General features: G+C 39.8%; 1 protein-coding gene and 1 pseudogene across 1 annotated transcript; both read right to left on the reverse strand.

Moving 5' to 3' along the window:
* Positions 1-16,720: 16,720 nt before the first annotated feature.
* Positions 16,721-89,493, reverse strand: ARHGAP29 (Rho GTPase activating protein 29). The gene is made up of 23 exons (XM_049772310.1): positions 89,404-89,493; positions 68,165-68,401; positions 57,746-57,880; positions 50,950-51,046; positions 50,371-50,443; positions 49,107-49,155; positions 48,164-48,301; positions 47,026-47,090; positions 46,543-46,653; positions 46,366-46,446; positions 45,980-46,168; positions 44,279-44,416; positions 40,078-40,235; positions 39,713-39,852; positions 39,186-39,290; positions 37,703-37,801; positions 35,135-35,274; positions 34,635-34,823; positions 33,891-34,028; positions 25,007-25,239; positions 21,160-21,490; positions 20,543-20,651; positions 16,721-17,854 (listed from the first exon to the last, which is right to left on the reverse strand). Exons 2-23 carry the CDS (start codon positions 68,367-68,369, stop codon positions 16,959-16,961), a joined length of 3,819 nt encoding a protein of 1,272 aa, XP_049628267.1. The 5' UTR covers positions 68,370-68,401; positions 89,404-89,493; the 3' UTR covers positions 16,721-16,958.
* Positions 89,494-89,590: 97 nt separating this feature from the next.
* On the reverse strand, positions 89,591-111,202 carry LOC126007054 (BCL2/adenovirus E1B 19 kDa protein-interacting protein 3-like; annotated as a pseudogene).
* Positions 111,203-144,179: the final 32,977 nt, after the last annotated feature.

The raw sequence follows: 144,179 nt of genomic DNA on the forward strand, positions 1-144,179 counted from the left end.
GGGAGACAGACTATTGGATCATGAAATAGGCACTATTTCACTATTTGAAATATAGGAATAAAAATCATGGATTCAAACCATGACTGAAAAATTTATTAGTGGCACAATATTGGGCATATTAATTGAATTGGGCAGGTAGACTATTTGTTTAAGACTTCCTATGTATTTAATATACTTATTTTATTTCATACAATAGATTGCCTTTTTTTGGTGGGGGCAGTGAACCACAATATGTTGGTGCATGCAAGGCCTTACCTACTATGCTATCTTGCTGCCCTTGATAACAGAATGCATTTGGTGAGAAAGCACACCCATAAGTGTTCTAGGCTTACTTTTGGCTCTGTGATCAGAAATAATCAGTCTTTAGAGTCACAGCAATGTTGCGGGACCATTTGCAGTTCCAGGAATGCAACTTGTATTGGCAGTGTGTAAGGAAAGCTCCCTACCTGCTATACTATCTATCCAGCCCAGTATTCTACTTAAAAAATTATAATAATAAATTACTTATAGAAAACTGGAACAAAACCTGCCTCTGTATAAATCCCAGCCATGAGTCCATTAGATTCTGCCTACATCAAGGGTCTCAAACTCAATTTACCAGGGGGCCGCAGGAGGCAAAGTTGGGGTGAGGCAGGGCCGCATAAGAGATTTCACAAAAAAAAAAAGTCCTCAAATATCATTATTAACCATTTTAATTATTTCTTCTGAACATGAGTAGAACATTGAGTGAAGATCATGAACAGTTCTTCTAAACATGGCATCTTTTGCCTATTCCTTGCTGCCAGAGACTTGACAGCGCTTCTTCTCACAAATCTGAACCACATTTGGCTTTAGAGAGGAAGCAGTTGAGACCCTCAGTGTGGCTTGAAGATGATCATCATTAAGTCTAGACCTGTACTTTGACTTATTGAAGTTCAATGTGGAGAATAACTTTTCACACAAATATGTGCTCCCAAAAAGGCATATGGTGTGCTTGAACATTCGGGAAAGCTCAGGGAAGCTGGGGGGCAATTCTCTCAAAAATTGTCCATGCATGTCTGCTTTTCCACTAATCTCCCTGAACTTGGCTTTGAGATCAGAGTTGCATTGCAGGTCAATGAACTCCATTTGAAGCACAGGAGGGGCATCTTGCCCATCAAAGAAAAAGGGGTCCACAAAAATTTGGAAAGTGGCTCTGTGCTTTTTGAAGTCTGCAAATCTGTGATCAAATTCCTTCTCTAACTTAAAAATAGCATCAACATATTTCTCACCACTGAATGGTATGCCTGCATCCACAAGTTCCTTGCATGCTGGGAAATGGCAAAGGTTTGTCTGAGAGAGCTGGGATTTCCATAACACAAGTTTTGTGGAGAATGCTCTCACGTTGTCATAGGCAGCACTGATAATTGCCCCAGGCCTTGTAACATCTTGTTTAGTACATTCAACTTATGTGTGATGTCAACAAGAAAAGCTAAGTCCATGAGCCATTTGTGATCACTCAACTCTGAAGCAGCATTCCCATTCTTCTCAATGAAGGCTTTCACTTCTTCTCTCAACTCAAAAACTCTTTTCAGGACATTTCCCCTGCTGAGCCAACGTACCTCGGTGAAATAGAGCACATCTCCATATTCTGACTCCATTTCCTCTAAAAAAGCATGGAACCTCCTGTGCTTTAAGCCCCTAGATCTGATTTGGTTGATGCATTTCACAACAACAGACATCACATTGTCACATGGCAGGCATTTACTGCAAAGGGTCTGCTGATGGATAATGCAGTGAAGAGCAATGGCCTTCTCTACACTCTTCTCAAGTTTTTTTGAACAAGTGCCACCAGGCCATTTTTTCTCCCTGTCATTGATGGCGCTCCATCGTTTATTATTCCAACAAACCTCTTCCATGGCAAACCTGCATTCTCAATGGCATCACACAGATGCCAAAATATCTCATTAGTGGTGGTCTGGCCATGCATTGGAATTATTGTGAGCAGCTCCTCTGTCAATTCAAAATTGCAATCAACACCACGGACATAAATTGTGAGTTGCGCAGTGTCTGTTATATCTGTGCCCTCATCAAGAGCAACTGAGTATGCATCAAAACATTTGGCTTTCTCACACAGTTGATGATAAATGTCACTTGACATGTCAGAAATGTGCTCTGCCACAGTGTTGGCAGAAAGGCTGATTTTGCTAAACTGACCTTTCTTTTTCATACAGATAATACTGCAGCCTGTAACATGCATTTTTTTTTAAACAAACTCTCCTTCTGTGAATGGTTTCCCTGCCTTGGAAATCATCTCACTAACCATGGAACTAGCTTTGACTGATGCAACATTCTCTTTGGTTGCTTTCTTGAAGAAATCTTGTTGCCTCATTAGACATGCTTTAAGACTGGCAACCTGCTTGGCTCTCTCATTTCCTCGATATTTTGCACATTCCTCAGCATGTTTAGTTGAATAATGGCATTTCAAGTTGTATTCCTTGTGCACTGCAACTTTCTCTGAGCAAATAAGACATGTGGGGATGCCCCTGTGCTCAACAAAGAAATACTGCATCTCCCACTTTTCCTGAAATTGTCTGTGCTCGTCATCAATCTTTCTCTTCACTGCAGGCTTTGATGAAGTCATGATGAAGGTATGACAAAATCTAATTCTGTAATAAACTTCTCTCCCTTCTCTCCCTTAGGCCTCCAATAATGCAAGGGACAGTGGGCAGGAGCAGAGGAAATGACGTCTACACTAGGGGCAAAGTATTCACGATTATTCGCTTACCAAATATTCGCAATAAAAAATTGCATTAGTGGGCCCGGAGAGATAGCACAGCAGTGTTTGCCTTGCAAGCAGCCAATCCAGGACCAAAGGTAGTTGGTTAGAATCCTGGTGTCCCATATGGTCCCCTGTGCCTGCCAGGAGCTATTTCTGAGCAGACAGCCAGGAGTAACCCCTGAGCACCACCAGGTGTGGCCCAAAAACCAAAAAAAAAAAAAAAAAAAAATTGCATTAGTAAGAAAAAAAATAGCAAAAAAAAAATCGCATTACACATTTGCATACCTCGAATGGAACTGCTCGGGGTATGCAAATGTTTAATGCAATTTTTTTCTTACTAATGCAATTTTTATTGCATTTATTCGGTAAGTGAATAATCGCTAATACTGCAATATTTGAAGGCCGGCTGCGGGCCACAAAATGTTGTTCGAAGGGCCTGCGGGCCGAGAGTTTGAGACCCCTGGCCTACATTAACAACAACACATATAAGTTGAAATCTTTATTTTTAAGTTACTCTGAGGAAAACTATTATGTACCTAGGCTTTATAGTAAGCATCCTTTTCTCTACCCAGCATAACTGCACACCCTTTACCTTTTCTAACTATGCTGTAAATAAGGGTCACTAATCTCTGTCAATTATGTTCCTAAAAATAAACTGGAATGTAGGTCATCTTTCCCCCAGTGGATTAATTTGGAGGCACCTGGATGGCTAACACTTTCTGATTACCAATGGAACATATGATTTCGAGCAAATCCAAATCTTTGCTTAACATCTCCAAAAATTCTTAATTCAGCAAAGCTGTTTTCTAAATGATTCTGGGAAAGTGGAGACTTGTTTATTCTATCATCTGCTCTGCTATACCCTCATTATTAGAAATTTTGACCTACAAATCTCACTATAACCAAGAAAAACTTTAGAACTTTTTTTTTTTTCGGGCCATACCCGTTTGATGCTCAGGGGTTACTCCTGGCTAAGCGCTCAGAAATTGCCCCTGGCTTGGGGGGACCATATGGAATGCCGGGGGATCGAACCGTGGTCCTTTCCTTGGCTAGCACTTGCAAGGCAGACACCTTACCTCTAGCGCCACCTCGCCAGCCCCTTTAGCACTTTTTAGATGCACAGATTTTGACTAAATGAATATACTTTTTATAGACACACTATAATTGATAACTTGGAGTTGTGATATGAGGACCCTAAACTTCAGTTTAGAAAAATAATATGGCCTGAAGGAAAAATACAGCTTGATAATAAATTCTATCCAAATTCCAATAACATCCTTCAAGGAAATAAACAATTAAAACTAACCAACTAAACCACAGGACCCACTGAATAGCCAAAGCAATCCTTAGGGGAAAAATAGAGAAGTTTCATGTTCTCCAGCTTTAAAAAAAATAACACAAAGCTATAAAAAATTATGATATTAGAATAAATTAGATACACAGATCAATGAAACAACTGAGAGTTCAGAAACAGATATTCACATGTGGGTACTTAATTCATGACCAAGAGCATACAACAAAGAGAGAAAAATTTCCACCAAATTAAAAAAAAAAAGTCACAGGCAAATGAATGAAACTAAAGCTGGGAATGTAGCTTAGTGGTGAAGTGTTTTGCCTTGCATGGATTTGTTTAATCCCCAGCACTGAAAGAAAAAAAAGAAAGAAAAGTAAGAATGAAGCTAAATCACTAAGGTCAAAATGGACTAGAAGCTTAAATGTTCTATCAAACCATAAAATACAATTTCAGAGCATACACTTCTGGATGCAGTGACAATTTGACTCCATTTGCAAGGAAGTTAAAGCAAGATCAAATAGGATGACATTATAATGATAAACAACTATAGGGCAAGAGAAACTATCATTAAAATAAAAAGACTAGAGGTCAGAGCGATATCACAGCAGGTAGGATGTGTTTGTCTTGCTTGCAGCAGACCCAGGTCCAATCTCTGGCATTCCATATGGTCCCCTGAACAAGCCAGGAGTAACCCCTGAGTGCTGCCAAGTGTGGCCCCCCCAAAAAACTGAAAAGACAGGAAGAAAATATTTGCATATTATATATCTGACAAAAGACATTTAAGATGAAACTTGATAACAACAAAAAAATCCCAATCCGCCACCGGAAAAATGGGGAGAATTTCTGGATATTTCATAAAAGACATACGATGGCCAATAAGTACATGAAAAAAATGCCATTATCACTTATTACTTGAGATGGAAATCAAAACAATGAAATATCACTTCACACTTGTAGAATGGTTTATATTAAAAGGCAGGAAATAGTTAAGTGCTGGTAGAAATGTAGAGAAAAGGAGCCCTCATTCACTTGTGGTGGGATTGTAAACTGGTCCAATTCTTATGAAAAGGAGATAGGTGTTTGCTTGTTTGTTTTAAATCAAACTATTGCATAATCCAGCAAATCCACTCTGCTACAATCTATGCAAAGAACATAAAATATTAACTCAAAAAAAAAATAACAGTACACCTATGTTTACTACAACACTATAATAGCTAAAACTTGCAAACTATGTGAGGAGAGAGAGAGAGAGAGAGAGAGAGAGAGAGAGAGAGAGAGAGAAAGAGAGAGAGAGGGAGGGAGAGAGAGGGAGAGAGAGAGAGAGAGAGAGAGAGAGAGAGAGAGAGAGAGAGAGAGAGAGAGAGAGAGAAAGAGAGAGAGAGAGAACAGGATGGAGTCATTCTAAGCAAAATAGGAAGAAAAAACCCAAAATTTCGGATGGTCTACATGTATGGTATATTATTTTAAAAAAATGAGAGACAATGTCCAATGAAAACAGAGCTATAGGTCCAGAAAGAACTGAGTTCAAGTTTTGCATACAGGAGGCTTGAGTTTAATACCCCCAAGCTCCCACCAGCACTGCATAGTTCCTCGAGCATTGAATCTGGAGTGGCCCTTGAGCTCTGACAGTGTGCCCCCCCCCCCCCAATTACCCTCTCCTTCAAAAGAAAACAAACCTTTCTCTTTTTTTTGGTTTTTGGGTCACACCGGGCAGTGCTCAGGGGTTACTCCTGGCTCTACACTCAGAAATCACCCCTGGCAGGCACAGGGGACCATATGGGATGCAGGGATTTGAACCACCGTCCTTCTGCCTGGAAGGCAGACACCTTACCTCCAGGCTATCTCTCCACCCCAAAAACAAACCTTTCAATCTTGGCCACAAAAGTGAGGTTACCAAGGGTTATGGACTGGGCTGAAAGGGTAAAGAGCATGTAATGAACTGTGGCATCGGTGGTTATACTGTACCCCTAAAACAACACTCTTGTAAACCAGTTATCTTAATAACTGGTTAGTTCCCACTTTCAGCTTTTTTTTTTTTATTATTTCAGCTCTAATTAAATAAAGATGTTGCCTTGGTATCCGACAAAAATATTAAATTATTTGTTGGTATGAGAGCTGAAACAACAAAGATAGTAAAATTGTAAAACATTCAATAAATTTCATAAACATGTTCATCTGTTTAACCTTTCTTACAATCAAATTAATAATCATTTTTAAATGTTTCCAAGTAAATTCATGAAACAAGTATTTGACAGCTCTTCATTTACTCAAAGACCATATGCACCATCACTTCAAGTTGGGATTGAGGATTCAACTGGATGACCTAGCAGGGCCTAAAACTCAAGTGGCAGAGTTGTCAAGTAGTCATCAATTACTGAAACCAAGGATAGGAAGATTAGTCCTTGACATAGTTGAAATAATGTAGTTGAAATGTGCTTGTCCTGCACATTTGAGATCAGTATTTTCAGGTTAATGTAATAAAGGCTGAACATTAGGCATATTTGGTAGGTAGGTCAACATGGCAGCAGGTATTTTCAGGAAGTTTGAAACATAAATAAAAAGCAAAAAATAGATTTAGGATCACAGGAGCCAAGTTTTTCATGATGAGATAAGGGAGTAACAAAAACAGGAAGGTAAAGATTAGATTAAATCCATTAGTATTGAATTAATATTAAAACTATTAATGTGAACTCAAAGTTTCACTATGTTTATGTCTATCTAGAGTCATATATGCCTACAGAAATGTATTCCTTTGACTTGTCAACTAATAGGATTTAAACCACTTCCTAGTAATAGTGAATACTTCACAATTCTTGGCTTCTATATATTATTTTCCATCTGAAGGCACTAGAGCTCCTTGGAAAAACTTCTGAGGCACAGAAAAGAGAAAACATAAGTTTGGAACACCTTGATATACTAAAAGAGAAAACAAACAAACAAAAAGCTCAGAAAGAAAAAAGATAGATGTGAGCTTGAAAAGATGTCCCTAGGGCCCAGAGAGATAGCACAGTGGTGTTTGCCTTGCAAGCAGCCGATCCAGGACCAAAGGTGGTTGGTTTGAAACTTGGTGTCCCATATGGTCCCCCGTGCCTGCCAGGAGCTATTTCTGAGCAGACAGCCAGGAGTAACCCCTGAGCACCGCCAGGTATGGCCCAAAAACGGAAAAAAAAAATAAAAATAAAAAAAAAAAAAAAGAAAGAAAAGAAAAGATGTCCCTATGTCAATCTGGGAAAATTTCAGATATATATACATATATGTATACATATATATGTGTGTGTATATATATATACATATATGTATTTATATATACTGTACTGTAGTGGAAGAGGTGTCATCATACATTAACAACAGTCTAGAAATCCAAGAATCCATCCTGATATGTGAATAAACAAATGGAGAAAGAACTGCTCTTCCTTAAAAAACAATATTAGTCAAAGCATAAGCAATGATGAACTCATCATTTGGCAATCAAGATAGCAGTAAAAGAATCATGAAGACCTGGGGCCCGGAGAGATAGTGCAGCGGTGTTTGCCTTGCAAGCAGCCGATCCAGGACCAAAGGTGGTTGGTTCGAATCCCGGTGTCCCATATAGTCCCCCGTGCCTGCCAGGAGCTATTTCTGAGCAGACAGCCAGGAGTAAACCCTGAGCACTGCCGGGTGTGACCCAAAAACCAAAAAAAAAAAAAAAAAAAAAAAAAAGAATCATGAAGACCTAATGCTAATATTGAGAATTTGTAAAAAAAAAAAAAGGAGATTGGGGGTGTCAAAGAAAAAGGACATTTGTAGTTTCAAAATCTGTTTTATAACTTTGCAATGAAAAAAATAATGTAACAGGTATTATTCTCAGCAAGTGATCCAAGTGAATACCTGGAATGGGGCGATTTGACAGTATCTTCTGGTATAAAACAATATTGTGAGAATATAAAATCATTCCTCATGTATTTCTGACATAACTTGAATTTAATGCGGAAACATTTGATAACCCAAATTGAAGGGCATTCTACAAAGGACTTGGTTTACATACTTCAAAAGCATCATAGTGATAAAAACACCTTGCAAATTCAAGGAGGTATGAGTCAGTGCAAACAAATAAATATACCTTGTGATTCAGTACTCAGATATAGAACCAGAAAGAAATGTTACTGGAGCAATCAGCAAAGCTTCAAAGTGACCTATATATTAGCTTATGTCAGTCTTTGTTTGCTTAATTTTGGGTGGCCATACGGTGATTATGTGTTCTAGTTTTAAGAAAATCACTACTTGGGAAATAAAATGACATCATGTCTGCAATTACTTTGAATGCTCTTATTAGGTGAATATTAGTATAATGGATCTATAAATAAATGTATTAATTGAAGACAATTCTAGCATTGAGGCTTCTAATCCATGTACACCATAGGACACTCCATTTAAGATCACCCTAAATATCCCTTGATATAAACACTCGTATATAAGTACATATCTATCTTGTATATATACTTTCATGTATGTATTTGGCAGGGATTTGAGAGAAAGCCAAGGATAGAAACCACAGCCTCAGTAATAGAAAGCATATGCTAAGTTACATCTCTTACTCCTAATCTTAGGCATTTTGAATTTCCTTTTTTTTTTTTTTTTGTTTGTCTGTTTTTTGGGTCACACCTGGCGATGCTCAGGGTCTACTCCTGGCTCTACGCTCAGAAATTGCCCTTGACAGGCTCAGGGAACCATATGGGATGCTGGGATTCAAATCATTGAATCACCGTTCTTCTGCAAGCAAGGCAAATGCCCTATTCCAGCCCCAAAATATTTTGAATTTCTTATGCTACTACACCTTTCTAAAAACTTTTATTGCGTCTTGAAATACAACTGAACTTCAGCATAAGAGACTATTAATATAGCAGGTCTACTGAACTCTATAATTTACCATACTGTCAACATAATCACACCAAAACAAATTCCTGTTGGTCAAGAAAAAATCAAAATAACTACACTGACAACCTGCTATAAAATTTACAGTTGGTGCCATTTAAAGACATTCTTATAGTTGTACTAGTACTGTAACCCTGCATTGACTGGAATGATGCAGCTAAAGTATTCTAAATCACAAACAGAAGTGAATTATGATTCTATTTGCTTCTGAGATTTCTAGGGCAATGATTCTCAAACTTCTTAACTTCTGTCGCCCACTTCCAGTCCATTGGCCTAAAGGTTGAAACCAAAAGCCCTTAGCAGAATAAGCAGTGCGTGGCTTATAACACCTGCCTTACAATATATAATTATTAGTTAAAATTCCCATTTGGCAGGACTCCATGCCAAAGGCCTTTTTACCAAGCTTAAGGGGGCTGCAGGGCTTGGGCCACTCCAGCAGCTTCCTCCCAAACTCTAGGGCTATCCCTGGGCACAAGCCCGGGGGATCATTGAGGTGGGTGCCAAGGAATTTAAAGGGAACCCCAGGCTTTCCCCAACCCCCACCCTGTTCAAGAGGGAGGGTCTGGGTGGGGGCTGGTGAGCTTCTGGGCTTCCAGTTCATTAAGGAACTCTTTCCTTTTCTGGGAGTTGGGAGCTTTAGCCAGCATGGGAAATGGCAGGCCTCCAGGGCAAAGGCCTTTTTACCAAGCTTAGGGGATTGGGGGTTGGGACCACCCCAGCAGCTTTCCACCTCCTTCCTCCAGGACTCCAGGGCTATTCCTGGATGCATGCCCAGGGGGCCAGCGAGTTTAAAGGGGACCCTAAGCATTCCTCAACCCCCACACAGCACAAGAGGGTCTGGCTTCAGGAAGTCACAGGCAATTAATCTTCCTACCAGTGTCCATTCTGAAACCCCGTGGGGGTGCTAGATAATTAATTAGGATATCATTGGGTTTAATCTGTTTGTCATATACAGAATGTCTATGCTGTATACTTTCCCCCTTGACTCACCACCCAGAAGCTTATTTTTAGTTTTTTATTTCCTCACCCCTACCGCCTATTATCCTACATTTAACCATTTTCCCCTCAGTTCTTGGCTTCTCAAGAAGCACATCATTATCCCAACTCAAGCCAGCTGCCAACCCAAAGTGAAAGAATCCAGTGGTCCTCAAACTTTTTAAACAGGGGGCCAGTTCACTGTCCCTCAGACCATTGGAGGGTCTGACTATAGTAAAAACAATGAACAAATTCTTATGCACACTGCATATATCTTATTTTGCAATGAAGAAACAAAACAGATACAAATACAATATGTGGCCCGTGGGCCATAGTTTGAAGACCACTGGTAGACTTTCAGCCTGAGAAGAAACCAATACTCTGTTCCTATCTACTCTCAGCGGCCTCCTGTCCTCCACCTCCCTTCACTGTGTAACTGTGGTTGCTACCATTAGTAGGTTTATGAGAAGTCCCCACTCAAAGACATTTTCTGATATAGGACTGCTGGGACTCATTTTGCAGACTCCAGAAGGCCAAATCACAGACCAAAGTGGTGTCCTGAATTCAACACTCTTCCCGACTATTTCTAATGACATAAAAGGGACATGTATATCTCCTTTGAATATCTTAGATGTATTCCCTTAACCATTATAACTCTCTTATTGAATATCCTACTATACAGTGACAATTTTGCCCACTGTTTTTTTTTTTTTTTCTTTCTTTGTGATCTGTTCAGTAAGGAATTCTGGTAGAAGAGTCTTTCACTTTAGAATTCATGTTGGAACCAAGTTAAGGGGATTGTTGGACTTATTCCCTTGGTCCCCAGAGGCTCCTGGCTTGGGGATCATATGGGACCCTGGGGGATTGAACCGAGGTCTGACCTAGGCTAGTACCAGCAAGGCATCTGCCTTACTGCTCTGTGTCACTGCTCCGGCCCCCAGGAGCGATTTCTGAGTACATAGCCAGGAGTAACCCCTGAGCATCACTGGGTGTACCCCACCCCCCAAAAAAGGATGCAATCACTGGTGAACATATGTGAGTGCTGTAATCCCCAGTAAACACAATCATAACTATTGTGCATCAACAAAGACTGTGAGCACTGGTGAGCAAAACTGAAAAAGAATATAGGCCTCAGTGATCTCAACAGGCAAGTGTGCAAGGACAATTTGATGTGTAATCCCTGATGAGCATCACAGCTTAAAACAGGTAAGTCCCACAATCAGGTATATGTACAGACTCCTTTACTACATCATCTACAACAAAAATGAAGAGTAGGGGAAGTTAAAAATAATAAAATACTTAATTGAAATTTAATTTAAAAAACTACTGTTCTAGGCAACAAGTCCTCACAGAGAATGTATCTTCATTACAGTTTCAAAAGGAGCATACAGGGTAATTTAAAACATTCATAAATTCAAGTTATGTCCTAAGCATGTAAAACAAGCCTAGGGAAGTGGACCAGTCCCTTAACATGTCTTTTCGCCAGTTTTCTGGTGGTCTGAGAGTCCTTAACAACTCCCCATTGTAGGGAGAAAGTATTTTCCCTTAACTCATCTGATAAAAAGTTGATATTATTCAATGTTAATATGTACCTAAAATACTACTGTGAAAGATATGTAAACCAATATGGTCAAAATAAAAATTATATATAATAATTAAGGCTGGTGAGGTGGTGCTAGAGGTAAGGTGTCTGCCTTGCAAGGGCTAGCCAAGGATCAGGACCGCGGTTCGATCCCCCAGCGTCCCATATGGTCCCCCAAGCCAGGGGCAATTTCTGAGCGCTTAGCCAGGAGTACCCCTGAGCATCAAATGGGTGTGGCCCAAAAAACCCAAAAAAAATTATATATAATAAAAGTTGATATCAAGGATATGTAAAGTATTCACAAAGGTTAACCCCACAAACCTTAAAAAAATTTAAAAAATGAGAAAAGGAAATGAACAGACACCTCTCTGAGGAAGACCAAGACATGGTCACCAAATACATAATAAACTCATCATTATTTCTCTTTAGGGAAATAAAATCAAGACAACAATGATATATAATTTATATCAGTGAGGATAATATATATAAAAAATATTGGGAACAATTTGTGTTGACAAGGATGTAGTAAAAAAGTAACTCTCAAAAAAAAAAGTAACTCTCATCCACTGCTGGTAGAAATGCTGTCTGGTCACCCATATGGAAAACAGTAATGGGGGGTTCTCAGTAAACTAACAGAAATGCCATATGACACAGCAATCCTACTTTTGGGTATCTATCTCCAGGACAGAAAGACAATCATCCAAGTGTATGTATGCACACCACAATTCATTGCAGCACTCAGTACAATAATTACGAGTTGGAATTGGGGCTGGAGAGATAGCATAGATGTAAGGTGTCGGCTTGCATACAGAAGGTCGGTGGTTCAAATCCCGGCATCCCATTTGGTCCTCTGAGCCTGCCAGGAGCAATTTCTGAGCATAGAGCCAGGAGTAACCCCTGAGCACTGCCAGGTGTGACCCAAAAATGGAAAAAAAAAAAAAGAGTTGGAATTGATCTAAATGTCCAACAACAGATGAGCATGATGTGATACATCTGTACAATGGAATACTACATAGTTGTAAGGTATAATGCAATCATGTAACTTGCTGCAACATGGGTGGAAATGGAAGATCTTATGTTAATGAAATAAGCCAGAATGATATATACAGGAATGATATCACTTGTATGTGGTATTTAGAATAACTGCATAGAGAAATGAAATGGTTTAGAGTTGTCCTACAACAAGCTAAACACAAAATGGACCTGTTACACCAGTCCTGGGGGCTAGGGGTGGAGGTATGGGATGCATTCGTGGAACTATGGTGGAAGGTGATAACACTGGTGGTGGGAATGGCCCTAATCCACTGTCACTAAACACCTGAAATACAACTGTGAAAGACTTGTAATTCACAATGGTCTCAAAAAAAAAAAAAAAAAAAAAGAAAAAGAAAGAGGGTTTGTCAAGAACACTTTAGGACCCAGAGTAAAGGAGAAGGAAAGAAATGGAGTGAAGGAGAAAGACAAATATGAACGGAGGAGGAAACATGGGCCAAGGGGTTTCAGGTGCATTGGTGGTATTAAGAAAGGACAGGGCCAGGGCGATAGCGCAAGTGACAGGGCATTTGCCTTGTACATGCTAACCTAGGACAGACCATTGTTCACTCTCCTGGCGTCCCATATAGTCCTCCAAGCCAGGAGTGATTTCTGAGCACATAGCCAGGAATAACCCCTGAGCGTCACCAAGTGTGGCCCAAAAAGGAAAGGAAAAAAAAGACAGAATTCAATATCCAAGCCAGAGTTAACAATAATCAAATCACGAGACCCAAACTTTAACAACCAAAATTAAAAACGGGCCTGTTAACGCTGACAGGCTGGGATGGGTGAGTGGTGGTAATGGATGCACTGGGAACAATGATGGAGGGAGGTTCACTCTGATGATGGGATTGGTACTGAAACACTGTATGTCTAAAACCCAACTATGGATAACTTTGTAAAGTACAATGGTTTAAATAAAAAAAATTTTTTTAAATAAAAATTAAAAAAAAAATAAGAATTCCCTACTATAGACCATTCTCCTGGCTCAGCTACCATTCATTTTTGTTTTGGGGTCATACCTGGCAGTGTGCAGGAATCACTACATGCAGGTATAGGGGTGTACATGGTATCAGAGATTGAACCTGAGCCAGCCACATGCAAGCCAAACACCACAGTCGCTGTACTATAGCTCTGACCCCTCAGCTCCCACTCCTTTCATGTGTCACATAACTACTTCCTGTATTTCTGGACAGCGTGGCAGGGCAACATCTTCTCAGGAGACACTCAATGCCCCAGCAAACAAGAAAGCATCTGCCACCTGATGCTTATGCTGAGTAAAATGCCAGACTCAAAATCAAACTCTCACACATTAAGCTTGACAATGATGGAGACAGAGAAGCAAGCTGATTAGAGAATGTATATTTGGGTTGCCTCAATACATTAAAAAAAAAAATTGAAGAAATTTGTGTGTGTGTGTGTGTGGGGGGGGAGTTATTGGGGAAACATCCAGCAGTGCTCAAGGGTTGCTCTTGGTTCTATGCTCATGTATGGGATACCAGGGATTGAACCCAGGTCAGTGCAAGGCAAACACTCACCTGCTGTATCATTGCTCTAGCCCCTAAAGAAATTTTTTTACATTACATTTTCTACACTGCCAAAAGGTAAATGTTAAGACTAAAGGTATGTAAATTTAACATGAATGAAAAAAACTAAGGGAGGAGTTGAAGAGATAGAACAGTGGGTAGACACTTGGCTGGCATGTGGGCAACTCAGGATTGATGCCTGGCATCCCATATAGTCCCCCAAATACTGCATAGAAATAATTCCTTAGTTCAGTTAGAAATAAGTCCTGAACACAGCTGGGTGGGGCCCAGAACAAAACCAAAAACAAAAAATTAGGGGCATTTTCTATTCCTAAACATTGGCATTCTCTAGTAATCACATAGTCATACAGTGGGCCTCAAACTATGGCCTGCATAGTTGTATCTGTTTTGTTTCTTTATTGCAAAATAAGATATATACAGTGTGCATAAGAATTCGATCATGGGGCCGGAGAGATAGCATGGAGGTAAGGCGTTTGCCTTTCATGCAGAAGGTCATCGGTTCGAATCCCGGCGTCCCATATGGTCCCCCGTGCCTGCCAGGAGCAATTTCTGAGCATGGAGCCAGGAATAACCCCTGAGCACTGCCGGGTGTGACCCAAAAACCACAAAAAAAAAAAAAAAAAAAAAAGAATTCGATCATAAGTTTTGTTTTTACTATAGTCAGACCCTCAAATGGTCTGAGGGACAGTGAACTGGCCCCCTGTTTAAAAAGTCTAAGGACCCCTGCAAGAAAACCATCAGGGCTCTGGGATGTGGTTTAGTGGGCAAATGGGCGTGGTCTTTTTTTTAAACTTTTTTTGGGAGGCTATAACCAGCAGCATTCAGGGGTTACTCCTGGCAGGTTCAGGGAACTATATAAAATGCTGGGGATAGAACCTGGATTAGCCTCGTGCAAGGCAAATGCCCTTCCCGCTGTGCTATAGCTCTGGCCCCTAAACAGCTTTGTCTTTTTTTTGTTTGTTTGTTTGTTTGTTTTTGGTTTTTGGGTCACACCTGGAAGCGCTCAGGGGTTACTCCTGGCTCTATGCTCAGAAATCACTCCTGGCAGGCCCAGGGGACCATATGATTCAAACCACTGTCCTTCTGCATGCAAGGCAAATGCCCTACCTCCATGCTATCTCTCCGGCCCCTAAATGGGTATGTTTTAAGTTATCTGAGCATCATGGTTTGACCCTATAATCACAAATAAAAGCAGCAAAAACTATCAGAATCTGACTTGACTCCAAACTATTACATCTATGGGACCTGCTGCACATCAATTAACTAAGACTCAGTCTTCTTTTCTGTAATACAGAATTAATAAAATAACTTAAGAGACTGCCATGATCTTTAAACAATTTGTATAGGGCCTTACTGGAATTTGTAGCACACAGAGAACTCAACAAATGTTAGGCCTTTCTTTTCAGATTTCCTATCAATACAATGCTTGTTGTGGAATGAGGAGAACTAAAAACAAGGATAGAGCACAAAATGGAAGATTATTTATTTCTCCCTAGTCCATAATGCCACATAGAACTACAAAAAATTCCTGTAAGATTCGTTTTATGTTGTAGTCAAAGGTGTACGGGCCTGAGTGTTGACCACTAAACCAACAATTAAATAAACCTTCGCATCTCACAAACTTAGGCAGTAATTTTGGAGAAGTTGTAAGAATGTGAAATAATTTAACAGGTTAAAATATATATATATTTTTTATCAAGTATAACATGTCATACAAAAGCATTCACTACAAACTGAATTCACACATACAAAAAAGTAGCTATTTTAATTTTTTGTCCCTTTTATATCCTATCTTAGGCACAATGACTAGACCCAGAAAATAAAAGAACTGCTTTAGTTCAAAACACTGGGAATTTTATAAATGAAAAAGACCCAAATAACTATGCTTTCTCACACTTCAAATAGATCTACAAATTATACTCTTAGAATCAACTTAAATAGATTTTTGCATGATTCAGATGAAACATACATTGTCAGTGGTTAAAGTCCAGGTTAAAAAAAATACAGGAAGAAAATTATATAAAATTATTCATATGTGAAAATATTTTATACAAAAGAAATATTTTTAAAAATATATAGACAAAATTAAGAGGAAATGTATTGAATTTAAAAACACTTTGGACTATTATACAAAATTTATGTAGAACAAAGTTCAGGGGTAAAAAATTATTAAATGTATTAAAACTACCTAAAGCCAATAATACATAATTGAACCATATATTTTTGAAACAGGTTTAAGTGCATTTTCTTTGTACAATTCAACTATTACAAGTAAAAACAACTGAAATGCAGTTAAATATGTATTTGAAGCCTTTTGGCCATAATGTGAACACTAAAAAGTGAATTGCTAGCCAAATTTCAAAAGATTATATACATACTATTAAAGCGTAAGTGGCCAAAGCTATGCTATAAAAATAGCGAAAAAAGGGTACAAAACGCAGAGGAAAAAATAATCATACCAAACAAAAGTTTTTAGGCACTTGGTTCAGAAATATTCTTTTTTATAAATACTTATTTTCACTTCAAAAAATAAAGCTGATTTTCCCCAATTGCACCTATTAGTTGAGAACTGTATCATATATTAGGGATGCATTTAAATGGACTATTTTAGGGAGGGAAATCAACTAAACTTTAAAAAATGAGTTCACCTATTTATTCACAACTTCAAAATACAGATGTAAAGATAATTCCAAAAAGGAACATATTCAGGCCTATCAGAACATTCTACCATTCAATACAATTGACTCTGGATAAAAACAACCATGACTGGACAATCCTATACAAAAGGTCTCCCCCCCCCCCTTCCAAAAATTATTTTTACAAAACAAGCACAATACCACAAAACAATAACGAAAGAAAAGCTGGGTTTTGACAATCCTACACAAACTGTGGAATTTCGTCTTCAAGGTCTTCAAATTGTTGCATTCGTTTTAGTCTTGGTCTCTGACAGGTTGGGTGAACCTCTGGCAAGTTTTGGTCCTCTGAGTTCTCTTTAGGTTTACTAAGCGGCTGTACAGAACAGGTGGATGCGTTTTCTGAGTCTGGAATTAGTCTCAGCACCTGGCTCTGGGGAGAATGAGTTGTGACAGGAGGCACGGCTGCTGAGGAGGCTGTAGGTTTCTCTTCCCCCATTCTCACACTGCCAGTGGGAGCATGTGGTTTATAGAATGTTGTCCAGTGCTGAGGCTGCAGTGTTCTGGGTGCTCTGATGGGAGCCACAGGACAGGAATCAGAGGAGCGTCTTTCTGACACTTGTTTTGCTGACCTAACTACTTCTGAGCATGGCTTACTGGGTTGAGGAGCACTGACAGGATGGTCCCCGCTGATCCTGATGTTCGTCACTCCTCTTTCTTGAAGTGCACTGGGCAAAGCGACTGCAGTCTTTGCAACTGGGTCCTTCTGTTCAGACTCTCTTTCCCAATGTTTTGGTAGATTTTGTAGGTCAAAGTCATCAAAGTTAGAACCGAAAATAGTAGGATTATCTTTTCTATTAAGTTCTTGGAAGATAGGATTTCCGTCAAAGAGAGAGTTCTTAAAAAACTTGTCTAAATTTACATTTCCCAGGTTTCTTCCATTTCTCTCATTAGGAGAGCTTGAAAGTAGTAGTATTCTCTCTACAGGCAAACTTACAGGTCTCATCTTGGTCCTTGGATTATGCCTCCCAATATTTTCCCTATCAGATTTCAGAGGAGGTTGCTTAGAGATTTTACAGGTTGTTTCCATCTTTTGTGATGTTGATTCAAGCTCCTGATCTGCAAGCAAATGCAGGGTGTCTAAAAATGGAAAGAATGTGAAAGAGTTACAGATGAACATCCAAAGGTCCTCCTACATGTTTTCCCCAAATTACACGGTTTTTTGGGTAGGAAAAAAATTAGAGTACTAATGGTGTACATTCTAAAAATAAAATGTTAGAAATTATATTTAAATTAATATGATAAACACTTTTAAAACACCAATTAAAACCTGTGGGTTTAAAAAAACTATTCAAGAGGCCCAAGATAGTACAGCAGTTTCAGTAGGTGGGTAGTCTTGCACAAAGCTAATCTAGGTTAGGTACAAAGCATCCCACATGGTCCCCTAAACCCACTCAGAGTGGTCCCTATATACAGAGGCAGAAGAAAGCTGAGCACCTCTAGGTGTTGCCCTGAAATAATAATAATAATAAAAAAGTTCAAGTAAGTTTTTTTTAACAAGCTATGTAGAATTATACACACACAAACCAATTTCAATAGGCAGGCAGACACTGATGTATAAAAAGTAAAAAAGAAAAGTAGCTCTAATTTAAACAAATCAAATGAAGGGATGTCTTAAGAATCAAGTTTTTTTGCCACTCTGCTCCTCATTATAAACAACCCACAATGAAAACACAACTTATAAGATACTTAAATGCCTTTATAACTGAAAACCAAACTAAAACTTTCATTCATTCTGTCTATATAGGGTAACTATTTTTAGTTTAAATAACAAAAATTATTCACTCCATTTATTCTTTACTCCCAGACTAAATTTCTTCTTTTCCTTATCCACCTAGAGCCATGGTTCATGTTTTCTCAAACTAGAACCATCAGTTCCTTCAAACCTGATCCTTTTTGCAAAATCTCTAAAAACATCACAGAAGATGCAGCTCTCTGCTTACACTTTTCTCCAGTACCTGGAGATATAAGAACCAGTTATCTACACCATTTCAGTAGATCGCTTCTATTCGACTGCTCACCTTTTCTTGGGCTTCCAGGGCACCATCCTCTGGTCTTGCTATCCCAGGGCCTTTCCACAACTAAAAACATTCTAAGGGACCCAATTCATTGTGGCCAGGCTTTGAGCATCCACGAAAATAGATCTGTGAGCTCTGAGGGAACAACTCACAATGCAGGGGACAGACTTGGGAGTCCTATGTGCTAGCTCAGCTCTGCCCATTTCATGATAAACAAGGCCATCTTACTCTTCCTACATACCTTCTTCTATCAGAATAAAATCACTATTTATAAAATAAAACCATAAAATATGTGTTTATACTAATGTGTGGATCAATGATTTGAACAGAAATGAGCTCAGAATATACAGCAAAATATATCTAGTGGTAAAATATATCTAGTGGTATACATTAAGCACTTGAAAACAAGAATTTTTGTTTGTTTTTTGATTGCGGCACATCCAACAGTCCTCAGGGTTTAACTCCTGGCTCTGCACTCAGGATTTATTCCTGGTAGGCTCATAGAAAAAAAAGGGGATAGTGGCCAGAGAGATAGCATGAAGGTAAAAGTGTTTGCCTTGCATGCAGAAGATTGGTGGTTAGAATCCCGGCATCCCATACGGTCCCCTGAGCCTGCCAAGAGCGATTTCTGAGCATAGAGCCAGGAGTAACCCCTGAGTACTGCCAGGAATGACCCAAAAACCAAAAATAAATAAACTAATTGAAAAAAAAAAAAAAAACAATACAGAAAGTTTGGGGCTGGCGTGGTGGCGCTAGAGGTAAGGTGTCTGCCTTGCAAGCGCTAGCCAAGGAAGGACCATGGTTCAATCCCCCGGCATCCCATATGGTCCCCCCAAGCCAGGGGCAACTTCTGAGCGCTTAGCCAGGAGAAACCCCTAAGCATCAAATGGGTATGGCCTAAAAACCAAAAAAAAAAAAAAAAAAAAAAAAAAAGTAAACAGGGGATAGAACCTGGGTCACATGCAAGGCAAGTGCCTTCCCTGCTTTATACTGCTCCAGTCCCCATTAAAAAATTTTTATAAGCTTTTGGAAATTAAATTTTTTAAATTTCAGAAGTTTTCAGATACCTTATTAACAGTTTGATCAATATGAGTACATAAAAAAATGATGAATTATACTACCCAAAGTATTTCTGTCTTGACTTTAATGGCAATTATGAAAACCAAGGAAGTTTCTACTATTTATTTATTTGTATTGGGGTGGGGCCATACTCAGCGATCCTGAGGGCATACTCCTAGTTTTACTTTCAAGAATTACTACTGGGGGCCTGGAGAGATAGCACAGCGGCGTTTGCCTTGCAAGCAGCCGATCCAGGACCAAAGGTGGTTGGTTCGAATCCCAATGTCCCATATGGTCCCCCGTGCCTGCCAGGAGCTATTTCTGAGCAGACAGCCAGGAGTAACCCCCGAGCAACGGCAGATGTGGCCCAAAAACCAAAAAAAAAAAAAAAAGAATTACTACTGGAGAGATATGGGGTTGGGCAACCATATGGGGTGTCCAGGATTGGGTTAACTGCTTTCTTGTTTTTGATTTTGTTTTTGTGCCACACCTAGTGGCACTCAGGGTTTAATCCCTGGCCTCTGCACTCAAAATTACTCCTGGCATGCTTGGAGACCATATGGGATGCTGGGGATCAAACCTGGGTTGAACTTGTGCAAAGCAAACATTCTACCTGCTATGAATCACTCCAGTCCCCATATTTGCACACTTTGAAGTCAGCAAACATGTCACATGTTACATGGCAACTCACCAGTGAAAGATGCATCACGTTTTTCTAATACATTTTGCTTGCGTTCTGAAACCTCAAGGAATGTAGGTGGCTCCAAATTTTTGCTTTCACTGACTGAAGTACGAATATCCTGTTGAAGGGGAAAAAAAATTTAAATGCAAAGAAGAAAAATGTACCTCAAAATATATCAAGGATTTTTTTTTTTATCTTGTTATATAAATATCAACTAAGTTCTTTTTTTTTTCGGCCACACTTGATGACACTCAGGGGTTACTCCTGGCTATGCGCTCAGAAATCACTCATGGCTTGGGGCGGGGCCGTATGAGACGCCAGGGGATCAAACTGTGGTCCGTCCTAGGCTAGTGTGCACAGGGCAGACGCCTTACAGTTTGTGCCACTGCTCGGGCCCCTCAAGTTCTTTATTTGGGGGGAGGGTCACACCTGGTAGCGCTCAGGGGTTACTCCGGGCTCTGCGCTCAGAAATCGATTCTGGCAGGCACGGGGGACCATATAGGATGCTGGGATTCAAATCACCGTCCATCCTGGTTCAGCTTCTTGCAAGGCAAATGCCCTATCACTGTGCTATCTCTCCGGCCTCTCAACTAAGTGAATACAATTCCATAAAGGTATAAACTCACTTCCTTTGAAGAGAAAAATAGTGGCTTCACAGAATGCTCTGAATTTCTCTCTTCTGGTGATAATAGAGGCTTTGGAGGGCAAATCTGATCAGCTTGAGATGCAACACTACCCATATTACACACAACTACATCTTGTGGCTGCAATGACCCATCAAAGATCTTCTGTGAATAAGTAATAAGGAATTCAACCAGTCGTGCTTGATTTGAATATTCAGCAAGAGAGGAGATGGTGACAGGGGCAGTTGTAGGCCGTGGCCTAATAAGACTTGGTCCAAAAATCACCCCCAAGTTTTTGGAGTTCATCTTGTTTTCTTCTGCATGATCTACAACCCTGTGAAGTAAACACAAAAAATTACTGGAGATTTGATTGGGCTTCTTTGATGACGTTCAACATGATGAACTAAGAAGGATGCAGGAAGGGGCCGGAGAGATAGCATGGAGGTAAAGCGTTTGCCTTTCATGCAGGAGGTCATCGGTTCAAATCCCGGCGTCCCATATGGTCTCCCGTGCCTGCCAGGAGCAATTTCTGAGCCTGGAGCCAGGAATAACCCCTGAGCACTGCCGGGTGTGACCCAAAAACCAAAAAAAAAAAAAAAAAAGAAGGATGCAGGAAAATGGGTTGTGGAAATCTAGAGAAAATGCCCATTACATTTTGACTACATCTAACTACATGTGACTACCTCACAGCTTTACCACAGCAATGTGGAAATAACCCTCAAAAACACTATCATTTTAGCACATTTTCACAGATCATTTATATCGGAAACTTAAATCATTCCTGTCAATTGCTTTCACTGGCCACAGCTATTATTTAAGCCCAATTGACTCTTTCTCTAAAGATCCCTTTTCAATTGCTGCTTCCACTGCACTGGCCTACCTCAAATTCTTCTCACCGATGACTATTCTATGACTATTGAAGAAGTTATGCACTGCAGTAAAGGGTTCCCCTCCAAACACTTTTTCATGTTACTGCCAGAAAGATAAAACAGGCAATTCGAGGCACATTAAACACCTGACTCAAAATTAGTCATGTGTACAAGGGGAAGACTTTACCAAGCAAGACTTTATCAGGCTTCCATCAGCTCGTTCCTCTTTTGCTTGCTATTTCCTAGCCAAATCACTCATACATACTAAACGTGCACTTAAGTTATGTTTCTGTGTCGTTTACCCTCTTCCTGGAATGCTCTTCAATATATTTTGTCACCAAACCACTTTCATTCAGTTCTTTAGGTTTGGCTCAGGGTTAGCTCTGATTTATCACCTTTCCTCCCCACTTAGCCCTGTGTACTGAGCACAGCTCTGTAAGAAAAATAATAATGCTTGGGCTGGAGAGATAGCATGGAGGTCAGGAGTTTGCCTTGTATGCAGAAGGATGGTAGTTCGAATTCTGGCATTCCATATGGTCCCCCGAGCCCGCCAGGAGCAATTTCTTAGCGTAGAGCCAGAGTAACCCCTGAGTGCTGCTGGGTGTGACCCAAAATCCAAAATAAAAAAAAAAAAAAAAAGAAAAAGAATGATGTTGTGCTGCACAGGTTTTATTATCTGCCACTGTACTAACAAGCACAGAAAGAGGAATGAAATCAATCTATCTCTCTCTCTCTCCTCTCCTCTCTCCCCTCCCCTCCCCTCCTCCCCTCTCCCTCTCCCTCTCTCTCTCATTTTTGGTTTTTGGTTTATACCCAGCAGCGCACAGGAGATACTCTTGGCTCTGTGCTCAGAAATCGCTCCAGGCTGGCTTGGGGGACCATATGGGGTGCCGGGATTCGAACCACTGTCTGTCCTGAGTTGACTGTGTGTAAGGCAAACTCCCTACCGATGTGCTGTCTCTCTGGAGTCCAAACCTTTCACTTTCTCTTTCTCCCTACCCAGTTTCATCCACTGGAGGCAGTGGAGGAAAGACATAGACTACAAAAAGATACATATTCTTATCTCCTTTCCCATAACACATATTAAAAATAAAGTGCCCATTTAAAAAATTGTTTCCTTAGTGACAGGGTAAAAGGTCACCCATGAAATGGGAGAAACTATTCACACAACACCCATCAGATAAGGGGCTAATATCTAAGATATACAAGACTGACAGAACTTAATAAGAAAAAAAAATCTAACTCCATCAAATATGGAGAGAAGGAATGAACAGACATTTCCTCAAAGAATACAGATGGCCAAAAGTAAATACAGATGGCCAAAAGTCACATGAAAAAATGTTTTATGTCACTAATCATCAGGGAGATACAAATTAAAACAACAAGATCTCATCTCACGCTACAGAGACTGGCACACATCACAAATAACAAGAACAACCATTGCTGGTGTGGACATGGGGAGAAAGAAACTCTCATTCACTGCTGGTGGGAATGCTGTCTAGTCCAGTCTTTCTAGAAAACAATACGGATAATCTTTAAAAAGCTTGACACTGAGCTCCCATAGATCCAGCAATACCACTCCTAGAGATATACAAAAACACAATATAGTAATGCCCACTGCACTTCTATGTTCACAGCAGCACTATTTACAGTAGCCAGAAATTGGAAGCAACCCAGATGCCCAACAACAGATGAGTGGCTAAAGATACTGTGGTACATCTATACAATGGAATACTATGCAGCTGTTAGAAAAAAAATGAAGTTACAATGGATGGATTTGGAGATGATTACGTTGAGTGAAATAAGTCAGAGGAAGAGAGCACAGAAAGTCCCACTCACTACACTAAGAGCTACCATGACAATGATAGAGAAATAAAATGCCTGTCTCGAAGACAAGCAGGGGTGAGGGGAAGTAGGAAATAAAGAGGGACAGTGGTGTGCTGAAATCCAATTACGAACATGTTTGGAACCATGGTGCTTAAATAAATCATTTTAAAAAAATGAATAGGGGAGCTTTTAGCAGGTATTATACAAATAAAATTGATATATAATCTGAGGACTTGATGTATCTGGATCAAAGGTACTACACATTTATTGAAGGCAGATCTGCATCTGCCACGCCCCTTAGCTTTATTTATAGTAATAAAACTGATTTTATCCCAGAAAGAATTTTTGTTTCCTTGTAGCAGTTGGGACATACATCAGGATTCAGAGATCATTCCTGGCAGTATTGGGGCCCCATATGAAGTGTCAAAATTGAACCCTTGTTGGCCCTGTGCCAAAACAAGCACCTAACCCCTAATTGAACTGTATCTGTAAAATGGTTAAGATAGAAAATTTTATGCTGTATATCTTTTACAATTAAAAACAACAACAGAGGGCCCGGAGAGATAGCACAGCAGTGTTTGCCTTGCAAGCAGCCAATCCAGGACCAAAGGTGGTTGGTTCGAATCCCGGTGTCCCATATGGTCCCCCGTGCCTGCCAGGAGCTATTTTTTTTTTTTTTGGTTTTGGTTTTTGGGTCACACCCGGCAGTGCTCAGGGGTTACTCCTGGCTGTCTGCTCAGAAATAGCTCCTGGCAGGCACGGGGGACCATATGGGACAACGGGATTCGAACCAACCACCTTTGGTCCTGGATCGGCTGCCTGCAAGGCAAACTCCGCTGTGCTATCTCTCTGGGCCCAGGAGCTATTTCTAAGCAGACAGCCAGGAGTAACCCCTGAGCACCGCTAGGTGTGACCCCCCCCCCAAAAACAAAAACAAAAAACAACAGAATTCTCTACTTACTAATGGTTGTTCATCTTAAAAGTTCTCACCAAAAAAACCCGAGATATTACAGTGAGTAAGGTGCTTGCCTTGTATACAGCTGGCCCAGGTTTAATTCCCAACATCCCATAATGTCCCAAGTCCCATCACAGAACCAGGAGGTAGCCTTAAGCATATCTGGGTATGAACTAAAAACAAAATAAAAATTTCTTACCGTTTCAGATGTACTAGGAGGTAATGAAGACTGTTAAAATTTGATGCTGGTAGTTGTCTTAGAAGGTCCTTGCTTTTTAGAAGAATGCGGTTTATTTCGATACAAGTGTTTGAGCACTTTTTGTCCTCAGAGAGCCCCTTTTTTGCCTCTTGCTCTTCATTTACACGATGTATTTCTTTTGCAAGGTCTATAAACTCCTTGTATAATCGGAATAAAATAAATGGTTCTGGAAGCTAAACAAACAAAATTATATTAGGATACCGCTTTGTCCAAGGTGCTACATTCAAAGGTGTTTCCAATCAATGAGTGACAAGGCGTAACTGAGCAGGATGAAATCAAATTGATCTCAATCCCACAATTTGTTTTGATTATTTCTTAGATTAACATAATATAAAGCTAATTCATGTTTAGAAATGTACATATTTGCTATAGATATGACATCATTATAAATTTTACTGATAAAGGTAAGTTAACCATATGTCTAAGCAGTATTGCTAACTTTAAACTGATATGCATCTTATAAAAATTATATACTTAATTGTCTTAAATTTAGCATAATCTTCAACCCTTATATTTAAAATAACTCAAAATAATAAGAAAAAGCTTATATTCTAAATTTTATTGGTAAGGGGACACAAAGAACAAATACTCTAGGGACCAAGTAATTGGGTCAAAAATAAAAAATTAGCTTAAGATACTCTGGCTCATAAATAAGAAACTATCAATTTATCCAAATTTTAAATACAATTTAAATTGTTCTAAAGAAACTCCTTTTCCCAGCATAGTATTCCACTATGATCTATTGACTTGCATAATGATTTTAATGTTTCTTTCTTTTTCTTTTCTTTTTTTTTTTTTTTTTTTTGTGGTTTTTGGGTCACACCCGGCAGTGCTCAGGGGTTATTCCTGGCTCCAGGCTCAGAAATTGCTCCTGGCAGGCACGGGGGACCATATGGGGTGCCAGGATTTGAACCGATGACCTCCTGCATGAAAGGCAAACGCCTTACCTCCATGCTATCTCTCCAGCACCCTGATTTTAATGTTTCTGTACTTGTTCAGGAGTGCTGCTGGTTAGCTAATGTTCTGCACTATTGTGGTGAGGTAGGCATCTGTTTGCTTCTCTCTAGTCTCTTATGCTGATCACAGAGATGCAAAGCCTTGGGATCAATTTCTAACTCTACCGCTCTTGAGATCTAATTGATTACTAAACTCTCTTAGAGGTACAGACTTCTAAGTATCTAAGGAAAAACGAAGGCTATTTTCTAATACTGTTAAGAAGAAACAAGGCGGGCCCGGAGAGATAGCACAGCGGCGTTTGCCTTGCAAGCAGCTGATCCAGGACCAAAGGTGGTTGGTTCGAATCCCGGTGTCCCATATGGTCCCCCGTGCCTGCCAGGAGCTATTTCTGAGTAGACAGCCAGGAGTAAGCCCTGAGCACCGCTGGGTGTGACCCAAAAACCAAAAAAAAAAAAAAAAAAAAAAAAAGAAGAAGAAACATGGCTTCTCAAGCAAGTGATCTGATCCTAGAGTACCTTTTGTTTTGGTTTGGGGCCAAAACAGGTGGTGGTCAGGAGTTACTCCTGGCTCTGCACTTAGGGATCACTCCTGGAGGTGTTTAGGGAATCATATGAGGTGCTAGGGATCAAACCTGGGTTAACTGCGTGCAAGGTGAAAGTCCTACCCACTGTACTATGACTCCAGCCCCATCCCATAGTATTTTTAAGACAGAAAGAGCACTGATTTTAAACTTGAATCAACTTCCCTCGACTGTCTGGAATATATAAAAGATGAATCACTCTAAAATTTACTATTTTTCAAAAGCATTCTTGTTTTATGTGTTTGTTTCTGGGCCATAGCCAGTGGTAGTCAGGAGTTATTCCTGGCTCTGTGGTCAGGGAGCATTCCTGGTAAGTCTGGGGGACCATACAGGGTACATGAATCAAGCACATTTTGGCTGTGTACAAGGCAAGTGCCTTATTCAAAATACTATTGTTTTGGCCTCTATTCAAAAGCATTTTCTCTCCCTTAGCTAAGTTCTATAAAATGTGACTAAAGAGGGGGCCAGAGCAGTGGTACAAGAGGTAGGCGTTTGCCTTGCATGCTTTAACCTAAGACGGACTGTGGTTTGATCCCTTGGTGACCCAAGCCTGGAGCGATTTCTGAGAGCATATCCAGGAGTAACCCGAGTGTCACCGAGTGTGGCAAAAAAAAAAAAAAAAAAAAAAAAAAGTGACTAAAGACACTTAAATCTTTTTTTTTTTTTTTTTTTTTTTGGTTTTGGGGCCACACCCAGCGATGCTCAGGGGTTACTCCTGGCTGTCTGCTCAGAAATAGCTCCTGGCAGGCACGGGGGACCATATGGGACACCGGGATTCGAACCAACCACATTTGGTCCTGGATTGGCTGCTTGCAAGGCAAACGCCGCTGTGCTATCTCTCCGGGCCCGAGACTTAATATTTAAGACAAAATGCAGCAAAACATACACAAAAGTGAACAAACTACTACAGCTTATCTTTATGAGTTATTTTTGGAAAGATGAAAAACTTCAAAGTGATGTCCAAGAGGCCCTCTTGGAGATTCTCAGTCAACTGGGCTGGTGTTTAGTGCCGGGACCTGAGGATATAGTGCTGCTTGGGCCCTAAAGTACCAAAGCATTAACCCCCAGGCTTCCCCAGCAGTGCTTTCCAGGGCCAAATCCTGGGGTGCTCAGAGATCGCCAGTGCTACGCCCAGTGATGTAAGGAGGACCATGTGAGGATTGAAACTGGATTGGCTGCATGCAAGGCACATGCTTTACTAGTCCCACATCTCCCTTTATTAGTTTATAGCCGAACACACAGATTAGGAAACATAGACATTAATAGCATCACTAAAATCCCTGGGCTCACCTGGTAGATACAACATTTGTCCCAAACTTTTCTCTCCCAAAACCTCACTGAAATACAATTAATTCCACAGGACTAGGTGACTAATGAAGACAAAAACAGCACCTCACCAAGTAAGGAGAAGAGAGAAAGTACTGATTTAGCAGTCCTATAAAAATTAAACTCCTAAATTGAGAACCAATTTGATTTACAGGAGCCTAAGATTGCCAACACTGTATCACCTGATCCTGGAGAAGAACAGTTATCTCAAAATATAAAGCATTTGAGCTGGAGCGATAGCACAATGGTAGTGCATTTGCCTTGTACGCAGCCAACCTGAGACCTACCCATGTTCTATTCCTGTCTCATATCGTCCCCTGAGCCTACCAGGAGCAATTTCTGAGTGCAAAGCCAGGTGTAATTCCAGAGCGCCAGGTGTGGTCCCCCAAAAAACAAAAACAAAAACCATAAAACATTTGGCTTGTACGAGGCAGATCTGGGATCAATTCCTAACATCACGTTATAAGCATATAAGCACCACTAGGTATGGCTCAATCCCATCCCACCCCCAAATCTCTAGATCCTCATAAACTCTCTCTCTCTCTCTCTCTCTCTCTCTCTCTCTCTCTCTCTCTCTCTCTCTCTCTCCCCCTCCCTCCCTCCCACTCTCCCCTCCCCTCTCCCTCTCTCTCCCTCCCTCCCTCCCTCCCTCCCTCCCTCCCTCCCTCCCTCCCTCTCTCTCTCTCTCTCTCTCTCTCTCTCTCTCTCTCTCTCTCTCTCTCTCTCTCTCTCTCTCTCTCTTTCCCTTGGTCACACCCGGCGGTGCTCAGGGTTTACTCCTGGCTCTGTGCTCAGAAGTCACTCCTGGCAGGCTCGGGGACCATATGGGATGCTGGGATTCGAACTGGAGTTCATCCTGTATTGGCTGCATGCAAGGCAAACAAATGCCTTACCTCTGTGCTAGCACTCTGGCCTTGTCACTGTGTGTTCTTGAGTAATTTACTAACAGAAGTCTGGGAATTTCTTTTCTGGGCAATATAAAACAGAGTCTTTAAGGGCCATACTCAAGCACAAAAATACTGTCTAAAACATAAAAAAGTGGTTTCAATTACCATTCCACAGACTATCACCAGTTTTCAGGTACAAAATGGCTGGAAAGTAGTAATCTCAAATTAGTGACAGATGGTGAGTGCAGAGATGCCTTTGTTTCCTACTTAATATCCAGATTTCTCTGAGCACTTTTAGATAGGGGAAAAACCTTTCAGGACTATCAACCAGGAACAAAGACCCAGAAGGACAGTCCATAATTTATAAATAACCAATATGGATCATAATAAGTGAATACATGTTAAATCTTCAAGGCCTTCATACATTCAAGTCTCCAGAGATTTCAATTCTCTACTCTTTCATTTTAAGCAGACTATCATGGAAGATACATCAAAATAAGAAAAACATCCTGAAAGTCTCTAACTGTACTGGCAGTATGGTAGCCATTAACCTCAGAGGGTTACTAAATACTAGCAATGGGTCTAGTCCAAATTGGCATATATACTAAATAAAAAATTCAAATTGAATTTCAAAGACTTGGTACCAAATACAAGGCAAAATAAAAATCATCTCACCAATAATTTAAAAATATTAACTAGATACTAGTATATTTTCAATGTGTAAAATATTATCTTTTTTTTTGGTTTTGGGGGGAGGGTTTGGGGGGGGTCACACATGGCAGTGTTTAGGGTTTATTCCTAGCTCTGTGCTTCTGGCTAACTCAAGGGACCATATACAGTGCCAGGTCACCAAGTACAAGGTAAATGTTCTACCTTCTGCACTACTGCTCAAACTTCAATGTCTTTTTAAGTGATTCGTAGAACATTTAGTAGTATACACGGAGCTCACACTATATTTCCATTGGACAAAGCTAAAGAATAAATTAGGAAAAACCTTTCCAGAAAAAGAAGTTTTCTTTAAAATTCAAATGGTATCACTATCCTCCAGATAAAATACTGCATTCAAGGAAGGGCAAAACATGCCATAAAAATAGCAAAAAGGGGTAAAAGAGAGTACAATGAGTAGGGCACCTGCCTTGTAATCAGCCAACCTTGGTTCAATCCCCAGAACCTCATGTGGTTCCCCCCAGATCCCCACCAGGAGTGATCCATAAACAGAGTAATAATCCCTGACCACCTCCAGGTATTGCCCAAAACAAAAATTATAGTAAGGAGCAGAGAACTAGAGTTCTTGTAATTCAATATGTACTCAAAAAAAAAAAAAAAAGTTTATATGAGATAAAACTGAGAAAATTCTTAGAAAATGTTATAACAAAAATAAAAAAGGAATCAGGGGCCGGAGTAATAGCACAGTGGTAAGGTGTTTGCCTTGCATGTGGCCAACACAGTAAGAACATCGGTTCAAATCCTGGCATCCCATATGGTCCCCCGTGCCTGCCAGGAGCGACTTCTGAGCACAGAGCCAGGAGTAACTTCTGAGCGCTACCAGGTGTGACCCAAAATACAAAAAGAAAAACATTTAAAAAAAAATAGAAAAGGAATCAATAGATAACCAGTACAAGCTATCAAGTATCCAAATATGCTCCCAAAATAAAATAGGGGAAGGAAATGAGTAATAAAAACAATAGTTCTAAGAACTAAAGAATAAGTAACTAGAATAAAAGCCTATCAAATACCCAAAATAGTGGCTAAAAATAATCCCACATCAAGGCATATCACTGTGAAACACTAAAGTAGGAAAAAATAATTCTATATACTTTCAGATATATTTTTTTGTGATGTACGCCAATCTCTGTGGCGTGAGATGGTACCTCATAGATGTTTTGATTTGCATCAAGGAGATGATTTTTAAAGGTCTAAATGCAGTGATATACATACATACAGGTCACATACATTCAAAAATTAAGGATTTTAGGCTTCAACAAGAACAAAAAAGTGCCTTTAAAAATTTTAAGAAAATCACTTATGCATGGACTATTACATCACCTTCCATACCACCTACATTCCATTGTTATTCAAGAAACTAGAATACATTTACATGTTAAGTCTTCAAATAGTCACCTTTTATTTTTGTTTTTCACTTTTGTTTTCATACTCAGTACTGCTTAGGGCATATGTAGTAGTACAAAGGGAATCATGTAGTCCAGATATTAATCCCGGAGATACCACACACAAAGAATGCTTTGAGTCCAGTAGTCCTCAAACTTTTTAAATAGAGGGCCAGTTCACTGTCCCTAAGACCGTTGGAGGGCCGGACTATAGTAAGAACAAAAACTATTAATAAATTCCTATGCATACTGGAATATCTTATTTTCAAGTGAAGAAACAAAACTGAAATACAATATATGGCCCAAAGGCCATAGTTTGAGGATCACTGCATTTAGACCTTTAAAAATCATCTCCTTGATGCAAATCAAAACATCTATGAGGTACCATCTCACGCCACAGAGATTGGCGTACATCACAAAAAAATGAGAACAAGCAGTGCTGGCAGGGATGTGGAGAGAAAGAAACTCTTATTCACTGCTGGTAGGAATGCTGTCTGGTCCAACCTTTATGGAAAACGGTATGGAGATTCTTCAAAAATACTGGAAGTTGAGCTCCATACGATCCAGCTATACCACTCCTAGGGATATACTCTAGGAACAAAAAAATACAATACAAAAATCCATTCCTCACACCTCTATTCATTGCAGCACTATTTACCATAGCCAGACTCTGAAAACAACCAAGATGTCCTTCAACAGATGAATGGCTAAAGAAACTGAGGTACATACACACAAAGGAGTATTATGCAGCTGTCAGGAGAGATGAAGTCATGAAATTTTTCTATCATGGAAGGGCATGGAAACTATTATGCTAAGTGAAATGAGTCAGAGGGAGAGAGATAGACACACAATAAGTATCACTCATCTATGGGTTTTAAGAAAAATAAAAGACATTTTTGCAATAATTCTCAGAGGCAAAGGAGAGGAATGCTGGAAGTTCCAGCTTACTACATGAAGCTCACCTCAAGAATGGTGAGTTCGGGGCTGGGAAGGTGGCACTAGAGGTAAGGTGTCTGCCTTGCAAGCGCCAGCGTAGGACGAACTGTGGTTCGATCCCCCGGTGTCCCATATGGTCCCCCCAAGCCAGGGGTGATTTCTGAGCGCATAGCCAGGAGTAACCCCTGAGCATCAAATGGGTGCGCCCCAAAAACCAAAAAAAAAAAAAGAGTGGTGAGTGCACTTAGAGAAATAACTACACTGACAACTATCATAACAATGTGATTGAATGAGAAAGTAGAAAGCCTGTCTCAAATACAGGCGGGGTGGATGGAGAGGAGGGAGATTTGGGACTGGTGCTGGGAACGTTGCACTGGTGATGGTAAGTTTTCTTTATATGACTGAAACTCAACTACAATCATATTTGTAGTCAAGGTGTTTAAATAAAGACATTAAAAACATCATCTCCTTGGCCCCTCAAATATTTACTCATTCCACAAACTGCTCAAGTATGGACAAAATGGGGTCAGAGAGATAGCATGGACGTAAAGCGTTTGCCTTGCATGCAGGACAGAGGTTCGAATCCTGGCATCCCATATGGTCCCCCGTGTCTTCCAGGGGTGATTTCTGAGCCCAGAGCCAGGAATAACCCCTAAGCACTGCCGGGTGTGACCCAAAACCCCCCACCCCCAAAAAAATGAATGGACAAAACAAAAATAAGAGAATACATCAAAACCAAGAAAATATGGCACAGAAGATAGGTGCTCTTGCCTGAAAAGTGAAGTGGGTAAAACAGATTATTAAGTATTTACTGTAATAAAAAGGATCCAATGATGTCATGTTGAGGACCAAGCCCTGTGAACTATGTCATCAGTTTCACCTCAAAACAGAATGCAGCAGGATGTAACCCAAAGTAATTTTTATATATATCGCTCACCTAGAAACACACTAACTGTTGTATTGCCCACAAAAGCTGCTGCCTGAAGCCACTATAGGTTCTTACTTCATCCCCCAGCTTAAACACTTTTCTTTGGACTCACTCCTATAAAGTGCAGGGATAATGGAGCATAGAAAGAATATATAGCAGCCCATTCACTACTGTAATTCTAGCACTCTACTTATAAGACAGTGTGATGCCTCAAATATGATGAACTTCCAGGATCCAATTATGACCTTGCATACTGCACACCTACACAACAGTTACTTTAAAATATCACTGAAGGTAAAGTCAGATTATGGCTCAGACACTATTCTACTTACTGAGTTCTTCATCTATCAGTATGGAAATGGTCTTTCCCTATATGGCTAAGTTTATGCTTTCTGCTATTTCCTAAAGCCTAATGAGAATAGTTAATAAACACACATGTATCCAAACTACTAAGGAAAAGAGTTATAAATATTGATAAGATCACTATGTGAGATAGTGTGGAGAATATAGGGCCTTCTAACTTAGTAATGTTCTATTTCCTTAAGCTAGGTAATTGAAAAATAGTAAATTGGTCTTTAGACTGTACATATACTTCAAGTATTATTTTTCCTGATCTTTATTAAAAAACATCAATACTGGGCCCAAAGAGAGCACAGCAGCGTTTGCCTTGCAAGCAGCTGATCCAGGTGGTTGGTTCGAATCCCGGTGTCCCATATGGTCCCCCGTGCCTGCCAGGAGCTATTTCTGAGCAGACAGCCAGGAGTCACCCCTGAGCATAGCCGGGTGTGGCCCAAAACAAACAAACAAACAAAACAAACAACAACAAAAAACATCAATACTGAACTGATAGCACAGTGGTAGGTCATTTGCCTTGCATGAGATCAACTGGGATGGACCCAGGTTTGATCCCCAGCATCCCATATGGTCCCCGAGCTTGCCAGAAGTGATTTCTGAGTACAGAGTCATGAGTAACCCTGAGTGCTGCCTAGTGTGGCCCAACTCCCCTAAAATCAATAGTCTATCAACAAAAGTGTTATCAGCAAAACCCAAATGTTTTTCTCATTTTCTACTGAACAGCAGGCTAACAAGGTAAAAAATTTACCTGTCGAAGGTATAATTTCAAGACGTCACAGATGTCATGAGAACTAAATTCTGAAATGTCTACCAAATGCATCCCATTTTCCAAAGCTTGACACAGTTTATCTGTTTTTAGTTTGTTTCCACATACACGATAAATTCCCTTGAGAAGAAAAAGGGGAAAGTTTTCAAGATTTTGCATGAAGATAAATGTTCAGTTAAAGGCAGACATCTAAATACATAGGTTTACTTCAAGTTCATTAACATTTTAGGAAAAATCTAGGGCCAGATGAGGTAATATTTCCTAAGTAAGTCTAATTAACTTCAATTATATCTGAGACCAATATTTTTCCTTGAAAGTCCTCTTAAACATGATACAGGCATTATGTTTTGTTTTGGTTTGGTTTTTGGGTCACACCCAGCAGTGCTCAGGGGTTTGGCTCTGTGCTCAGAAATCGCTCCTGGTAGGGTTGGGGAATCATATGGGATGCCGGGAATCAAACCAGGGTGTCCTGGGTTGGCCGCGTGCAAGCAAATGCCCTACCACTGTGCTCTCTCTCTGGCCCCAGGTATTATGTTTTAATTTTTTTCTTTTATGATCAACTTTTTGGTAATTTGTGTAAATTGTGATCTATAAAGTTCTTCACAGTTAGGTTTCAGGCATACAATGTATAATTCCACCATCAGTGAAGACTTCTCTCCATCTATATATCCACAGTGCATACCATGCTACCACCTTAAAATTTAAGATTCTATGAAGTCAATATACCTGCAGACACAAGGCTCGATTTTCTATCTCTGAGGCACACATTTTGAGTATAAATGGAATGCCATCAGGTTCCTTTTTGGCAATTTGGGTGAATTCTGCTCCAAATAAGTGTGTTTTCCCCAGAAGTTTCTGATGGCCACAAATGATGACTAAATTTTCCAAACACTTTCGGTGACAAACAAGGAGACACTACAAGAAAACAAAAGTGTACATGAAAAGATTTTTCATTTAAGAGCAAAATAAAATACAAAATAGATCGATCCCCTGGCGTCCCATATGGTCCCCCAAGAAGCCAGGAGCAACTTCTGAGCGCATAGCCAGGAGTAACCCCTGAGCGTCACAGGGTGTGGCCCAAAAACCAAAAAAAAAAAAAAAAAAAAAATACAAAATAGAAGCGATACTGTGGTCCAATTTCTAAAACTGTCTTTGCAAAAGATGACAATAAAATAAAAAGTACAATGAAAAAATACATGAAAAGGTTAATTCCAGGAATATCTTACCTCTTCACATTCAACACCTTGAAATACTACAATGCCTTCACAATCCCGACATTTTGTGGGGGATCTCAATTTGCGAAACTTGTGAGTGAGAGCAGCCTTTGACATCAGTGTTTTCTTAAAAATCCCAAGGGAATTAGGTCCTAAAAACAGAGGTTGAATAATACATAAGAAGTATGAACTTGGGGCCGGAGAGATAGCATGGAGGTAAGGCGTTTGCCTTTCATGCAGGAGGTCATCGGTTCGAATCCCGGCGCCCCATATGGTCCCCTGTGCCTGCCAGGAGCAATTTCTGAGCCTGGAGCCAGGAATAACCCCTGAGCACTGCCAGGTGTGACCCAAAAACCAAAAAAAAAAAAAAAAAAAAAAAAAAAGAAGTATGAACTAACAGAATATAAGAGCATTGCAATCAGATACATATACATCTGATATCATATATACCATATATTACATATGTGATATATATTTTTTGGTTGCAGCATCAAAATAACCTAATTTTAGAGTTTTTTTGTTTTGTTTTGTTTTGTTTTTGGCCACATCTGGTGGCACTAAAGGCTCACTCCTGGCTCTGCTCTCAGAAATTGCTCCTGGCAGGCTTAGGGGACCATATGGGATGCTGGGAATAGATCCCAGGTCTGTCCTGGGTAGGCAAATGTCCTATCTCTGTGCTATCTCTCAGGCTCCAGTTTTAGATTTTTTATGAAGGACATTCATTAAACGTTCTAGTTACAAATAAAAGTTGTCACTAAACAAATAGGACATTTCTTTTTTTTTTTTTTTTTTTTGGTTTTTGGGACACACCCGTTTGACACTCAGGGGTTACTCCTGGCTATGTGCTCAGAAATCGCCCCTGGCTTGGGGGGACCATATGGGACGCCGGGGGATCGAACCGCGGTCCTTCCTTGGCTAGCGCTTGCAAGGCAGACACCTTACCTCCAGCGCCACCTACCCAGCCCCAAATAGGACATTTCTAAAATGGCAAAGTACAATGTAGTCAGAACTGGCAAGTTTATACTGCTATTAATGTACTCTTCACAGAGTTGAGAGGGATTAACTAAAGTGGCATTACATTCTTAAGATGCTATAAAAGCATCAAAGAAAATTACTGTATAATGGTAGTATTTCAGCATTATCTGTATTAATAAGACTAATATAATTAAGGGGCCGGAGAGATAGCTTGCAGGTAAGGTGTTTGCCTTCATGCAGAAGGTCACTGATTCGAATCCCAGCATCCCATATGGTCCCCCAAGCCTGCCAGGTGTGATTTCTAAGCATAGAGCCAGGAGGAATCCCTGAGTGCTGTCAGGTGTGACCCAAAAACCAAAGGGGAAAAAAAAAAAAAAAAAAAAGACTAATATAATTAGCTAGTTATAGATAAGTTCTCTACCAGAGATCAGTAGTTCCATATTATCACCCAAAACAGCTATCTGGAAGGTCTCAAATATTCAAAACTAATTTATATGATTCTACGTCAAATCCTTAAAAGTAACAACCTTCTCTCTATATGCTTCAACATTACCAATTGTGCTTGTCCTCAAGAAGCATACTTCAAAAAAAAAAAAGAAGCATACTTCTTGAATTTTTCCTATTTTCCCACACTATTAGGATTTTTCAGAATTTCTCATACATTGCAACGTTTCAACAATAAATCACTGTTTAATGAAAAATTAAATATCCTATTTTAGAATTATTTTGATACGTTTTCAAGCAAGCATTTTTCTTGCTTATTCTTGTATTTGCAACATCTGATTAATACATTATAAACCCATGCTTGGGAATAAATTCTTTTTTTTTTTTTTTTTTTTTTTTGGTTTTTGGGCCACACCAGGCGATGCTCAGGGGGTTACTCCTGGCTGTCTGCTCAGAAATAGCTCCTGGCAGGCACAGGGGACCATATGGGACACAGGGATTCGAACCAACCACCTTTGGTCCTGGATCGGCTGCTTGCAAGGCAAACGCCGCTGTGCTATCTCTCTGGGCCCGGGTATAAATTCTTAGATTATTATAATTCCTTTTGTTTAAAATGTATCAATAATTTTTTGTTTTTGTTTTTTTTTGTTTTCTGTTTTTGGGCCACACCCGGCAGTGCTCAGGGGTTACTCCAGGCTGTCTGCTCAGAAATAGCTCCTGGCAGGCACAGGGGACCACCAGGATTGGTCCTGGATCGGCTGCTTGCAAGGCAAACACTGCTGTGCTATCTCTCCGGGCCAATAATTTTTTTTTCAATTAATGATTTTCAGCTGGTAGTCAGCAGACCATTGTTGAGTCTTAAGGTGTAAAAGTTCTAAAAAAAAGGTTTTTGTTTTTTTTTGTTTGTTTGTTTTGTTTTGTTTTAGGCCACACCCGGTGACTCTTAGGAGTTATTCTTGGCTATGTGCTCAGAAATCACTCCATATGGGACACCGGGGATCGAACCGAGGCCCGTCCTGGGTCAGCTGCGTGCAAAGGAAATGCCCTACCGCTGCATTATTGCTCCGGCCCCTGAAAAAGTTTTTACAATTTTTCCCTTCCCTAGTACAATGCAGTTTTAAGATACCCCTATTTATTGAGCAATTAAGATGAGTGAAATACCAGCTTCTGAAGGAGAAGGAGGTTCTCTTTCATCTAAATCATCTGCAGAAGACATGGTGCCACTGGATGGAGTTCGTGGAAGTTTTCGATGAAAGTCTCCTAAAAATATTTGTGAAAATAAATAACTACACATTTCTTGTGAAAATTCAGAAATGTGTATCTTTTAAATAACACAAGTCAACTTTATTAGCTATAATGCAAAAATCATTAGCTATAAGGCTTCTGTTCTAAACTGGATGTAGAGAACTTTTATAACTTACTCCCTGGAAACACATACAGAAAATAGCCAAATGCAATTTTTTTCAAATATACTTAAAATTGAGGGTCACGTATTCAAATGGGACTAATTTGTGAACTCTGACAGTTTTTAGAGACTAGAAAGCTTGATAGGGGCAGGGAGTGTTTCCATTCACATCTTCTATCTAGTATCTGATTGATTGGCATGTGGTCAAAGTTGTCAGTAAATATATGTAAATTCTGTTATAAGTAATAACATACAACGTAACCCAAATATTTTGAAAGATACAAAAATATTCTAGTGGAGCAATACAAAATGTTGAGGGTTAGAAAGAGCTTTGGAAATTACTCAAGCCAAAATCTTCTTCCCCTCAAATTTCCTTTTCACAATATGGTTTAAGGAATTTTTGCTTTATCTATGTTCCTAATTACTAAACCAATATGAGGTTACATGTTCCACTTGAGAACTATTTAAACTGCAAAATAAATTCCCCTTTTATTACAGAAATCGACTTCCTGTAATTCCTAGTCTTTTGTTATTATTTATCCCTCAAGGAGCAAAGAAGCACTCTTCTAATTTCCACCTTTCTCATTTCCAATATTTGAGGAAAACTGTCATGTTCCAAGTTTCTCTTTTCTAGAATAAGAAATAATTTTCTTATTTCCATGAAAGAAGTCTCCAAGTATGAGTCTCTCATACAATATACAAAAGATGAAAAAGTTCAACAAGATATAGGTACTAACACATTTACACAGCCAGGAATTTGGGGGGAGGAGGAGTTTGGGTCACAAATGGCTGTGCTCAGGGGTCACTCCTGGCTCTGAGCTAAAAAATCGCGCCTGGCAGGCTTGGGGGACCATATGGGATGTCAAGAATCAAACCGGGGTCTGTCCAGTGTTGATCACATGCAAGGCAAACGCCCTACCACTGTGCTAATGCTCCAGGCCCCAACAGCTAGGAAATTTTTAATAAAATTCAGGATAATAACTTACCCTGGTGAGATAAGAAAGTTACCAAGGTTATCAGTATTATCAAGGAAGTAATCTAAAAGATTAGTTTTCAGATGAGTAGTGAAGATATAAGTATTAAAGATATAAGTGTAAATATATAATACAAGTAACTTATTTTTCTTTAAAAATATACCTTTATCAGAGTTTATTATTAATATAAAGTACTAAAAAAATAGTCCCCCAAAAGAATAATTCTTCACTGTATCTTCACTACTATACTTAACTACTTGGGTACCTGGACTTATAGATTCTGAATCCAGAGATCTAGATTCACTGCTTCCTCCAGTGCTCTCAGAGTCACTAAACATCCCAAAAGTCCACGACCTTGTAAAAGAAGGACCTTAAAAAAAAAGAATATTTAAAAAAAGTCAAACACAGATACAAATGGATTGTTGTGAGGCAAAATGCTGGCACTATAGTAAATGAGACAAATCAAAATTATTGGCCATTGATACAATCTTTTTGTTTGTTTTTGGGCCACTGCCAATGGGTCACTTCCTGGTGGTAATAAGGACTGAACTGGAATTGGACCTATGCAAGGTAAACAAACACCTATAACCCAATACTATTTCTTTGGCACAAATCAATTTTCTTGAAAATTAATCAACTTTAAGACAGATACAGTACTTGCAACCATGAGTAAAATCTGAAAAATTACAATTCAAGGTCTGATTTGTAAGTACAGAACTGCAATTCATTGAAAATTATATTTAAACAAAGATATCTTCCATAAATTAGTGCTATATTTAACATGAATAATACCTGTCATATCTGCATTGTTAGAACATCTATCTTCTTCAATCTTACTAGAACCATCAGGAAGGCGCACAACGTCCTCTAAAGAGTCTGAAGGTCCATATCCAGAGGTATGAGGACTATCTGTTAATTGTTTATTTACATTCCTTAAAAAAAAAAAAAAACACCAAAGAAACTCATCACTAAGAAGAATGAATAGCATCACTATTCTATTTTTAGAAAAACTTGTAAGTGAATAAATGCAAAATCTTATTGCATGGTTCAACTACTTTCTGAAAAACCTATTCATTTGTACTTAAGACTGAAATATATAAAAGAACAGCAACAAATATTTCCTCTTAAAATCATTCTATCTATACATTAATTCTTACCCATCAACTTTTTCTTCTTCAGTTGAACTTGTGGCCTTCACAAATTCACTGTATTCTTGGCCTGGATCATAGAGTTTGGCATTATCACAAAGAGACTGCAACCTGCTTGCTAGGGAGGAGGCCTGCTGCTGCTGCATTTGGAACAGGTTAACTGTTACCTATGATCACAGAGACAACAGGCAGCACAATTAGTGAGGCACAGGAATCTATTAAAATATACATCTATTTCAAGTGACAGCAAGGAGAAAAAGGCTACAGAGTCAAGTAGACAAGGAATATCATTGTGAGTACACTGCCCAAGCAATAAAATAGAGTCTGGGCTGGAGCCATAGTAGAGTGGGGAAGGTGTTTGTCTTGCATGTGGTAAAATTGGGTGCAATCTCCAGTACCACATATGGTACCCCAAGCTTTCCAGGAATGACTGCTGAGCACAGAACAAGGAGGGTAAGCCCTAAACACTACCAGGTTATGTACCTAAAACCAGAAAGAAAGTAACAAACAAAACACTTAAGAAAAAAGAAAGATAAATCAAGAGCAAGGGAAAAGTTATCTTTTCTGGGGTGGGTGGGTGAAGATACCAGTAATGTTTGAGAACCATCTGGTACTGGGACTCAATTCAGAATTCAAGAATGCAAAGCACAGAAGCAAGGGTGCACTAGCAAAGGATGGTGTACAAAGTATGACTGAAACCCAACAATGAACAATTTTGTTACCAAGTGCTTAAATAAAGCAATTAATAATAATAATAATAATTATAATTATTATTATTATTATTATCATTATTAAAAAAACAGGGCTGGAGTGGTGGCACAATTGGTAAGGCATCTGCCTTGCCTGCGCTAGCTTAGGACAGACTGCGGTTCGATCCCCCGGCATCCCATATGGTCCCCCAAGCCAGGCGTGATTTCTGAGCACATAGCTAGGAGTAATACCTGAGCGTCAGTGGTGTGGCCCCTCCTCCCAAAAAAAACCCAAATCCCAGAAGAATGCAAAGCACAAGCTTCACAAGCTTCAGTCCTTTACTTTCTTCAGAAAGTCAGAATGTTACTTTTTTAGGGACCACACCTGGCAGTACTCAGGGATCATTCCTGGCAGACTCAGGGGGACCATATGGGTTGCCAAAGACAAAACCTAGGCTGACTGCATCCATGGCAAGCACCCTATCCACAATACTATCTCTCTAGCTTCTTCAAGAAAGTAATTTTAATACAGTATTTTAAATTAATTACTTCCAGCAAAATAGGTTTTAAGTGGAAAAGTTCAAGAGTAAAATTCCAGGAGCTGACAAAATAGTTCATGTGACTGAAGATCAGTTCAGAGGAATGGCTCAGTGGCAGAGGACATGCCTTGTAGATGGGAGGCCCAGGTTTGATTCCTGGCACTACATGGTCTGGTCCCTAAGTAACAGTAGGATTAGCCCAAATTAAAAAAAAAAAAGACAATATTCAAAGTGACTAGGTACATGTTTACGGAATTGTTCTTTTGATATGGTGTGTTAGTGAAGGTTTCTTCAAGGAAGCAACCTTTGAACTGAGCCCTCATGTAAGAAAGAACCAAATCAATAAATAAAAGACATCAATATCGGGGCCGGGCGGTGGCGCTAAAGGTAAGGTGCCTGCCTTGCCGGCGCAAGCCTTGGACCGACCGCGGTTCGATCCCCCGGTCTCCCATATGGTCCCCCAAGCCAGGAGCAACTTCTGAGCACATAGCCAGGAGTAACCCCTGAGCGTTACCGGGTGTGGCCCAAAAACCAAAAAAAAAAAAAAAAAAAAAAAAGACATCAATTTCTTTTCTTTTCTTTTTTTTGTTTTTTTTTTGGGTCACACCCAGCAGTGCTCAGGAGTTAACTCCTGGCTCTATGCTCAGAAATCGCCCCTGGCAGGCACAGGGGACCATATGGGATGCTGGGATTCGAATCACTGTTCTTCTGTATGAAAGGCAAACGCATGAAAGGCTTTACCTCCATGCTATCACTCCGGCCCCAAAAGGCATCAATTTCATAAAAACCAATAAACTAGCAAACTAAAGGGAAAATACATTAATCAAACAATGCAAAGAATTATTCAATAAAATCCAGCATTCTCATGAAAAATTTTCAGTGAACTATTAAAAAAATTTCCTAAAATAATCAGATTAAAAGAAAAAAAAAGAAAAAAGAAAAAACTATAGTTATATATATATATATATATATATGTATATATCTAAATCTAATAGTGAAAAACTAAGTGCTACTTCTAACAAAATAAGGCACGGATGCCTCTTGCATCACTCCTATTCAACTATCAGCTAAAATTCTAGCAAGTGTGATTAAAAAAGGAATACAGACTGGAAAGGAAGAAATAAACAGTTGTTATGTGCACGTAACATGATTTTTCTATGTAGAAAACCCAAACCAAAAAACCTTCTAGAACTATTTAATAAGAATCATGACCAACACACCAAAATCAACCGTATTTATAAATACTAGAATCTGAAATGTGTGTCCATATGCAAACACTATCAACCCCCAATCATTCACAGCTCTCCTAACCTCCGTCACCAAACACATATGTTTAAATCTATCCAAGTATGTTAAAGACATTGAAACAACAAATTACTGATTAAAATGTCCAAATTCCTAAATTAAAGGGTAGATAAAACTTTTTATGGATAGGATATCTCTATACTTAAGATGCTACATGTACAGTCCATTATCTCCAATCTGATCTAAGATTTAACACGATTCCAACTAAAATGTTTTAAGATAGATAATATTATCTACCTTATAGATAATAAAAAAAAGTTGATCCTGACATTTTTATTATAAAATGTCAAAGGATCCTTTAGTTTCAAAAAAATTCTGAAAATAAAGCCAAAGCAACAGTTCAGTGAATGGAGTACTGACCTCGCACGGGTTCAATCCCCAGCATTTTATATGGTCCCCCCCATCCCCCCAGGACTGACTCCTCAGCTCAGTGTGTTAGGAGTAATCTCAGAGTACCACCAGGTATCGCCCAACCCCAAACCCTCTATCCCTCATAATTCTGAAGGCTGAATCATACTTCTTCTGGATTTTAAATCTCTTTATAAAGCATTACTAATTAAGTCAGGTTTTTGCAAAAAAACAAAACAAAAAAAACCCACATAGTCAAAACAAACCTACAAAAATACGCTGTTTACTTCTGAAAAAGCTACAAAGACAATTTAATGGTAAACTTTTTTTTGTTAATGTAGGTAATGTAACTAACAACGCCTTTTTAATAAGAGTTTTGGGTATTCAATGTCGAACTTTGGGGGAACATTTTTCATATAAATCCCAATTGCCCCAGTATCTCTAACTCATAAACATTAAGCTACTATTTCCTCTGCCCTACATTACTACAAGGCAGGCACCAAGCTCCAAAGTTGAAATGATTCAAACTTTGCAACCCCATCCTATTTATCCTCTCCCAACTTGCTTTCATCCAGAATCCTAATAAAGGCACTGTATTCAGCTTTCCATTCATTCCTGCTTCTGCTGATCAAACCCATTTTTCTTCCTGGCCCTAGATGGTATTTACTATATTCCCTTATCTCTGGTAAGGTCAATAATTCATCTTTCAATTAATCTGACCTTTCAGTGTTAAAGTTACCCCCATAAATTAGCATTCCATGGCTTCAATTTAGGGTTTGCTTTGTTTGTTTTGGGGCCACACCCAGTTCAGGAGTTACTCCAGGAATTACTGTTGGTTGAGGGATATGGAGTGCTGTGAATTGAACCTGAGTCACTGAATGCAAAGCTAACACCCTGCCCTCTGTTCTATATTGCTGGTCCTACATGGCTTTAATACAACATTCATATGCAAAAAAAAAAAAAAAAATATCAACCCCAATTTATACAATATATATAGCATACAAAAATTCAAAACAGACTAGTTAATGCTTAAGTTAATGCTTAAGAACTTTTAGATTTGACATCAAAAGAATGGCCCATTAATTGATATACCAGATTCCTTCAAAATTAAAATATTTTGCTGAGGCTGGAGCGGTGGCACAAGTGGTAAGGCTTGTGCTAGCCTAGGACAGACAGCAGCTGGATCCCTCAGAGTCCCATATGGACCCTCAAGCCAGGAGCAATTTCTGAGCGCATAGCCAGGAGTAACCCCTGAGCATCACCAGGTGTGGCCCAAAAAACAAACAACCAAAAAAAAAAAAAGAGAGAGTAGAAGAAGAAATTACTTACAGCTTTAAGGGTAAGATCACACTGGAAAACAAGTTTCCGAACTTGTGCTAAAATTTCTCTTTTGGTATTTTCCAAATCATTTCTTCTTTCCTCAACATTTGTCACACAAACTTTGTATAGTTCATTTGCTTCTTCTACCTTCAGGAGATCATAGAAAAGAAAACACAAAAACAAAAAACATCAAACCCTAATAATGATAATAGCTTTATTTTAAATATTTAAATGTTGAAAAACTTAGTTTAAAATAATTGAAATTCTTTATGCATGAAAATTCCAAAGTACTCTGTGTTTTAAGAGTATTTCTAAACTTAATCTGTCTAGGGCAGCATTTCAAGGGTCTGTTCAATTTATATACTTATTTCCAGCTTAGACAGACTTTTAAAAACTTGATTTTTAAAAATCATATCCTATTTAATAAAAAATTGTAGGCTCAATAAATTGCTCAAGTGGCAAACCATTAGCTTAACTAGCATGTCTGAGGCCCTGAGTTTGATCCCTGGCATAGACCTTCAAGCACCAGCAGGCTGGGTATGACCCTGTAAGCCTCTTAAGCAGTCAGATGTGGTCCTAAAAATCAGTTAATCAAAGTTTTAACTTAGTCATGCTCTAAGGTATTGGAATATACTAACATATGGTAGCAAAAAGATAACTTTCAAACAAGCCAAGTATAAAATATCAAACTACAATCTTCTTTCAGATACTTCTTTCACAAATAAATCAAAGCAAAAGTTTCTTAGCCTGGTGGATCTCAAAATTGTATCAGCAAGAACAGCACCACCTGGAGACTTGCTAGGAATAGACTAAGTTTCTTGAGCCCCTTTCTAGAATTACAGACTGAGTGCATACTCAGATTGGGGTCCAGCAGTCCATTTCAAGAAGCTTTCTAGAGCAGAGTTTTTCAACCACTGTGCCGTGACACACTAGTGTGTGTCGTGAGATATTGTCTCGTGTGCCGTAAGAAAAATTCCAATTTCATCCGTAACATGTGGCTTCAGCTCACAAATAGACCAATCATTAGATTATTTCATAATAAAGTAATAATAGAATAATTTCTTTGTGTTTGATTCCTATTCAAGAGAATTACTTTATATATAGTCAATAAAGGCACAGAGTTAATTTTTTTTTTTTTTTGGTTTTTGACCCACACCTGTTTGACGCTCAGCGGTTACTCCTGGCTATGCGCTCAGAAATCGCCCCTGGCTTGGGGGGACCACATGGGATGCCGGCGGATAGAACTGCGGTCCGTCCTACGCTAGCGCTTTCAAGGCAGACACTTACCTCTAGCGCCACCTTCCCGGCCCCAGAGTTAAATTTTTTTAACATTTTTCTTTCTTTCTTTCTTTTCTTTTCTTTCTTTTTTTTTTTTTTTTTTGGTTTTTGGGTCACACCCAGCAGTGCTCAGGGGTTACTTCTGGCTCTATGCTCAGAAATTGCCCCTGGCAGGCACAGGGGACCATATGGTGTGCCAGGATTCAAACCACCATCCTTCTGCATGAAAGGTAAACACCTTACCTCCATGCTATCTCTCCAGCCCCTTAACATTTTCTAATGGTGGTGTGCCTCATGATTTCTTTTCATGAAAAAGTATGCTTTTGCACAAAAAGGTTGAAAAATACTGTTCTAGAGGTACGAGTGCTAACGTTTTGGAACTGAAGCATCACAGATTATAGCTAATTCAGCTTGCAAACAAAAGATCATTACTTTCTGAAGAGCCTCCTCTTCTAGTCTTCTCTTTTTCTCTAGTTGCTTATTGAGATTTTTCACCATTCCACTACTACTTGAGCACAGATCCTCTTCTGCACGAAACATGGACGATTTCGCTTTTTCATACTCATCTTGTCGTTGCATGCATAACAGTTTTGCCTTTTTAAGTGCAGTCTCTGTTTCCAGCTATACAAAGAATTTTCAAAATAGAATAATTGTAAGTGTATAAGTATATAATGTACAGGTTGATCTATAATATCCAGCAAGAGAAATTTAGAAGAACTATAGAGGAAGGAATGTATCTTCTCAGAGTAGATACTCGATACTGCAAATGATCTTAGGTATTCATCAATAGGTACGGGAAGCTCCATTATGGCACTAACCATTTTATTTTGTTCCTGTTTCCAAAGGTCTTTCAATTCTTTCCTTTGCTTTTCCATTTCATTTTTCCTTCCAAGTAGAGGCTGCCAAGGGTGTTTGAAAAGAAAAGAAAAAATAAAGGTTACTTTCTAATGGCATGCTGTTGTTTAAAAATGTGTACTACATGCATTAATTTTTACCTGCACAAACTTGTTGGCTTGGAGAGCTGCAATTGTCTGTTGTAAATGGTGACTACTTTCTAGATCACTAAGAAGAGCATTGGTAAACAGAGACTGCAGTGGCATGAACTCCTGAAATTTAAAAGTGAAATAGTACTAGGTTTATAAATCAACCCTACTACTCTCTTTAAAAAAGAAATTTTAAGGTTAAATGTTTTCCTTTTATGAAAGACTAGTCACAAATGTTACTAGGAGAAAATATTGAAAAATATTATAATGAGGTATAAAAGTATATAGTAAAATTAGTAACTAAGAAAACAACACTGAATTAAAGATGAGGGGTTTTTTTGCAATTGTCTCTGTGTAAAATTAAAATAATTTTATTTTTCCAATAAAATTATCATTAATCTCTTTCTTATATTAATTTTTTTTCTGATTTCATAAGGTATTATCAAGAGCTCTTCTACATAATTTTGGTAGAGCTCTAGTTTACTAAACAATTACCTGTAGTCCAATGTTAGTTCTAGTTGCTTCTGCCAACTTGACAATATTTCTAGTGGATTCAAACTCTGAAAAGATCAAGAAAAGATATCAGAAGGTAAATTAATTTACTCCCTCAATCATGTTCTAAAAGTATTTGTAATTCTCCAACGAAAACTTGATCAAAAGCATCAGGTAAGGTGTCTGCCTTGCATGTGGCCAACCTGGATTTGATCCCTGGAATCCCATATTGTACCCCAAGCCCGCAGGAGTGACTCCTGAATGAAGAGACAACAATGACTTCTAAGCACAGCCAGATGTAGCCTGCCTCCAACAAAGCATCAGGAACATAGCTCAATCTATGTGTGATGTTTTGTTTTTAATCCCAAACACTACAGAAAAAAAAATAACTAATTGTAAATACCAGTCGGAAGCATGGCAGAACTCTTTGTAACTCTTAATCAGAAGTGTTTGTTCCAAGTTAAACTTTGAAACTACACTTATAAAGACCTCATCTCTTTGGGGTGTGAGACCCAGGCATGCGTACTATTTCAGTCTTCAAACTATTCAGGTGATTCTACAGGCATTCTCATTAAAAGCAAGTAACGTGGTAGAAAAATCAGACTTTGGGTAAATGCTATATTCTTCCAGTTCTGTGTCATCATAGGTAAATCTGATTTGACCTTAGACTAATAATCTGTTTTATTTGCCTCAAATGTGAAAAGTGAAAAATGACTCTTTTCTTGCTCTTCTCGCAAAGTTTGGGTAAGAAATAATGAGGCAAGAAATATGAGAGCATTTTATCAGTCATCAAATACTGGGAAGCTATTAAGATGTTCCTTATATCCATTATCTTCTGCTCATATAATTACTGTTGCTTTCTATCAACTTACTTATGATTATACTTCTTTTTACATAGGAGAGCATGATTTCCTAAAGGTCAAGGATGTCTTAGAGAAAAAGCCAAATATGGTGGTTGGACCATAATATTATATGATCCATTTAAAAGTCTTTCCAACTTTAAGAAAAAAAAAGTTACTGTTATTTACTACAGTGAAATAGCTATTTACTTGGGATTATATTAATCATAGTATACAGGAAAAGACTTGCAAATAATTTAGTTCTTACATTCCAAAGTGAGAAGACTAAAAGAACCACTCACCCAAGTTAAGCTTCTTTTCAACCCATGAGACTATATTCTTTGTATACTTTGACCACGTTTTAGCATATGACAAAGCCAACTCTATAGAGTCAGTGTTCTTTAACAGCACACTGTCTAGTTCTATAGGAGAAAAATTTCCTAAAAACAAAATATAAAGACATACTGTTAAATAAGGTTCAATCCCTGGCACCGCAAAATAATTAAATCCTATAACTAAACAAAGAAGCATTCAAATCCTAAGCTGATCTTCATTTAAAATAATTGATAATATATATAACAAATTTAAAATTAAGTCAAAGTATAAACTTAAAATAGCTTCAAATTCTTTATGTTTCTATTATTCAGTAAGTTACAAATTCTATATAATTCTTCATCAGTCTATCATCATGCCTATTCTAATGGTATTCCCTTAAGTTTTATTAACTACAATTTTATAGATACTTTTATGTTAAAAGCAAAGACATGAGGTCACTAAACTAGAAGACATTAAGTATTCCAACAGTTACTAAAAGTAACTGCTAAAAGCTGCTCAAAAGTTTCAAGTACGGGCCTGGAGGTATAGCACAGCAGCGTTTGCCTTGCAAGCAGCTGATCCAGGACCAAAGGTGGTTGGTTTGAACCCCGTTGTCCCATATGGTCCCCCGTGCCTGCCAGGAGCTATTTCTGAGCAGACAGCCAGGAGTAACCCCCGAGCAACGGCAGATGTGGCCCAAAAACCAAAAAAAAAAAAAAAAGTTTCAAGTACCAGGGCTTGAGTGATAGTACAGTGGGGAAGGTGACTGCCTTGCACTCAGCCAACCCGAGTTCAATCAATTGTTGGCATCCTATATGGTCCCCCACGCCAGTCAGGAGCTGAGCTTAGAATAACCTCTGAGAATTGCAAAGATGACCCAAAAACAAAAGCGAGAACAAAAAAAGTTTTAAGTACCTCAAACCACATTACCTTTTTCATTGGATGAGTCGACTGATTCCACAGAAACATTTTCAAAAGACTTATAAATGGAAGAAAACAAAGTTAAGATTAGAGCAGAAGATAACAGATCTCTGCTTCACTAGAAATTCTTCACTCTAATTTGTTACTCTGGCATAATTCTGGCTAAAGAATTTCAAGTATTTAGATTTCAAAGGACCAGAGACGTCTGTTTAAATGCCAGAACATTTTATAAGAATTATATAGCTTTTTACAACAGAAGTTCTCAATGCACAAGAATGAATAACCTCATTGTTTACTAACATTGGTGAATCCACTCAAAACTTTAAATCTGGCACACCTCAAAAATAGTCAAGATGTTATAAAAGCAGTAATAGGCTGGTATTTTTTTTCCAGCCACTTTCCCCCCATTTTATTATATAACAAGCATGTTTCTGAAAGTCTATTAACAATTCAGTACAGAATTTAAGATGGTGGAAATGCTGTGTATCTACAGTTTCTATTTCCAATAAGACTGCAAACTAGACACCAATGTTCCTAAAGCAGTTATTAAAATATCTTGCATTTGGTGAAAATTTTTAATCTAACTGAAATATTATCAATAACATTCTATAAGCACTCTTCACGTTCTGCTATTTCACAGCAATTTATCTTCCAATTGAGAATTAGAATCCCAACTTGCTGATATGGTCTTAACAGAATGTACTTAGAGAGCAGAGGGATAGCACAGGGATGGGGCGTTTGACTTGTGTGTGGCTGACCCAGGAGGGATCCAGTTCGATCCCCAATATCCCATATGGTCCCCAAATCTGTCAGGGACAATTTCTGAGTGCAGAGCCAGGAGTAACCCCTGAGCACTGCTGGGTGTGGCCAAAAAACCAATCAATCATTAAAGTTAAAAAAAAAAAAAAAAGAATGTACTTAGGGAGAATTAAGAACTACAGTTTTGATTATAAATATTTTATAGTAACAAGCTGTAGGGTGTACTAAAAGAATAACACACTTCTTTACTGCTTTCACTGTTTTTCTAAGTTTTAACCAGTCTTCAAGTCTATAATTAGAAGAAAAAACTCAAAATCATTAAAATGGCAGTACCACTTTAAAAAAGAAGATATATTTTTGCTGTTGCAGAAAATGACTGTGTTATACTTACGAAGAAACTGTCAATTATTCTTATTCATAATTCTTATGAACTATCAACTCAAAAGCTATCAATCCTGGTAAGGAAAAAAAACTAGATTAAAATTATTTGTGCTTTCACACAAACTTGGCTTACCTTATTTTCTCGGGAAACAGGCAGTCGCAATAATGAATCATTGCCTACGTCTCCCATAAGAAAATTTGTAAGACTATCCGGAGAAGTTTAAAAGAAAAAGAAAAAAAAAGAAAAAAATTCATTATAGTTCTGTTATAGGCTTTACATGCAATATATCAGTTAGAAAGTAAAGTACAGTGAATAGGGTAACTCCATGCAAGCAATATACCCAAATTAATGCCCTAGTACAGCATATGGTCCCCTGAGCTCTGCCAGGAGTGATACCTGAGTGTAGAGCCAGGAATAAAGCCTGGACGCTGCCAGATGTGGCCCCAAAACAATCAAAAAGAACTTAGAAATAAATTTCTGGTTTATGTAGTCACATAAAGTACAAACATAGTCACTTGCAAATGTTACTTTTAACAAGCTATAAAGACACCTTTAAATAATAGCACCAGACAACACAGAATATAACTTTCCCAAAGTTGTGGTATTTCGTATTAATTAATGTTTTATCTTTCATATATACCTACTGGATTATTTAATACATTCTCCATTGAAATACCTAAGCCTAAACTTTATGACAGTTCCTCTACTTACATATTCCCAAAGGTAAAGGCCAAGGTTTCAATGGAAGAAAACACTTCTCTGAAGAGATCATTTTTGTTTTCTTCATTTACTTCTGTGAAGTTCACAGCTATAATAAAACATTAGTTACATAAATGAAAGAGAAAAAAAAAACTAGATTTAGATAACCACTTATTTCTCTGTAAGAGTCAAAATTGCTTTTAGGAGAAGATTCAGAAACTTAAAAGTCAATTAGAAAAATCAAATAGGGCCAGAGTGATAACACAGAAGTAGGTAGTTTGTCTTGCATGTAGCTGACCCAGGACAAACCCAGATTCGATTCCTAGCATCTCATAAGGTCCCCCCCAAGGCTGCCAGGAGCAATTTCTGAGCATAGAGACAGGAATAACCTGAGTGCTTCCAGGTGTGGCCCCCAAACAAACAAACAAAAAAAAGAAAAGCATGGGGCTGGGATGATAGTTGAGTTATTGCCTTGCACATGGAAGGCCTGGAATCGATCCTAAACACCCCACATGGTCACCTAAACTCACCAGGAGTAATACTCCAGTGCAGAGTCAGGAATATGCCCTGAGCCCCGCTGGGTATGGCCCTAACCCAAAACAAACAAAAAAAAGTTAAAGTAGCTGGCATTCCAAACTGACTGCTCCATGCATTACAAAATTAGACACATCTAAAAAGTGACTCAATGTGAAATCAATCAGTCTTGGAGTCACAGAGTCCTTGTTATACCAGACCTTTCTCATTAAAATCACTCTGGTATTTTCTCTTGCTTATTATTAGTTTAAGGCATTTTAAAAAAACAGCAAACACACTGTGGCTCATGAGATTCAACATGAAGTACATTTTCACAAGAATTACAAAGAACTAAAAGTCATATCTATTTGACATAGTAAAAAACCTGTACACAATGCATATACACAGAAAAAAAAAATCTAATGATTTTGAAATTTTTAATTCCCAGTATTATTGCCTTATTCCTTACCAGATCTTGGGTTCTGAGGTCTAAGATAACAGATACATTAACTATTATTTTATTTACCATATAAGTATTCTAACATTTTACACAATGTTAAAGGAAACTGAAACATCTGAAAATGATTTTTAAATTTATTCTGTACACTCCTTTGTTATGAGTTCAGGAACATTTTACCAACGAAAATATGAAGTAGACTGGCAATTTTTTAAGTAACCCATTCTACTTTGGATGAACTTTAGAACAACTGGTTTCTTGAATCCCATCCTCTACCTAGGATCCTTGCCAAATAAGGAAAGCTAGAAAAACCAAAAGGAGAAAAAGCTACACTTTGCTTAAAATAGTGTTGTTCTTAAGTTAGGTTGCATATTGGAATTGGGGAGTTTTAAAAACAAAGTGTGGTCTTCACCACCAAAAATTCAAATTCCACTGATATTATGAAGCATAGTTATTTGTTTAAAAAATGTGCTAGGTGATTCTAATGAGAAATTCCAATGGAAAATCCTGGATGTAAAACAAGAGTTCCTATGCAGAACAGAATCATATCTCAAAGCCTATGAATCTGCAACTGAAGTGTGATACTCTCAAGACTTTTGTAGGAACAAGATTATACTTTTTATCTAATTCCAAAGGGTCTCTTCAGGAGACCAATCCCTGGAACCTGTGAATATGATTTCACATGGTTACAAAAACTTATCAGAGAAGGTTACATTAACGATATCCTGTATTATTAACTGAGTAGGTACAATACAAATATAAGGATCTGCATACAATGGGCAACGAGGTAAAGAGCCACAAGGCAACATATGTAGGCAGCCTTTATAATTTAGAAAAGCGAAGTAGAGCTTGACTTTCAAAAGCCAAGAAAGTGCTAAACAGACTAGAGCACAAATTTTGCATGCAGGAGGCCTAGTTCAGTCCTAGGCATCGCATGATTCCCTGATCACTGCCAGGAGTGACCCAGGAGAGAAACAAGCTCAAGAATAGCTCCTGAGGACCATGACTTATGGCCCTAAAACTGCAAAGAAAGAAAAGCGAGTAATCAGATAGTCTTTTAAAGCCTCTAGAAAGGGGACGGAGAGATAGCATGGAGTAAGGCGTCTGCCTTCCTTGTAGAAGGACAGTGGTTCGAATCCCGGCATCCCATATGGCCCCCTGAGCCTGCCAGGAGCGATTTCTGAGAGTGAAGCCAGGAATAACCCCTGAGAGCTGCTGGGTGTACCGACCTCAAAACAAAACAAAGCAAAACAAACAAACAAACAAAAGCCAAACCCTACAAATTCAATAGAAGCTGTATAGCATGACACATGACTAAATAAATCAATGGAGCAGAATAATATCCAGAAATAGGCAGCAATGCCATATATTTATGATAAAGACAAAATCTCAAGTAGTGGAAATGATGAATTATCTTACAAAGCAGTCAGTTATTGCTTAGAATAAATATATTATAAGACACAGATATATAATAGAGAATATGTCAAAAATTTAACTTTAATAAAGTGACACAATCAAAAAATTTTTTTTATTTTTGGGCCATACGTGGCAGTGCTCAGGGGTTACTGCTGCTCTGTGCTCAAAAATTGCTCATGGCAGGCACGGGGGTGGGGAACCATATGGGATGCTGGGATTCGAACCAACATAGGTTCCTGGTCAGCCGCTTGCAAGGCAAACATCTACCGCTGTGCTATATCTCCAGCCTCAACACAATTTAAAAAAAAAAAAAAAAAGAGAATAATAATGTAAGAAACAGAGAAGTTCTCCTGATTTCTTTTTTTGTTTGTTTTTTGGGTCACACCCGTCGGTGCTCAGGGGTTATTCCTGGCTGTCTATTCAGAAATAGCTCCTGGCAGGCACGGGGGACCATATGGGACACCCGGATTCAAACCAACCACCTTAGGTTCTGGATCGGCTGCTTGCAAGGCAAACACTGCTGTGCTATCTCTCTGGGCCCAGTTCTCTGATTTCTAAACTTAAAATCCACAAAAAAAAAATTAAAATAAAAAAGAAAGAAAAATGCAGAAATAAAACAATATATCAAAGGCAAATAAGATAAAAATAAGCCAAAGAAAATTAGCAATTGGTAAAAATAAACTTCACTTACACAAATTTCACCAAATAATGCTAAAATAAAAATAAAAACCATAAAGAACAGAAACAATAGTACAGTGTGTAGGGCACTTGCTTTGCACATGGCCAACCTGGGTTCTATCCCCGGCACCTCATCTTAGGTCCTTGAGCCCTCCAAAAGTGATCCCTGAGGGGCCGGGAAGGTGGCGCTAGAGGTAAGGTGTCTGCCTTGCAAGCTAGCCAAGGAAGGACCGCGGTTCGATCCCCTGATGTCCCATATGGTCCCCCCCAAGCCAGGGGCGATTTCTGAGCACATAGCCAGGAGTAACCCCTGAGCGTCAAACGGGTGTGGCCCAAAAACCAAAAAAAAAAAAAAAAAAAGTGATCCCTGAGTGTAGAGCCAGGAACACAGGACAGATGTGGCTCCAAAACCAAAATAAATATAGACCATAAAATAGAATAAGAATGATTTCACATAGCTGGTATGTGAACAGCTCCAGAACATGAAATATGGGTAAATCAAATCAAATCTGCACTGATACAATTTTCTATCATATTGGATAAGAAGGCTGTTAGCAAGTGTCAGATAACATTTCAGCACTGCTTGAGATGAGTAGAATCTCTAGTAGTATCAAAAATATAAATGCATGTGCTTTTTTACTTAGTAATTAATTAGCCCTGTAAGAAATTACCTTGCTGGTTATTCACTGAAGCATTGTATACAACAAGAGAAAAATGGAATAATCCAAACATCTATTAGCAAGGAATTGTTAAATAAATTACTGGACATCAATATAGTGGATATTTGGGCAGTTTTGAAAAAACTAACAGAAGAACATAAAACTATATGGATAACTCAGTGAGCAGTGTACAGTGTACAGCCTTTATAATAAAAGGTATAACATATCCTATTATATTTATATGTAGATATGTTAATATACCTCTGCAAAGTGCAATAGTAATAACTACTGCTTATCAAGGGAAAAGAATAATGGTAAAGGATCTGAAGTAGGAAAAGCAATTCACCAGTAAACTCTTGGACTATCTGCACTATGAACCATAGTCATACACTATTTAAAGCTAAGTTTCAAGACAAAACAAATAAAGAAGGCCTCTACAGCTATGGATTCAGAAACTGTTTTTAACTTGCCAAGTGTTAGTCATTGGGTTAATTGCAATGATATTAAAAAAAAATCCACAAAGAATTTTTTAATAGATATTACGAAGAAAATTGAGCAAAATATATATTAATAAGGGAATACATGTTAAGTACACAAAAACTTACAAATGTTAAAGATGTCTTTATTTCAAAAATAGGCTGTATCTCTCAGACCATATTGCAAATATTTTGTCAGATCAAACTTCCTGCTTAGAAACAAGAGGAGTCACAGGAAATACAAATCAAAGCTAGAATGAGTGGAGGAAAGCTAAGAATTTTTCTAGAAAGGCTATTAAAAGGTAAATTCCAAACTTAAACAGGGTCAACCATTCTAATTTCTCATTTTAGTGGATAGGAAGTAAATAAATTTCATACTTTAAGACATACTGTAGGGGCCGGGCGGTGGCGCTAAAGGTAAGGTGCCTGCCTTGCCTGCGCTAACCTTGGACGGACCTCGGTTCGATCCCCCGGTGTCCCATATGGTCCCCCAAGCCAGGAGCAACTTCTGAGCGCATAGCCAGGAGTAACTCCTGAGCGTTACTGGGTGTGGCCCAAAAACCCAAAAAAAAAAAAAAAAAAAAGACATACTGTAACACAAATTTATACCTCTCGTGACTCTGATTAACGATACCCATAGGATTAGGACAAAATAATCTCCATGTGGGGCTGGAGTGATGGCGCAGTCGTTGGGCACTTGCCTTGCAAAGTCGCTGATCTAGGACGGACTGTGGTTCAATCTCCTGACATCCCATCTGGTCCCCCAAGCCAGGAGCAATTTCTGAGCACAGAGCCAGGAGTAACCACTGAGCATCACTGGATGTGGCCCAAAAACCAACAACCAAAAAAATCTCGACATTCCTGATAGTTCTCCAGATCCTAATATCTATTTTTTTGTTGTTTTTGTTTTGTTGCCCCGTCCAACAGTGTTTGGGGGGTTATTCTTTTTGTTTGTTTGGTTTTTTTGTTGTTTTTTTTTTTCCCGGTCACACCCAGCAGCACTCAGGGGTTACTCCTGGCTCTATGCTCAGAAATTGCTCCTGGCAGACTCGGGGACCATATGGGATGCCAGGATTTAAACCACCATCCTTCTGCATGTAAGGCAAACGCTCTATCTATCTCCATGCTATCTCTCCAGCCCCGAGAGGTTATTCTTTTTTTTTGTTTGTTTGTTTTTGTTTTTGTTTTTGGGCCACACCCATTTGACGCTCAGGGGTTACTCCTGGCTATACGCTCAGAAATTGCCCCTGGCTTGGGGGGACCATATGGGACGCCGGGGGATGAACCACTGTCTGTCCTATGGTAGCGCTTGCAAGGCAGACACCTTACGTCTAGCGCCACCTTCCCGGCCCGAGAGGTTATTCTTGACTGCATTCTGAGATCATTTCAGGTGGGGTTGGGGGACTTTATCAGATACCAGGGATCAAACCTGGGTCAGCTATGTGCAAGGCAAACACCCTCTGTGCAGTTCTATCACTCTGGACCCTGATTCTAGTAACTTTAAGCTTTTTATCTTTACAGAAATAAAAAAAATGGATCTTTGTGGGTGATTTGGAAACATTAAAGCAATATGTACAAAACATTTAGATGGCACCAAATGATTACTATTTATTAAATTATTAAGATAGAAGACTTAAACTCTGATTTGACCTCAATTTTTCAGGTCAACTGCATATTTTGCACTTGTATTATCAAAGGTATTTTTAGGTCACTTCAACAATAACAGTGGGAGAAAGGTCTTATTTGAAAACAAAATACACCAAAGAACACAAAATCTTTAAAGTTTTGTTGTCTCATAAAGTCCTACTAAAATTGTCTCTCAACAACAAAGTAACCTTTAATTTTCATCAAAACAAAAGCAAACAACAAAAATCCCAGAAATAGAGTCATGGCTAGGAAATAATATCTAAAAGACTGCTTTATCTCAAAGAAAAGAGATCGTCAAGGGAGCTGAAAGGCTCCTGATTTCAAGCTTGTTTCTGGAATGTGCATCCCAACTCTACTCAGGCATGCTCCTTCCCCAGGACATCCTGCACACAATAGCTACTGACAACAACTGAATGAACTGTGGCCGTTATTTCCAAGCATGGAAATTTTACTATCAATAGACACAAATTTCCCTAAGTTAAATTAAATGGTACTAAAAACAAACTATGTAAAAGGTTACTAAGCACAATTTGTTTGTTTTTTAAATGGGGTTGGGGGGCCAGCTCATCTAGGGCTTACTTACTCCTGGTTTAGGAATGAATCAATTCAGCAATTCAGGTGGGACTTGGGAGATTCCACTGGGGTGCCCAGGACCAAACTCAGGTCAGCCTTTATGCAAGGTGAGCTATTCTGTACTATCTCTCCAGTACCACTAAGACTATTTTAAAGCTATAAGAGAAGCGGTCATTTTTCCCCATTTAAGCTACCTACATTTTTTTATATGCTTGAAACATAGAAAAAAAGAGAACCATACAAATTTCCAAAAAGGGTTACTTTATATATTTTATAATTAAAATAGCACACACTCCCTCCAAAGAAAAGGAACACTATAATCATGGATTATAAGGCAGTATTTGGCTCTATTTTGCCCACACCAAAGGCTTTACATATTATCTTCTTACCTTTCACTTTTGTAGCAAGCATTTCTGCAGCATTTTGGAGCTCAATAGAATTGAGGTTCTGATGTTTATTCATTATTGACTTTAAAACACGGATAAGTTCATCCAGACGTATATGAATGACTTCTTTAAAACAGTCTTAAAAAGAAAAGAAAATCTTAATGTTTCCAAAACCAAATTTCTAAATCTCAATTATAAAAGCACCACATTTTGAAGAAGCAAATTCCAAATAGAAATATCAGTGCAACAATTTTTGCCTACTATATTTCACTTGTTTTCACTATTGCATCTATATACAACTTAATATATCTTTCATTATTTTAATTCATTAACAATTCAGATTTTTTTTCACAGTTAAAGTCATTTTTAATTTTTCTCAGTCTAAATATAATCTTCAAATTTCTCTTGAAGCCAAGTTTCTCCTTTCTTAAAAGATTTTACGGGCCCGGAGAGATAGCACAGCGGCGTTTGCCTTGCAAGCAGCCGATCCAGGACCAAAGGTGGTTGGTTCGAATCCCGGTGTCCCATATGGTCCCCCATGCCTGCCAGGAGCTATTTCTGAGCAGACAGCCAGGAGTAACCCCTGAGCACTGCCGGGTATGGCCCAAAAACCAAAAAAAAAAAAAAAAAAAAAAAGATTTTACAACTTTGTGTGTGTTTAAAAGTCCTACCATGTCAGACATATTAGCCAATTTAAAAATAATTACAACTTAAAGCTTCCACTTTAAAGTTATTCTTTGAGCTAAAGATAATATATAGCAGGTGCTTCCTTTGCATGTGATAAACCCCTGTCCACAGCAGATATACAAAGCAGTGGTGCTCTTTTAGGTATGGGTTCTTTCCCACCCCTAAAATCTACCTCACATATGTTCAACTTATTTATACCAACATTCACATCAGAGAAATACAGTGTTTTGTCACTTCTTAAAATACGGAATTACCATATCAAAATAATGGGCAATTAGAAAGGGAAAGCAACTCAGACAGACATAGTCATGCTAGCATACTAGACATATTCCAGGAAAAAAGTCTCAGATCGATGTATAAAATTCAGAACCCAAGACAAGCCTTTAGATTTATGCACAGTCAATCTATGATAAAGGAGGGGGTACATGAAGAAAATCAAGTTAAGTTCCTTCAATAAATGATAATACAGGATGGATATACTGGAGTTAAGTAAGGCACTTGCCTTGAAAGCAAATTATCTGATTTAGTCTCCAGCACTTAATGGTCCCAACCACAAGCCAAGTCAGGAGTAGGCCCTGACCACTGCTAGGTGTGTCCCCAAACATACCCCCTTCCTAAATGAATAAATGGTCCTGGGAAACTGGAACAACCCTACACATAAGTCAATTCAAAGTGAATTAAAGACCTCTGGATTAGACTAAAATCCATAAAATACACTGAGCAAAATAAAGGTAAAACTCTTTTTTTTTGTTTGTTTTGGTGGTTTTTGGGTCACACCCGGCAGTGCTCAGGGGTTATTCCTGGCTCCAGGCTCAGAAATTACTCCTGGTAGGCACAGGGGACCATATGGGACCCCGGGATTCGAACCGATGACCTCCTGCATGAAAGGCAAACGCCTTACCTCCATGCTATCTCTCCGGCCCCTAGGTAAAACTCTTAGCCCTCAGAGGGGAATTTAATGGCAAAGTCATTCATTGGCAAAGTCAACAAAAACAAAGGGGACTATACCAAAAGATAGAGTGTGTATATGGCTCAGAGAGACAGTACAGTGGGAAAGGTGCTTGTCTTGCATGAAGCTGACCTGGTTTTGATTTTCAGTATCCCATATCCCTGTATTCCACTATCTATGAGCCAAATAGCAGTTACTGAGCAAATAGCTAGGATTAAGCTGTGAGTACCAGCAAGTGTGTGTTCCAGCCCCAAAATAAAACAAAAAATGTGAATGGCAAAAGAAATAAAGGTATCCTTCTGAATGAGAGAAAATATTTGCACACTCTACATGAGATGAAGAGCTAATAGCCCAATTTACCAGAAATGCTAAAAGATAATCACTAGAAAAGCTCAATAAAATGAGCAAAATGAGAGAGAAATATGGTAGGTATAAGGAACTGTCAAGTTGGGACATGAACTAGTATATTCAGGCAGATATTCCAGAAAAAGGCAAATAGGTAGTGATTTAATGACAGAAAAAGAAATAAAGGAGAATGGGTGCTGGTGAAAATGTACCCTCCTGAAAAAAAGCACAATCTGAAAAACTAAAGGCAAAGAAAATACCTATACTTAATTCAGTAATGATTAGTTAGCAATTCTATTAATGTTATCTATATGCACACACATACTATATTCAACAATTGAGAACATGGATACTCAATATGGGAAATCAGATCATCTCACTGTCAGGAGTAAAGTTACAAAAACAGAATACAGAGGATATAATGATCCATATGGTACTAAATTGAGAGTGAAGAATTTAGTTAAAAGCCATGCTTAAACTTAAGACATAGATGCTAGATAAATAAGTATTTAGATTCCTGTGTTTACAAACACCAATTCTTTGATGTTAGCTAAAGGACACTAAAATAACATCTTTGTAGCAACTACCAAACCAACCACCTGATATTGATTACTTATACTATTTTCCAGTAAAACAAATCAAGGTTCTATGAAGCTGATTCTAGGCTTGTGGCAAAATATATACAAGATGAGCTAAGAATAAAGAAAGCTCTTTAAAACAAACAAACAATAAACAGATTATGTCAAGAGTACAAAGGAACTACTTTGGTTTCCAACAGTCCAAATAGGAACCATTTGAGCAATAAATCTTTTTTTTTTTTTTTTTTTTTTGGTTTTTGGGCCACACCCGGCGATGCTCAGGGGTTACTCCTGGCTGTCTGCTCAGAAATAGCTCCTGGCAGGCACAAGGGACCATATGGGACACCGGGATTCAAACCAACCACCTTTGGTCCTGGATCGGCTGCTTGCAAGGCAATAAATAGTACTAGGTCATAATCTAAAGCACAAAATAAATATTCATGCACCCAAAATGATACAAATGGCTAAATAAATTTAAATTGGGGAAATAAGCTTTGTGTAAAAAATTTTATACAGTTTTGTTCTCAAGGAGGTAAAGCATGTATATACTGACATTCTTACAAGCAGTATAGTTTGGATAGAGTGAACAAAAATAGGCATTAAAATACTTGACTCATGTCATAACAACAGTGGTTAAGTTATATTTATTTGACATAATCAAAATTCACTGCCATCTTACTGCCAACACACCATTCATTACCTCAGTTCAATCATGAGAAAAAAATCAAATTCTAATCATGGCACATCCTGCAATCTACCTGTTAGAGAGATAGCTCAAAGAGATGGAGAGCACATGCTCTGCATGATCAAGACCCCTGAACCTCCAAGCAAGGCTCAAGAAAAACACTATCGGGCGGGCAAGGTGGCGCTAGAGGGTGTGTCTGCCTTGCAAGCTCTAGCCAAGGAAGGACCCCGGTCCAATTCCCCGGCGTCCCATATGGTCCCCACAAGCCAGGGGCAATTAATTTCTGAGCGCTTAGCCAGGAGTAACTCCTGAGCATCAAACGGGTGTGACCCAACCCCCCCCCCCCGCAAAAAAAAGAAAAGAAAAACACTATCCCTCCCCTCGTCAAGGGAATGAAACAGGCATTAAAAATTCTTTGCAGTGCATACTACTAACCCCAGTTCAAGTTCCTGGCATCAAATATGGTCCCCTGAGCACTGCCAGGGTCACTCCTAAGCATACAGCCAGGACTAGACAACAAGCACCACTGTGTGGGGTCTCTAAAACTCAAAAATAAATAAATATATAAGTAAATAAAAATTAAAGGCTACTGTGCCATGTCTGGGTGGCCTTGGTTGATCTCGGAAATAGAGCATTCAAATTAAAAACTGTCAAGGCCATCACAAATGAAAAGAAGTTCAAACAACTGTCACATTGAACTTTTAACAAGGATTACAATTTTCTATGAACTGAACACACTTCTGAAACTTATAAGTCCATAGAATAAATAAGACAAGTGCCAACTATAAAGATGCATGCATTTTCCTAAGCATATGAGTATAAGAGTCAATTATATATACTGATAAAGTTACATGCTGATAAAACTTCAGATGACACTTTATAAATTAGCTGTACCGGGCCCGGAGAGTTAGCACAGTGGCGTTTGCCTTGCAAGCACCGCCGGGTGTGGCCCAAAACCAAAAATAAATAAATAAATAAATAAATAAATAAATAAATAAGCTGTACCACTAAGCTACCAGCCAGCCCAGTTTTAAAATGTTTTTGTGGTTCCATGGTAAGTAAATTTTTATTTATACTAGTATCAGATATATTAATATAAAACTCAAAGTCTTCCGTTAACTAGAATAGTAAAAATCCTATTTCCACTGTTTTCCTATCTACCATCTCTGGAATATGATTATCTGAATGTTAGTTTAGGGGTCCTCAAACTTTTTAAACAGGGGGCCAGTTCACTGTCCCTCAGACCATTGGAGGGTCTGACTATAGTAAAAACAGAACTTATGAACAAATTCTTATGTACATTGCATATATCTTATTTTGCAATGAAGAAACAAAACAGATACAATATGTGGCCCTCGGGCCATAGTTTGAGGACCACTGGTTTATAGTTTCACTTATTTGTGCCATTTATTTTCTGCTTGATTCTGCTTATCAAGTGAAAACAGATTAGTAGCTCTACTTTTTGTTTCTCACGCATTAACACAATACCACAGATGTTACACTTCATGGAAATGTATAAGTTAAGAAATGAAAGAAAAAAATTGTTTCCTGAAATGTAAAATAATTGACAATAATTTAATACTCAACCTGTTAATGTAGCTTAACCTCTCTGGGAAAAGAATGAAAACAAAGTAGAGAAAAAGTTTTAAAACTTATCTCTAGGATTAAATAACTGCATGAAGAAGTGAAATGCTTCAAAGGGGTTGCCTAGATCACCCTTGGTCCCAGGGTATAGGGAGGCGAAGGAAAATGAAAGTGGAGGGGTGTGAAAGGGAGGGAAGGGATAAAAAGAGAAAGATGAGAAATATGGGGGCAGTCATCAAGGTGATTCAGATACATCAGTATGTTAAGAAATGAGAGACTCAAGTATCTAAACCACAAAGCCAACACTAAAATCATGCACCCAAACTTTAACAAACATACCCAAAAAGGCGCTTGTCAAGGTGGCAGGCTTGGAGAGGGAGGCATGGGAGGGAGAAAACATGGGAACACGGGTAGAAGAAAACTGATACTGGCGGTAGGATTAGTGCTGGATTACTGCATGTCTAAAGCTCAACAATGAATAACTGTAAGTCACAGTGCTTTAATGAAAAATACTAATTTAAAATTTAAAAATACTAATTTAAAAAAATTAAAACATCTCTATTAGTCCTTTCTTTTCTTTATTTCTGTAATAACTTCTGAATTTTCAAAATAAAGACAAAGCCTGAACTAGTTTTCTTTATTTAGCTACTTAGTAACTGTAATAACTGACATATATAAAAACTTTTGGGGGACTGGAGAGATAGCACAGTGGTTCAGGTATCTGCCTTGCACACAGCTGACCTAGGTTCAGTCCTCAGTATCCTCTATGGTTCCCCAGAGCATGCCACGAGTAATTTCTGAGCACAGAGCTAAGAGTAAGCTCTGAGCACTATGGATTGTGGCCTCAAAATAAACAAACAGAAAACTTTTATTTTCTTAAGAGCTCTACACATATGTACTAATTTAATCTTGACAATCATGCAATAATGTTAGTACTTTAACACCCTTTAAGAGAGTGCTAAATAATTTGTTTAAAACTATCATCAAAAGGGGCCAGAGAGATAGCATGTTTGTCTTGCATGCAGAAGGACGGTGGTTCGAATCCCAGCATCCCATATGGTCCCCCAAGCCTGCCAAGAGTGATTTCTGAGCATAGAGCCAGGAGTGACCCCTGAGTGCTTCCGGGTATGATCCAAAACCAAAAAAAAAAACAAAAAACTATCATCAAAAGTTGGGAGAGGTAAGGAAGTAAGGCACACTAACTAGTCTTTCTCATGGTCAACCAATGTTTAAATCCTTGGTACCACAGAAAGTCTCCTATGCACCATCAGGGTGAGTCCTAAGTAGAATCGGAACAGCCCCTGAACACTACTGTGTGGCTCTAAAACCAAAAATTTGAAAATTATATCACTATGTACCTAAAATATTACTGTGAAAGATTTGTAATACACTCGGGTCAAAATAAAAATTATTATAATTAAAAAATATATAAATTAATAAAAAATAAAACTATAATTTACCAAAGGGCATAATGAAAAATCTAAGTAGTTCTAAAACTTGAATCTTAATCATTGTATCAATACACTTAAAATGAGTAATATCAATTATTTAATATTAACAGTAATAACTCTTTAATTAGTGATTTAATAGGCTTTACCTTCCAATGAATGCTAGTTACTACTATTATTATCAGATATTAAGTGAGATACTGTGTAAAACATTCCAGGTAAATGTACAAAGAAGGTTGGCATATATGTACTAAAATTAGCTATTTTACACTTCATCATTCATCAAAGACTCATTTTGTACCTTCAAGCCAGCTAACCTATTAGCTTCTATAATATTTTTAAGTAATAGCCATCAGAATAGAAATTGAGTGTTTTCTCCCTTGTGATCACCTGAGAAAATATAACAGGTGAGCACTGCCAGAATTAATGTGATTCTGAATTAAGCTTTTGGTGGCTGATTTGAAAGAACACACACACACACACACACACACACACACACACACGGCAACCACAATTTAAAAAGATAGGAATTAAAAATCACTTCTACAGTGCTTATTCCTTCTAGTAAGAAAAAAGGCAAGAGAACAAATCTGAAACTAGTGACAGTGCTTCTAATATTTCACAAGTTTTCTGGCAAAACAAAGAGGATCAATGTTAAATAGTGATAAATGCCATTTAAAAAAACTTACAGATCTTTCTGGGGTAAAATACTGGGTTAATCCACTTAAAAAGGTTTCAAAGTTCATACATCATTTCCACCACAACAAAACACATAGGCAGATAACATTAGATGTTTTACTTATCTCCCCTTCAATAAAATTTGCTTTTGAAAGTTAACAGAACACTTCTGAGTACAAATTCAGGACCTAGAATTCAGTGCCAGGAATCAAACCCAGGTCAAAATTGTTCTAGGCAGGTGACCTGCCTCCTTAATTTATGAATTTCTAACTCAAATCAAAATTCTACAGGGCCAGAGAGATAGCATGGAGGTAAGCGTTTGCCTTTCATGCAGAAGGATGGTCGTTCAAACCCCGGCATCCCATATGGTCCCCCATGCCTGCCAGGGGCGATTTCTGAGCATAGAGCCAGGAGTAACCCCTGAGCGCTGCTGGGTGTGACCCAAAAACAAAAACAAAAAACAAACAAAAAAAACCCACAAACGTGGGGAGGGATGATAGAGATTGGGCCATATTTTATGGTGCTCCAGTACTATCATGAGTAGAAACTTAAGAGCCTCTCCTAATGATACTAGGAGCATAGTGACAGTGGGGATCCCAACCAGGCCTTCTGCATGCAGATCATCAGCTAAATCTGTTTTTTATTACAAATTTTATTTTATTCTATAAAATAAAGCTATAAGATATGCTTCTTTTTTTCTGAAATATGCTTCTTTAATAGCTTCTTATAGCTGCTGCTGCTTCTTCTTCTTCTTTTTTTTTTTTTTTTTTTTGGTTTTTGGGCCACACCCGGCGATGCTCAGGGGTTACTCCTGGCTGTCTGCTCAGAAGTAGCTCCTGGCAGGCACGGGGGACCATATGGGACACCGGGATTCGAACCAACCACCTTTGGTCCTGGATCGGCTGCTTGCAAGGCAAACACCGCTGTGCTATCTCTCTGGGCCCATTCTTATAGCTTCTTTAAACAAAAGGCAATTATGCAATTTTGTAAGAAGTCTATTTACCGGGGCCGGGCGGTGGCGCTCGAGGTAAGGTGCCTGCCTTACCTGCGCTAGCCTAGGAGACGGACCACGGTTCGATCCCCCGGCGTCCCATATGGTCCCCCAAGCCAGGAGCGACTTCTGAGCGCATAGCCAGGAGTAACCCCTGAGCGTCACCGGGTGTGGCCCAAAAACCAAAAAAAAAAAAAAAAAAAAAAAAAAAAAAAAAAAGAAGTCTATTTACCAAGATAATAATGCACTTAAGACGATCTTTTCAGGGCAGGAGAGGTAGAACATCTGTAGGGTGTTTGCCTTGTATGTGGACCCAGGACGAACCTGTTCGATTCCCCTTATCCCATATGGTCTCTGAAGCTTGCCAGGAATGATTTCTGAGTGCAGAGCCAGGAGTAACCCGAGCGCCACCAGGTGTGCCCCCCCCCCCAAAAAAAAACCAAACCAAACGACTATCTTTTCATATCATTTAACCATCCATAGGTGGTTAGGAGCTAGAGTGAAAGCAGAGGGGGTAAGGTGCTTGCTTTGCTTCCCACTGACCCAGGTTGATCCCCAGCATCCTATATGGTCCCCCTAACTCTGTCCACCAAGATTGATTCCTGAGTGCAAAGGCAGGAATAAGCCTTGAGTACCCCCTGGTATGTCAAAAACCAAACAAAAAATCAGGTGATTGTTGGTTTTTAATGTGTTTGGTTTTGGGGCCACACCCAGCATTGCTCAGGGCTTTCTCCTGGCTCTGCTCTCAGGAATACTTCTGGCAGTGGTTGGAATAAGGAATAACAGGGATCTAACTCTAGATCAGTTGCATAGAAGGAAAGTATCCTATCCACTGTACTCTCTCCAGCACCCAAAATCATGCTATTAAAATGAACAGAGGTGTGGAAAAATGATTGTTATACCACTTTAAAAGAAAAAAATTGTTTTTTGGTATTTGGGTCATAACTCAGCTGTGCTCAGGGCTTACTCCTGGCTGCTCTCAGGGAACACTTGTAGTTGATTTGGGTACCATGAGGTGTCAGGGATTGAACCCAGTAGGCCACACATAAGGCAAGTACCTTACCTTTTTGTTGTACTAGCTCTCTGCTCCTTTAAAGAAAATTAAAATGTTAAAATATTGACACTATTAACCAGCACACTTGTTGGGTATTTCACCATCTAATTATCCACCTCAAAATTATAGTTAAGCTCAAAATAAACATTTAAATACTTGTTTTAAACCCTTAAAAGCATTTTACAAGTAAAAAGAAAGTGATTTGTGTTTCTAATTTTTGAAATGAAATGAACCCTTATGCTTCAAACACAGAAATATACACTGAAATGTTATGTCTAAGAAACACTAGGTCATCTCATACAGCACTAAAAATCTTCACTGTCACATCCAATCATATCATGAATATAAGGAATGAAGTGCTATTTGTCTCAAAAGAATAGGAGCTGTATCATTAATAATCATCATTGCCATCAAATATAGGTTTATAAGAGACCCTTAAGTTTGTTGTTTTTGTTTGTTTTGCTTTGGGGGCACACCCAACAATACCTAGTGTTTATTCCTGGATCTGCACAGAGCAATCACTCCTAGTGATGCTTGGGCAACCTGAGTGGTGCTGGAGAAAAACCCAGGTTAGCACAGATTGAACCTGGGCCAGCTTATGCAAGGAAAACATCCTTCCCAGTGTATTAGGACCCAAATGCTATCAAATTTAAAGACCAAGATCAAATCAGGGAGTTTAGTTATACAGATTATTACTGAAGGAAAATCAAACTATTTTCCACTATGTAGTCTAACTGGGTGAAAAATGTTATAATTATCCCTAGTTCTAAAGGATGCTATAGGAGAGCAAAAAATAAAAGTTTGACTTTTGAAAGAAATTTTTGCTCAAATAGTTATTTTAGGGAAAAAAATGTAGAAAACTAAATCTAGGGAGAGATGAACAAATTATAAACATAACTTTGCTTAGGAAACGCAATACACTATTGTTACAATTATCTAAGTTAAAATTGAAGCGAGTGATCTAAAATTTTCCCATATCAAGGGCCCGGAGAGATAGCACAGCAGCGTTTGCCTTGCAAGCAGCTGATCCAGGACCAAAGGTGGTTGGTTCGAATCCCGGTATCCCATATGGTCCCCCGTGCCTGCCAGGAGCTATTTCTGAGCAGACAGCCAGGAGTAACCCCTGAGCACCACCGGGTGTGCCCCCCCCCAAAAAAAAATTTTCCCATATCAAATAGTTCCAGTTGCTAAGAGCCAAAGACTGATTTTCATTTTCTATATGTTTGTTTTCTCCCTAACTTTTACTAGTTTCTTTAAAGTTCATTTTATAAATGTTAAACATATAGCCAAAAAGACTACCCATAACAAAAGCAGGATACCCTGTTCTTAAATATTACATGCACATTTATTTGTATTAGGATGACATTGGAAATTTTACAAATTACCCAGTAAATAAACTAAGAGGAAAAAAAAGTAGACCAACCTGAAAGAATGGCTTCTTTTAAATATAACAACATATGGGAGAACTTCCTGATATCATTCACCAACTCCTTGATGTAATCCGGATCAAAAATGGTATTAGAATTTATAGACTTGAGCCCCATTTCAGAAGTTTTAGCATCAGTGGAAAGCTGGCCTGGTACCAAAACACGTTTTTTCTTTGTCTTTTTCTGTTTGTGAGCAATCATCCTTTCACAGAGCGGTCATAAAAACTGAAATCCTTAAAGAGCAAAGGGAGTAGGAGAGAGAAAAACACAAATATTCCATCAACCAGGGAAAACAACATTCTAGGTTTTATATAAACAGCCCTAGCACACATCAGCATTTTATTAAAATTATCGGCAAACATGTACCACTAATAACAGCAACTTCTATTTATTGTCAGTGAATATTAACCACTATTTAATATGCAGGCCATTATTTTCATTTCACAAGTGAGGACACTAAATTTGGGGAAATTAAATCACTGTCTGAAGACTGAACTGACACATGATGAACTTGTACTTAAACCCAGATTTGACCTGTCACAAAAATCCATGCTTTTTTGCTTTGTTTCTGCGCCACACCTGACTGAGCTTAGAGCTTACTTCTGGTTTGGAAATCAGAAATCACTCTTAGTGTACTTGGGGGACCATATGGGATGTCAGGGATCAAATCCTGGTTAGCCGCAAGGCAAGCACCCTACCTTCTATCTTCTAGCCCTCAAATCCACACTTTCAATGGCCTCTTAAAGCTTATGACACAGAATTTTTTAATTATGAAAACTGTTTTGAAATCTCAGTGAAAGGATATTTCACTCCACAATATCACTTTCAAAACTAAAAATGAAATGAGGTGAGAAGAGAGCTTAGTTGTGATCTTATTTATATTTCATGCATTTCCCAAAATGAATGCTAGGGAGCTCCACTCTCCCCAAACAAATAGAGAGTAATAACCAGGATGTTTCCCCACAGTGTAAGCTGTAAAGATTTCCTCTGTTTTACAATAGCCAGAATTTGAAAACAACCCAGATAAAGAAACTGTGGTATACATACACAATGGAATACTATGAAGCCAAAAAATGAAGTCATGAAATTTTTCTATACATGGATGGACATGGAAACTAATATGCTGCGTGAAATAAGTCAGAGAAAGAGAGAGAGAGAGAGAGAGAGAGAGAGAGAGAGAGAGAGAGAGAGAGAGAAGATAGACACAGAATAGTCTCATTCGTGGGATTTAAGAAAAATAAAAGATAGTATGTTAATAATTCAGAGACAATAGAGATACGGGCTGGAAGAACCACAATATGAAGTTTACCAGAGAGAGAGGTGAGTCCAGTTAGAGAAATAACTATACTAACAAGTCATGACAATGGTAGTGAGAGAAATAGAATGCCTGTCTGTGAGAGGGTGGGGGAGGAAAAGATGGGGGGCACTGGTGGCAGGAAAGTTACACTGGTAAAGGGAGGTATAGTTTTTATAACAAACCCAACTACAAACATAGTGCTTAAATAGTTATTATTATAATTTAAAAAAATGAAATGAACTTTAAACAAGTTTGTTGGGCCAGAGAGATTGTACAGTAGTAGGGCACTGTTCTGCTACTAGTGATCCCAGACCTGGGAATATACCCTTAAGGTCCTCAAAATGCAATGACGAAAAGACAACTGAACTCCTATGTTCATTGCAGAACTATTCACAATAGCTAAAATCTGGAACTATTCCCAAGAACAAACAACTGGATAAAAAGAATAACTATGGCAGTGGTCCTCAAACTTTATAAACAGGGGCCGGTTCACTGTCCCTCAGACCGTTGGAGGGCTGGACTAAAGTAAAAACAGAAACTATGAACAAATCTCTATGCACACTACATATATCTTATTTTGAAGTGAAGAAACAAAACAGGAACAAACACAAAATGTGGCACGCAGGCCGTAGTTTGAGGACCACTGAACTATGGTATATAGACAGAATAATCCACAGCTGTTTTATAAAAGACAAAGTCATGAAATTTGCTGATACGTAAAGGGTTCTGGAGAGTAGCATTCTGAGTGAAATAAGAGAGAGGGACAGATACAGAATGACTACAATCACTATCGGATATAACTATAAAGAAACAAAGTTGGAGAAGTATGCCCACAGATAATAGAAATGAAAGGCAAGGAGAGCTGGGTCACTCTGGACAAGAACTGGGTGCTTAATGGAGGTAAAGTAAGATGTGCATGATGTCCTTTCAATAAGGATGCTGCAAACTACAGTATCTAAAAGGATTTTTTTTTTTTTTTGGTTTTTGGGCCACACCCGGCGATGCTCAGGGGTTACTCCTGGCTATCTGCTCAGAAATAGCTCCTGGCAGGCACGGGGGACCATATGGGACACCGGGATTCGAACCAACCACCTTTGGTCCTGAATCAGCTGCTTGCAAAGGCAAACGCTGCTGTGCTATCTCTCCGGGCCCTCTAAAAGGATTTTTAAATAAGTAGATGCCATAGAGGCAAGGCGGGGGGTGGCGAGAAGGAAACTGTGGGCACTGGTGGAGAGTAGTGAAAGGACTGGTGCTTCAACACTGGGCTGAAACTGAAGTTGAATGACTTGGTAATTCATAATGATTCAATAAATAATTAAAAAAACAAAAGAGTGATTACTGAATAGAGAGCCAGCAGTAAGCCCTAGGTACCACCAGGTAAGACTCAAAAACAAAATAAAAAGACCTGCCTTCAAAACCCCCCTTATTTACAATGTGAGGGAGAAAGAGGAAGAGACACAATGCTGTTAATCCTCTCATTTTGGCATGCTCGTTTATAAGAAGGAAATCATCTGACATCACATAATCTCATGGGATTATTGTCAGCACTAAATGAGACAATGGTAGAGAAACATTCAGCACTTCGAGAAATGTCAACTATAGTCAGCTCTCAATTATGAAGCACATGCACATGCTGGCCATCCGTATTGTAGGGCATCAATTTCACCCAGAATATTTACTCCTTAAAAACAAACTAAGGCCACCTACCCGGCCCCTTAGTTTGTTTTTAAGGAGAAAATATTCTGGGTGAAATTGCGCTGGAGGTAAGGTGTCTGCCTTGCAAGCGCTAGCCAAGGAAGGACCGCGGTTCGATCCCCCGGCGTCCCATATGGTCCCCCCAAGCCAGGGGCGATTTCTGAGCACATGGCCAGGAGTAACCCCTGAGCGTCAAACGGGTGTGGCCCAAAAACCAAAAAAAAAACAAAAAAAAACAAACTAAGGAATTCCACTAGTTTGACATCTCTGACTGGTTGAACAAATATGATAACCAGTGCAGTATTTTTAGTGATTTCAGAACAGCATAGTAAAAACATAATGTTCAATCATTTAGATTTTAAATAGAAAGGTAGAATACTTTCTAAACATGCGGGGTCAGAGAGAATGCATGGAGGTAGGGTGTTTGCCTTGCATACAGAAGGACGGTGGTTCGAATCCGGGCATCCCATTTGGTCCCCTGAGCCTGCCAGGAGCATGGGACCAGGAATAACCCCTGAGTGCTGCCAAGTGTGACCCAAAAACAAAAACAAACAAACAAAAAAAACAACTTTCTAAACACGCACTGCTTGCAAACACAAAATTAAAGTATGTTTAAAAAAAAAAACACAAAAAACTCCTCCCAAGCATGGTCCCTCTCTTTCCAACCTGTTTCCTTCCTGTGCATGCCTTCCTACACACCATTCTACCTGTTGCTGACCCCCTGTACTCTCCTGGTGTGGCCTCCATTTACTCAATTTTCACCTGTGGTCCCCCTTGAAATATCCTGAAGTTCCTAGTTGAGGTTGTGCTAAAAACACCACCTGATCCTGGCATACAACTGGCACTCAAGAAAATCTGAGTTTCTTTTTCATTCTGATCTTTCCTCAATCCAGATCAAAAAATTCTTATCTCTTTTTTTTTTTTGTATATATATTGGTTTTTGGGTCACACCCGGCAGCACTCAGGGGTTACTCCTAGCTCTGTGCTCAAGAAATCGCTCGGGGCAGGCTTGGGGGGACCATATGGTATGCCAGAATTTGAACCACCGTCTGCATGAAAGGCAAACACCTTACCGCTCTGCTATCTGATGGTTTGATGAAAAGTTCTTATCTCTTTACACAAACAAACAAACAAAAAATGACTGGAGGAAATTAAATTCTCTCAGCACTATGATTAAAATGCTTCTCAAGTATTCCATCTTGAAAGTAAGAATGCATCAAAACGCTTTTACAAAGGATTATAAAATCGAATATAAAGTTTTACCTAATAAGTTATTTCAGTCATGGTAGAAATATAATATTTCTATTTCCTGTAACTCACCCAACTCCATAGGTTTTTAGCTTTCGAATCCACAGATATTTCAACTTCTACATTTACTACCATTATTTATTATCTGAGCTTTTATTAATTAGCCAAGGATCTCTTCACATCCATTCTTGCCCTATTCCAAAGGTGGTGAATCTCACTATATCATCTCACTGCTCTAAACACTAGAAAAGAACCAGCAAGAGGCTATTGGGCATTACAAAGTTCAGCAAGAGAACTGGCTCATCTGACAGCTCAACGAGTCACCTACAACCACGATTCCTCTCAATCCTCCTGCCAGAAACATCTCCTTTTCATTAATGAGTATTTGCTTACTATGCCCCACATAAAATAATTCTGCATCATGAGCCAGTATAAATGTTAAATATGTTGCTGTGTTTGCATGTAGGAATGTATAAAACATAAAACAGATTCTGGGTTAGAGGCCAAGGTGACGGTGTTCATGTTTGCTATCCTGTCCCATTTCAATTTTTTTAATGCTGGCTATAATCCACCAAATTACTTCCCTACTTAAAATGACCCTATAGCTTTAAAAACAAATTGTTTCACTCAAATTCTATAGATGTAGCTCTATTTGCCTGTTTTACTCCTTTCACCCTTCATTTATTCTTCATTCCGATCTTAGCTTAAAGATAACTGTCTCAAAGAAAACTTCCTGGATCATTCCTGCTCTATAAACACTACCAAACTACAGCAAAATCTATTAGATACTTTACTGTATCTTAAGTTTTTTTTTTTTTAATCACTATACTTATCAATGTTTAAATCATTACTCGCGTTCTAAATGATAATCAGTAGAAAAGGAAGGACCTGGGGCCGGGCGGTGGCGCTGAAGGTAAGGTGCCTGCCTTGCCCTGCGCTTAGCCTTGGACGGACCGCGGTTCGATCCCCCGGCGTTCCCATATGGTCCCCCAAGCCAGGAGCAACTTCTGAGCGCATAGCCAGGAGTAACCCCTGAGCATCAAATGGGTGTGGCCCAAAAAACCCAAAAAAAAAAAAAAAAAAAAGAAAAGGAAGACCTGTTCTGTTTGCTAACAATGTGTTCTCCACTCACAGCACAGTATTTGACAAATATGGGATGAACTACTCAAAAATGCATGGAGTTTTACAATTTTTATTATAACAAATTTTTATTATTACAAAGCTGGCTCACTCTGAATTATTGAATTGTCTTGGATTGAAAACAAATGCTTGTGCTTTTCTCTACAAAGTAACTTTCAAAAAAAATCAATTATGGTCAGGGATATAACCAGAAAAGACCTTAGATTCCATCTCTGCATTACCAAAAAAAAAAAAAAAGTTTTGAATCAAGAACATGAAATTGAGTAAATGTAAGATTATATAAAACTGAAATAAAATTATATTTTGTTTCTCTATTTCTGATTAGTAAAGTCTCACAATACTTCCTCTGTAGCTTTTAAAGTTCATTTACTCACTATTCTTGTTAAATTTCAAAATACTTCTAGGAACCTTAATATTTTTTGTTTGTTTTGTTTTTTTGGGACACACCCGGGTGTCGCTCAGGGTTAGTTACTCCCGGCTATGCGTTCAGAAAGCACTTCTTGCTGGGGAGGACCATATGGGATGCCAGTTAGGACTAACCCAGGTTAGTCCTGGGCAGCGCGTGCAAGGTAAATGTCCTACGGCTGTGCTATCGCTCTGGCCTTAGGAAACTTACTTACTTATGCTTAACTAATTTTAAATGAATTTAACTTTAAATTAATTTCCAATAAGTTTATAAATGAATCTTAATTTGCAAACGAAATCTATAGATCAGTATTTGAAACTACTTTATTTACCAGCCTTCTTGCCAATTTAAAAAAACGGTCCACTACAGGGCCTTATTTGGGAAGCTACCTTTACAACTCTAATTTAATAAGGCTATTACACTTTAACTTATCACATACATAGCTTACTTTATAAGGTCACTTACTAATTTTAATGGCTTTTAATTTTGGTAATTAGAAAAACTGATCATTGTCGCTGATTTAAAAAAAATAGACTCCCCCCACAAAAAAAAAAAAAATATCCCCTGTGCTTTCAAACAAAGCAATCCATCTATTTCAGATACTTAACGTGACTTATGTGTCAAGTCTGTTTCCAAATGAAGTTTGAACTGTGCAAACAGGCCTGAACAAAGTTATTTGTGAAATTTCTCACTACCAAATATCTCTTCCAACTCTTAAGCAAAATCCTGTTTTTATTCCAATTCCAGAAGAACTCTGCACCAAAACAGAAGCAATCAAACTACTCCTCCAAACTTTCCTATGATCTGAGCAATAAAGAGTTGCAACAAAAATGAGCACTGCCTCGTCCAGTCTTCTGGTTACCCAGAAACGTGTCTCAAAGCCCCATCTTTAAGCACTTAACTAAATGTCCGCTTCCTGCCCTTCCTAAATGAATCTGTCTCGAGTTATTTTTCACCTTTCAGGCACAGGGTTATCTAACTGAAGTCTAAAAGTGCTCACGATATCGAAAATTTAAGAGTTATATCTATTTCTACCTGCAGGGAAAAAACAAAATAACCAGTAGTTTATAGACCTGGTTTCTCCAGCACAATTTCTTGACTTGGTAAAATGTAAAATTCTACTTCAAAACGCCCTTCACAGTCGTTAAAACCCATGACCGGGGGGTGGGGTGGGGTGGAGTGGAGTGGAGTGGAGTGGAGTGGAGTGGAGTGGAGTGGCTGGAGTGGGTGTCTGATTATATTTTTAAAAATGGTGTTTCCCCCACCCAAAAAATGCAACAGTGACATAGAGAAAAATTCACAAGGCGACGAGGCAGGCAGGCGATCACATACAAAAGTTTCATTCTTGGCCAAAGGAAAGGAAAAGCAAAGGCCCCCTCCCCTCCCACGCCGGCCTCGAGATCCAGCATTCCTGCAGGCCAGTGGGGGTGGGTGGGCTGGGGGGCTCCTCGTCCAGTCAGTCCCCAACTCTCCAAACACTCCGGGTGCCAAAGAGTGGCGAGAGAGAGCGAGCGCGATCCTGGAGCAGCACAATCGCCAAGTCGTCAAGCCCCAAGGCAAACTCGGGGAAATCTGCAGGCTCTGAGTTGAGGGTGCAGCGGGCAGGGGTCCCCTAAAAGCGCCCAACCCTGGGCGCTCCTCGGAGGTGAGCTGCCCCCCAACTCCCCCAACGAAGCAAAAGGGGACCCAGCGGGGTCCTCTCCTCCCGGGCAGGGAGGAGCGAGAAAAGAAACAAATAAGCCCAGGGGTCCCTCAAACTTTTAAACAGGGCCAGTTCACTGTCCCTCAGACCATTGGAGGGTCTGACTCTAGTCAAAACAGAACTTAGAACGAATTCTATACCACTGCATAGATCTTATTTTGCAAGGAAGAAACAAAACAGATACAAAGACAATATGTGGCCCGCGGGCCATAGTTTGAGGACCACTGAAATAAACAAACGCTGCAGACCAGACGTCCGCAGCAGACGCGGGGGGCTCGGGCAGGGCAGGGCAGGGAAGGAAGCGCCACTCCCGAGCGCCCCTCGCAAGACGGACGGACGGACGGACGGACGGACGGCCCCGAGGCCAGGAAGCGCCGCGCCGCGCCGCGGAAATCCTCCCTCTTTCGGGAAGGCGCGCGGGGGGCAGCGAGCGACGACGTCGGGCCACAGGTGGGACGCGGCGGAGAGCCGAACCGAGCCGGCCGTCGCGCCCCCCCCCCACGCCGCCGCGCCCCTCCGAAGACGGGCGAACGCGTGCCAGACCGCACGAGGACCCCGGGGTGGCGATCGGCGGCCGGGCGGCTCACGCACACTCCCCGTCGGACCCCGGGCCGGACGACCCCGACCCGGGCGGACTCACTCACTCACTCACTCACTCACCGTCGCCGCCGCGACCACCGCCGCCGCGGGCTCCAGCTCGCCGCCCCCATCCCCCACGTCCCGCGGACGCCGCCACCAGAGCAGCTACCGCCACGACCGACCGCGCCGACTGGACCGCCGCGCCGCCCACCGCCTGGCGCCGCCCACTCGCCTACACGCCCACCCGGGCTCGTCCGATTGGTCCGCGAGCTCAGGGGCGGCCCCGGCGCGCCGCGACAGGTGGGGGCGGCGGGCCAGTGTGAGTGAGTGGGGTCGGGCGCAGTTCTGGGAGAAGCGGCTTGCGCCCATTCTAGCACCGTCCCCAGATTGTGGCATGATGGCAGCCGCTTCACCTGCGTGGCTTGCTGAGGGACCGACGGAGCGGATCTAAGTGACGACTCACTGGCTAATTAACGGGCGTTTCTCTGATAAGCATTTCGTGTTTTTGTTTTGGTTTTTTTTTGAGGGGGGTCTGTTTTGTTCTGAGGCCACACCCAACAGTGGCCCAGGGGTTACTTCTGGTTCTGCACTCCGGGATTACTTCTGGCTAGGCTCTGGGAATCATATGGGATACTTAGGAGAGGAACCCCCCCCCCCCCGCCCAGTCGGCCACTGGCGAGGCAAACGCCCTTCCTACTGTACTATTTATTGCTCCAGCAGCAGATAAGCATCGCTTATGAGATACTTGGACCACCTCATTTCTCTCCAACACCTTTAAAACAAAAACACGACCCCACATGGGTAAAGTAGAGTAAAGCTTCACCTCTTTCGAAGAATGAACTACATCAAAACTACCTCGAAAGAGGTTAATATTTTCTGCTTTATCCTATCTTACCTCCTTCAAAAGTACTGTCTCACCCTGAGAAAGAGAAAACTGGAAGATGGAAAAGTAAAATCAGCACCAGGGGCCAAAAGCATATATTTTATTCACCGAATCATACTTCTAACAGGAACAAGCAATGTCGTTTATCTCAAAAATCAAACATGAAAAAATAATGGAGAAAACGGGAAATGGGAAGGGCAGTGGTAGGAGACAGGAAAGCTCTGACACGTAGAGAATGCAGGTAAAGACACAGAAGAAAGTGCAGAAAAGAAGTAGAAAACAAATGAGGATGTGCCACTGGGAGAGAAGCAAAACCATGAATAGCAGGAACAGGTGCAAACAGAAGAGGGGGAGAGAGATGGTAGAAAACAACTTGGAAAGAAAAAAAGTAGAATCCAAAAGTAGAAAAAATTCACTGACAGAGAGCAAAGGAATTTCTCTCATAACTTTAAAATTCTGCAGGAAAAATGTTGAGGAAACAAAACAAACTTGACCTTTAGTACTAGTCAAAAAGATCATTATGAAAACTCAGATCCTTGCTTACTTTATTGTTTGTTTGTGTTTGGACCACGCCTGGGTGCTCAGGACTTACTCCTGGCTCTGTTCTCAAGGATCATGAAATCATTGGAAGGCTCAAGGGACCATATACATGCTAGGGAGTTGAATCAAGAATTCTACCCACTGTACTATCACTCCACCCCAATCCTTGGTTACTTTAGCTCCAAACTTGAGTTGTCGGGTTCAATTTACTCCTTTAAACACCAAACAAAAACTGTAACAAGTCCCATGCCACAGATACACAAAACCAGACTATTATCTTTAGCATATGCCAGGGGCTCCATACCTTAAACTGAAATGAACAAATAAATGGGATTAAGAGTCCCTGCATGAAAAGGAAGCTAAAGAAGTGCAGCACTAAATCCTAGGTAAATCTTGGAGAAAGAAATTAGAGGAAGTCACTCAATCTCAACAAACCCTTACCTCAATTTTCACCATTTTAATTTTGTGTTACCTGATCCACCATTCCCTTGAATAAAGAAAATTTTGTTCCTATCTAAAGTAGAATTGACAGAGCTCTTGAGTCAGTCATTCATTCTGAAGACTCAACCTCTCTACTGCTAAGTTCTTCACGCAAGTTCCCTGTAATGTCAATATAATTGGTGTCATTATTTTTACTTTGCAAGTGTTTTCACATTTTTGAAGTTGGTTCTGAAATTAGGAGATCTTTGTTACATAACAATATGGGTGGAAATATTTTACACTGTCTGGAGACAGTTTTGGTTGCCACAACAGGGAGGGGGTTGTACTGACATCTAGTGGGTACAGACAGACTAGGGATGCCACTAAACATCTTATTTGAAAGTACAGCACTCTCTTTCTTTTTTTTTTTTTTTTTTTTGGTTTTTGGGCCACACCTGGCAGTGCTCAGGGCTTACTCCTGGCTGTCTGCTCAGAAATAGCTCCTGGCAGGCACGGGGACCATATGGGACACCGGGATTCGAACCAACCACCTTTGGTCCTGGATCGGCTGCTTGCAAGGCAAACGCAGCTATGCTATCTCTCCGGGCCCCCAATCTCTTTCTTGATGCCCATTTTCCCGAAGAATTATCCAGCCCTATATGGTCTATAGTGTTAAAAATTGTCAAAGTTAAAAACCCTGCTCTTGGGCCACAGAAAATAACACAAAATGGTCCACATTGTTAAAAAACTATCAAGGGTTTACTTTCAGGGCAGGGCTCTCCGAATTGCCCTCTAATTGTGAGGTGAAACCAGAGGGCGCTCCACATCATCCTGACTTCGAGGTAGGATATGCACAGAATCCAGGATCTTTACAGAAACCTGACACAAACAACAGCGATTGTGCAGAAAAAAAAATATATTTTTACTGGGACCACAGAGAATGACTTGGGTTGGACAACCTAGTATGCCTGGAGCCCAGAGATGGTCTTATGCCAGAAAACTTCAGGGGTACAGTCTCCTCGTATTTAGGCCAAGACTTTTTCTTTCCATCTCCCCCATATTTTTCTGGGCCTATACAAACAACAATTGCCATTCTAACACCATTTTTACTGTATTTCTTTAACTCTTATGCTTAAAAAAAAAAGAGCTTACTAAACCTTCAGCTAGGGCTTTAATGAGTTCATCAGTGATTCAATAACTTTCAAAAATATACTTGCTACTGCACTTTTGCTTCTTTCCTTTCTCTTTCATCTCTTTAGTTTTTCTTTCTAATTTTTAATAACTTTGCCTTTGTTCTTCCTGAAGCAAATGTATTATGATCATTTGTGTCAATTATGTGATGTATTCTCTTTAAATAAATGAAAAAAAAAACTGTCATGGTTTAAACCCTGCTCTTGGGCCACAGAAATAATAAAGCGAATAGGGCACTTGCCTTGCACATGGCCACTCCAGGTTCCATTCCCAGCCTCATGGTCCCTCACCCACCAGATGTGATCCATAATTCTAAAGCAGGAATCCTCAAAGTATGGCCCAAGGCCCGCTGAGGACTTTTATCCCATGGATGTTTTTGCCACCACTGTCTGTCCTGCTTAGCCTCCGATTGGTCCTGGGCCAACAGTGCACATGTGTGGAATGTGTACTGACTCAACCTTCTCTCTGTTTCTCGACTCCTCCTCTTAGTCTAGGGCAGGGTCCAAAACTACGGCCCATGGGATACTACTGTTCATAGGTTTGGTTTTTTTTTTTTTTTTTTTTTAAACTATAGTCTGGCGCTGTTTAAAAGTATGAGGATCCCTGGTCTAGAGCTCAAAGTAAGCCCTAAGCACCAGCAGGGGGTGGTCAATACCAAAATAAAATAGCAACCCCCCAAAAAAAACACTATAAACAAACAAAAAAAACTTGCAAGAGACACGATTATCATTTCATAAGCAAGATAGAGGACAAATGAACATATTAAATGAAAATGACATCACCAGCTCCACCTAGGAAAATCTAAACTGTGGGCCATTTTAAAGAATAAATAACATAATTTCATAAACAAATAAATTGCAAGAAAAATGAATTGCTAGAAAACTTCAAAAAAGAGGTTTTAAAGTTAAATGGCTAGGGTTGGGGTGATAGTCTAGGTAGGGCACTTGCCTTGAACACTGCTGACCTGGGTTCTATCAGTGGCATCTCATGTGTTTCCCCAAGCACAGTTAGGAGTGATCCTGAGTGCAGAGCCAGAAGTAAACCCTGAGCATCACTGGGTATGGCTGAAAAACAATTTAAAAAATAATAAATTTAAAAAGCTTTGAAAGGGATATTAAATGGGGCCTCAAGAGACACTGGCTGGAGAAACAGTGGATAGGGCACATGCCTTGCACACAGCTGACCTGGGTTCAATCCCCAACAACCCATAAAGTCCTATGAACCTGCCAGGAGTGATTCCTGAGAAGAGTGAGGAGTAAGCCCTGAATAATCCAAAAACCAAAATCTAAACAAACAAAAACAAAATGGAAATGATAAATGCAATCATATTAGCATCCTATATATAAGCACCTTGAATAAAAATAAAATATAAACATCACAATAAGGGTAGCTCAAGGCCCGGAGAGATAGCACAGCAGGCAGTAGGGCGTGCCTTGAACGCAGCAGATTCAAACAAACAGTGGTTTGAATCCTGGCATCCCATATGGTTCCCTATGCCTGCCAGGGATGACTTCTGAGTACAAAGCCAGGAGTAAATCCTGATTGCCACCGGGTGTGACCCAAAAACAAACAAACAAAGAAAAAAAAACAAAACAAAAAAAGTAGCTTAAACTGAATAGAAAGAAAGAATATCTCAACCATATACTGCCTATAAAAATCAAATTTGACACAGATACAGATAGAAAATAACACAAGAAAAAATAATAGAGCATGGTAATTCTAATCATAAGAAAACAGAGGGGCCAGAGAAATAGCACAGCGGGTAGGGTGTTCACCTTACATACGGCCAACCCGGGTTCAATCTCTAGCATTCTATATGATCCTCTGAGTCTACCAGGAGTAATTTCTGAGCACAGAGCCTGAGCATCGCTGGGTGTGGTCAAAGAAAAGAAAAGAGAAGAGAAGAGAAGAGAAGAGAAGAGAAGGAAAGAAAGAGAAGAGAAGAGAAGAGAAGGAGGAAAGAAGGAAGGAAGGAAAGGAAGGAAGGAAGGAAGGAGGAAGGAAGGAAGGAAGGAAGGAAGGAAGGAAGGAAGGAAGGAAGGGAAGGAAGGAGGAGGGAGGGAGGGAGGGAGGGAGGGAGGGAAGGGAGGGAGGGAGGGAAGGGAGGGAGGGAGGGAGGGAGGGAGGGAGAGGGAGGGGAGGGAGGGAGGGAGGGAGGGAGGGAGGGAGGGAGGGAGGGAGGAAGGGAGGAAGGAAGGAAGGAAGGAAGGAAGGAAGGAAGGAAGGAAGGAAGGAAGGAAGGAAGGAAGGAAGGAAGGAAGGAAGGAAGGAAGGAAGGGAAGAAAGACTATACAAGAAATTTTACAAAGGCTGAGTTACATTTCATAATGATAAATGAGTCAGTTCATCATAGAAACATAATTATGCTATTAGTGTGTAAATGTAAAACTAGAGCTCCAGAATGGAAGTGGTAATACAGGAGATATACCTTGAGGGTTTGATCATATGGTTCTCTGCACTGCCCAGAAGCACTGAGTTCTGCTGGGTGTGAAAGAAGTGTAAGAAAAAATAAATCCTAATGATAGTTAAGATTTCAATAATCCTTTCTAATTGATATAATTAATCAAATCAGGGCCAAAGCAACTGTAGAACATTTGCCTTATAAGCGAGTGTCCCAAGTTTGATCCCTAAGCAGAGCCAGGAGTTATCCCTGAGTATTGTTGGGTGTGGCCCAAAACAAACAAAAAAACCAAAATCAGTAAAAATACAAAAATTAAAACAATACTATCAACCAAAAACATAACCTTAATATTTATAGAAAATTCTGCACAACAATAGCAAAGTCCATTTTATCAAATGCATATAAGATATGAATACAAGAAATTTCCCACAAACATTCAGAAATCATACAATGTGCATTAAAGTAATCCATGAGTCAAATTTCCACAAGAGAAATATGTAACTTTAGATACTTTTTTTGTTGTTTTTGTTTTTTGGGTCACACCAGCTGCACTCAGGGGTTATTCCTAGCTTTATACTCAGAAATCGCTCCTGGCAGACTCGAGGGACCATATGGGATGCCGGGATTCAAACCATCATCCTTCTGCGTCTAAGGCAAATGCCTTACCGCTGTGCTATCTCTCTGGCCCCTTTAGATACATTTTTAAATGATGTTTTTATTGTCAAGTGTTAGTATTCTAAGCCCCCACTTAAAATGTTTGAAAAATGAAGAATAAGTAAAAAACAAAGTGAAAAGAATAAAATAATAGTAGAATAAATCAGTGTTGGAGATACAGTACAGCAGGTAGCACTTGTCTTGCAACTGGCCAAACCCAAGTTCTACCCCTGGCATCCCATATGGTCCCTTAAACCCTTCAGGTAACAACAGTAAAGGCAAAGTAATCAAAAGCTGGTTCTTAAAAGATCTATTAAGACCTTCCCCACCATATAAAACAATGGCTCAAATTCATAGCTTCATAACTAATCTAGAAGATATGCAAGCCAAGCCTAAACTAAATTCATGGGTACACCAATGAATTCTGGTTGAAAACTCTGGGGGTCCCATTGGAAGGTGAGTGCAGACTGAGTCCCTGCCCTACTGAAGCAACTTCAGCCATACCCACACCCCATGGCTGCTACCATGCAAACAATCCAACTTCACTGCTTCATACGCTGCAAATATGCCAAGCAGACAAAAATTCCAGGTGCACCAATTTTCAGGCTGAAAACTCTGGGATCTTCTTGGAATGGTGGCTGGCATCCCACAGCCTCTGCCATGCAAACAACAGCCCAGTTTCACAGCTTCACAACTAATTTTGCAAGAGATGTAAGCCAAGCCACTGAAACTCATTGGCCAGATATGGGGTTCCTGCAGCACAACAACCTCCAAATTCAACAATATTGACAGTCCAGTAAAGACACACCAAATTAGATGTGAAAGTAGTCCAGAAGACACCTAAGCTAAATCCACAAAAACAACACAGAATGTTGTTCAACTAGCAACAAACAGTAAACTCTCAGACAATGATTTCATGACCCCCATTGTGAAATAAAACAATTCTCACACACCTTCTTCTACTGACGTATTTTTCAATAATTCTATTAGCCATTTTTTTTGTAACAAGCAATATGAAGTAAAGCTATTTTGTGTGTGCTAAAGGAGGCAGGCTTGTGGGGTAAGATGGGAACCTCCGGACGGACAACGGTAGAAGATAGGCTCACACTTGTAGTATTGTGTTGGAACACTGAATGCCTCAAACAACTGTATTATAAACAACTTTGTAAACCTATGTTTGAATAAAGTTAAAAAAATAAGCCAAAAGATCAATTAAATTGGTGAATAGCTGGGATGATCAAAATCTATAAAGGAAGGGGGAGGGTTTAGGATGGCTCAGTGGCAATGCACTTGCTTTGCATATATGAAAGAATAAACTGGATTCTCCACGTGTTCCCAGCATGTTGCTAGCATCAACTAGAACTTTGTTGTAACTTGATATTAAACAAAATAAATCAATCTCTGGTACACCACAGCCAGGTATGTGAAAATACCTCAAATAAATATGCACCACAACTGAAGATTAGATGTCTAAGCACCATGGCTGTGTATAAATCCCTGGCACACATCACAACCAAATGTGCTAGAATGACAACCAACTGTGTGTTATTCCAGCTCATCACATCAACAGGAGAATGGAATAAGAATCTTTTTTTTTTTTTTTTTTTAAGAAAAGGTAAGAGACAAAACACAGATTACTAATACCATGAAATGATATTAGGGACTGAAAGAAAGAGCATCAATACAGATTAAAAGGGCAATAAGGGAATGTGACAAATAACTTTAGCAGTTAGATCAAAAAATTCAAATGAAAAGGAAAATTCCTTGAAAGTCTAACTCTGATACAGGAACCAAATTAATAATTTAAATTTTCTTTTTTTTAACTTACTTGATTGATTAATTGATTGATTGATTAATTTTTGGGCCACACTCAGCAGTGCTCAGGGGTTACTACTGGCTCTGCACTCAGAAATCGCCCCTGACAGGCTGGGGGACCATATGGGATGCTGGGAATTGTACTGGGTTCCTCCCTAGTCGGCTGCATGCCAGGCAAATGCCCTACCGCTATGCTAACTCTCCAGCCCAATAATTTAAGATTTCTAATATAGAGCACTATAGGCCCTTATATCTCACTCAAGAAATCTACTGAACAGATAACTACAGAAATTTTCAGAAAATAGAAGAGATAGGAACACTTCCCAATGAGTTCATTATCCTACATCAAACCAGACCAAAAAATATAAGAAAATTACAGATTAAATTTCTCAAAACAGTATTAACAAGTTAAATTTAATATATAAAATGGTTATGACCAAAATGGGAATGTCCCAGAAGCAGTAGCTTAGATTAATATTTAATTGTGAAAAGCAATGAGATCATCTCAACAGTCAGAAAAATCTCCTGGGACCAGAGAGATAGCACAGTGGTAGGGCATTTGCCTGGCATGTGGCTGACCCAGGACAGACCTGGGTTCAATCCCCAGCATCCAATATGGTCCCCCAAGCCTACCAGAAGTGATTTCTGAGCTCAAAACCAGGAGTAACCTGAGAGCCCCCGAGTGTGGAAAAAATATATGTATATCTTTTGGTAAATAAAATTGTGCACCCCTTCAGGATTAAAAAGGACAGCAAAGTATGAACAAAAAATAATTTATTCAAACTGATTACAGGAATCTACAAAAAAATCTGTATCCAGGGACCAGAGTGATTACAAAGAGGGTAGGGCATTTGTCTTGCATGCAGCTGACCCCGGTTCAATCCCCAGCATCCCATACAGTCCTCAAGCCTGCCAGGAGTAAGTTTGTTTGTTTGTTTGTTTTGTTTTTGGGTCACACCCAGCAGTGCTCAGTGTTTACTCCTGGCTCTACCCTCAGAAATCACTCCTGGCAGACTCAGGGGACCATATGGGATGCTGGGATTCAAACCACCATCCTTCTGCATGCAAAAAAGCCCTACCTCTATGCTATCTCTCCGGCCCCCATGCCAGGAATAACTTCTAAGCACAGAGCCAGAAGTAACCCTTGAGTGCCACCAGGTGTGGTCCAAAATGTCAAAACAAACAAACAAACAACTTTAATGAAATACTTGTCAGTGACAAATATAAAATTATTATGCTGTGTACATAAAAGTTATGTACCAATTACATCTCAACTTGAATAAAGCATATCAGTGGTTTCTCAGGACAGGGGTTACAGTGAGGTTGATGAGAATTCCAAATAAGCATGAAGGAACCTTCTGGAGTACTTTTTTAAAATGTTCTTTTTATTTATTCTTTTTTAAAATTTTGGGAGTTTTGTGACATACCCAAAGGTATTCAGGGGCTTCTCCTGTCTCTGTGATTGCTCCCAGTGTTGCTCAGGAAAGGGGTGCCATGTAGTTACTGAACCCAGGCTTCCTGTATGCAAAGCATGCATTTAGTTCATTGCGCTAGCTCTCTGGCCCAATTAAAGTATTCTATAGGGAATGGAGAGATGATGGTACAGCAGATAGGGTGCTTGCATTGCATTCAGCTGACCCAAGTTTAATCACTAGTGCCAAATAGTCTCCTAAACACTTCGAGGAATCATACAAACTCAGGAGTTAAGCCCTGAGTACTATTAGGTATGACCCAAAAATCAAAACCAATCTCCAAAAACGTCTTTTCCATGTTCTTTAAAGCACTCACAAAGTTCAGCAACATACAAACTATAAAAAACAGGGGGCGGGGGGGGGGGGCAGGGGAGAGGAGATGGCAAGAGACACTTTTCCAAAGTAGACATAGTTGGCAAGCAAGCATGTGAAAGTGTTCAACATTATTTATTATCAAGAAAATGCAAATTAATAACAATGAGATATCATCTCACACCAATGAGAATGACATAGGATAGAAAGACTGGAAACAATCAGTGCTAGTGAGGATGTGGGGGAAAAGGAACTCATTCACTATTTTGTGGGAAGGTCATCTGGTTCAGCTTCTAACAATATGAAGACTTTCCAAAAAAAAAAAAAAAGTAAGAATAAATCTATCACGACTGAGCAGTTCCACATCTTCGCATCTACCAAGAATACAAATATATTAACTAAAAATGATCTATGCTCCCTATGTCCACTGTATGATTAGAACAATAGCTAAGATTAAGAAAGCAACACAAATGTCCAAACACAGATGAATAGATTAAGAAATTGTGGTGTGTATGTATATATACATATATTTTATTGTTTTTGTTTTTGTTTTGGGGTCACACCCGGCAGCGCTCAGGGGTTATCCCTGGCACTGTGCTCAGAAATCGCCCCTGGCAGGCACAGGGGACTATATAGGATGCTGGGATTCAAACCACTGTCCTTTTGCATGAAAGGCAAATACCTTACCACCATGTTACCTCTCCAGTCCTATACATACATTTTATAATGGATAATATTCAGCTCTAAGAAAAGATGAGATCTTGCAGTTTACTACAACATGGATGGCAACTTGGAGGGCATCATGTAAAGGAAAATAAAAACAAAAAAACAAATACTGGGTGATCTCACTCATGTCTGGTACAAGAGAAACAAAACAAGGGAATGATAACATTCCCTTAGCCTTTGATTGCAAAACAGAGATTACCTAGCATAGGGGTATGGAGATGGAGGAGGGAGTGAAGGAAGAGGCGAGATCCTTAGGGACAATGTTGTCAAGTGTCTTGGGCACTATGGTGATAGGGAAAGTGCAGTAACTTTGTATATCAAAATCATGGAAGTTAACACTATTGAAACCAACTATTATAACTAAGCTAACACTGAAAAAATTAATATTAGGTTCTACATCTTGATTATGGTGGTAAGTACATGGGTACATGCATTTGTCAAACTCAAAGTATACAAAATTCTAACATTACACTGGGGCTTGCTCAATGAATATTAATTGTAAATAAAACCATAGGAGGTTAATTTGAGTAAGCCATCAAACTCAACTTACTCTTTCAATACTTCTCAAAACATATTTAAAATCTCCAACCATTTTCAACACCTTCCTTAGGAAAACTAATGAAAAATTTTCTCAGCAACAAAAGCTGTAACACTAAGAAAAAGAAAATTTCTTATCCAGTTAGAAGGATTATCAAATGGCTCTTTTGTTGATCAAAATAACAATGAAGAAAGTGGAAATTGTCCATATAAATCCTCCCTAAATTAAAACATTTAAATCTCATTCTTTACACTTAGTCTTTATGAAGTGTAGTTCTTCTCCATATTGGAGGTGATTAGGAAATAAATAGAATAATCTTCTAAGTACAATTATTATGGAAACTGATTAATGACATCTTAGAAAACATTAGAGATAACCAACATTTCTGCCCAGAAGGGCCCTTCTACCTTCTGAGCTTGTTCAAATATCATCCTTACACCTTCACTCTCACACCACCTTCTTTCTCACTCCCTCCACTGGAAACAAATAACCCTCTACTTTCCCACAGGACAGTCAACATTCTTTTCTTGGGTAACTCAAATATTGTGTCTTGAGTCGTAATTATTCGAGATTATCTATTTCTGCCCAACGGAGTGACAGGTTCTACAGGCTGCTGTATAACATAGAAAGTGGGATCACACTAGTTTCCTGGCACTGTGTTCTGGGGGGGGGGGGTGCTAAGGACAGCCTTAGGATAATGGCTATCCCATGCCACTCCCAATTGACACTCTGGTGGTTGGCACAGGGTAATCACAGTATAAGTACAAAGCAGTAATATTGGTACTACTGTAGAAATAATTAACCAGAACATTAATAAAGACAAATAGTCAGAGAAAGCTGGATAAATCACCAATGACACAGGAATGAAAAGCCTTCCAGGTGCCTCTGGGCAGGAGTTTTGCTTTGTCCAAAGCAGTACTATCTATCCACTAGAACCAACAACCAGCAGTTGTGGTAGAAAGTCGCATTCCTAGGTCAAGAGCTTTTACAGTTGAGAAGTGAAGGTGCTGATAATGTACGTGCATGTTCTATTTTAAGGAGATGGGCAAAGCAGGAATGACCAGCCACCATGGGTTTGCGGAACAGTGGTTTCTTCATCTCCAGCCAAGTTCTATTTCCTGCCAATTTAGGGACTGAAACATTTTCTTCCCAAGTCTCGCTTATTTTCCTCAGGTTCACTCTTAAATTCTTCTGGGAAGTTAGTAAAGTTTGAGGGTCTGACTTGCGGTTCTTACAAGCACCAAGTCTTTCTCAATAGGCATTTCTGGAAAACTGCCTAAAGCAATCTCTTAAGAAGGATTTAAAGCTCCAAGACAAGACTCCTATATTTTGCTGGGATTTCATTCTTCATTCTAAATATCTACCTTCAAAAATCATTCCCAATTGTTCTTTGAAAAGTCCCCTTCCCCCAAACTAAGAAGCCAAAGTTAATCCCTCTCAAAATATAAATAAATAAATAAATAAATAAATAAATAAATAAATAAATAAATAAATAAATAAGCAAACAGAGAACAAAACACAAGAGCCATCCTCTCTATCTCAGTTTGGAGCCTTGTCACCCAAGAGCTTCCCCCAAAGATTCATGAATCCATTTAAAAGATTAAAAATAGAAAAACAGAAGCAAAATGTGGGTAACTTGGGTGGAAGATGTCTCTAGCATAGGGGGTAGTGGGAAGGTGAGCAATATCCAGAACATGTCAGAGGGATTCCAAGACAAGTGCTCTACCTAGCCAGGGGAATACTATCCCCCCCCCCCCACAACCCAACACCAGGTTTCAAAGCTGGGGTCTCAGAACCAGCCAGGGAAAGAAACTCCCCGAAACAAGCTCTCCCTCCACCTGCATCACGAACCAACCTACCCAGTACCCCTCGACTAAGAACAAGGAGCCAAAGGGGTGGGTAGGGGCGGGGTGCAGACAGAAACAGGGTCAGAGATGAGGGCCGGGGTGTGGGGGGGCGGGTTCACAGCTTTGGAAATGCACCAATCTGGACAGCCAAGGTGCATGTTTTTCTCCTGGGGTGCCTCCTCCGCCCCCACCCCGCCGGGCCCAGAAGTTCACTGAACATCTGTCAGATGGAAATTTCAGAAAAGGTCACCCCAACTTCCCAAAGGACCCAAGGGAACAAGACCTCCAAGAACTTGGAGAAAGAAGCCGGAGGGCACGACCCCCACCCCGACCCCGACCCCGACCCCGACCCGGGCCGGACTCACTCACCGTCGCCGCCGCGACCGCCGCCGCGGGCTCCAGCTCGCCGCCCCCATCCCCCACGCCCCGCGGACGCCCGGCCGAGCCGCCGCCGCCGCCGCCAGAGCAGCTACCGCCACGACCGCGCAGACGGACTGACCAGCCGGTCGAGCCTCGCCGCCCGCCCCGCCCACCGCCCTCCGCTTGGCTCCGCCCACTAGTCTAGACACACCCACCAGCGTTCGTCCCATTGGTCCGCGAGCTCAGGGGGCGTGGTCCTGCGCACAGCCGCAGCAGCAGCAGCAGCAGCAGCAGCAGCAGGTGGGGGCGGCGGGCAAGTTAGTCGTGTTTGCGCCCAGGCCCTGGGTAAGCAAGCAGCTTCCTTAGTGGACACTAAATTCCAACAGGGAATCTGCTCTTCCCACCCCCTTGTTTTGTCCGCTCTCTCCCGCCTGCCTTCTTTCTCCCTTTGGTAGCAAAAATGCACATTTTCCTTCACTTCAAATTCTCTTCTATGGACGGTCACTTTCAGAGAGCTAATCAAAATTTACTTTTTTTTTTTTTTTTTTAATGCTGCTGTCTCATAGAAGTCGCTTGATAAATACCAGTTGGTTGCCAGCTTGTTTGTCCCCCTAGTACCCTGTGCTTGTTGCTTCTTATCATTGAATGCTCCTTGAGTTTTATCAACTTCTTTAGGGGAAACACCAACAAAACATGATTAAGTGTTTCTTTAGAGGTTGGGCCACAGATCATGGATTAAAAAGGGAAAGTGTTTTTCTTGACTAGAGTACATTGTTCATAATACTTACCAACTCTACCAAGAATGCTTTATTTCATGCCTTCGCTGCAGAGTCATAGTAGGCATGCCAGGAATAATATTTGAATAAATAGGTAACATAATATAGAGGGAATTTGTAAGTCTCATCCTTCCCATATTCTTTTTTTTTTTTCCTCAAAAATATTAGACATTTATGTTTCTCCACTCAACCTCATTAGTAGAGAGAACTATGATGTTTGAGGAAAATTTGTCAGAAAAAGAGGGTAATTCACTTTGATAAAAATGAATACAGATAAAGAAAAATGAATACACATATTTATTACCCGAGAAAAAATGGATGTCAGAAATTTATTATTTGAAACTGGTGGCTCATATCTTTGAAAAAGGAAAGAAAGAATAAAGGATAATAAAGGAATAAAGGATAATAAAGGAATAAAGGACCTGCACCAAATCCTGTAACAGCATTTCATGACCTTTATAATCCAACTGGTTTTTCTCTTTCTCTCCTTTTTTATTTTTATTTTATTTATTTTTTGGTTTTTGGGTCACACCCGGCATCGCTCAGGGGTTACTCCTGGCTCCGCGCTCAGAAATCGCTCCTGGCAGGCTCTGGGGACCATATGGGACGCTGGGATTCGAACTTTCTGCATGAAAGTCAAACGCTTTACCTCCATGCTATCCCTCTGGCCCAATTCTCTCCTTTTTTAAACAGATAAGTATTTCTCCTTTAAGATCATTGCATGTGATTTTCTTAGAGGACCAGGAATCATAAATAATAATCATAGGTAAAATTGGGTGCTAGAGTAATACTAATACATGAATATGGCATAATTTTCTATTTTATAAGCATAGTACTTATAAGATCATTAACTTCTAACACATGAAAATTCTATTAAAATTTTCTTCCCTTTTTCATGATAAAATACCAGCTCTCCCCTTAGTTTTCTTGCTCTCTGTACTGAGAAGCAGTCTTCAAGCTGAACATTATTTGCTATATAACACCCTATGCTGTAATACGTGGTTCTCATGGAGTATTTTACTTGGCAGCGTATATGTGCACTAATTAGATTGTAGAGATCTATGGTGTTACATTACACAGGCATTTAGTACAGAAGAAAGCAAGACAAACTATTTTTTGGAGAAATATTGATAGAATGGCCTATGAGCCCAGAAATACAGATCTTTCCAGGGATTGTTTTGTTTTGTTTTGATCAAAAGTTCTGCTCAACTTGTCACAATGGAATTACATTCAGGGAAACTGGAATTTATTGCCTCAGGAATAAAGCAAAGCTTGTCCCAGATACCTCATGCCTGAGGTAAGGAAATTAACCCTAAAGATGATGTTTCTGTGGTCAAGGGAGATGAGAGCCCAGACCACAGCAGAAAACAGTGGTCAGAAGTTCTTCTCTGCCACATTTCAGCAATAATCTATTGATGAATACACTACATTGTCTAGAAGCCCTGACCTGTTTTCATTCATTTTGCAAATATTGAGTACTTCCATAGGCTTATCAAATGCCTGGGAGAAAGAATAATGGAAGTAAACAGAAATGTGCTGAAGGCAGGCAGCTTTCTACATCACTGCTGCTGTTTTTGCTCACTACCAGAGCCTGACAGACTACAAAGTACAAAGGTACAAAGACTCCAGATTCCAAACTAGTAAAAGCAGATTATTAATCCTGATTCCATGATAGTTGTCATTGAAAAACCAGGAATCAATTCAGACCACATAATAGAAATGAATGTGAAAGACGTTGTAAATATCTAAGTGTAATTATGTCCTTCTGAGGAAAGGAAACAGGCTAACACTGAAAAAAGAAATTAAAATCTCAAGCGAACCTGGGGCCGGAGAGATAGCATGGAGGTAGGGCATTTGCCTTGCATGCAAAAGGACAGTGGTTTGAATCCCGGCATCCCATATGGTCCCCCGAGCCTGCCAGGAGCGATTTCAGGGTGTAGAGCCAGGAGGAACCCCTGAGCACTGCCGGGTGTGACCCAAAAATCAAAAAAAAAAAAATGTCAAGTGAATCTATGGATATGATACCATAGTCACATATAGCTATATCTATGTATATATAGGAATAGATATGTATATCTACATATATACATAGACATAGCTATAGTCACAGATAGCTAAATTGAAATACTAAGTTTCAAACTCCTGTTGTAAATATTGTTTTGAACTTTCTCAAAGACATTTAACACATAAAGGCCACCAAGTACCATGGCCCTGCCTAATGTATGAATGTGTGCATGGCAACTCTATCAGTAATTAATGGTCACTGAAAAGAAAAGAATGAAAACTAAAAAGATGATGAAAACTAAAGAGATGATAATGAAGATTATGGTTAACTAAAAAATCTCTAGGGATTACTCTATTTAGACTTCTCAATAACCCTATGAGGTACTATTCTCAAACCCAGTTAACAAATGAAAACCTGGGAGATAACAAAAATAGTTTCTATTAGACTTAATAAAAATTGATATTAAGATGAAGATTACTGGGGTCGAAGAGATATCATGGAGGTAGGGCATTTGCCTTGCATGTAGAAGGACGGTGGTTCAATTCCCGGCACCCTATATAATCCCTGGAGCCTGCCAGGAGTGATTTCTGAGCATAGAACTAGGAGTAACCCCTGAGCACTGCTGGGTATGACCCAAAAACAAAAAAACAAACAAAAAAGATGAAGATTAGTTTGACCTTACTTTCCATTGAACCTAATAGAGGGAATCTCTTTTTTTGTTCTTCTTCTGTCACTCAGGATTTCTTGTTAATTTGGGGGGGGGGGCAATTGGACTATATCCAACAGTGCTCAGGGGTTACTCATTCTCTGCATTCAGGTATCTCTCATGGCACAGCTTGGGAGACCATATGGAATGCTGGGGATTAAACCCTTTTTTTTTTTTTTTTTTGTTTTTGGGCCACACCCGTTTGACGCTCAGGGGTTACTCCTGGCTATGTGCTCAGAAATCGCCCCTGGCTTGGGGGGACCATATGGGACGCCGGGGGATCGAACCGCGGTCCTTCCTTGGCTAGCGCTTGCAAGGCAGACACCTTACCTCCAGCGCCACCTACCCGGCCCCGGGATTAAACCCTTGTTGGTCATGTGCAAGGCTAATGCCCTAACCCTCTGTACTATACCTCTGGACTCCTTCTTGCTGATCTTTAGATAAATCAAGGACCCTCTTGCCCCAAGGCTTTTTTTTTTTTTTTTTTTTTTTTTGACCAGTGGATGGCTCAGTCGTCTGAGTTTATGCTTTGCATGCTGGAGACCCAAGATCGATCCTCTGAATTATATGGTCCCCTGAGAACCTTCATTCTTAGGATGTTGCCATTTGTTGTTGCAATGACTAAGATCAGGCATACATGCTTAGCTGTGATGCTAATACATCTTGAATTCTGGTGTTCATCAAGGGTTATTCATCAGGTTGCAGAGCTTCCTATTCACTTTGATTATTTTTAATCAGATATGTGAACCACATTGTTTTATTTGACAAAGATTTTATGTTAGCTGCTTATAATCAACAGATTGACACATGCCAAGTTTAATTATTCACCCAACCATTATCTGAAAGAACCATAGTAACACTAAGAATTTGAAATGATTTCCTTCCCTTTTTGTAAATTGTGGGTAAACAGTTTTTTCCTTCAATTCCATAAAATTCCTTCAATTTCCTTACTAGATAAGGTAAATTATGTGGCTAACTCTCACCTATGTACTCTGTTCATGGAATGTCACTTTGCTTTGGAGTATCCCATATCATTCTATCCTCAAGAAATTGCAAGATGGGAAGACAAAATCTATTTTTCCCAAGACAATATTTCCAAAGTCAAAAGGGATATAGAGCTAATCTACTCCATCCTCCTTGGTTGTTGTTTTTTTTCTTTTCCTTTTTGCTTTTTTCGGGGGCCACACCTGGTGACACTCAGGGGTTGCTCCTGGATATGTGCTCAGAAATTGCTCTTGGCTTGATTGACCATATGGGACACCGGGGGATTGAACCTTGGTCCATCCTAGGCTATCGCTGGCAAGGCAAATGCCTTACCACTTGCGCCACCGCTCCGCCTCCCCCTCCCCCCCCCCGCCCCATTTTTTTCTTGAGAGAGGAAATTCTAGTAGTATTGAAGGGTTCACCAGAACTATACTCAGAGGTGTTTAGGAGTCCATGTAGTGACAGGTGATTGAACCTGGGACCCATTGTATGTCAGGCATATACTCCAGCTCTTTAAACAATCTCCATAGCCCTGCGCTTCTTTTGTTGTTGTTGTTGTTGTTGTTGTTGTTGTTTGTATATTTGCTTTTTTATCACACCGGGCCCACTTCCCACATAAAAGCATATGTGCAGACTATTGAACTATCTCCCAACACACTTCTTTTTTGGTTTTTGGGTCACACCTAGCAGCGCTCAGGGGCTATTCCTGCCTTTGCACCCAGAAATTGCTCCTGGCAGGCTCGGGGGGCCATATGGGATGCCGGGATTTGAACCCTGTCCATCCTGGATTGGCTACTTGCAAGGCAAATGCCCTACCACTGTGCTATCTCTCTTGCCCCCACACTTCATATTTTAAAGGAAGGCCTAGGCCATCATTCCCAGAGATGACACCTAGACTATAAATAATCCCACAGCTCTTTCAACATAAACTGATAAATTAATGTTTTTAAATGTCTGTATGAAACTAGATCAGTACCTCCTGCATTATCCTTGGCTTTTCAAGTAAATATTTAACTATGCCAGCATATTAAAATATGACATCATTTCTACAATTTTCTCCTTTTATTTTGGAGGGTCTGAGTGTCGTCTTCAGTTACTGAAAAATAATGGCCCTGAAAAAAATAGGTTTCATAGCCTGAAACCCAGAAGGTGTTTGGTTTGTTCCTTCAGTGGAATATTGTCCTAAAGGCACTTTGCAACACACATATATTGTTGCTTTGCTCCTTAAGGGAAAGCTAGCTGACTTTCTGAAGGAGTAGAGCACAGTGGAAACATTACTAATCTCCTTTATCCTCCACTGAACAAATATTGCTGAACCATGAGAAACAATACTGCAAGAAGGGACCTTAATGACTGCTTATCTTTCTAACTATGTATTTTTATAGGATTGCTGCCTGTGGCATGCTTGCTAGAAAATTGGAACATACCTGCTTATAAAAAAAAAAACCCACTTATTTTAATGAAAAAATACTTAGTTTTATAAACCTGTTTTAACAAAGTTTTCTTTTAAGATCATTCAAGAGGCACTAAATCTGTATCATTAGAAGAAATATTATTATCCAAACATTTAGAAAGCCTGGATTTAAGATGATTTTGTTCTGGGATATTTGAATAACTAGTAATATGGGGTTTATGTTAACACAAAGAAAGTACAGGAAAAAAATATTTCTATGAGTGACTAATCCTCTACTGATAAGGTTTCCAAATATCTATAAATGCTTTGTTTCAAAAACCTTTAGAAATATTTACCGATTGTCTTTCACCATTGGTAGATTCAACATTCCAATTGTGTTAGATGACATAGTCTGTTTAGGATTCTCAGTGTAATTAAATTTTGTCTGTATACCACATGCCACTAGAGTATATGAGGTCACAAACATCAGTATATATCCAACTAACCAAAAAAAAGTGATGAAATACCTGTTATGTAATATCACTGAAACCATCAGCTTAGTATCTTCAGGGTGGAGAATAGATGTAATAGGAAACAAGGCATCAGGACAATAGGTTACCTTGCTTAGGAGTTAACCTGAGTAGAACTATGAGGTGAAATCTGTTTTAGATCGTTTGTATGAGCAGTTAAATGAAGATCATAGTCTAAGTTGGAATGAACACCAGGGAGCTGATTTCTAACGACTTCCTTTTGAGGAATGACTAAAAGACAAAGGGAAAGGGAAGGTTATGTTTTGGAAAAATGATTAAAAGATAAAGCAATTCTACCAAGAAAGTAGAATCTAAGGAAATGAGTAGGCTTGTAGATAAGAAGTCTTTAGTCCTTGGAAATACTTAGAGACAAAAAAAAAAAAAAAAAAAAGTAAAAGCATTAGATATGGGTCAGGGAACAGTAGATTATAAAAGATTTCTTGAAAATGTTTCTTTCACTGTGAATTGATCTTTTAATTTACATAACTTTTCCTAACACATCTATGTAATAGAGTTGCCAATGGGAATTGCAATGTTATATTAGTAAATCAGTGTTTGAAATACTAAACTAAAGGAACAAGATGGTTTGGTCAGTAGAGGCAGTACAGAACTGTTGGGAGGAGTGGTAATAAGAATAAAGAAGATAGAAATTATTGGGAGAACTTTTTTTAAATATCTTTATTTAGGGCCCGGAGAGATAGCACAGCAGTGTTTGCCTTGCAAGCAGCTGATCCAGGACCAAAGGTGGTTGGTTCGAATCCCGGTGTCCCATATGGTCCCCCGTGCCTGCCAGGAGCTATTTCTGAGCAGACAGCCAGGAGTAACCCCTGAGCACCGCCAGGTGTGACCCAAAAACCAAAACCAAAACAAACAAACAAAAAACTTTATTTAAACACCATGATTACAAACATGTTTATACTTGGGTTTTAATTATTAAAAAAAAAAGAAAGAATAATCCCCTTCACCAGTGCAATATTCACACCACCAATGTCTCCCAATTCTATAGGGAGAACTTTTTTAAAAAAATAAATTAAGGGCCCGGAGAGATAGCACAGCGGCGTTTGCCTTGCAAGCAGCCGATCCAGGACCAAAGGTGGTTGGTTCGAATCCCGGTGTCCCATATGGTCCCCTATGCCTGCCAGGAGCTATTTCTGAGCAGATAGCTAGGAATAACCCCTGAGCGCCGCAGGGTGTGGCCCAAAAACCAAAAAAAAAAAAAAAAAAATTAAATCAGGAGCCGGAGTGGTGGTGTGGGGCAGTAAGGTGTCTGCCTTGCCAGCACTAGCCTAGGATGGACGAACCTCAGTTCAATCCCCCGGCACTCCATATGGTCCCCCAAGCCAGGAGCGATTTCTGAGCACATAGCCAGGAGTAACCCCTGAGGGTCGCCGGGTGTGGATCAAAAAAACAAACAAACAAACAGAAGTAATTAAATCATTAAGAGCTATAGAGTTAAAAATTTGTTGATAGTTGAATTTTGGTCATACAATATTCCAACACTGAACCCTCACCAATGTTCATTTCCTGCTACCAGTTTCCCAGTTTTACCTTTGTGTCCTCCACCCTCACCCCACCTCCCAGCCTACAAACACTTTTCTTTTCTCTCATAAGAAGAACTTCTTGAGAACAAAGTAAATCACTGATTGACCTAACACTGACTGATCTATGAGTTGAATTTAATCCCCCAAACTTTATAATGTGACTGTATTTGGGATAGAGTTTTTAAGCAGTTGTTTAAGTTAAAACAAGAACATCTATGGGCCCCAATCCGAATCACAAGTGTCCTTATAAGAAAGAAAAAAAAAAAAAAAGCCTAATATACAGACACTCACAGAAAGAAGATTATCCAAGGTATGGGGAGAAGATAGTCATCTACAAGCCTCAGAAAGGCCAACCATGCTGGCACTTTGATTTCAGACTTTGAGCTTCCAGAATTGTGAGTGCATTTCTCTTAAACCACCCTGTCTATGATAATTATGGAGGTGAACTAACACACAGAGAACTATCATTTAAACTCTAGGAATAAAATGACATCAAAAGTATGTTCTAGCTCAACCCAGAATCATTTTCCTTTCCCTTCCCCCAAATTATTAAGTTCAAGACTAACTGAAAGTCGCCTCTATCCAGCTCTTTAAGTGGAGCATTTCTTCATATATTCAGAATTCACAATGAGTCAATATCACTCCTACTCTAGGGTGTAGGCCAGGATGCGGCATCATCTCCATTGTAATATTGTCATTAAAATCAGAAGGCAGGATGTTTACAAGCCTGGGGTTCTGTGAGTATTTTCAGTGGGAGGAGGCTGGTTTCTGCTCAGAGTAGAAGGGAGCCTCGATCTAGAATGGCAGTTTTAGAGGACACTATTGCTGCCACTCCAATTAGTGTTGGTGGCAAGTTGATAATAGTGATCCCATCAGACCACTTGGCTCAGAATAAAAGTTTAGTAAACATGAATTAACTTGTATGTTATTTTTAACCCCGTAGCATTTTATAATGTAAAAATAACCTACCACGTATATTATCCCAATCTATCTTCAAAACAAGACTGTGAAATATAAATTATTGTTATGGTTCTTATTCAAAATATTTTGAGGGGTCACACCCTGCTGTATTCAGGACTTACTCCTTGCTGTGCACTTAGGAATTACTCCTGGCAGGCACAGTGGACCATAGCTCTGGTCCCCAATTATTATTCATATTTCTGATAATAAACTATATCACATTGAAATAACTGATTTATCCAAGATGTACAACCAGTTATTTAGAAGACTATATTCAAAGCAACATTGCCTATCTTCTCTTTCCTTTTATTTTATTTTTTGAATATTGGGACACACGGTGATGCTCAGGGTTTACTCCTGGCCATGTACTCAGAAATGGCCCTGGCTCAGGGGACCATATGGGATGCCCGGGATCGAACCAGGTCGGTCCTGGGTCAGCCACATACAAGGCAAATGCCCTGCCGCTGTGCTATCACCCTGGTCCCAACATTGCCTAACTTTTCGTTCCATAAAGCCACTACATCTATTTCACAGTCTAAATTTCAAATAATGCACTTTGGTGCATTTTTGGTATTTATCAAATATTCTAGGTAATAAAGGGCCTTGGTATTATTATAGACTAAGTCTATTCTACAGATACAGCATAAGTAAGCATTTTGCACATACAAATGGGGAGGAGATTGTTTTCCAAACTGCCTTAGTAATTTACTTATATTATCATTGGCCCTTGATTCAGAATTCAAAAAAAAAAAGTAGTTCCTTTCTGGCCTCCCAGCTTCTTGAAGGATCTCTTTCCTTCCTGGGAGCCGGGAGTCTAGCAGCATGGGGTTCGGCAGGCCTCCGCCATGCCATAGGCCTTCTTTTTTTTTTGGTTTTTGGGCCACACCCGGTAACGCTCAGGGGTTACTCCTGGCTATGTGCTCAGAAGTTGCTCCTGGCTTGGGGGACCATATGGGACACCGGGGGATCGAACCGCGGTCTGTCCAAGGCTAGCTCAGGCAAGGCAGGCACCTTACCTTTAGCGCCACCGCCCGGCCCCGCCATAGGCCTTCTTAACCAGGCCTAGGGTGGGTGCAGGACTCGGGTAACCCCAGTACCCCTCTACCGCCTTGCTCCAGATCTCCAGGGCTTCCCCGGGCCACATGCCTGGGCAAGCCAGCGAGTTGGGTCCCTTAGCGGAGCTTGAAGGTACCCTAGGCTTTCCCCCATTCGTCTCCTTAGGGAGGGTCTGGGTGGGGCTCTGAACTTCAGGACTCCCAGCTTCTTGACGCAGTCACTGGTAATCTCTTTCCAGTCTATATTTTCAAAATCACGCGGGTAGTACTCACTATCATTGAATTATGTTTTTATGTATGCAGAATGTCCGTTTGTACTCTGCCCTTTTGCACACCCCTACAAAAGATCATTTTTCTCTTTAACTTCCTTCACCCCTATCATCATTACTCCTCATTTACCCTTTTTAACTTAAGTACTGTAGAGTCCTAAGTCACAGACCAAAGTGGTGCCCTGGAGTTAACACCCACCCAACTATTCCAAAAGGCATAAAAAGGACACATGTCTTTTCAACATTTTATGGGTGTTTTCTTTGATGGCTATAACTTTTGCTGAATATTTTCTTATACAGTGACGATCCCCCCCCCCTTTTTTTTATCTTCTCTTTGTGAACTGCTCAATATGGAATTTGGTGTGAAAGAATCCCTCAGTTTAATGCTTATGTTTGAACCAAGTCATGGGTATTGTTGGACGTATTCTTACGCCCCCATATACTCTGATAACGCCATGTGGCTTTATTTCTTGTTTGCTTAGGCACACTATAATGGGAAAATACTATACATACCAATAAGTTCTTATCTAATAGAGATGGGAACACACAAATCTTGTAGTGCAATGGGACCTTACACCCTGAACATTGACATAAAGACCTGGCACAGGCCTCAGAAGAATGGGCATTCTCCATTCACCCCTGATCTAGAGAAGACATCTACAAAACATCCAAGATTGTCTATAACATCACCTGGAGGCAATCCTCTACCAGGGAACACCCTACAGCTGCTCTGACATTGATCTACTCAAAAGAGACTTTCCTTAACACTGAGAAGACTTAACAACAACAATGATCTGCTTACTGGACAAGGCTTTCTGTATTGCCCCTTAATTGTGAGGTGAAACTAGAGGATACTCCACACCAACCTGACTTCAATGTAGGATGTGCAGATTCCAGGATCTTTAATACAAAAACCTGATGCCAACAATAGAACTGCATGAAAAATAAAACTGTATTGGCACTACAATGACTTGAATTGAATAAACTAGTTTGCCTGGAGCCTAGAGTTGGTCTTATGCCAGGAAACTTCAGGGGTAGTGGTCTCCTTGTATTTAGACCAAGGCTATTCCTTTCTATGACCCCCCCCCATATTTTGGTGGGCCTATGCAAACAATATTTGCCACTCTTACACCGTTTTTACTGTGCCCTTTTGACTAACCCTTAAAAAAAAAACTCTTAAACTTTTGATGTTAACTTAAACTAATATGTATGTGCATGAATATATTAAAAAATACTATGCCTTCAATGTTAAGGAGTCACATAAATCTCATGCTTTAGGTTGATTTGTGTACTGCTAAGAAATGTTATAATGTACTACAATCTGGGGACTTGTGGACAAAGTAATTGTACATGGATTCTGCCTTATTTTTCTTAATGTTTTTTTGACTGTAAGTACAATATTTAGGCATCAGCAAGGGGATTTCTTCTGAGAACTCTGTTTATGGGCGATTGTCCTTTCACTGTAACTTTACCATGTCCTCTTTGCATCATTGTTCTCATAATTAAAAATTAAAAATAAAAAAAAATAGTTCTTAATAAAGAAAAGGAACAGAGGCCAGAGCAATAGAACAGTGGGTAAAGTATTTGCCTTGCATGAGGCTTGACCTGGGTTCAATCTCTGGCATCCTTTATGGTCCAGGATCTTTTTTTTGGGGGGGGGCCACACCAGGCGGTGCTCAGGGGTTACTCCTGGCTGTCTGCTCAGAAATAGCTCCTGGCAGGCACGGGGGACCATATGGGACACCGGGATTCGAACCAACCACCTTTGGTCCTGGATCGCTGCTTGCAAGGCAAATGCCGCTGGGCCCTGGTCCAGGATCTTATCTTTATCTTGTCAGATCACACCAGGCTGCAGTTGAGGGACACTCCCAGCTGTATACAGGGGACCATGCAGAGCTAGGGGCTGAACTTGAGTCACCTGAATATAAAGAATGCAGTCAGTTCTTTAAGCTGGTTCTCTGACCTGTGCTAATATTTAGATAACCTAGTGTATATTTTATTTAATTTATTTGATTTTGGTATGGGGTGGGGCTAGTGACAGCAATATAGAAATACACTTTCATTTTCTCTATAATAAACTTTTAAGCAAATCTTTGGAATCCAATTCAATCATCAAATGGACACTCCTTGACAATTAAAATTTTTTAAAGAATTTGTGAGCTGGAGTGATAGCACAAATAGGTAGAGCACTTATTTTGCTTCTGCCTGACCTGAGTTCAATCCTAGCATTCCATGTGGTCCCCTAAGCATCTTCAGGAGTGATCCCTGAGCACAGAGCCAGAAGTAATCCCTGAGCTTTGCCAAGTGTGACACCAAAATACAAAAAAAGAACTTTTCAAGAATTAGCTTATGTTCCTTTCAGATGATTCATTTACATTTCAAAAGGCACTTCAAGAATTTGCTATGTTGCTACATAAATATTGTGACATAGGAGATTCAGCCAGTGATATATGCCCATAAGATGCAGAGAACTAATTATTAATAAGATACTGGATAATGACAGAGTGCAAACAGCATGACATAGGCATTACTATGCCATTGGAAATTCTATCAGAATCTCTGGTAGCACTTGCATGTTGCATGAGGTCTAGCATATGCATTGATTGACTATGCAACTTATACTCTTAGAGTTAGAAAGCTAGTAGACACCTAGGACAGAAATAAGATATGATATGATATTATATGATATAATAAATACAATATAATATAATAATGTGTTAAAATAAAAGTTGAACACAACAAACTAAATGGGGCCAATCTGAAAGCTCCTGAATCTGTCAGACTCCTGACAGAAGCCAGACTGATTAAGTCTAGCCCCTAAAATCTCTGCTTAGATGATATTCCACATGTCCCAAATTACCTTGGCTCATTCTCAGAAATTTGGGTATAGTATACCTGGACTTCCAGTGTATTAGGCCCAAAATTAAAGGATATTTTTGTTTGTTTGTTGTTGTTGTTGTTTTTGCTTTGTTTTGGGGTAATACCATATCGGCAGCACTCAGGGTCACTCCTGGCTCTGCAATCAGAAATTGCTCCTGGCAGGCTCTGGGGACTCTATGGGATGCCAGGATTCGAACCACTGTCCTTCTGCATGCAAGGCAAACACCCTACCTCCATGCTATCTCTCCAGCCCCAGGAACATCTTTTATTTTTATGTGGCAAGTAAATTCCAAATGTGTTAATATTTTGTCCAAGTCAAGGAAAATTCACAAAGGCAGAATCTAGTCTGGCAGCAGTCAGTCTGTAGCCTCTTGGGTTAAAATTTCTGAATGAGAGATACAGCAGATAAAGTGCTTACATTGAATGTGGCTGACTCCTGTTTGGTCTTGGCTCTGAGCCCTGTTATGTGTGATTTCTGAGCACAAAGCCAGGAGTAAGACTTGATACTTCTGGATGTGACCCAAAAACAAAGATAAAACTTTTAAAATAAGTAAATAAATTAAGTCTCTGAATAATAAGTATGTTATTGGAGGTATAGTGTCTCAGTTAACTGGTGATGTAGAGACTCCCACATTCCAGGGACTTCTTGCTCTAGAAAATTCTAATAAAAATCAGATGATAAAAAAATGTCTGAAATGGCCATCTTAACAATGATTTTAGCTAGTACTTCCCATCCACTAACTTCATTAACCAGATGATCTCATTTATATTTCACAAAAGCTCTATGAGGAAAATGTTGCTATCTCCATTGTTCTAATGAGGAAACTGAGACTTAAAGAAGCCAGTGTGAACAGTCAGGCAGGTAGTAAATAGTAAAAGCTAGATTTGAATTCATATCAAACTTGACTCCAAACTCTTATCTTTGGCATCAGCTTCCCAAGGTGGAGTTCAACTTTCTCCTGTCTCTTGGGGCATTTTTTTAAAATGAGTGTTGAATGAATTCCTTTTGAACTCTCATTGCTATGAAAATTATGACCTTGAATATCTTCTATAAAAATACCTTTTTTTGCTTTGGTTCAGCATTTAGTCACTGGTAAAGACCAAATCTTTAGGAACATAGGGCTCCTGAAAAATTTAGCGCCAAAATGCTAAAGATGCTAAACTTGATGGTGTGTGCGTCTGCCCAAGGTGCTAGGGGGTTACCAGGGCCATGCCTGGTGCACAGAGACCACCAGGGCTACTACCAGTGGTGCTTCAGGAGCCAAGTATTGTCAAACTCAGGGCCTTAGATCTTCTAGCTATGTGTTCTACCACTTGAATCATATCCTGGCTCCAGTTTCATATTCATAAATGAGGTCCTGGTTTCTCTGGTGCAAAAACAGTAGAGTGTTCTCTGATGTCCTTCTATCCTACATCAGGGGTCTTAAATTCAATTTAACTGGGGGCCGCAGGAGGCAAAGTCGGGGTGAGGCAGGGCCACATAAGAGACTTCACAAAAAAAAAAGTCCTCAAACGTCATTATTAACAGTTTTAATTATTTCTTCTGAACATGAATAGAACATTGAGTGAAGATCATGAACAGTTCTTCTGAACATGGCATCTTTTGCCTATTCCTTGCTGCCAGAGACTTGACAGTGATTCTTCTCACAAATCTGAACCATATATGGCTTTAAAGAGGAAGCAGTTGAGACCCTCAGTATGGCTTGAAGATGATCATCATTGGGGCCGGGAAGGTGGCGCTAGAGGTAAGGTGTCTGCCTTACAAGCGCTAGATAGCGTAGGACAAACCGCGGTTCGATCCCCCGGCGTCCCATATGGTCTCCCCAAGCCAGGGGCGATTTCTGAGCTCATAGCCAGGAGTAACCCCTGAGCGTCAAACGGGTGTGGCCCAAAAACCAAAAAAAAAAAAAAAAAAAAGATGATCATCATTAAGTCTAGACTTATTGAAGTTCAATGTGGAGAATAACTTTTCACACAAATACGTGCTCCCAAAAAGGCACATAGTGCGCTTGAACATTCGGGAAAGCTCAGGGAAGCTGGGGGGCAGTTCTCTCAAAAATTGCCCATGCAGGGCCCAGAGAGATAGCACAGCAGTGTTTGCCTTGCAAGTAGTCGATCCAGGACCAAAGGTGGTTGGTTCGAATCCCCGTGTCCCATATGGTCCCCCGTGCCTGCCAGGAGCTATTTCTGAGCAGACAGCCAGGAGTAACCCCTGAGCATCGCCGGGTGTGGCCCAAAAAACAAAACAAAACAAAAATATTGCCCATGCATGTCTGCTTTTTCACTAATCTCCCTGAACTTGGCTTTGAGATCAGAGTTGCATTGCAGGTCAATGAGCTCCATTTGAAGCACAGGAAGGGCATCTTGCCCATCAAAGAAAAAGGGGTCCACAAAAATTTGGAAAGTGGCTCTGTGCTTTTTGAAGTCTGCAAATCTGTGATCAAATTCCTTCTCTAGCTTAAAAATAGCATCAACATATTTCTCACCACTGAATGGTATGCCTGCATCCACAAGTTCCTTGCATGCTGGGAAATGGCAAAGGTTTGTCTGAGAGAGCTGGGATTTCCATAACACAAGTTTTGTGGAGAATGCTCTCCCGTTGTCATAGGCAGCACTGATAAGCTGCCCCGGGCCTTGTAACATCTTGTTTAGTACATTCAACTTATGTGTGATGTCAACAAGAAAAGCTAAGTCCATGAGCATTTGTGATCACTCAACTCAGAAGCAGCATTCCCATCCTTCTCCATGAAGGCTTTCACTTCTCTCAACTCAAAAACTCTTTTCAGGACATTTCCCCTGCTGAGCCAATGTACCTCGGTGAAATAGAGCACATCTCCATATTCTGACTCCATTTCCTCTAAAAAAGCACGGAACCTCCTGTGCTTTAAGCCCCTGGATCTGATTTGGTTGATGCATTTCACAACAACAGACATCACATTGTCACACGGCAGACATTTACTGCAAAGGGCCTGCTGATTGATAATGCAGTGAAGAGCAATGGCCTTCTCTACACCCTCCTCTTCAAGTTTTTTTGAACAAGTGCCATCAGTCCATTTTTCCTCCCTGTCATTGATGGCGCTCCATCGGTTATTATTCCAATAAACCTCTTCCATGGCAAACCTGCATTCTCAATGGCATCACACAGATGCCGAAATATCTCATTAGCGGTGGTCTGGCCATGCTTTGGAATTATTGTGAGCAGCTCCTCTGTCAATTCAAAATTGCAATCAACACCATGGACATAAATTGTGAGCTATGCAGTGTCTGTTATATCTGTGCCCTCGTCAAGAGCAATTGAGTATGCATCAAAACATTTGACTTTCTCACACAGTTGATGATAAATGTCACTTGACATGTCAGAAATGTGCTCTGCCACAGTGTTGGCAGAAAGGCTGGTTTTTCTAAACTGATCTTTCTTCTCCAGACAGATAATACTTGCAGCCTGTAACATGCATTTTTTTTTTTAACAAACTCTTCTTTTGTGAATGGTTTCCCTGCCTTAGCAATCATCTCACTAACCATGGAACTTATGCAACATTCGACTGATGCAACATTCTCTTTGGTTGATTTCCTGAAGAAATCTTGTTGCCTCATTAGACATGCTTTAAGACTGGCAACCTGCTTGGCTCTCTCATTTCCTTGATATTTTGCACATTCCTCAACATGTTTAGTTGAATAATGGCGTTTCAAGTTGTATTCCTTGTGCACTGCAACTTTCTCTGAGCAAATAAGACATGTGGGGATGCCCCTGTGCTCAACAAAGAAATACTGCATCTCCCACTTTTCCTGAAATTGTCTGTGCTCGTCATCAATCTTTCTCTTCACTACAGGCTTTGATGAAGTCATGATGAAGGTATGACAAAATCTAATTCTGTAATAAACTTCTCTCCCTTAGGCCTCCGATAATGCAAGGGACAGTGGGCAGGAGCAGCGGAAATGACGTCTGCGCTAGGCACAAAGTATTCGCGATTATTCGCTTACCGAATATTCGCAATAAAAAATCGCATTAGTAAGAAAAAAATAGCAAAAAAATCGCATTACACATTTGCATACCCCAAACAGAACTGCTCGCAGTATGCGAATGTTTAATTCAATTTTTTCTTACTAATGAGATTTTTATTGCGATTATTCGGTAAGCAAATAATCGTGAATACTGTGATATTTGAAGGCCAGCCACAGGCCACAAAATGTTGTACATAGGGCCGCAAATGGCCCATGGGCCGTGATTTTGAGATCCCTGTCCTACATCCTTGTAACACCAACTTCTTACTCTCTACAACCATTAACTAAGGCAAATGCATCTCTCCTGCTAAAGCATTTATTTATTTATTTATTTGTTGGGTTTTGGGTTCCTCCTGGCTCTGCGCTCAGAAATCACTCCTAGCAGGCTCAGGGGGTCATATGCGATGCCGGGATTCGAACCACCTTCCTTCTGCATCTAAGGCAAATGCCCTACCGCTGTGCTATCTCTCTGGTCCTTGCTAAAGCATTTAAATAAAACAGACTAGAGAAACCACCATTTGGCACTGATAACTTCTATCACATTAGATTTTTTGCTTACCATTTTACTGGCCTGAGTGTTCACTGCCCTATCAGACACTGACACTGGAACTACTTGTTGCTGGAGTTGGACAAATTCTCTTACCTTCAACTCTTCAGCCTGATTTTTCATTGCCAAAGTTCTGGAATGTCTTATAAACCAAGGCACACCCATTAAGATGATCCTGATCCCAGTTAATAAAGTAATACATTTTTTGTGCTTGTTATGAAACCATGGATCTTATTTAACTTTCCTGTGTTATGCACATAAACAGTCAATTTAGCTACATATAAATAGATACAAAATTTTCAATAACCTAGATGTAAAAGATTAGGAATCTTGTGCATCTGGTTTATCTACTATATAGAAAAGATAAAAATATGTTAGATGGGACCGGAGAGATAGCACGGAGGTAATGCATTTGCCTTACAATCAGAAGATCTATGGTTCGAATCCCGGCACCCCATATGGTCCCCCAAGCCTGCCAGGAGCAATTTCTGAGCATAGAGCCAGGAGTAACCCCTGAGCACTGCCAGGTGTGACCCAAAAAACAAAATATATATTAAATTATATTAAATTAGATGTTAAATGTTTAAAAGATGTTAGATATAGAGCCGGAGCAGTGGCACAGTGGAAGGATATTTGCCTTGCACATGACTGACCCAGGACAGACCGCAGTTCGATCCCCCGGGCATGTGTGAGTTCCTCAAGGTAATGAGTTTCCCTCATCCCATACTTCCCTTTGAGTTTCAGACAATTATAATAAAACAAATTAAATTTAGAAAATTTGTAAGAACTTTAAAGCCAAAACATTTTATTTGGAGGTACTGAGGAAAGGGAAGGAGATGAGAGAGACAGCGAGCGAGAGAGAGAGAGACAGAGAGAAAGAGAGAGAGCCTCTGAAGACCACTAGCTTCTTCTCTGAAGGCAGAGAGTGCCCCAGTACACAACCCATCATAAATGTAAGAAAGTCCACATCTCAAGAGGGAAGATACAGTGATTTATGCATACAAGAAACACATGTGCCTTATAGTAATTTTTTTTTTTATTTTTGGGTCACAGCCAGTGGCACTCAGGGGTTACTCCTGGCTCTGTGCTCAGAAATTGCTTCTGGCAGGCACGGGGAACCATATGGAATGCCTGGATTCAAATCAATGTCAGTCCTGAGTCTGCTGCTTGCAAGGCAAAGGCCCTACCACTGTGCTATCTCTCCGGTCTCCATATAGTAATTTTAATTTTATAATAGTCTATGATAACTATCTAAATAGTGCTCATTAATGACTTAGTATTCATCCTTTAAGCCTTTTTATATTCATTATGGGGAGTTTATATTCATTAAAATTTTCCCTCTAAGTTGAAATTATTCTCTCAATATTCCACTTTCTTTGTTTATATATATAAACTATATATAGCTATATATGTATATAGCTTCCACCTAGTATTTTATAACATAAACATTTTCCTATGTCATTCTTTAGAAGCCTGATTTATAATGAGTAAATTCTATTTTCTGGAAGTGTAATTTTCTTTTTTTTGTGTGTGTGTGTGTGTGATTTTTGGGTCACACCCGGCAGTGCTCAGGGGTTTTCCCTGGCTCTGTGCTCAGAAACTGGTCCTGGCAGGCACAGGGGACCATATGGGACGCCGGGATTTGAACCGATGACCTTCTGCATGAAAGGTAAACGCCTTACCTTCATGCCATCTCTCCGGCCCCGGAAGTGTAATTTTCTACCTTTCTGTGTTTCATTCAATTACTTCCAACTCTTCATGGGTAACATGAACTTCTTGGTACATGAAGCTGAGTTTGTACTAACCCTCATTTCATGGGATTAGATTCTTTGTGTGTGTGTGTGTGTGTGTGTGTGTGTGTGTGTGTGTGTGTGTGTGTGTGTGGTTTTTGGGTCACACCCAGCAGTGCTCAGGGGTTTTTCCTGGCTCCGTGCTCAGAAATTGCTCCTGGCAGGCACGGGGGACCATATGGGGCGCCGGGATTCGAACCGATGACCTTCTGCATGAAAGGTAAACGCTTTACCTCCATACTATCTCTCCGGCCCCGGGATTAGATTCTTGAAAGGCTTAAGTGTTTGGTCAAAACCAGGGATCTGTCTACATATTGGTAAATTGGTCTCCAAATACTATTTACAGTCTTGCATTTCAGACAGCATTTCAGAAAGTTGAGCTAGTATAACCAGCACTTAATTTCTTTCTCCTATAAATTAGAGCTAGTTATATTTAGTCTCAGGAGTTCTTATCGATTCTCTCTGAATGCCCATGGATGTCTCTAGAGCTACCTGCACTTGCTGCTTCTGAGCCTTTAAGCTTGTGAAGGGGAGTCCTATCCTCATCATCAAACTGATATATGTTTCTTTTCACTATTGTCTACTCCCATTCTTGGGCTAATTCCTCTCTTGCTTTTCTCCTCCTCTTACTGAATAGATTTTTCTGGAAAATTGAACTATACATCCTATATCATGCCTGCTCTTTACCAGAGGTCACTGAGGATATTCCTTAAATAGTTCCTCTATTTGTTGCTCTATTGACCTTGACATTTTTTGTTTGTTTGTTTGTTTTTGGGTCAGACCCGGCTGTGCTCATGGGTTACTCCTGGCTCTACACTCAGAAATAGCTCCTGGCAGGCTTGGGGGAACCATATGGGATTCGGGATTTGAACTACCATCCTGCATGTAAGGCAAATGCCCTACCTCCATGCTATCTCTCTGTCCCCTTGACATCTTTTTTTAGTAATTATTTTATTGCCCATGATATTTGTTTTATTATATCTTGTTTTTCCCCATTTGTTTTCCTTTTTAATAACTCTAAATTCAAACTTAGAAAAGCTTGCCATTGCCTTGAGAAACAAAATAACAAAGCTTTTCTATTATTTGCTAACCTAATCTCATTTAAGAGAGAAATGGTAGATATTTAGCAAGAGTACAATTTATACAATTAATGATGCAGATCTCAATCTGGTGGCATTAAAAGGAGATGGTAGCATTGTTGACAAAATGATAATCTACTGGTGGTGTTTGCAGAAAAGAAGCCCTTGCAAATTCTAAACAACTGTAAACTCTGTTAGAAAAGGCTAAAGTACCAAAAAAAAAAAAAAAAAAAAAAAAAAAAGGGCCAAAGAGATAGCATGGAGGTAAGGCATTTGCCTTGCATGCAAAAGGACAGCGGTTCGAATCCCGGTATCCCATATGGTCCCCTGAACCTGCCAGGAGCGATTTCTGAGCGTTGAGCCAGGAGTGACCCTGAGTGCTGCCAGGTGTGACAAAAAAAAAAAAAAAGGAAAAGAAAAGGCTAAAGTGTCTTACAGACCAGAAAAGGAGCTAGGTTAGTAAAAATGTCTCAATGAAGTTTGAGTAAAATACTGACTTGGAGAGTTACTTAAACTTGGATATGTAAAAATAGAGTAATATTTGGGTCATGCTTACAAGGGTCTCAGGTTCAAATAAACTACTGTACAATATACCACCTCACAGGTCACATGCTTTTCCAGGGACTTTTCTTTCCCTGGATAGGTGCTGGCAGAGAGTATGCTCAGTCTCTTTCCTATAGAGATGCCTAGACCCTGAGCCAAAACATGACAAAGGAAGAGAGATGGGATGAAACATTCAGAAATTCAGCAAAGAAAATACCCTCTTTCTTCATGGCCCCAGTTTTCCTTATGCTTAATGAGACAAAACACTTAGGGTGTCTGAAGTGGAACTCCTTGGGTTGAATGTTTTCAGGTCTACTGGACCAGTCAGACATCCAGTCTGCATTTTTCCCCAACGCCTCAACATCTTTCTCACCTTCTACAGCCTCTTCTTCTGATTGAGAGTTGTGATCCTGGCAGGTATGCATTTCCAACCATCAAACATGATCTGCCTGTCTTCTTGCAGTGAAGGGCTGTCACAGTGAGAACTACATCTGGAACTATTCTGTCTTGATTCATGTTGTACATCCAAAAAAATCTTTTCCGTATCTCCATTGTAGATTGAGGATGAGGAAGGTACATGTTCTAGCCCCCCATTCTTTCCATTACCATTATCTTTGCTACTGCTGCTGTTCATGGGTATCTCCACCCAGGAACTGTTGAGGCCAGCCAGCAGTGGCAGACTGTTCGCCTTCCTTGCAATTTTTGTTGTTGTGGGGGGTGATGGCTGCTCTATTAAGTGAGACGACATCGTCAGACGGCTAGAATTGCTGCAATCACAGCAAGACTGGTTCGGGCTCCGGGGCAGCTACACAACAAATATGACCAGCTTTCTTCTGGATTTCCACCTTGGTGTTAGTTTTGCCTAACATTCACATTTTGGTTCAGGACTTCTGCTCCTACCCCATGTGTTGCAAGCCTGGTAAGAAACTGATATTTCGGGGCTGGAGAGATAGCATGGAGGGTAAGGCGATTGCCTTTCATGCAGAAGGTCATCGGTTTGAATCCCGGCATCCCATATGGTCCCCCAAGCCTGCCAGGAGCGATTTCTGAGCATAGAACCAGGAGTAACCCCTGAGTGATGCTGGGTGTGACCCAAAAACCAAAAAAAAAAAAAAAAAAAAAAAAAGAAACTGATATTTCAAGACCTTGCTTTGGCATATTAGGGGAGTGTACTAAACATGCGCTGAAAGACTTGGCAGTTTTCCAGTTTCATCTTAATAAAGCCTAGTCTACTACCCAGATTTCTTCCCTTCCAGCACCGTTTCCATTTGATCCTTCCTACTTGTGATTTGTTCAAGCTCTGTTTCTTCTGTTGCTCTTGGTTGACCTTCCCTTTGATCTCTGGCCCACCCTACACTGTTGCCTTTCCATACTTGGCCCTTGTCTCCTGCCTTGGCATTAGTGGCCTGGTTTGACTTCCCTGTGAACTGTACACATAAGCTGCCCTGGGAGACATAACCAGGCATTCCTGAGGGTCCTGCCTCTTCCCTGACTTTGGACCTGCTCCAGAAACTTTAAGGATAATTATATCCCTTCAATTTCATGTTTTGTTTTTGTTTTTGTTTTGTTTTTTTTTTCCTGAGAAGGTAAGACTTTGCTTACTTTGCTCTGGTTAGCTCAGACTTAGAAAATCCTCTTCTAGGTTCAGACCTTGAGAAGCAATGTACAGAATAGGAATGGCCACTTACAGCTAAAGAAACGCTAGGAAATAATCAATTAGTACATAGAATACCTTGATTCTAAGGTGAGAGGTTATTTTATCAGAGACATTAGAGGACATTAAGACAAAGAGAGTGAGAAGTTATCTCCTGTTTTGAAAAGCCAAAACCCAAACTTTTAGGAAGAGAGTAAGGTACCTCTCCACTCTTGCAGCTGTTAAAAACTTGGTACAGACCCAGGAATGTGACTATGGGGAGATGGGGAGAAATATTGCTCTTGTTTCTGGCCCATTTTATGAGCCAGCAGGCAAGGCGTATGATGGTATTTTTTTTCTATTCAAGCTGCTTTTGATTAAATGAAACTAAAAACCTATTCAGAGTTCAGGCAAATGGAATGAAAGGAAGAACTGATCCTTCCAAAGAAAATTTAGCAGGGAAATAGAGAATGACAGTAAGATTGACATGTCCAGAATAATAGGTGAGCCATGCTCAGAAGCCAGGTAACAGATAGACACAGTATTTGTCATTCTGCTCTTTGGGGCTTTTTCCTAGACTCCCTTTAGCCTATGAATATCTCAGGAACTCCTAAAGTCCATTCCAGAAACTACTCACAACAGTAATAGTCTCTCACTTCCAAACTATGCTACGAAATGATGAGAACTTCGCAGAGGACTCTGAGTCTCACTTCCCAGGAGAAATTAATTTTTCCAGAGTATTGTGTCTACTATGCTATCTTAATAGCTACTGATACCCCTTTGCCTCTCTCGTTGTCCCCATCCCTCCCCCCCCCCAACACTTTTCTCTCCTCCCTGCTTAAAGCCATAAACTTTGATGTTTCTTATCTGCATGGTAGTAGAGCTCAGAGTGAAGAAAATAGAGACCATCTGGGAAAACTAACTCACTCATTCTCACAACTCTGGTTCAAAAAAGAGATCTTTGAGAATAATCTGAATTTCTGTTAGACAATAACTCACCTGCTCATATTCATATCTTCTTCAGCCCTGAAGTTTCCCATTTAAGGCTTCCGAATTAAAAACTTATGGTTCATGAGTTATATATTCAAATAAATTCTTTGTGACAAATCATCATGAGCCCCGAAGGAAGTACACCCATTGGCATCCTTTCAGCATTATAGCATTCATTGGGTAGCATATATGTGAAGAAACTAAGACTCATAAAGGTGAAGTGATTTGCATCAGGTCATATGAGTCAATGGGACGCCAGGGAAAGAATTCAGGTCCACTGTTTTTAGTCTAGATACCTTCCCATTACTTTATCATGTTTTCGTCAGAGTTTTGTTCATCTTTGGCTTATGCTACACTGTATCTTATCTTGAGTTGAGATTATTTCTATAGTTTAGAAATGAATCAGTAACCTGTCTAGCATTTTATTTCTGACTTTCTACAATAGAAGGAACCTCAAAATAATATAGTCTGGGAGATATAGCACAGCAGGTAGGGTGTCTACCTTGCACGTGGCCTACCCGGGACAGATGGTGGTTAGATTCCCAGCATCCCATATGATCCCCTGAGCCTGCTAGGAGCAATTTCTAAGTGAAGAGCCAGGAGTAGCCCCGAGAGTCACAAGGTGTGACCCACAAAACCAAAACTAAAACAAAATAAAACTATATATATCCTATATATATATATACCGTATTTGCCGGCATATAAGACAACTGGGCGTATAAGACAATCCCCTAATTTTGCAGTTAAAACATAGGTTTAGGCCTATATTCGCTGTATCAGACAGAACGTTCCTGTGCTGCAACTGTATGTACCACAGTGAGCCAATCACAACAAGCAAAGGTTCAAAGGTTATACTGTGATAGACTTCCTCTCTGACTCTGGCCAATCTGAGCAGGCTTTTTACAGTGTAGATTCGGATGCAGAACACTGTCTAGTTTGCATGCATCAAAAGCCTGCTTGGATTGGTTGAGTTAGAGAGGCGGTCTGAGCAGCTTTGCAGTGATTGGTGCAGGATCGATTGGAAAATTCGTTTCGTGGCAATATTCAGACAATTTTCGTTTAGCGGCATATTGAAACATTTTTCGGGATATACTCGGCGTATAAGACGACCCCCAATTTTCAGTTGACTTTTTTTTGTTTCAAAAGTCGTCTTATATGCCGAAAAATACAGTGTGTGTGTGTGTGTGTGTGTGTGTGTGTGTGTGTGTGTGTGTCCTGCCAAAACGCAGAGTTGGGACATTATGGACTTGGATTGTCAGCTGGTGTATTAATAATCCCAAATCCTAGAGAGTTTTTTGGGGGAGTCTCATTTAAGATGCAGTTCTGCTGGAGGGGATGTGGAGAGAAAGGAACTCTTCCCACTGCTGGTCGGATTGCCATCTAGTTCAGCCTTTATGGAAAACAATATGGAGATTCCTCAAAAAACTGGAAATTGAGTTCCCATATGATCCCGCTAGACCACTCCTAGGGATAATACCCTAGGAACACAAAAATACAATTTAAAAATCTCTTCTTCACACTGATATTCATTGAAGTGCTATTTATAATAGCCAGACTCTGGAAACAACCAAGATGCTCTTCACCCTTCAACAGAGAAATGGCGAAAAAACTGTGGTACATCTACACAATGGAATATTATGCAGCCATCAGGAGAGATGAAGTCATGAAATTTTCTTATACATGGATGCACATGGAATCTATTATGCTGAGTGAATTAAGTCAGAGGGAGAGAGATAGACACAGAATAGTCTCACTCATCTATGGGTTTTAAGAAAAATAAAAGATATTTTTGTAATGCCCAGAGATAATAGAGATGAGAGCTGGAAGGTCCAGCTCACAATATGAAGCTCACCACACAGAGTAGTGAGTGCAGTTAGAGAAATAACTACACTGACAACTATTATACCAATGTAAATAAATGAGGAAAGTAGAAAACCTGTCTCAAATACAGAAGGGGTGGTGAGAGGAGGGAGATTTGGGGCACTGTTGATGGGAAAGTTACACTGGTGAAGGTGGGTGCTCTTTATATAACTGAAACCCAACTACCATCATGTCTGTAATCAAGGGGCTTAATATAGATATAAAAAGTAATGTAAAAAATGCAGGGTTTTGTTGTTTTTTTTGCCAAAAAATAAAAAAGTAAGGCATTTGCCTTGCACATGGCTGACCCAGGTTCATTCCCAGCACTCTGTATGGTCCCCTGAGCCTGCCAGAAGTAATTTCTGAGTACAGAGCCAGGAGAAACCCCTGAGCGCTGCCAGGTGTGGCCCAAAAATCAAAAAGTAAATAAATAAAAATAAAGCACTTGTGGGGCTGGAGAGATAGCACAGCTGCCTTGCACGCAGCCAATTCAGGACTGACCATGGTTTGAATCCCAGCATCCCATATAGTCACCCGTGTCTGCCAGGAGCAATTTCTGAGTGCATAGTCAGGAGTAACCCCTGAGTACAGCCAAGTATGACCAAAAAACAAACAAACAAACAAACAAGCAAAAAACACTTGTAACTTTTTATGTTTATTGTATATTTACATGTGGACAAGGATCTTTACCTTTCTCTCTGTCCTTCTGTCTCTGTCACTGCTCTTTCTTGTCTCTCTTTCTCTCCTTAATATATCCAAGAGCCTAGAACAGAGTTTTGGGATTTGTCAGAGTTCAAATATGCAATATATACTAGTTGTGTGTTAGTTAAAGAAATACATTGGCATATTTAAACAGAGTAGGTCTACTTCAACTGCCAATGGTTATCTTCTGTAATAGAAATACAGACAAATCCCTGAGCCACTCACTTTAATTTAACTTTTCTTATTAAATCAAATTAGATCTGAGTAAAGATTTTATATACATGTATATATATTATGTATAAATTATTTTATCTATTATACATGTAAGTGCATGTAAGGACATTTATATTAATTTATACAGATAGACGATGATATAAATTGTGTCTGTTAATAGGATATGAATTTTCTTCTCTTTTCTATTTTGAGGCAGTGTTTATCTTAAAGGCCAAAATTTCATTACATATCCCACAGAACAATGAATGTCTGGAGTGAAAGTCCAGAAAAAAATTCCCTTTAAAAGTCCAGAAAAAAATTCCCTTTAAAACTCCCGGAGTCCGGGCCCTGAGAGAGCACAACGGTAGGGCATTTGCTTTGTATGAAGCCAATTCAGGATAGATGGTGAAAAAAATAAAACTCCCAGAATCTATTTCTGGCCCAGATCCAGTTAGATGACTGAATCATTTGCCATGTTGATACTTGGAGATGGGTTATCATTTTAGAATGAAACTTTGGCGTCTGCTTTTGTCTAAATTAGCCTTGCTAGTTGTTTCTTAGTCCTGGCTGATTAATCTATTCATAAACACTTGATTAATCTATTCATAAATATTCTTTTAATTAACATATGCATTTCCCATTCTTTGTAAGGCATTGTGCTAAGTCCAGGTTACATAGGATAAAAGGGCAAAGTTCTTGTAAAGAATCTAATCTAGGGGCCGGAGAGATAGCATGGAGGTAAGGTGTTTGCCTTTCATGCAGGAGGTCATCGGTTCGAATCCCAGCGTCCCATATGGTCCCCCTTGCCTGCCAGGAGCAATTTCTGAGCCTGGAGCCAGGAATAACCCCTGAGCACTGCCGGGTGTGACCCAAAAAACCACAAAAAAAAAAAAAAAAAAAAAAAGAATCTAATCTAGAGGATGTAATGGATAAGTAAAAAAGCCAATTATAATACAATATAATTGCTCTTTACAGCTGATAACAAGATGCTTAAGGAATACAAAGAATTAGAATATATTCATGGTCTCTAAGTAATCCAGAATCACTGCCAAATTCAGCCTTATACAATCTGAGTTTTTAAGATTGTATCAGCTCTTCTGTCTGCTCTGAATGGCAATTGCTGGTAGCCAGGAACAAAAGGTGCAAAATTTATTGCTATAATTACGACAGTTATTACATTGTAGTGATAACAATATTGAGGAAAAGGCAGTTTATAGGATGAAAAATGCAATTATTTTACCACATAGCTATCACTACATTTTAAGATAATCATATAATAAATTTATTAATTCAGTATCTATAGTGGTAGGTACTACTTAAGGTGTTAGAAATATATCAGAGATTAAAATGTATGAAGCTGTGGTTCTCAAAGAATTTTTTTCTTGTTGGAGAAACCTAAAAGAAGCAAATGATTAAGTAATAGTAAATATATGACTTAGAAACATGAGTCCAATTTATAGTAAATCCACTAAGTTCCTGAGTCCAAACAAAGATCATTCTCAAAGTATTAACATCAATAATCAACAATTTTGGAGGACAGAATAGAGGCAGCTAAAGAAATGAACATTATAATTTTGTACTAGGGTTATATTAACGATCCTTTTGCAATAATTTAGTCCAAAAAAGAGAATGAGATTCCTTTAGAACACTATTCCATTGTTAGCCTCAAATTAGTCAGGTAAAAAACAAGAGGTAGTTCATGTGCTGGAGATCTTGCTGAGATACAAGCATTCCAGAGGGCGGGAAACAAATCCTGTGAATGTTCAGAGATAAACTTCTTCAATAATGTTTTCAGGAGCTGGTATTTAGAGGTTTCCCTCAGAGTAAAACATTCTTTACTGTATCTTACTTCCTCTACTACAAAGAAAGTGCATGCCTGATATATATTATGAATAAGGAAAGCAGCACATTCTTTTTGTTGTTGTTTGGGGGCCACACCTAGTATTGTTCAAGGGTTACTCCTGGCACTACTCAGGGGACCATATAGGATGCTGGGGATCAAACATGGGTCAAGCACATGCATAAGAGCCATACCTGCTATACTATCTCTCCAGTACTTAAAGCAGCACATTCTATATATGTTACACCAGCACATATAATAGTGTCATGGAAGACTACAGCTTGGAATGGGGGCCTTAGAAGAAAAGGAATCTGCAGCAGGTCCATAACAAATAGCTGGGATGTGTGGGCCACAAATTCTGATTAATCTACACTATCAAAGTTGTTCTAGAACTGAAGTTCTAGAACCTAAACATGCCATCTATAGTTAACATGATGTATCTGTGAAGGAAATAAAAAGGTTCTTTTCTTCATTTGGTTTTGGGATCAGACCTGGTAATGCACAGGGGTTTCTCCTTGCTCTGTGCTCAGGGCTCAGGAATTACTTATGGTTGTGCTCAGGGGACAATATGGGATGTTGAGGATATAGACCCAGGTTGACTACATGTGAGGCAAGTTCTTGAAGATCCCTGGTAGACATTTGGAATGCTTGGTATTAATACTCCAAATACCCAGAACTGGGCATTATGAGTTAGGGTACCGATCAAGTCATCAGTGTAAAATCACCCCATGCACCATATTTTCAACCCCAGGTGAATGAGTCTGAATCAGGGTTGCGTATGAAATAATCCAAACCAGGCTAAGAGTAAAGACAAGTGCAGTCTGATAATTTTCTACCTCATATGGAGAGCTAGCTGCCTGCCAGAACTGCCGTTTTTATTGAGTACAGAAACCACCTCTGAGTGGGGCAGCAAGGAGCGATAGCTCAGGCTATCCTGAGCCAGTCCCACCCAGGTCTAAAAGTAAGATAATCTCTGTTTTGGGGTAAATCCAAGTTATAAACAAACATACAAAGGAACAAGGGATGATTTTTGTTTTATGTAAAATAAGGTGTTCCCTTAGAATAAGGACAGAGTCAGAAGTCATTCAGAAATAGATGGAAATGATAAGTTAGGGATTGACCCCAAGCAGTGTCAGAGGACAAAAATAAGTTTCAGAAGCAAGTAGTCCAACCTTCCATGCCAACCACCATGGGTACAACAGCACCTCTCTCTTACTTGCATTGTACCTATCAATGGCATATGGGGTTCTTTTAAGACAAGCTGAATGAGAAATATTGATCTAAATTATAGGTGCACTGGCTTCACATATATAACTACAAAGCATATATTGACAGCAGCTACATTGAAGATGCCATCAAGGATTAACTTAAAAAAATTAACTTGGGGCCGGAGAGATAGCATGGAAGTAAGGCATTTGCCTTTCATGCAGAAGGTCATTGGTTCGAATCCCAGCGTCCCTGAGCCTCCCATGAGCGATTTCTGAGCGTGGAGCCAGGAGTAACCCCTGAGCACTGCCAAGTGTGACACAAAAACAAACAAACAAACAAAATTAACTTGAAGAAAAATATTCTCCCGAAGGACAGAGGTGCAATCAGTGAACTTGAAATACAAAATTGTATATTTGTTTTCTATTGTCCTGTCACAAAATAACCTTAATCCTTAGCAACATAAAAAAACACATATCTCATAGTTTCTGCTGGTTTGAAATTTGGGTGTGACTTGGCTAGCTCCTCACTCAGGAACTCTCACAAGACTTCAATCAAGATCTCAGCCAAGTTGGAGTCACCACCAGGCCAGAACAAGGGAGGATTTGCAACAAAGTACACTCACGTGGTAGTTCACAGGATTCAGGTTCTCACAGGATGTTAAACAGGACCTATGTCCTTGCTACTGTTGGCTATAGGCTTTCCTCATTTCTTTGTCCCAAGGCTTTCTTATAAAATCACTCACAATCTTGCAACTGACTTCTAAGTAAGAAGAGAAGAGAAAGCAAGTAAGATGGATATTGATCTTTTTGCAATTAAACTCTCAAGCCATATCTTATTACTTTGCTGTGACTAGAAGTCACTAGCTTCAGCCCACACTCAAGGGAGGGGATTGCATAAGAGTTTGAATACCACTAAGAAGAAATCATAGGGAGCTGTCTTAGGAACTGCCTTGCACACTAGATTCCTGGATAATGGCCAGCAGAAGCTGCCTATAAGAGCTTTAGAATAGTTAGCTTCCTGGACAGCTAAGGTATTGATTTGTGGCAGTGCCCACAGGAGGGAAAGCCATCTTTCAGAACATGAAAAGTACCTTTCAAAAGGCTTCTCGATTAATCTATTTCCTCTCTAAGAAAAATGCTCAAGATAGTCTTACTTATTATTTTCCTGATAATTCTGGACTCTACAGAGTTAAAAGTCCTGGTATCAGGCCAGAATGATAGAACAGCAGCTAGGGCACTTGCCTTGCACATGGCTAACCCAGGTTCAATCCCCAGCATGTCATATGTTCCCTAGCGCTGCCTGGAGTAATTTCTGGGTGCAGAGTCACGAGTAACCCCTGAGCATCACCAGGCGTGGCCCCAAAACAAAACAAAACAAAACAAAAGGCCTGATCCTCTTGCCAAGAAACAGAGGAGAGATTTGAATTGAATTATGAGGTACAGTTGCTACCTGCATAATTCAGATCCCTTGTACCTGGAGTTCAGTAATCAAGGAGTAAAATTATTATCTTGGCAGAAAGTATTAATACTTTTGACAGGAAAAAAAGAATTGATTTATACGCTGGAAGTAGGGACGAATAAATGTAGAACTCTCATGATTCCCCCTGAACACCCTCTGGTTCCCTGTCGTAAGAGTGATCAAGCATATATGGCCTCTCTGGGATAGAAAGAAGGTGAGTACCCCTAGAAATAAGGCATGGGTTTAAGTATGAGGTGAGCCTGTAGAAGTGTAGCTTGTATGCGAAGGAAACTTGGAATGGACAGAGAGGATGGGAAAGGTGAGTGACAGTTCTTTTTTTTTTTTTTTGGTTTTTGGGCCACACCCGGTGATGCTCAGGGGTTACTCCTGGCTATGCGCTCAGAAGTCGCTCCTGGCTTGGGGGACCATATGGGACACCGGGGGATCGAACCGCGGTCCGTCCAAGGCTAGCGCAGGCAAGGCAGGCACCTTACCTCTAGCGCCACTGCTCAGCCCTGAGTGACAGTTCTAACTCTAACCCTAACTACAGACATAAGACTTTCTTTTTCCCTTTCACTTTCCTTTTCTAAATTTCTCCTCAAAAGATCTCTGGGGTCCATGGAGGAGTTGTCTTTTAGCTCTTATGGAGTAGTTTATTTGGGAAGTGCAAGGCATCAATAGGGAAGTGTGTTACTCAGATCTCCTTTCAAAAGAATCAAATGCTAACAGTCTAGCTACTGCCGTTTTGTAAGACCCCTCCAGTATATACTACAAGGCCATAGTTTCACCAGTTTGATCCTAGGCAAGGACTATAATGGTAGAATATAATAACTGGGGCATTTCTGCACAAGATTTCTGCATAAGATTCCTGCATAAGATTTCTCTGATGAGCAAGCTTGACTCTGGGACACTTCTTTGTCCTAACTGAGACTTCCTCCAAGTAGGGCTGTAGTCCAATTCTCCTTTTCCTTCTCTCTTTACAACATACTAGACATGCACTACAATCTGGAAGCTATTTCTGCTAATACTCACTCTCCTGGCACCCAGATTCCTCATGGGCTTTTCTCCCAGTAAATCTTGGGCATATCTAATTCCTTCTGGGTGACTGCTTCTTGGAGAACCTGAACAGACACAAGAGCAGAGTAAGCTTATCTTTTGGAGTTCAGTGTAAAATTCCAAAGGCATTTCTTAACTCTAGAAAGATTCTAATCCAACAGTTGAGTCTTCCAAATATACAAATCCACCCTGCATTTCAACTTTGAGAGTGTTGATTTAGAGTTGAACAAAAATGGAAAATTCTGGTTGTTACCTGAATTAAACACACAGTGCAGGTAATTGCTTGTGTGGGTAGAGAAGTACTAAGCGGTGTCTTGAAAGGTGTTGTTCAGTCCCATGATTCCAATAAAAGGTTTTAAGCAATGCCAAGATGTAGAAAATCTGGAAAGCCAATGGAAAATCTGAAATTCCATTGAAGCTTCGCGATGAGAAAGAGAAACTAATAAATAAGCTGTTGGATGAGTCAGAGAGCTGTCCTCCTTTGGGTGAGCTGTTATCTATTTTGCCACACATTTGTCTGATGAAAAGCAATTAATTTTAACAGAAGTGGTCAACTAGCTTTCAAGAAACAAAGTTTACAAGTTAAGTAAAAGATGCCTTCAGAGATTCTTGACTTGATCTCTTACTTATTTTTTCAGATCTCTCTTCTTTTTTTTTTTTTTTTGGGCCACACCCGGTGACGCTCAGGGGTTACTCCTGGCTATGCGCTCAGAAGTCGCTCCTGGCTTGGGGGACCATATGGGAAACCGGGGGATCGAACCGCGGTCCATCCAAGGCTAGCGCAGGCAAGGCAGGCACCTTACCTCTAGCGCCACCGCCCGGCCCCAGATCTCTCTTCTTACGAAAAATTTCCACTTATCTGATATATTCAGAACTCAACCTCTGCATTTTTTCAGAACATTTACTAGAAGTGCTTGCATATTTGGCTTTAGAAGCAATGGAGAAATATGCAACAAGATATCAAATTTGGAAATAAATGTTTGTGTAGTCAAGTCCTTTTTCTATGTATTATATTTGAAATGTGTGTAAAATGAATATCTTGTATTAAATCACACATAAAAAAAATACCCAGAGATCTTGACTTGGATTTGTTTGTTTGTTTGTTTGTGGGTCACACGCCGTGGTTCTCAGAGATTACTCCTGGATCTACACTCAGGACTAATTCCTGGTGGTGCTAGAGGGACCATATGGGATGCGAAGGATCAAATCCAAATTTCCAGTGTGCAAAGCAATTGTCCTATCCACTGTATTCTCTCTGGCCAGCCATAGACATTTTTGTCAATATATTAAGGACTTTTCGAGTTTGTACTGAGGAACTGATAGTCGTTTATCATCACAAAGTGCCTGCCAAAGTTTCTTCAAATATCACTGCCTCCATTAAGATGAGATAATGCCTTAATTTATTTTTATTAAAGTCTGTTAAGGCTAGAGAAATGGTACAGTGGGTAGGGTGCTTGCCTTGTGTACAGCTAATCTGGGTTCGAGCCCCAGCACCACTCTGAGCCCTGCCAAGAGTGTTCAAATACCTTAGTATCAAATACTAAAAACAACTTAAAAGATTTTATGGTAAGAGTCAGAGTGATAGCACAGCGATAGGGCATTTGCCTGGCATGCAGTTGGCTCGAGAGCAACCCAGATTCAATTCCTGGCATCCCATATTGTTCCCCAAGCCCTCCATGAGAGATTTCTGAGCACAGAGCCAGGAGTAACCCCTGAGCACTGTTGGGTATGACCCCTAAACAAACAAACAAAAAACAACAATCGAAAAAAGCAAGAGTATAGGGAAGTTTTATTGTTTTTGTTTTTTTTTTAGAGGGGGGAGTTTTATTGTTAAGTTTGGTTTTTGGTTTTTGTTTTTTCTTTTTCCTTTTTGGTTTTTGGGCCACACCCTGTGACGCTCAGGGGTTACTCCTGGCTATGCGCTCAGAAGTTGCTCCTGGCTTCTTGGGGGACCATATGGGACGCCGGGGGATTGAACCGCGGTCCGTCCTAGGCTAGCGCAGGCAAGGCAGGCACCTTACCTCCAGCGCCACCGCCCGGCCCCGATTTTTGTTTTTTCACAGTGCTCAAGGTTTAGTCCTGGATCCACACTCAAGGATCACTCCTGATGGTGCCAGTGAATAAACCCATGTGAGCTGTTCGCAGGGCAAGCACCCTCCCTGCTATACTATAACTCAGACCCACAAATTTGTTTGTTTTTTAATTATAAAAGACAGCTAATAATTCCTGAACACCTACTATGGCTATGTTTGCAACGATTATCCATTTATTTCAAACAAGAGTGCTATAAGATAGAATTTTTGTTTGTTTTTGTTTTTGCTTTTGGGCCACACCCGGTGACATTCAGGGGTTACTCATGGCTCTGCACTCAGAAATCGCTCCTGGCAGGCTTGGGAAATCATATGGGATGCCAGGGATTGAACCTGGGTTTGTTCCGGGTTGGCCACGTGCAAGGCAAATGCCCTATCACTGTGCTATCACTCCAGTCCCAAATAGAATATTATTATTATCCCTGTGTAGGTTTGGAGAATCTCAACAATGTGCACAGGGCAGGATTGGAAAACTCTCCTTAAAACTCGCAAGGTGGGGGGCCGGAGAGATAGCACAGTGGTGTTTGCCTTGCAAGCAGCCAATCCAGCACCTAAGGTGGTTGGTTCGAATCCCGGCGTCCCATATGGTCCCCTGTGCCTGCCAGGAGCTATTTCTGAGCAGATAGCCAGGAATAACCCCTGGGCACCGCCAGGTGTGGCCCAAAAACAATTGTTAAGTTTTTTATCTTAATAATAAAAAAAAAAACTCGCAAGGTGAATAGTTTTATCTTAGTTAATAATTTTAATAACGGGCATATTATTATTTGTTAATTATTTTCTCTTTTATCCTTGCTGCTCTCCTCTGCTATTGTTTGATAAATGCAGTTATAAATGATAATGGTAAGGAATGGGCATAATATTCATTCCAAGGACATTTTATTTACAAAAACAGGCCAGCTCAATTTGGCATGTGGGTCTACAATCTTCACTACTATCGCATAAAATGGTGCCTTAAAATGTGAAATATACAGTTTGCTTCAAAGGATAGGTCCACGAAGACAGAATGCTTCACTGCTGGATGGATCTGAAGGGAAATATCTAAGAACCAGCTCCATTTTTTCTTCCCTTCTGTTCATGTCAATAGATCGCATTGTGAGAAATTCACACTGATGGAAGAATAGCATTTCAGAGAATAAACACACACACACACACACACACACACACACACACACACACACACACACACACGCATGCTTCTTTTCCTTTCCAGACTGACTTAAGGAATGTAATCGCTTATGTTTTCCTCTTCCAAACTAAGACAAAACACACATATATACCCATATTTGAATAAAGTGCTAAATCTATTTACCTGATCCTACAAGGTATTTTTGTATTTTTTCAAATAGATATTTATTAAATTTATTGAAATTTTAGTCAAAATAAGCATTTACATTCACTTTGAGCAGAAATATAGCGGAGTATAATCTGAGAAAAAACAAGATCTGAAGTATCTCATTCAGTTCAGCCAAATGTTGTTTATCCTAATCCATGACAAATCTGCCTTTCAGTTTCTTTGTGACATTATTCCCTCTCCATGCATATTTAACTCATCTTCAAGAATGAGAAGTTGGCTTGTTGTTCAATTTCTTTAGAGCCGGATCTTCCTAGATTGGCAACATTATTTTATTTAAGTTTCATTGAATTGCTAGAGTTCTAGAAACATCCCTATTCAAATGTAGGAATAAAAACACATTTCAAAGCTTAATGAAAAAATGCACTCTGCTCCAAAGCATAGAAAATTCAGAGCTACTTCCTTTGGAAAGTTCCCGCTGTGTTAAAACCAGATGAAAGCGAGCTTGTTTTCATTTTTAGTATTTATAGAAGCAAGAGTTGCAGTGACTATTTGAAGGCCATAGTAGTTAACTCCAATGGTTCAGTTAAAACTTAAAGAATTTTTTTTAATATATAAAATCTTTATTTAAGCACCATGATTAAAAGCATGATTGTACTGAGCTTCTGTCATAAACAGAACAACCCTCTTCTCCAGTGCAACATTCCCATCACCAATGCCCCCTCCCTCCTTCCCAACCCCTGCCTGTATTTGAAACAGGCATTTTACTTCTCTCACTCATTAAGATAGTCCTGATAGTTGTTAGTGTAGTTATTTCTCTAACTGCCCTCACTACTCTTTGTGGTGAGCTCCATATTGTGAGCCGGTCCTTCCGGTCCTCATCTCTTGTCTCTGGGCATTATTAAAATAATGTCCTTAATTTTTCTTAAAACCCATAGATGAGTGATACTATTCTGTGTCTATCTCCCTTTGACTTATTTCACTCAGCATAAGAGATTCCACGTACCTCCATGTATAGAAAAAATTTTATGACAGCTGCATAATATTCTAGTGTATATGTACCACAATTTCTTTAGCCATTCCTCTATTGAAGGGCATCTTGGTTGTTTCCAGAGTCTGGCTATTGTAAATAGCACTGCAATAAATATAGGTTTAAGGAAGGGATTTTTGAATTGTATTTTTGTATTCCTAGGGTATATATCCATAGAAGTGGTCTAGCAAGATCATATGGGAGCTCAATTTCCAGTCTTTTGAGGAATCTCCATATTGTTTTTCATAAAGGCTGGACTAGACAGCATTCCCACAACAGTGAATAAGAATTCCTTTCTCTCCACATCCCCACCAGCACTGATTGTTCTTGTTCTTTGTGATGTGTGTCAGTCTCTGTGGTGTGAAATGGTACCTCATCGTTGTTTTGATTTGCATCTTAAAGACTTTTAAATCATAATTATTTGGTAAGTTAGCTTCTCCTTTCCAATGCACAGGAGGAAGATGATATTACCCACAAAATTTGAAGGACCCCCAGATAGAATATGATGGAAGAATGCAAGCCTCTAAGATACGAAGTCTTAGGCTCAACACACACACACACACACACACACACACACACACACACACACACACACACACACACACAGTTTTTACTCCTCCCTGCCCCAGTCACCATAAAACATGTTAAAATAAAAAAAAATGGGGCTAAAGGGGTAGCACAGTGATAGGGCATTTGACTTTCATGCAGCTGATCCAGAACAGATGCATGTTACCCGGCATCCATATGGTCCCCCGTGCCTGCCAGAAGCGATTTCTTTTTTTTCTTTCTATTTTTGGTTTTTGGTTTTTGGGCCACACCCGGTGATGCTCAGGTGTTACTCCTGGCTATGCACTCAGAAATTGCTCCTGGCTTGGGGGATCATATGGGAGGCCAGGGATTGAACCACAGTTTGTTCTAGGTCAGTCTCGTGCAAAGCAAACACCCTACCACTGTGCCACTACTCCAGCCCCATGGGAGAAATTTCTGAGCTCAGAGCCAGGAGTAAGTCCTGAGGGCCATTGGGTATGGACAATAAATAAATAAATAAATAAATAAATGGAAAATAAATCAAACAGGATAATATTTTTCCATGTATCAATAATTGTTATAATAAAATGGGATCCAGGAATTTCTAATACCTTCATTATAACTTTTAACAAAATTTTTATTTAGGGCCCGGAGAGATAGCACAGCGGCGTTTGCCTTGCAAACAGCCGATCCAGGACCAAAGGTGGTTGGTTCGAATCCCGGTGTCCCATATGGTCCCCCGTGCCTGCCAGGAGCTATTTCTGAGCAGACAGCCAGGAGTAACCCTTGAGCACCGCCGGGTGTGGCCCAAAAACCAAAAAAAAAAACAAAAAAAAAAAAACAAAATTTTTATTTAAACTATTGTGATTTTTTTAAAATAATTTTTATTGTGACCAAAGTGAATTACAAATCTTTCTCTTTTTTTTTTTTTTTTTTTTTTTTGGTTTTTGGTTTTTGGGTCATACCCGGCAATGTTCAGGGGTTATTCCTGGCTCCACGCTCAGAAATCGCTCCTGGCAGGCACGGGGGACCATATGGGATGCCGGGATTCGAACCATGGTCCTTCTGCATGAAAGGCAAACGCCTTATCTCCATGCTATCTCTCCGGCCCCCTTTTTGTTGTTGTTGTTGTTTGTATTTTTGAAATCTTTCACAGTAATATTTTAGGTACATAGTGACATTGAATCAGGGGCATTCCCACCACCAGTGTTGTCCTCCCTCCACCTCAGTTCCCAGCATGCATCCCATATCCCCTTCCTTTGACCCCTAGCTGCTAGTATAAGTGGTCCCCTCTGTGTAGATTGGGTATTGATTTTGTTCTCATTGGCTTTGGATTTGGTGTTTAAGTCTGATCATTTTTTTATTTCTACTCTATGTTCATACAACTGTTTGGTCTTGGTACCATCTATTTCCCCCCCCCCTCAGTTTATGAGGCAGAACAAGAGATTCAAGTTATGTGGTTCTGTTTTAAAAAAGAAAAAAAAGGGGGCCGGGCGGTGGCGCTGAAGGTAAGGTGCCTGCCTTGCCTGCGCTAGCCTTGGACGGACCGCGGTTCGATCCCCCGGTGTCCCATATGGTCCCCCAAGCCAGGAGCAACTTCTGAGCACATAGCCAGGAGTAACCCCTGAGCGTCACCGGGTGTGGCCCAAAAACCCAAAAAAAAAAAAAAAGAAAAGAAAAAAAAGAAACCTGGAGATATTTATAATCCAGAGATTATAAATATCAATTTAAGAGAAAAAAGGGAAAAAGGAAGAAAAACATAAGAAAAAGACCAAAAAAATAAACAGACAAATAAGAAAACAACAACAATAAAAATAAACTACAATGACAAAAAAAATCAAACAAAAAAACTCGAAAAGCACCACAGCAATAGAGACAATAACCAAACAATAACCACAAGCCTGAAATAAAAAGAAAGAAAAAAAATTGTGCTTTTTTTTTTTTTTTTTTTTGCATAGGCACAGTAAACATTGGGCAGATTAGAAAGAGAATTTCCTTGGCCTAAGAAATACAGGGTTTCTCTGCCCTTGAAGCACACTGTCCTGGGAATAACTATAGGCTCCATGCATGCTCTTTTTCACTTCCCTAGGTCTTTTTATGGTGCCAGGAAACTTTGCACTCAGTCGTGAATGATAAAATCAGACCTCTGTAACTAGAGATCTTGGTATTTGCACAGGTCATAGGATGAAACCTAGGAGTCTTTCTTTATGATTCTAGAAGTTCTGTTCCATCACTGTTGTTTAAATCAGTCTTCTGTAATTGGTGGCCTTGGTTAAACCATTGTGATTTTAAAATTTATTCATAGATGGGTCTTAAACATACAATGTTTCAGGACCAATCCCACCACCAATATTCCCAGAGTCTATCACATGCCACCACCACTACCCCACCGTGCCATCGTTACAGGAACTTTTTAAAGTTTGGTTGTTAACATTTGGGTCTCATTTTTTCATTGTTGTTGATTCTGGCTTGAATATTTAATTCTGTCCTTTCTTAATACCATCAATGCACCTGAAACCCCTTTGCCCCTGTCTCCTGTCATTTTTTCTCCTCCACCCCATTTCTTTCCTTCTCTTACCTATATTCTAGGGCCTCCTAGAGTGTTCTCAACAAACCCCTTTAAGCCATTGACTTTCTCTCTGCAGTTATTCTAAATACCACATATAAGTGATATTGCCCTATATTGATCCTTCTTCTGGCTTACTTAATTTATGTTGCTCCATTCATGTTGCAGCAAATTGCATGAATACATCATTCCTTAAAACTATGTACTATTATGTTGTTCATATATACCACATCTTCATGATCCTCTCTTCCATTGTTGGACATCTAAGTTGATTCCAACTCTTGGCTCTTGTACTGAGTGCTGTGATAAATAGTGGCGTGCATACATCCTTTTGAATAAATGTTTGTCTGTCCTGAAGATAGAAACCCAAAAATAAGATTGCTGGGTCATATGGCAGTTATTTCTGAGTTTATTGAAAATCCTCCATACTGTTTTCCATAGGATTTGATTCAAACAGCATTCCCACCAGCAATGGGTGAGAGTTCCTTCTTCAATGCATCTTCAGCAACATAAATTGTTGACTGTCCCTATCAGATCATTTTATTCATAATTTTTTGGGGGGGTTTGGGCCACACCCGTTTGATGCTCAGGGGTTACTCCTGGCTAAGCGCTCAGAAATTGCCCCTGGCTTGGGGGAACCATATGGGACGCTGGGGGATCGAACTGTGGTCCTTCCTTGGCTAGCACTTGCCAGGCAGACACCTTACCTCTAGCACCACCTCGCTGGCCCCTTATTCATGATTCTTTAGTCTAACAAAATACTCCCCTACTCTATCCTCCTAGAGGAGGAAAAGAAATACAGTAACAATACCAAAAATTACTTCTAGCATTATTTTTAGATTTAAATCTTCCTATTGGTTTTGTGACTCTACTTGTACCCAAATACCCTCATTTGGAATAGAAGCTATGGCAGAAGGTCCCAGGGGGTACCTGAGAACCCCAAACTCAATAATTAGATAGTTTTTAAAGGAGAACTGGAAAATAAGTCTGCCACTCTAACCTGTATTTCCTATATCATAATTTTTAATGCTTCTTCTCCTTTACTCTTTTTCTTCTACTTTTACATTTGCCAACTAGTACTGAATGACCCCTACTAAATATTAGTTTAAGTCAATGCAGAGCAAATAGGCTGCCAATCCCTGCATGTCCAGATACCTGGGGGCAGGAAAAATCTTGCATATGTTTTGCTAGGGTTGATTTATATACAGGTGTTACTCTTTTGCTATGTGAAGCATGCCTGAGTAAGCTTGCAGGCATGATCCATCCAAGATTCACATTTTTGTTCTGTTAACTTACCAAGGAGGTGCTCCTGACCATTCTTCATCATATTAGGGCAACAAAGTTAACTCCCACACTATAGCCTGTCAAACCAATCATTGTCCCTATATGGCAGTGATGGGAAGGTAGGAACCATGATAAACATCCCTAAAACCAGTTAGATTTTTTACTCCATTTCAGTGGGATGTTTGTAAATGTAGTCATGGCAATAAACACAGAAGAGCCAGCTGGAAAGATTAAAAACAACTTTAGAAATCCTCCTGTCTAGCCATTTCCAAACAGTTCATGCACATAAGAAACACTTGTTAAAAAAAAATAATTGGGTTCTCGGACACTTAACCAAGACTTTCTAAATCAGTCTCTCTTAAACCAGTCTTTATTACAGTCTATAAAAATTCTACAGCAAAAAAGTATCTTCTAGAGACATCCCAAGTTCACAATCACTGTTAGGCCAATCCAATTTCTCTCTTCCTCTACTTGCTGTTCTTGGGAAGAGTAGATCACTCTTGAGAGTGAAGATGATGGCTTCATAAAAAGTATTAATATTCAAGGCAAAGTTAGATCAAATAAGATTTTTCAAAATAAAATGATGGGGGTCCAAGTGATAGCACAGGGGGTAGAGAGTTTGCCTTGCATGCTGCTGACCTGAGTTTGATGACTGGCATCCCATATGGTCCTCTGAGCCTTCCAGCAGTAATTTTTGAGTGTAGAACTCATGAGTGCCTCTGGACATAGTCCCAAAACCAGAGAATTTACAATTTTTTAAATAAATTGATTATTTCTTTGATCATTTGTAGTGTAACGTGCTGATGCAGGAGACAATGACACTATAAAGAGCTGAGTTTGAAAGTGATGGGGAGGGCCCGGAGAGATAGCACAGCGGTGTTTGTCTTGCAAGCAGCCGATCCAGGACCAAAGGTGGTTGGTTCGAATCCCGGTGTCCCATATGGTCCCCTGTGCCTGCCAGGAGCTATTTCTGAGCAGACAGCCAGGAGTAACCCCTGAGCAACACCGGGTGTGGCCCAAAAAAAAAAAAAAGTGATGGGGAAGCAGCAAACTGAAGCCTTGCTTCTGCTGTTGTTATTCAGATACTTTGTTCCTGGAGAATAGTGTTGAGTGATAGAAACAAAGAATTGACCCTAGATTTTTGTCTATTAGGCAAAAGCCTCCCGATTCCCCAGGCCAGCTTTGATGCCTGTTCTCAGGTCTTTTCAAACTCTAATCTCTGCCCTTATCATAAAGCACTTATCACAGTATATTCAAAAAATAATTGTCTATTCCCTTTTTTCTTACTGTAAACTCTGTCTAGGGTCTTATCATTATTTTGCCAATATTCCAGTAATAAACACTCAACTAGTATCTGCAGAATGAGTTTGAATTTCAGCTCGACCATAATTTCCTCTATGGGATTCCAAATTTGTTTACTCTTAAAATAAATGGGTTCTTTTTGAAAGACCCTTAAATATCTCATTATAGATGGATCCTTGCAGACATAACTACTGGAAGAAAAACAAGTCAAGCTTTCAGAAACAGAGGGTTTGAGTACTTTGGGAAAATAAATAAGTCCAGATTGTGTACAATTTTTATCTGTACATCAGCCTGCTAATAAAACAAGCAATCTTTCTGCATACCAATAACATAATCCTAACTGCATTACCTACCTACCTATCTACACACACACACACACACACACACACACACACACACACACACCTTGGTACAGTTTGAGGTTACCTCTGAAAAGTAAATGTGAATAACCAACAGTACTTTTGCTCTAATAGGAGTAACTCCTATTAGGAGATCTATTAGGAAGGCACTTTGAAAACTTTACAGAAAACAAAAAAGCAGTTCGGAGATGTTCAGTGATTTTTCCCACTCCAAGGTTACACAGCAAGACCCTAGCAAACCAAAGTCTAAAACCCACACTGTGCTGCCTGTTTGTGTTTCTCACCACATGTAGGGAAGAATTGTCCTGAGAGACACTCTGAAACTCATTAAAAAATTAACCTAATGGAGGCTGAAATTGAGAGTGTCTTAATTAGTTATTAAGTTTATTAAACCACTTTGCTGAGGACCCTCGGGGCGCAGTCACATTAAAATATTTTAAGACATATAAAAGCTTCACTTTAATTACTGAGTGAAGTGAAGCACTTTCCATGCCAACCTGGAAAAGTGGGTTTTTGACCAATGCAATTACCAAAAACCAGGAGCAAATGTCTAACAGCTCTACACCTGTAGGCTGCTGACCTGGTAGAATCCTTATCTCTATTTATCATAATCTTTGAAAATAGTTCTACAGAGGACTTATTCATGTTTATTGGGAAAATATTCATATCTGACCATTAGGGACACCAACTTTCGATATGTAGGAGAAAATGGTTATGATGTGGTTGTAATCTGCATTTGTAAAGAATTCAACATATAAAATTGTACTTAAAAGACACACTGGTGAGGCATCAAGGTGCCTCAAGATTAACAGGTTGCTCTTAATTCAGCTAATATTCATGAAAGTGGTAGACAGCAGTGTTTTATTCTAGCTGCTTTGATGGTTTGGGCCAGGTTTGTGACTTCTCATAGTTTCCTTTTGTCTGTTAACATAGTTCTTCTCCCAGAACAGCTGTGAGGGTCCTCCAGATGGTTAATCTCCAGCAGTCTTTGTATTTCTGCATAGATTAGAGAACAGCTGCTTGGAGTATGAAGCAATGCTTTAGTTGCCATGTAATTTCATGCTCTTTTGTGCTGCACCCTCTGCGTGCAGTGCCCTGCCCTTTTTCTCTAACTCACTAGCTTCTACATCATACTTCAAAGACTAAGTTGAAATATCCTCAGTGTGGCTGTGAGGTTTTCCTGGTCCATCAAAGATAGCACCAATCTCTCCTTCTACTCTCTGCTATTTCATTAAGCATGTTACTTCCATTATAGTGTTTTTCAGTTCCAACTAAAGTATTTAATCTACCTTTTTATTGCTCAAAGTAAAACAGAGGCCCTTGAAGATAGTGACAGTCTCCCTAGCTGGTAGCCTTAGAAACTGCCCAGGCAAGCCTTTAGTTCCTGTGTGTCAAATGTGTGCTATTGCTTCACCATTTTGTGATTCCCTAAGTTTTCAATGAGCAACAATAGCCCCTCTGATAAACCTCATTGGTTACGATACTGCCACTTCGAAAAGCTATGTGATTCCCCAAGTAAGTCTGTTCCTAGTTTCTCTCCTCTATCTACATTTCTGTTTTAAGTTTCAAGCCTCACTTCCACTTTCCATTTCCACCCTAGATCCTGAGGCTCCTCTGAATGGTGGAATGATTTGGAATTTTCCCCTGTCTATAGTCTTTTTCTCAAAGTCATTCTATTTGTCCTTTCTGGTGGGAATTTGGTGAGAATAGCTCTTGCAGACAGTTTCCTGAACTGATTCTAACTTTGTCTCAGCACCATACTGATCCTGACCATATCCAGCTATTACACAAAAGCATTCAAAGTTCCTTAGTGTCCATAGTTTCTGTTATTGGCTCCACATTTGGTTTTTACTTAGTCATTCACAATACCTGAATTTTATTTAATCACTTACTATAGGCTAATGCTAATCCTTATTATATGCTATTGTAGTATTGGCATGACTTCTTACTATATTCTGCCATGGCCACCCTTATCCTTCTATATTTATTTTTTACACAAAAAAATTTATTGAGGAGGGGCTGGAGAGGTGGCACTAGAGGTAAGGTGTCTGCCTTGCAAGCACTAGCCAAGGAAGGACCACGGTTCGATTCCCCGGCGTCCCATATGGTCCCCCCAAGCCAGGGGCAATTTCTGAGTGCTTAGCCAGGAGTAACCCCTGAGCATCAAACGGGTGTGGCCCCCCAAAAAATTTATTGAGGTATCAATATTTATAGTAGCAGTAATATTAATATAATAGGCTTACAATACTACTAGAAATTCTATTTGGAACAGAGAAATAGTACCACAGATAAGGCTTTTGCCTTGAATGCTTTAGACTAGGTTTTGATCCCTGCCACTATATAGGGTCCCCTGAGAGTGATACCTGAGTGTAGGTGGATATGGTTCAAACAAACAAACAAATTATTTTATTCATTTTCTCTTCTACCCTAGTTTGCCCTAACTTTTTCTTCTCCTACCACTCGTTTTCTTTCCCTTTTTAAAATTGCATTTTGGGTGTGGGAAGGAGGGAAACTGGGGACAATAGTGGCACTGGCGAGGGTGGTGTATGTTCTATAACTGAAAGTCAATCAATAATTTTGTACCCATGGTGCTTAAAGTAATTACTAAAAATTAAAATAAATAAAATTGCATTTTGTTTGATGATTTGTTTATAGACCTGCTTTCTCCAGAAGAAGAATTGTTGGAGGGTAGGTAGTTTACACTGTGATGACTGACACAATTGGTCTGGCCTTTTATTGGTAACCTTCTTATAGGTGAAGTCCCTTGAATTGAAAAGTGGGTTAGGCACTGAAGAACTTATAGGAAACGATAGGTAGGTTCCATGGTTATCATCTGTATATTCTTGTTAATATCTCCTATGAGTACAAAAATAAGCCACAGTGGACATGATTGACCCATGGATTCAGCATTAAGTCCAGAAATTAAATACCATGAGACTGTTCCTTTTATTTATTTGTTTTGGGGACACATGTGGCAATGCTCAGGACTTAATGCTGACTGTGCTCTTAGGGATCAATCCTAGTAGGGCTCAGAGGACCATATGAGTATTAGGGATCAAATCCAGGTCAGTTGTGTGCAAGACAAGCACCTTACCCACTGTAATATCTATCCTGGCCCAGGAATTGTACTCTTACAGATGGCTAAAATGATAGATATTCTGTTTTACACTACATTTTAAAATGTTGCATTTCCACCCAATAAAAAAAGTCATGTTTGCCCTGGAATTGCAGAAATAAAGAATAAAAGAAGATTAAAAAATTGGTAGTACTAATAGTAGGAGAACAGGTTTGAGAGAGAAAGAATGTCTGGAGTTTATCTTGAATTTTTTCTGCAAAATACATTCAACTCTCTAGCTAGTATATGGATCATTCCCCATTCATTAAAAAAAAAAAAAGATGAGATGAGTCTATCAACTCTCCAAAGAATAATGGGAGGATAAACACAGAGGACTGATGTCCTTCCTTCCACTCCACTGTGCCAACTTCTCTATCAAATTTCTTGCAGTCATTTCCCATCTTTGAATAATGACTTCCAGTGACATAAAAATATTTCAACCATTTTAGGCCAGAGAGACAGTATAACAGGGAGGTCCCTTGCCTTGCATACAGTTGACCTAGGTTCAATACCCAGCACCACATGCAGTGAAATCTGATTATAAAACTAGAAGTAAGCCATGAACACAGCTGAGCCTAGCACAAAACCTAAAACAAAAAAATTTCCAACCATTTCAAGGGTTAATCACAAGTTGCAATTATGCTCTGTTTTCTAATGAAATGACCATAACACAACACTGCAGTTTGAGATTGATTAAAAAAAAAATAGTAGAGGGGCCTGAGCAATAATACAGTAGGTAGGGTTTTTGTCTTGCATGTGACCAACTCAGATTCAATTCCTGGCCTCCATATAATTCCCCAAGAGTGCTAGGAGGGATTCCTGAGCTCAGATCTAGGAGTAACCACTGAAGCATGGCAAAAAAGAAAAAAGAAAAAAAATAGATAGTAGAAAATGTGTGTCTAACAGTATATTTGTATACAAAGAAGACCCTAATGTCATATGTAAAATACCATGCACACATCGCCTTTTATAAAGTTCTCATATAGGAGCAGAAGCAGTGGCGCAGGGCCTTGCGCATGCTAGCCTAGGACAGACTACAGTTCCATCCCCCAGCGTCCCATATGGTTCCAAGCCAGGGGCGATTTCTGAGTGTATAACCAGGAATACCACCGGGTGTGGCCCAAAAACTAAAAAGATAAATAAAGTTCTCATATAGATACATGTGATACCTACTAAAATTCACTTTCTAAAACAAAGATCTAGGGGACCCTGAGAGGTCGCGATAGAGGTAAGGAGTCTGCCATGCAAGCGCTAGCTGAGGACGAACCCCCGGCGTCCCATATGGTCCCCCCAAGCCAGGACCAATGTCTGAGCGCATAGCCAGGAGTAATTCCTGAGCATCAACGGGTATGGCCCAAAAACAAAAACAAAAACAAAGACCAGGGCCAGAGCGCTAGCCCAGCAGTCAGGGCATTTGCCTTGCATATGGCAGACCCGGGTTCAATCCCCAGCATCCCATATGGTCCCCCAAGCCTGGCAGGAGCAATTTCTGAGTGCAGTCAGTAGTAACCCCTGAGTGCCACGGGGTGTAGTCCAAAAACCAATAAAATAAAATAAAACAAAGATCTATACTTTTCTAAAGTTATTCCAAGTCCTTACCAAAAACAATAGCATGACAGGGAAGAAGCTGGGGCTCCTGTGCTATCACAGCTCACTGAGTTAGTACAGGACAGTAGGTGCTCTAGAGGCTGCTCTCTTTAAAAACCGTTCAGCACTTACTGTTAACCCTGAGATCAACACAGTCAGTGAGAGGAATTGCAGGGCTTCATGGCAAAGCATCACAGAAATTCAGGCAGTTATCACAGCCTTCATCACTCTGGTGGCAAGAAATACACCAAAAGAATTTAGAGAATTGCTATCACACAGAATAGTGTTATCATTTGGAAACTGTAGAATTTGAATTATGTGCACACAAGCATCTCCTTTTAAATAAATTCCTCTGACAGGTATGCTCACTAACACTTCAAAGGGGCTCTGGATAAAATCAAGTTGGGTTGGCCAAATGCTATGCAGCATAAATAGTGAGGTGGGGGAACAGCTAAGGTGGGTAAAACATAAAGTTGAGTGCTTCTTTGGTAGCATTTCTGGCAGGACCCCTCACCCACCCACCTCCAAAAATTATGTGATTACTTAGAGATGTTGGTAGTTATGCCATCACAGTATCTTGGTATAGAGCAGTCTCTTGTTGATAAATATACTCTGCTCCATACTTATAATCATTTTCCATGGGAAAGGAGGAAAGTGCAGAGGGCCTAAGGAAAAGTATTAGTTCTGACCAATCACTCTAAATGCCAGAATGATCCTGGCCTGGGTATAGCTCTTTGACAAAGGGTCAAGTCCAAGTTAGCCCATAGCCTGAAAATTCCCTTTACACCTCAGGTAATGAGAGTCACCAAGGAAATCTTCAAAACATATATTCCAAAACCCTATGACCCACAGATTTGATTTAGTAGATGTAGGCAAAGGCCCAGAACTCTTCCAATGTTTTAAAAGTTCCAAAGGTCAAGTGAATGTCCCAGACTGGATTCAATCACTGGCACCATATAGTCTCCCAAGCACTGCTTAGGGTTGCTTCTTGCAACCCAAGAAGCCGTTAGATTTAGAACCTGCCAGTCTGATCCTGGTGGGCCTGAGCAATGCAGGGTCCAAGCTGCACTGTATTCTTTAAAAATAATATTAGATATCCAAATAGCTTGGCCAAAACTGCTGAGAATGTTTCCTGTCCCCCCCCCAAACAAACAAAACTAGAATAAACAAACATGGTTGATTCTGTACTTCTAAGTTTGGAAACCACTGGTGTAAGTGCTGATTTAATTTTGATAATTTTGCTAAAAATGAAAGAGAAGAGGAAGAGAAAAATGACACAATGAGTGAAAAAATATTTTATCATCTCTCAAGATCTTCAGTGCTCTTTGTAAATATCCAAAGCCCTGAGATGTAAGTTACTAGATATTGAAAGAGCTATAAACTGCTTCATCTAAAGAAGAATCAAGGAAAGGCCATGTGTAAATGGATTGATATGATTTTCTTCTCTCTTGTGGTTTGTCCCAAAGTAACAATAAAAATTGAACATGAATAAAACTAAATCACTTGGGTCTGGAGAGATAGCACTAAAGTAGGGCCTTTACCTTGCATGCAGAAGGATGGTGGTTCAAATCCCAGCATCTCTTATGGTCCCAAGCCTGCTAGGAGCAATTTCTGAGCATAGAGCCAGGAGGAACCCCTGAGCATTGCCAGCTGTGACCCAAAAACCAAAATAAATAAATAAATAAATAAATAACCAACCGAAATTACTGAAACCTAATACAATTCAGTATTTCTTCCTGTAAGAGAAAGGATATATTCATTACTTTTCTATGGACATAATCCTTCCCTCAGTATGCCTTCTCTTGACAACCTAGGTAGGCCCTGCTATCTAAAGCTTTATAAATACCAAGTTAAATAGTTTAGCAAGAACACAGATCAGCTTCTAGAACTTTTTCTGTTGTTTGTTTAAGGAAAAATGTATAAAAACATTGTGTGGGGCAAGAGTGATAGCACAGAGGTAGGGCATTTGCCTTGCATTTCACCCACCTGGGACTGAGCTGGGTTCGATCCCCTGCATCCCATATGTTCCCTGAGCCTACCAGGAGCAATTTCTGAGTATAGAGCCAGGAATAACCCCTAAATGCCGCCAGGTGTGGCCCTAAAACCACACTCAGAAAAAAGATCAGGGATTAATCTCAAGACAGTTGCACACAAAACAAGCACCCTACCCACTGTGCTATCTTTCTAGCCCAGTAAAATGCTTTTTTTGCTATGAGCATCTATATGTCTATGTGCCTATCTATTTTTAAAACTACAAACTAAGGAAATCAGTGAATCTCATAAAATGACAACGTAAATTTTCTCAGTTCCATTTTTATTTGCTGCTAGAAATATCCAAGTTGTAATAGTGATGCTGAAAAGTAGAAGACATGGCCTACAGTCATGTTTGAAAAGTAGACCTTGAGAAAGGGAATAATAAATTGTGGGACTTTTCCCAACCTATTTCTTCACAGATCATCTTGATTCTGGCAATAATGATGGGAAAAAAGTTAAAAACAAACAAACAAGGGCCAGAGCGATAGTACGGAGGCAGGGCTTTTGCTTGCATACAATCAACACGGACAGACCCAGGTTCGATTCCTGGCATTCTGTATGGTCCCGGAGCCTGCCAGGAGCGATTTCTGAGTGCAGAGCCAAGAGTAACCCCTGAGCACATCCGGGTGTATCACCCCAAAAGACAAACAAAAAACAACAAACAAACATTAAGCCAGTGTTTAAAACAACTCAGAGTTTAAGTAGAGTCTTCAACGGTGAGAGGGCTATTTTATTCTATTTTAAAATGCAAAATATGAAATCCAAGAAATAGTATAGTGGGCAGAATACTTGCATGAGATCAATCTGGGTTCAATCCTATAGCACTTACAGTAACCTGAGCCATTCTAGCAGTAATTTCTGAGCACTGAGCCAGAAGTAATTTCTAAGCACTAGATATGACCTCCCCACAAAACAATTGTCAAAATGCTTGGAGAGCCTTACTATAATTTCTTCGGTTGAATATCAGGATCCCCCCACTTTTATTAAAATTTGTGTGTATGTGCGCGTGCGCACGTGCAAGGGCAGGGGGAAATACCCCTGATATTGCTCACGACTAATGCCTGACTCTATGCTAAAGGATCACTTATAACTTATATATAGAGGACCACATATGGTGCTGGGGATTGAACTCGAGTCAATTGCAAGACAAGTGCTTTAATCTCTGTACTATCTCTCTGGTTCAGGATTTGGGGGGGGGTCACACCCAGCAGTGCTCAGGGGTCACTCCTGGCTCCACACTCAGAAATCGCCCCTGGAAGGCATGGGGACCATATGGGATGTCAGGATTCAAACCACCATCCTTCTGCATGAAAGGCAAACGCCTTACCTACATGCTATCTCCCTGGCCCCTGGTTCAGGATTTTTAACCTTTAAAGTAAAAAAGCTATCATATCCTCATGGACTATAATGTGTCAAACTTTTTTTTGTTTGTTTTATTTTGTAGATACACCCAACAGTACTTAAATCTTACTCTGTTCAGGGGTCATTTCTGGTGGTAGTAGGGACCATATGTGATGCTGAGGATTGAATCTGGGTCAGCCTTGTGCAAAACAAGTTCCTTACCTCCTATACTGTCTCTCCAGCCCTCAAACATTTTTACATACATTATTTTGCATCCTCTCCACAGTCTTCAATACCAAGATAATTAGTATTTTACAATCATAAAACAGGGGTTTGAGGGGTCAGAGAGATAGCATGGAGGTAAGGCGTTTGCCTTTCATGCAGAAGGTCATCAGTTTGAATCCTGGCATCCATATGGTCCCCCGTGCCTGCCAGGAGCGATTTCTGAGCATGGAGCCAGGAATATCCCCTGAGCACTGCTGAGTGTGACCCAAAAACCACAAAAACAAACAAACAAACAAGCAAATAAAAACAGGGGTTTGAACATTATGGTGAATTCTAGTGCTCTTTATCCTTTTTCTGCCCATCTCTGTGAAGACAGTGACAGAAAATTAAATGTGGTCAGTGAAATGTGAGCAGAAATTATTTATGTCACTTCTAGCAAAAATTTTAATAGCTTGCACCTAGGTCACCATACTTTCTCTCTCTGCTGTGAAACCAGACCTGTTCCAGGAAGGAGCCTGAGTTCTGGAATGAAGTATTTGTTGAGAAAAGCTATAGTCATGCATGATGGACATGTAGCATAAATGGGAAGCAAAGGTGGATGTGTTGACTACTGATAGTTGGGAATTGCTTCTGCAGAAAAATCTAACCTATCCTGACTAATAGTTATAGTAAGTGACAAAACTAGAATTCAAATGGGGATTCTACTTAATTTCCAAACTCTGGGCATAGAAAAAAAGTAGTTGGCACCAAGTAAGCACTCCATGAATATTTATTAAAGAAAAGAATGCATAGTTGCTGCCCAGAACCTAACACAATACCTCAGATGTGATCTGATACACATAAGAATTGCTAGAACAAACCCTCTTTTTCATATTGAACATCTGTTAATAAGGCTTAGGGTACTTGGCTTTTTTTCAGCTGACAGTACTTATTTTCCTAACAAAGATGCATTGTCTACCTAACATGTACAAAACACAGCGAGATGTTATGACTGATACAGAAGTGAAAGGTAAAAAACAATTGTTTTGGGGCCAGAGAGATAGTACAGCAGCGTTTGCCTTACAAGCAGCTGATCCAGGACCTAAGGTGGTTGGTTCAAATCCTGACGTCCCATATGGTCCCCTTTGCCTGCCAGGAGCTATTTCTGAGCAGATAGCCAAAAGTAACCCCTGAGCACCGCTGGGTGTGGCCCAAAAACCAAAACAAACAAACAAAAATTGTTTTCCAGTTATTCATAATTTAATAATTGAGAGTCATGTATTCATAATCAATCATGACATTAAACAACAGATTAGAAGCTGGAGAAGTAGTACAGAGTTAAGTTGCTTCCTTTGTATGAAGTCAGGACATATTCAGTTCTTACCACTCCATATGGTCACCAAAGCACTGCCAGGAGTCACTCCTGAGCACAGGATCAGGAGCAGTTCCCAAGTAATACTGAATGTGCCATCCTCACAAATAAGTAAATGGCAGGCTGGTAAAGATGTATTGCTAAATGCAGAACGTCTGTGAAATTAAGCAGCTTTATTTGTTCCACAAGCATATATGTTGGAGATCAATTTTAAAAAAATGAGATGCTACAAACATGTGTCTCTGCAGAAGCAGATGAAAAATATGCATAGTCCCTCATCTTTAAAATCTCATAAATGAATGGGATAAAGACATTCGTTGTAAGGAATAACCAACCATAAGAGCCCTGCTAAACTAAAGTTTAAGTGTAGGGGGATATGAATATACTGAGGAAAGTCATCCAAGAAGACTTAAGGAAGATGTTCTAGAGAAAGCAATTCTTTTTTTTTTTTTTTTTTTTTTTTTTTGGTTTTTGGATCACACCCAGCAGTGCTCAGGGGTTATTCCTGGCTCCAGGCTCAGAAATTGCTCCTGGCAGGCACGGGGGGACCATATGGGACGCCGGGATTCGAACTGATGACCTCCTGCATGAAAGGCAAACACCTTACCTCCATGCTATCTCTCCGGCCCCGAGAAAGCAATTCTTTAAGCTGACTGCTAATTGATAAATGCATGTTTCCAAGATAAAGGAGAGAGGATATATTGGTAAAGATTAACTAATTTCAGCTTCAACCAATAGCATGTGAAAAAAAAGATGGGTCACAAGGCCAAGAGCATAACTATTTTAGATAATTCAGGCCACCATAACAAAATACAAGACAGTGGCTTAAACAGCAAAAAAAAAAAATCTATTTTCTCATAGTCACATTGGGAGTTAAGCTTCAATAGATGGATATTGAGTGAATACAAAAATGCAATGAAAAATAAACATTATGACTAAGAAATAGAGTACAACTCTAAGAAACTTTGAGAGACAAATAACACAGTATAGTGAATACCTATTATATAGTCTCTCCATTTATGGTGATTCTCTATCTTTCTTTATTGGGACAGACAGACTTTCTCCATGATTCCATATAAAAAGATGACTGCTGGGCAGGAGAGATAGCATGGAGGTAAAGTGTTTGCCTTGCATGCATAAGGTCAGTGATTCGAATCCCGGCATCCCATATGGTCCCACGAGCCTGCCAGGAGCGACTTCTGAGCGTAGAGCCAGGAGTAACCCCTGAGCACTGCTGGGTGTGACCCGAAAACCAAAAAAAAAAGAAAAAAGAAAAAGAAAAACATGTTTTGGACCCGGAGAGATAGTACAGCAGTGTTTGTCTTGCAAGCAGCCGATCCAGGACCTAAGGTGGTTGGTTTGAATCCTGGTGTCCCATATGGTCCCCCGTGCCTGCCAGGAGCTATTTCTGAGCAGACAGCCAGGAGTAGCCCCTGAGCAACGCCGGGTGTGGCCCAAAAACTAAAAAAGAAAAGAAAAAGACATGTTTAGTGTCTTTTAATGATTGAACCTGACCTTGCATGGGTCTCAGTTTGTCCTTTGAGTCTATCACCATGAACAAGAAGAGACTTATCTTTGCTTGCTCAGACCTAGGTTATAGAACTATTTCTGGATGAGAAAAAGTATGGAAAAAGGGGAGCATATCATTAACAAATTTTTCAGTGTCAAAAGGAGTGAGTGGGAGAGGGTTTCTCCAAAACAGCTGAAGTATTGAGAGAACAGCAGATGCAATAACCCATTATTGAGATGAAGGACACCTTTAGCTCTACAACAGCATTTTAATTATTGCTTATAGTCTCAAAGATTGCTTATCATAACAACAATCACTGTATATATATTCATGTTCCTTTAAAGGCTCAGTACCATTTCAATCGCCTTAAAACATTTTCAATCACATTGAACATTATTTAGTTCTTTATATGCTATATACTGGAGGCAAGGAATTGTATAGTGGTTGGGGCAGTGTCTAGCATATGTCTGAATTGGATTTAATCCCTGATACTATAAGTGCTGGAGTTTGAACCCAGGGCTCCAGTCTGCAAAACATATGCTCCAGCCCTTTGAGCTCTTTCCAGGCCTAGAATAAAGGTTCTGATGTCATTTTTAGTGCAGTCTATTACTATATATCTTTCTTTAGCACTGACTGTTACTGTGTATCTTTCTTACTCAGTGTTGTTGGTATATAAGGATTAGCTAAGGCATTTTTCTTTGGTTATTTATTTTAGTGGAGATTTTCAGTAGCATCTTCTCGATTCTCTGGATAAAGTCCCATGAGCATCACCAGATATGGCCCTGGAGGCTCCTACACACCCTGGTAGCAACACAAGACCAGGGTTTTAGCACTGAACCTGCAACTGAATATTGCTGAGAGTGAACCTGGGATTTCTGAGCACTGCTTGGGAAGGCTGTCTCCAAAAAAAAAAAAAAAAAATCTATATACTAGCTAACCAAAGTAAAAGAGCAGATTCTAGCCATCCTTCAAACAATAATAGCAGTCACTTTTGTGTGTGTGTTTGTTTTTTTGTTTTTTGGGTCACACTCTGCTGCGCTCAGGCATCTGGCTCTACGCTCAGAAATCACTCCTGGCAGGCTCCAGGGACCATATGGGATGTCGGGATTCGAACCACTGTCCTTCTGCATGCAAGGCAAACGCCCTACCTC

The sequence above is a fragment of the Suncus etruscus genome, chromosome 4, assembly GCF_024139225.1.
Source record: "Suncus etruscus isolate mSunEtr1 chromosome 4, mSunEtr1.pri.cur, whole genome shotgun sequence".
Classification (NCBI taxonomy): Eukaryota; Metazoa; Chordata; class Mammalia; order Eulipotyphla; family Soricidae; genus Suncus; species Suncus etruscus.

Coding starts and splice junctions, on each gene's coding strand:
- ARHGAP29 (XM_049772310.1), bottom strand. CDS start 68,369: ATGATTGCTCACAAACAGAAAAAGACAAAGAAAAAACGTGTTTTGGTA. Junction 39,853..40,077: donor GAAGAAGAAAAAGTTGATGG/GTAAGAATTAAT, acceptor TTTTTTTTTAAG/GAATGTAAATAAACAATTAA. Junction 34,029..34,634: donor ATCGAGCCTTGTGTCTGCAG/GTATATTGACTT, acceptor TTTCTTCTCAAG/GGAATTTATCGTGTATGTGG.